The sequence below is a fragment of the Ranitomeya variabilis genome, chromosome 4 (assembly GCF_051348905.1).
Source record: "Ranitomeya variabilis isolate aRanVar5 chromosome 4, aRanVar5.hap1, whole genome shotgun sequence".
Classification (NCBI taxonomy): Eukaryota; Metazoa; Chordata; class Amphibia; order Anura; family Dendrobatidae; genus Ranitomeya; species Ranitomeya variabilis.
In genome coordinates, this window is record NC_135235.1 from 66,754,455 (window position 1) to 66,894,428 (window position 139,974).

Sequence of the window (139,974 nt, forward strand, 5' to 3'; positions counted from 1 at the left end):
CGTCCTGGGCTGAAAGGGCAAATGCGTCTGTAGAACAGATTTGCAGAGCAGCAGTATGGTCCTCACCCTCCACTTTTTTCCGCCACTACAGGCTAGATCTAGGGCCCTCAAATCTAGGCTTCGAAAGGAAAGTGTTATCTGATGTTGTCCATCCCTAGTATTCTATTCTATTTCTTCCTCTCAATGTGCTGTGCGGTCATGGGGAAGGGAAAAAATGATAATTACTTACCGGTAATTTGATTTTCCAGAGCCATGACAGCACCGCATTAGTTCCCGCCCCATCTTGGTGATAGTTGTGTGATGCCCCCCCCCAAAAAAAAAAAAACTCCATTAAATGTAAAAGAAGGTGTATAAGAGTGATCTTGTTAAGTAATATACAGGTGTACTAATTTGGCGGTTACCTTGCATACTCAAACAAAAACTGAGGGGAGATGTGCCACCCCCTTCTTTTATCTCTGCTGCAGGTTTCCTGTTCCTGGGGGCGGATACTATCTCTCAATGTGCGGTGCTGTCATGGCTCTGGAAAATCAAATTACCGGTAAGTAATTATTTTTCAACAGGACAATGACCCCAAACACACCTCCAGGCTGTGTAAGGGCTATTTGACCAAGAATGAGAGTGATGGGGTGCTACGCCAGATGACATGGCCTCCACAGTCACCAGACATGAACCCAATCAAGATGGTTTGTGGTGAGCTGGACCACAGAGTGAAGGCAAAAGGGCCAACAAGTGCTAAGCAGCTCTGGTAACTCCTCAAAGATTGTTTGAAGACCATTTCCGGTGACTACTTCTTTAAGCTCATCAAGAGAATGCCAAGAGTGTGCAAAACAGTCATCAAAGCAAAAGGTGGCTACTTTGAAGAACCTAGAATATAAGACATAATTTCAGTTGTTTCACACTTTTTTGTTAAGAATAGTGATAAGCAAATATACTCGTTACTCGAGATTTCTCGAGCATGCTCGGGTGTCCTCCAAGTATTTTTTAGTGCTCAGAGATTGTTTTTCTTGCCGCAGCTGAATGATTTACATCTGCTAGCCAGGATAAGTACATGTGGGGATTCCCTAGCAACCAGGCAACCCTGGTAATGAGTATATTCGCTCATCACTATTATGTATATAATTCCACATGTGTTAATTCATAGTTTTGATGCCTTCAGTGTGAATGTACAATTTTCAGTCACGAAAATACAGAAAAATCTTTAAATGAGGTGTGTCCAAACTTTTGGTCTGTACTGTATGTCAATAATCTTCCTTTGTATTTATGCATGGATTAAAGAGAAAACAAAAAGGTGGCACTCACCATCGACTTCATAAAACAGACTTTTATTGCATCAAAAACATCAGCAGGAGTGGTGGCCAAGGGGGTGTGCGGGAGTGTAGTGAAATGGACCAGTTCATCACACCAGTGCCACCTTTCTTTGTTTTCCCTTCACTGTATGCATAAGTGATTTTCTACAGCAAGACACCACCAAGAAGGCTTTTCAGATGGTATAGTCCAATAATAATAGGACTGACGGCAATCACGGAATTTAGAGACTGGTGCCCATTAGCTTCACTTTCACATGTAGCTCCTTTGGATTTATAATCATGCCTATGACACCTAGGCCTTGCTGACCTCAGTGAGCTCATCGATAAGAGTTCTTCCCAAGCCAGGAAATTACCTCACAATGTGTGATCTGTATAAGCAAATTTCCCCTTCTACAACTGGATATTAACATTTTGGTCAATATTGGCTAGGTTAAATTCAGTGATTTGTTAATTATTATACTTTAACCAAATGAGCTTCATGCTTGGCTGCTCAACGAGCCTTAATATATGTAGACTTTTTTACAAACCTTCCCATGACTCACTGTCATATTGGATCCAGGGCGCTTTTGTCCCTTGATGTCTCCAAAGCATTAAATTCGGTTGAGTCGTGTTTCTTGTTTTGTTCACTTTCTACAGTTAGGTTCAGAGACACCTTTATTTTATGGGGACATCTTCTCTACACTGAACTCCTGAGTAATGATGCACACATGGACCTTTGAACTAGTGATGAGCGAATGTGCTAGGATAAGGTGTTATACATGTGCTAACCGAGTGACTTTGGCGCGTTCGAATATGTTCGAGTCCTCAAGACTGCACATCTCACAGCTTGTTAGGCAATCGCTGCATGTGTTGAGACTGTTGTACAACCGCGAGACATGGAGCCGCGGGGATTAGAACAAATTTTTCAAGCACGCCGCAGTCACTCGGTTAAAACCCGAGCAGGCTCGAACAGTACCTTATCTGAGCACGTTTGCTCATCACTACTTAGAACCCATTCAGCTACAACACAGCACCGGTCAGGGCTGCCCTTTCTTAGGCTAGGTTCACATTGCGTTAGGGCAATCCGTTTAGCGCTAGCGGATTGCGCTAACGCAATGTTTATTTAGGGGCCGTGTTTGGGGTCGCGTTAACGTCCCCACTCTCGCAGATCCCCGATCTGCGAGAGCGGGGAACGGACCTCGGGCGCGCCGCGGACGCTGCAAGCAGCGTCCGAGGCGCGTCACACAAGAACGGCACATCACTAGCGCGAGCCGAAAAAGGCACGCGCTAGTGATGCGCTGCAGGAGACATTTACATTGCTGTCAATGGGCACGCTAACGGACCCGTTGCACGGCGTTAATTGTGACATTTTTGCCGTGCAACGCTGTCCGTTAGCGTGCACACATTAACGCAATGTGAACCCAGCCTTACCATCATTATTCGCATTAGCTGCAGAACCCCTGGCAATACCTCAGGACGCTGTAGTTCTCTGGTGAGAGTGAGAAAGTCAGTTTGTATACAGATGATACTGATGCTTTGTAGACCCTTATTTGTCAAACACAGTATGGATTGTTTATATCACACTGTCTACTATATTATATTGATACACATACATTTAAAATTCCCAAAGGTATAACTCAGACATTGGAGAGCACTATTATGGCGTACTATTTGGCGAGTCAATTAGCACATCTCACATTTGGCAGACATCAGAAATGTTGAGGGTGCAAACACTTCTCAGACATGTCTTTAAAGGGACTGTCACCTGAATTTGGAGGGAACAATTTTCAGTCATATGGGCGGGGTTTTCGGGTGTTTGATTCACCCTTTCCTTACCCGCTGGCTGCAATATTGGATTGAAGTTCATTCTCTGTCCTCCATAGTACATGCCTGCGTAAGGCAGGATTGCCTTGTGCAGGCATGTACTACGGAGGACAGAGAATGAACTTCAATCCAATATTGCAGCCAGCATGCAGCCAGCGGATAAGGAAAGGGTGAATCAAACACCCGAAAACCCCGCCCATATGACTGAAAATTGTTCCCTCCGGGGGGCGTGGCTATGTAGCCGGAGAAGGAAGACGCACTAAGTGGAAGCTCCATCGATCCTAAAATAATCCTGCCACATATACCGCACTTCAACGGGCGTTACCAACAGGGGCTGGAACCCCTCACCCTGAGGAATCTTGTGAGCCCTCCGGACAGCTGCTGCGGTGATCCGAGGCGGCAGGAGCTGCAGGGAAAGAGATGCCAGGAGGATTCACGTGCAGCGGCGGCCATCTTCGGCGCGCGCACTCCGGGACACAGGATGCGGCGCCATCATCTCCTGCTGAAGCCGGACTCTCTTCTCACCGGGGCCGACGGGGACAGGACCGCAGCGGTGAGAGCTGTGCCGGTGCACAGAAGTTGGGAGGCCTGAGGGGGATAGCGATGCTCACGGGGAGCAGCGACCATTAATACAGCGCGCTCCCTAACGGCAAAGGGAGCGGCGCCTTGTACACCCGCAGTGCTGCTTTGGAGGTGATTAAGCATTTAAGAAACTAAAGGGGTGGTGTGTGCCCTGAAAAATTGGGCCCTGTGCCCCCCCTGCCATACAGCCGCTTCATTGACAGCACTATAATATCGGGAATTAACCCCCTCCCTGCTGCTTCCCCTCTGTCCATAGACTGAGTGCCCGCCCAATCATATAGGGCCTAAGCAATCATCCAACCACCCTGTGATCCTCATTATCAATATTTGTCAAGTTTGTGGAGACTTGGAGCACAGTCCAGTATTATACAGGACCTGGGGTCAGAGATCGGTTCATCTACAACCATAAAATCAGAGCACAGCTTATCTACAATTACCTCTGAAGTTGCTTTGTGGGATCCCCTTGTGTGTGCCTGCCATGCAGCATCCTAGAGGAGCGACGGCGGCTGAAAAACTTAAAAAATATGCCAAGGATGATTCTCATGATAATGTACGCAACCTTAGGAATAACCCTACATCATCTCAGCGCAGGGGTCGCCCCTCTGATGGTACTGGGGAGGGAAAAGAGGATGAACTGACTCTTAAACAGGCATCGGAGCAGTTGATGCAGGCTATCTCCCTCACTAGATCATCTCTTACGGAGAAAATAGAAGATGTGCATACTGAGGTGGGCCGCCTGCGACATGACATGCAAGCTATGAGGGGGCGTATTTCTGAGGTTGAAACGAGGGTGTCTCATATAGAAGACACTATCACTCCTATGGAGGCTAAACTGACTAAAGCTACTGGATCCGTAAATGCTTGGAAGCAAAAGGCAGATGATTTGGAAAATAGACTACGTCGCAATAATATCCGAATTATAGGTCTTCCGGAGCGGTCGGAGGGTCAGCGGCCTGAACAATTCTTAGAGGATTGGCTTAAGTCCTCACTGGGGGATGGATTCTCCTCAACATTTTTGGTGGAGAGGGCCCATAGGGTACCGACGAGGCCCCTCCCTCCCGAAGCCCCACCGCGACCTTTCCTGGCACATCTCCTTAAAGGGAACCTGTCACCACGTTTTTGGAAGATGGGATAAAAATAGCGTTAAATAGGGGCAGAGGTGGGCGTTACATTAGTGTGTGTGTTATGCGTTTATTACCCACCTAAGTTGCCGAAATAACTTTGCAAAGTCTCCGTTTTCGCCTGTCAATCAGGCTGGTCAGGTCACATGGGCGTGGTGTCTTCACCCAGATTTGGCGTAGTTTTCCGTTGGTGGCGTAGTGGTGTGCGCATGCCCAAAGTCCGGAATCCTCTTCCAGGGGATTTAAAATAGTGCGGTGTTCGTTATTGCATTGGTGATCGGTGGGCGCGGCCATCTTCCTTTGGCCGCGCGTGCGCAGAAGCGGCGCTCTGCTGGCCGCGGCTTCAGGAAAATGGCCGCGGGATGCCGCGCGTGCGCAGATGGATATCGCGGCGGCCATTTTCCTGAAGCCGCGGCCAGCAGAGCGCCGCTTCTGCGCACGCGCGGCCAAAGGAAGATGGCCGCGCCCACCGATCACCAATGCAATAACGAACACCGCACTATTTTAAATCCCCTGGAAGAGGATTCCGGACTTTGGGCATGCGCACACCACTACGCCACCAACGGAAAACTACGCCAAATCTGGGGGAAGACAACGCCCATGCGACCTGACCAGCCTGATTGACAGGCGAAAACGGAGACTTTGCAAAGTTATTTCGGCAACTTAGGTGGGTAATAAACGCATAACACACACACTAATGTAACGCCCACCTCTGCCCCTATTTAACGCTATTTTTATCCCATCTTCCAAAAACGTGGTGACAGGTTCCCTTTAATTGCAGAGACAGGGATGCCATCCTCCGCTTGGCGCGACAGAAGGGCCTCATTAAATTTGATAATGCCACCATATCGATTTTTCCAGATTTTTCCATGGAACTTCAAAAGCAGTGGGCATTTATGGATGTTAAGAAGCAACTCAGAGATAAGAACATCGTCTACTCTATGCTCTATCCAGCCCGGCTCCGTATCGTCCATAAGGGCTCCTCCTTATTCTTCACAGACCCAGCGGAGGCGAATGAGTGGCTGCGGTCTCACGGAGGACCGAATGTGGAAGATTCCTAACCTGGGCTCCTTGACTAATGGCAACATACCTAGAGCTTTCCGTATGGGTGCGGAAAATGTCAACAATAACGGACACTGAATCCAGTGAGGGTATCCCCTTTTCAATCTGACTGTGGGAGTATGAAAATACTCTCCCCTACTGTTCAAGTTTTTTCGTTTAATTTGGTTTTATGTACCAGTTTTGATTGTTTACTAAGTAAGACTGCCGCTGATACTAACTCTTTGCCCTGCATGATGCTGCCGAAATGCACCCGAATAATAATGATATGCATTAACTCTTCCTTCAAAAGTAAACATGGGGGCTGAAATTATATGCATGACATGGAATATACGAGGTATCAAAACCCCTAGAAAGAAAATTAAGGTATTTTCACAGATAAAAAGGTGCCGCCCCCACATCGTAGCGCTAATAGAAACACATTTAACAAGGGACACGGCTCGATGTATGCAAAAAACGTGGGTACAGTGGTCCCTACATACCTTCCACACTAGTTATTCAAGAGGGGTCTCTCTACTGATACACAAGGAGGTCAGATGGGAGGCCAAGGAGGCGAGACGTGATCCCGAGGGTCGTTTCGTTTTTGTGCATGCATTCATCAACTCACGAGAGTATGTGTTGTTGTGTATCTATAACCCCCCTCCTGCCAACATGTCAATCCTCCGTATGGCTCTAAGCTTCTCCTTAAAATATCCGGAAGCCAACGTTATCTGCATGGGAGACTTTAACTTAGTTATGAATCAATCCATGGATAGATTGAGATTAGATGACGCAGCATCAGGGGAAACTCTACCTCATCCCCCCTCTCAATTGGCACTGTTTATGGATGTTAGTGGTTGGCTAGATTTATGGAGAATAAATCACCCAGAGGTCAGAGGGTACAACACTTGTCACTCATCTACTAGACAGTCATTATCTCGAATAGACTATATATTTGGGTCGGGCGGCTTGGCATTGTGGGTGGATAGTATTGAACATGGTAGTGGGGGGATCTCAGATCACAGCCCAATTATTCTTAAACTTAAATTTGGACAATCCGATAATAATAATAGATCCTGGAAATTGAACCCATTTTGGTTAAAATTAATAGACTCTAGTGATAGGACGATTGATCAGTTGAATAGTTTCATTCTAACACACTCGGAACTCCAAAACCTCGGTTTATTCTGGGACACCCTGAAGGCATAATTGAGGGGGTGCCTGTCCTCTACTATCTCCTATATTAAGAGGGTAACGGCGAGAGAGGACGAGGAGATAGAGCAAAGATTAAAAGATTCAGAGGCCACTTATACAGCTAATCAGTCCAGCAGTAATAGAATTGAATGGCTTACTTCCCAGAGACTATATACCCAACACGCATATGTTAAGTCAAAACGCAAATTATTTTTTACTTGCCAATCTTATTTTGAGCTGGGGAATCAGGCCAGTACACTTCTGGCCTTCTTGGTACGCCAACACAATACCTCCAATACAATATTGCAGATCCGGGTGTCTGATGGCTCTTTAGTATCCTCTACTGATGGAATACTTCAGGGCTTTTATGATTATCATACCTCGTTGTACAAATCTAGTAGTGGCTTTGATATTGATGAATGCTTGGATTATTTATCGGATATAACATTCCCCTCGCTAAGCCCATCCCAACAAGCCCTTATGGAGGCTGAATTCACCTTGGAAGAGGTAGAACAGACATTAGACGGGTGCAGTCGGTCATTCAATATAGTTCTTTGGAACCAGATAACAGGTGGGCATTGGCTTCGCTGGACGCAGCCAAGGCTTTTGACTCCCTCAAATGGCCCTTTTTAATTGCATGTTTACGGAAATATGGGTTTGGAAATAAATTTCTGAGAGGAATAGGTACATTATATGCGAAGCCTAGGGCACGGATGGTGGTGAATGGCTCTATGTCTGTACTGTTTTCTTTACACAGAGGAACTCGCCAGGGATGCCCTCTCTCTCCAGCTTTATTTGACTTGGCGATAGAGGCCTTGGCAATACGAATGAGGTCCTCTGTAGATATTAAAGGGATACATATCGCTGATCGAGTGGACGTCATTGGTCTCTATGCTGATGACATGGTGGTGTTTATGGATCAAACGGAAGACACATTACCAAAAGTAATAATGATGATTGATGAATTTAGTAAATTTTCTGGCCTTTATATAAATTGGGAGAAATCTGCTCTGATGCCTCTCTCCCATACCCCAATGTCCTGCCTTGAAACCCTCTCACTGCTACCCATTGTCTCCAAGTTTAAATATCTAGGAATACATATGTCCCAGCGTAGTCACCTAGACTTGCATCTTAATATATTTCCGCTACTGGATGTGGTTAAATCCAAATTTGCTACCTGGAACAAACTCCCGCTATCTGTGGCCGGACGTATCAATCTCATAAAGATGATATTGCTCCCAAAACTGAGCTATTGTTTTCAACACAGTGCGGTTATAATACCTAAATCTTTTTTTGCAACCCTAAATTCTCTTACATCTTTCATATGGGGAAAGGCTAGGCCTAAACTTAAGTTATCCACCCTACAAAGACCCAAACAAGGGGGTGGGGCGGCCCTACCAGACTTCTATTTATATTACCTTGCTGGTCAGGCTAAAATGTTGAATATGTGGATGCCCGGGAAATCCCTTCCTAACTCTGAAAACCATATTCTGCACTCAGCTAAACTTGATTGTCCGCTGGGATTTTTGGAGATGGAGAGAATTGCTGTTTCTCGTTTACTACGTTTGCTTCGGTTGGCACGATCAGTATGGAGGCAAATAAAAAAGGTAACAGGATTTGCCGATATAGCAGCTGAAATACCATTGTGGAATAATAGTTATTTTCCGGTATTATTGGGTCATCTGTCCACTGAATTCTGGATATCGTATGGTGTCCTTACAGTGAGTAATTTACATATCCAGGGGATTTTTGTTTCCTTTGAACAATTACAAAATACCTATAACATACCGAAATCTCAATTTTTCCGCTATTTACAATTAAGGTCAGCCTTCCAATCACATGTACGGAATGTGGGTACAGGTCGAGCTATTTCAGATTTACCGTTAATAGGTATCCTTAATTCGCAGGGTCCCCAGGGACTTATTTCCTCTTTATATACCTGTTATCCATAGGTGAAGGATCTACCGTAGATTCAATTAAGGGGAAATGGGGGACAGCTTCTTCCAGATACACTGGGAGAGGAATGGGATGAAATCTTGGAATCTCCAACTAAGGTCTCCCCATCAGTTAATAATAGGATGACCCAACTGTACATCATATACCAATCCTATCTGACCCCGACTCATCTTTTTAAAATGGGTCGTCTACACTCATCAGACTGCTTGAGATGTCATTCTAGTGATGCAGATTTTATCCATATCATATGGAAATGTCCTATTGTCTTTCAATACTGGAGTGAGGTAACGATATTATTGACATCATTGGTGTCGATCCCTGTCCCACTTGAACCCCTAGTATGCTTGTTTGGAGTGTGGGAGGCAGAGACTTGGGATCATCATACGGGAATTTTTCTGAGGGAGACGCTGTTTTTGGCACGAAAAGTGTTGGCTCTGAGATGGATGGGTGGTTCTTGTCCAACTCTTAGAGCATGGGTTGACTTGGTGAACTCAATTATTCTGTATGAGCGGACACTGTATCAGAATAGAGGTAATCCAGCCAAATTCGAGAAGAGATGGGTGAGATGGAACTCCTCCTGCCATACTGTTTAGGTTAAAACAGCTCAGCATTTGCATAAGAAATGGGTGTACGATTATGCGGACTTTACTCACAGGGCAGAATCTATTTAGAACTCTCCTTCAAGCGGCAGTATGTTAGTTTTAGAGGTTTTATTAGAAGTTAAGGTTCAAATAGGATATGAACAAATGATTGACATGCATTGCTTATCACCTTTGCAATACTCCAGACATGGTTATGGATGGTAATTCTATGTACCTATTGGATAATAATGAGTACAAGCAAATGTGTGTATGATTTATACTGTAATTAATAAACGAATTTAAAAAAAAAAATTGTTCCCTCCAAATTCAGGTGACAGAGTCCCTTTAACAAGGTATTTTTGTATCCATTCCATTTTTGTGGGTGGGAGGCAGAGGGGCCTCTTTGGAAGTCCAACCAGTCCTTAAAGCGAACCCGTCAGCAAGATGTTGCTAAGTAACCTACAGGCATTGTCACCATAACACTGAATAAAATGATACCTGGGATGTAGAATTCTGTCTTGTGGTTCTTGTGTAATCAGTGTTGAAGGTTTTCAGTTAATGAGATTCCCGTGCTCTGGGGCAGGACTGTAGGCAGAGTCTTGTCTTCCTGCACCAAGTCAGAGAAACCAAGGAGACCTACCCATAAGCCGCCCCGAAGCAGATACATGTTCCTCATCAAAGACAGCATTCTGTAATGCTGTAGATAAGCCCCTGTTCCAACCTCCAAGTGAAGAAAAATAAGTTACATTATACTCACCAGGGGGGTCCGGCTCCACACATCTTCTTGCGACGCCGTCCTCCTGCTTCTTCATCGCTCCCCAGCATCACGCTCCTGCCAGGCGTACTTATCTGCTGTGTTGAGGGCAGAGTAAAGTACTGCAGTGTGCAGGGCCTCTCTGCAAAGCCGAAAAGCATTTGTACGCTTGCACCGGAAGTACTATGTCCCTGAAGTCTTTCACTGTGTTCCGGGACGTAGTTTACCGGTGCATGCGTACTAATGCTTTTCGGCTTTGCCCGCAGTTGGGCAAAGCATACTGCGCACGCGCAGAAGGCAATTTGAAGGCGCACGCGTGGGGCCTGTACGTGAACAATGCTATTCACAGAAAGGAATGCGTACAGCATGCCGATTTGGGGTGGGGAAAGGGGCCAGAACCAACGCCCATCGGACCGGACCGAGGATATTTTCATACAGTGCGGGAGCAATGTAAAAGGTTCTTATGGGGGATTCATGGGGAGTCGGAGGATTTAGGGGAATGTATAGCTCACACTCTAATTAGATGATATTTTTAGTTGATAGGCAAAAAAAACCGTGACAGGTTCCCTTTAAGAAATGGCAGTAACATCACCGACATCACCCTGGAAAATTCCACAAAATTTCTGACAAATGGTTGCAGACTTCTGATTCAGCCATAGAATCTGGTTTATTTGACTTCTGATTATTGAGAGGTAACTTGTTCTCGAGGTCCTTTTCTGTAAAGTCTGTTCTATTAAGATGAATAAATTACCGTATATTCATTTGAGAGGTTCTTGTACATTGGTGACTAATACATTGAGCTTGGCCTTGGTATCTGCTACATTAACTTCATTTCTTCACATGGACTTTGAACATTCGTTTTCAATTAGTGGAAATTCTTTATAATTATCAGTACCAGATCTAGACATTATTCTCATTGTACACAGATTGTTATTCTTGTTCTTAATATCCTAAATAAAATTAATGTTTGAAAAAAAAAATCTCCCTAACAGGAATGGCTGCTGTAGGCATTAATTTGCTCACTGCTGGATGATATTTTGTCCCACCTTGAATAGTTTAAATAGTTAATATTGCTTGGGCAAATAAGTATTGACGGTCATCAATTTTCTAAGTAAATATATTTCTATTGACTTGAAATTCTCACCAGATGTCAAAAACCCATCCAATCCACACAGGCAAAGAAATCAAATCATAGATGTCCATAAATTAAGTTATGTGTAATAATCAGAAACGACACAGGGAAAAAGTACTGAACACATGAAGAAAGAGGTGCAAAAAGCCAGAGAAAGTCATGACATCAGCTGAAAGCTATCAGTAATTAAAAAAATAATCTTGACACTTATTTCACTCAGCTGGTTCATCAGAAGGTGCTACACAAGAATCATCTCACGATGGGGGGAAAAAACAAAAACAGTAAAGGTACCTTCACACGAAACGACTTTGTAACGATATCGCTAGCGATCCGTGACGTTGCAGCGTCCTGGCTAGCGATATCGTTTAGTTTGACACGCAGCAGCGATCAGGATCCTGCTGTGATGTCGCTGAATAAAGTCCAGAACTTTATTTGGTCGTCCGATCGCCGTGTATCGTTGTGTTTGAAAGCAAAAGCAACGATACCAGCGATGTTTTACGCTGGTAACCAGGGTAAACATCGGGTTACCAAGCGCAGGGCCGCGCTTAGTAACCCGATGTTTACCCTGGTTACCAGCGTAAAAGTAAAAAAAAAAAACCGTACATACTCACCTGCGCGTCCCCCAGCGTCTGCTTCCTGACACTTACTGAGTGCCGGCCCTAAAGTGAAAGCACAGCGGTGACATCACCGCTGTGCTGTTAGGGCCGGAGCTCAGTCAGTGTCAGGAAGCAGACGCTGGGGGACGCGCAGGTGAGTATGTACGGTTTGTTTTTTTTACTTTTACGCTGGTAACCAGGGTAAACATCGGGTTACTAAGCGCGGCCCTGCGCTTAGCAACCAGATGTTTACCCTGGTTACCCGGGGACCTCGGCATCGTTGGTCGCTGGAGAGCGGTCTGTGTGACAGCTCCCCAGCGATCAAACAGCGACGCTGCAGCGATCGGCATCGTTGTCGCTATCGCTGCAGCGTCGCTTCGTGTGAAGGTACCTTAAGCTGTCTGAAGACCTTCCCAACCTTATTGTTGCAAAACAAACTAATAGCATTTGTTACAGAAGAATTTCTAAACTACTGAAGGTTCCAGTGAGCACTGTTAGGTCAATAACCCAGACATGGAAAGAACACAATTTAACTGTAAACTACCAGGCAAGATTTCAGAGAGAGGAGTGAGAAAAATATCAGAAGAGCTATCCAAGAGCCAAGAAGCACCTGTGGAGAGCTACTGAAAGACCTGGAATCAGCAGGTACAATTGTTTCAAAGGAAACTATTAGTAAAGAACTCAACCTCAATGTCCTTTATGCATGCTCACCACGCAAGACTCCATTGCCAAACAAAAAGCATATTCAAGCGTGTTTACACTTTGTTCTACAACATTTAGACAAGCCTGTAAAATACTGGGAGACTATAGCCTGGTCTGAGGAGACCAAAATTGAACGCTTTGGATGTCATAATACACACCATGTTTGGAGGCCAAAAGGCACTGCCTATCACCCCCAAAGCACCATACCAACAGTGAAGTTTGGAGATGGAAGCATCATGGTGTGGAGCGGTTTTTCTGCAAACGGCACTGGCAAGCTTCATACAATTAAAAGAATTATGAACGGACAAATGCAAAAAGAGACATTCTTGTTAAAAACCTGCTGATATCTACCTGGATGATGAAAATGAAATGAGAGTGGACAATGATCCTAAACACACTCTCTCAATTGGTTTCAGAAAAAGAAAAAGCTGGCAGAATGGCACAGCCAATCACCTGACCTAAACCCAATAGAAAATTTATGAAGGAATTAAAGCTCAGAGTTTATAGAATGAGCCCACAGGAGCTTCAGAATATGAAGTGTGTGGAACAATGTGGAAAATCACACCTGAGAAATGCATGCGACTAGTTTCTCAATACAGGAGACGTCTTGAAGCTGTCATCACCAACAAAGGCTTTTGTACGAAGCATTAAATACATTTCAATAATCGTGATCAACACTTTTCCCTGCATCATTTCTCATTAATAAATAACTTAGTTTATGGGCATTTAAGGTTTGATTTCTTTGCCTGTGTGGATTGGAATGGCTTGAGAATTTCATTTCAATAGCACCTTTAGAAATATATTTCATTAGAAAATTGTCAACGCATTCAAAACTTAGTTCATAAGGTCGCATGCTTTCATTGTCTGGACAACTACATCCTTGGGAACAAAAGAGCCCTCTTGGATTAGGTCACGAAGGACTTTCTCCATGCCTACACACGAAGGAAAGATTTACACATTTGCATCTTATGATCTGAAAATGAATTGGCAGCAGGTTTCCTGGTCCAATCATCAACATCCTCTTATACGCCAATGAGGCTGATCAGTTTGGGTCAGTCGGCCCAAGGTCAGTCTCTATATCGCAGACCGTACATGGACAGATGCTTAAAGGGAACCTGTCACCCCGTTTTTGCGATATGAGATAAAAATATCGTTCAATAGGGCCTGAGCTCTGCTTTACAAGAGTGCCTTTATTATCCCCTGAGTCTCCACCTTTGCAGAGAAAATACCGTACTAATCTCGCCGTTTTCTGCTGTCAATCACCCCAGTCTGATGGGCGGGGCTTAATTTACGATTCTCCCCACCTCCCGCTTTCACTGCGAATTTTCGTCCTGGCGTTATATTTAGCGCCTGCGCTTTAATGTTTCATCTTGCGCCTCCGCAGTATGCTTTGCCCAACTGTGGGCAAAGCATACAACACATCATTGCGCATGCGCCTGTTTTTCACTGTAACCTCTGTGCCCCGGAAGTCTTGGTATGCAAATTTCCATACTGAGACTTCTGGGGCACAGAGGTTACAGTAAAAAAAACAGCGCATGCGCAATGATGTATTGTATGCTTTGCCCACAGTTGGGCAATACAACTGCGGAAAATGCACTGCGCAAACGCAAAAAATGAGCGCGATCTGTGCTATTCACAGATCGAGTTACGTCTAATACGCCAAGGAGCGGAGGGAGAGACAGCAATTAGGCACAGCCCATCGGACCGGACCAGGGTGATTGACAGCAGAAAACGACGAGATTACTACGGTATTTTCTCTGCAAAGGTGGGGAATCAGGGGATAATAAAGGCACTCTTGTAAAGCAGAGCTCAGGCCCCATTGAACGATATTTTTATCTCATATCGCAAAAACGGGGTGACAGGTTCCCTTTAATTGGCCTAATAACCAAACTGATAAGGTTTACATTAATTTCACCGAGTCTTAGGCTATGCGCACACATAGCAGTTTTTACCGCGGAACCGCAGCGTTTCTACAGCTGCGGGTCCGCAGCAGTTTCCATTGCGTTTACTGCTACATGTAAACCCTATGGAAACCGCAATCCGCTGTGCACATGCTGCGGGAAAAAACACGCAGAAACGCAGCGGTTTACATTCCGCAGCATGTCACTTCTTTTGTGCAGAATCGCGGCGATTCTGCACTCATAGGAATGCATTGATCCGCTTACTTCCCGCATGGGGCTGTGCCCACGATGCGGGAAGTAAGCGGATAATGTGCAGATGGTACCCGGGGTGGAGGAGAGGAGACTCTCCTCCAGGCCCTGGGAACCATATTTGTGTTAAAAAAAAAACAAAAACGAATTTAAATAAAAAATAATGATATACTCACCTCTCAGCGCTGCACGCGGCCGTCCGGTCACAGGGTTGCTGTGCGAGCAGGACCTGCGATGACGTCGCGGTCACATGACCGTGACGTCACAAAGGTCCGTCTCGCACAGCATCTTTGGAACCGGACCGCCGTCTGCAGCGCCGAGGAGATCGGGATGTCAGAGGGTGAGTATATAACCAATTTTTTTATTATTTTTAACATTACTATTGATGCTGCATATTGTTGCATATGCAGCATCAATAGTAGGAGTAAACCCGCAGCGGAAACCGCAAAACAAACCGCGATAAATCTGCAGGGATAACTGCAGCGGTTTTGCCCTGCAGATTTATCAAATCCGCTGCGGGAGAACCCGCAGAGGACCCGACCTACGTGTGCACATAGCCTTACAGTTCAAAAACTATGGAAATCAAATATTTATTAAACATCTCTTCTCAAAACTAAATAAATGTAATTCAGTCTATTCTTTAAACTATCTACAAATCTTTTTTAATCAAATGCCAAGAACTAAATGGCATGTTCTACATCAGTGTTTCCCCAGTGATCTCGGCCCCCAACAGATCTTTTTTTATTTCTTTAGTATTGAGCAGCGGATTGCATTATCAAGGCTACAGAAATTGACACTGGTACTCTCACCTGTGCAATACTAAAGAAATCCGGAGGGCATGATCTGTTGGGGGCCGTGAGGACTTGAGTTTGGCACTGGTCTACATTAGGCTGCATGAATGTATTGAGAAGCAGTAAGATAGTAACCACATCTCACAAGTCCATGTCTTAACTACAGATGAGCGAATATTTCAATATTCTGTTCGGATTACGATCGCCATATCTGCAATATTCGCCGAACATAGGCGAACACCACTGGAGTCACTGGGAGTACAGATGAGCGAATATGTTTGGAAATGAGCAAACAAGTTCGGCACGAATATGGTGCAAATATGGCACATACGGATTAGCCGATCATTTTCCGAAAATATTTGATCATCTCTAGTCTTAATACACAGCAATATAACAAAGGCCTTACATTGGATGGTATTTAAGGGGTTGTCCACTAGTAGACAACCACTGCTTAACTGAAAATCTGACAATATACAGTTATTTCCTGCAGTGGCACCACTCTGAAGTCACGCTGCTGCTCCCGGCGGATAGGGTGACGTTGTGTTACATTACCGCTGCAGCTAATCAGTGGCTGCTGTGATAAAATAGTAAGGGCTGTAGCTGGTTAGCAGACGCCAATTGTCACTTGATGCCAATGCAGCCAATGGCACATGCTGGTTTCTATGGGGCCCTGAACATAAGCATGGATTGCCTAGTACAGGCCACATACATACATACATATACATATATATATATATATACACACACACACACACACACACACACACACACACACACACACACACACAGGTATATACATACACACACATATATAACCACACACAATATTTTAGATCGTACTATATAACCTTACCAAATGAACAAGTTGCTTCCTTTTGTGAAGACCAGAAAACAAGGAACAGGATTGACTTGTTTTATAAATAGCCAACATAAAAAAACGAGGTATAACAAAGTGCAACTTTCAGAGAAACAAAATTCTTTTACATATACAAAAATACAAGGTAGTTTAGCAATGATAATATGTTAACATAGTAGAAAGAAAAGATCTGTAAATTAAACTGACAGGGCTGGGTTATTTCTTTAAACCCCCCAAAAAAAGATGTCACTATTACAAACCTTTATAAAAAAAAAAAGGAATTGTTAGCAGATACGTCTGTGTTAGTAAATACGTGTATTACCCATGAAAAAAAATCTGGTTTATTTTTCTTTGGGCTGCATTTGAGGCTCCTCTGTTATTCCTTCTGGAAATCACCAATGTAGATTGTTGGCCTGTAGAAAAGCACTTACTGGTCACTGTCTTCTGCTCTTCCCGGGACTTCTCCTGTCCCCTTCTAATATTTGTGAATTGCTGGATCGCTCCAGTGTTTGCTGGATGCAGGTCACTTAACCATACAAGTCTATGAGAGCCAGAAGGAGGATCTCAGACTTACATAGAGAGCTTGTGACTGTTGGCTGCGACTTCCCGTCAGCCAGGAGCTGCGATCACAAGACAGTGTAGCGGGACCAGAACCAGCAGAAGACAGGGGCTGGTAAGTATTTCACTACCGGCAGGGAACAGACATTAGTGATAACACTCCAGGGGCGGAACTAAAAAAAAAGAAAAAAAACACGCCGGTGTGGGGCTTTCAGAGAATAGATGATAATCTGCAATTCTTGGCAGCGTGTGCTATACTTTAATATTGGAGATAATAAACAGCAGATCGGTGTAGGATCCCCATCAGCTCCCCATTATCCAAAGGAGAAGTCATCAATAAAGTAAGCCTGGAAAACACTTTTAAAGTGAACCTGTCACCAGGTTTGGCCGATAAGCGATACGTCCATCAACTTTCAGGTCTGATATACAGTATTCTATAATGCTGTATACAAGCCTCCATCCCGACCTGTAAGAGAAGAAAAATAACTTATTATACTCACCTAAGGGGTGGTCCGGTCCAAGGGGTGTCGCTGGTCTTGGTTCGGCACCTCCCATGTTCTTGCGATCCCCGTCCTCCTTCTTGCGTCGTGTGGATAACGCATCCCTTCGGGGATCACAAGAAGACGGGGGGCGCCAGACCAGGACCTGCGACACCCCTCGGTACAGCGCTCCTGCGCAGGCATAATTCTCTGACCTGTTAAGGGCAGAGCAAAGTACTGCAGTGCGCAGGCGTTGGGCTCTTTGACCTTTGAACAGGGCAGAGAATTACGCCTGCGCAGGAGCCGCGGTACCAAGCAGCTGCATCATCCACAGGAAGTAAGCAGGAAGGCGGCATCGCAAGAAGATGGGAGGCGCCAGACCAAGCAGAGCGACACCCATCAGACCGGACCGCCCCCCAGGTGAGTATAATAAGTTATTTTTCTTCTCTTGCAGGTCGGGTTGGCGGCTTATATACAGCATTATAGAATGCCGTATATAAGCCCTGAAAGGTGATGGCTACATCTCTTATCGGCCAAACCTGGTGACAGGTTCCCTTTAAATCACTGGTGATGGTGGCAGAGCGTATGCCGGCACAACCTAATAAGTGAAATGTAACCATCAAGTCTTCAGTCTACTCCTACAGTTGCAGAAGTCTCACATCACAAAAAAGCTTTTCCAGAATAATTACTTTATAGGGAATGCAATACCCCCTACAATGCAAAACTGAAGAGAATACTTCCTGGCTCTGTGGAGATATTCCCATTTTAAAAAGGTCAATTATAGTGACATGTAAAAGAAACACAAACAAAATTGAACATTTAAATGACAGAATTAACAGTTCTCACTCTTCCCAAAATAGTGGATAATCTACAGTATGTTACAGCAATAAATGGAAGTTCTTCTGCTACAACCATGACACCATCATGTGTTCCAACTTCTTGCATCTTCGTGCAGGTCGGCAGCATAGAGATGAACGTTTACAGCTGTTGTCCCATAATTGACACTTATCACATAGGCCCAGAGACCTCACAAGGTCATCACGGCTGATAATAAATGACCATTGTGAAACAACATCTTTAAAGAGGGTGTTAGAGATAAGACTTATTTGCCTATAGACTCGCAAACTTACTGATCCTTGGGTCCAGGGCTTCCTTGGTCTTTGCCAACGGGCCACTGCAGCTAATCAGTCTCGGCAGTGATGCACATTTGGACAACATGAGCACCTATGCCATGTGATTGGCTGCAGCAGTCACGCACGCTGTCCCTGCTGCAACCTGTTAAAAAATCCCAGGGCAGAAGCACAGAGGAATCAACAGAGCAGCGGAGGCTATGTAACTGCTCAGTTTCTGATTTTATAGGTCTGCACCCTTTTTGTGGTCAAAAGGTTTATCCTGAAAAACCACTTGAAAATATGTTGGGGAGAGTTTGGTTCTGTAGCCGGTTCTTATATACAGAAGGATAAAAGTAAATAGCTCACTACAGACGGCCACTTTATCTTACACTCCCATTTGTTCAATTAAAAAAAAAAAAAAAGAAAAAAAATGTTTGACAGAAACATTCTGCCTACAGGATCTACCAAATATTACAAACTACAACAAAAAGACATGTTAACTATATAGGCTGTGGTTTTTAAAGTGCAATTTTATGCCCTAAGCATGTTTTTTTTTTTATCAGGCATAGTTTACTTATCCAATATTGTGAAAAGCTTATTAAGTCCTAATGTACATTTACCTTGCATCATATATACATGTCCTAATGTACATTTACCTTGCGTCATATATACATGTTATAAAATTATGAAAAATGGGCACTATTTCACTTACATTCTTCGGTGAATCACATATTTACCACGATATGTAATAAGATTTTAAGTATATCCAAAAGGTCTGAATTGCAATTTCAAAGTAAAAGCCGGTAAAGCTGAAAATTACATCTCATATTTTCTATACATAGTCTACAGTAAAGCAGAAGGTAGAGCCTTCAGTGGTTGGAGGGGTGGGGGATAAGGGGACATCAGTTGTCATCGTAAGGAAAATCCTGAGAATCGCTGATACTTTCTTCTGATCTTTTGGGGCTTGAGCTGTCGCACTTAGGTTCCCAGTAATCATGAAGCTTTCCCTGGATTAAAGAATTAAAAGTAAACGAATATCAGAAATATAGTACATGCATCATATTTATTGAAAAGTACAATAAAGCATTGACTTATAGAGGGGCCACTTTCTTACAAATACATTACATTAAACATATGGGGCAAACATTTATAATTTAACTTATAAATTAAAGGGGTTTTCCCCATAAACAATAGTGAATTTAAATAAATAGATCTTGGAATAATAATAATTTCCTCAATTGGATGTGATTAAATAAAATGTCCCTGTGCTGAGATAATCTTATGAATGTGCCCCTGCTGTGTACTGTGTAATGGCTGTGTCTGACCGTGCAGGGACATGGTCTGATCATACCTCAGCTCCTGGGCAGGTGGGAAGCAAAAGAGGATACAGACATTACAGCACAAAATCGCAGCCGATTATTTCTGTAAAGTAAAACATTTCCCTGCTGGTTTTTAAACCATGTGTTACTTAGGCTTGTTTCACACTTCTGTTTGTGGTACGTCCTAATGCAGTGAAGTATCGACGGATGTTGTGAAAACAGGAAAAAATGTGTGTTTCCGACGGATCCAGTGCACGACGGATGAAACGGATGGCCACCCGTCACAATCCGTCGCTAATACAAGTCTATGGGAAAAACAAGATCCTGCAGAAAAATTTGCAGGATCCTGTTTTTTCAAAACTCGACGGATTCCGACATGAGGAAAAAGACGGAAGTGTGAAAGAGGCCTTACTTCAAAGATAGAATTATCTGTGATCCCGTGCTGTAATGCCTGTATACTCTCTTTTGCTTCCCCCCTGCCCAGGAGCTGTGGTATGGTCAGACCTTATTCCTGCACTGTCAGACACAGCCGTTACACAGCAGGGGCACATTTACAAGATTATCTCAGCACAGAAACATTTTATTTAAACACAATTGTAGAAAATATCATTATTCTAAGATCTATTGATTAAAATTAACTTGATAGAGAAAACCCCTTTAAGTCTGGTGAATTTCTGACATCTCCTGGTGTTGGACCCCCTTTAACCAGTGATCTCTCAATCAGTGATGCATCGCTTCTGAACTACTATATGTAACGTCATGTCCTAGATGGTTCCCCTGACCCAAATATCAGTGGCTGTATGTGATTCCTAAATTGTTTACCCAGCACATGTGTAGTAGCTGTACGTTATTTAGTAAAGAGCCTTTCCTGTAAGCCGAGTGCTACTACTGCCAACATGCGGAAGTATTGGTGCACACAAAACAGAAGCAAAGAGACAGAAACACAGACGTCTACTTTGCACAAACTGGACAACATGAAAATGTATAAGTTTTATGTCATCTCAACAGATAAATGATTAGAGATTAATGTTGCATCAATCAATTATTCACACTTTTCAATTTGGTGTTTAAACATTAATACGAAAAATTACCAATTTACCTGATTTGGCCTAGAATAAAGCAGCTGCTCCTGCCATCTGCCATGTATTCTGGCAACTAAATCTTTTACCTAAGACAGCAAATAAAAAAATAAATAAAAAAAGTAGTGTTTCTGTGAAAGAAAGAACACAAACGTGTGCAACATAAAGGAGCAGTAATAACGGATATTAAATGAGAGAAAAAGAAAGAAAAAGACAAAAAGATTCTCCAGCTCCAAAGTTCGGGTCCTCGTTGATTTGTATGGGGTTTGGGTTCAGGTTCAAGTTCGGGTACAGTTCTGGTTCCCGAATCAAACTTTGTACCAACGTTCAGTCGAACCTGACCTTCCACAGGTGCGCTCATTCCTGCCGATAACATCGGTTGGGTGTCAGACTCCCACCGATCTAATATGGATAACCCATCGCTGGGATAGGTCATCAATATCATAATCCTTTTAAGGAATGTTGCCTCAGGGTAAGCTGCACCCCCTGTCAATATCCAGCTAAAAATAAAACGGATCATCAGGAGATTAAAGCCAAGCATGGACATCGCTACATCATGATAACGGGGATTGAAGCGCCCATTCTGACGATCAGAGCGCGTTTCTGCAGTCAGACTGGAACTGATCAAGTTTTCATCTATCCTGTGCATAGGGTAGTTTACATTAAACAATCTGCGGTGTTAAACGACCACCAATCATCCACAAGTTTAACGAACGGAGGCCATTTAATAGCAGGTTTAGACACGACGACCGAATTTATGATGGACACATAACTATCATTAATAAGATGCTCAGAGCAACTTTGGCTGCCATTGCTCTCAGCAGAACAAGTCCTGTTTGTGTATGATAATATGAAATCCAAGAAAAAAAATTTTCTTTGTTTTTCTTAGCAAACTTAACCAATGAAGTGCGCAGTTAACATTACACCATAATTGAAAAACGAGTGTTTTCTAAGAATGCCCCTTTCCCGATAACAGTGCAGTATACAAGCAACCTAACTAATGGGAGCTCCATGAGACTTCTATAGGAATGTTTTTTTCAGAAATATGCAGATGATCATCTAATTATTTATCTTTTTAGTTTAAAATCAAAATCATTCCTAAGTTGATAGTTACTTTAAAAATGAGACAAGCACATGGCTTGGCAGAAGTATAAAATAATAAAATTTCAACCTTTTCAGTATTACCTTTGTTCGGTAAAAATATCTTGCATCCTCCCGTATATCACTCTTTATGTGCTTCTCTAGTTCAGTGCATAATTTTAGTATATATTTCTATAAAGAAAAAATAAAGAGAAAATACCATGATCTATACATCGCATTAAGAATTAGAAATCATTCCTTTATTTTACCATCTGAAACTTATCGCTGTCTATTAAATGGAACTGGTCATTCGATTCATGCTGTCCAAGCCATGGATGGGCATGAATCAGATGCTGACTGTACGGTTACAGCCAGGTATGTTTTACTCTGAAATGCTGCAGGGCTTTAGAGAAAAGTATGTTGAGCCGAGGACTAAAAGAATAAACCAGACTAGTCAGACATTGCTCTAGTTGACCGATATGTCTCTCGCTATGTATACACATAAAAACCTGTCAATCAACTAGAGCACTGCGGGACAAGTTGGCCAGACGCCATGTCGGATAAGTCTTCTAGAGTGTTCTAGTTCCTGGCCGGCTCTTCTAACTAGGTTCTCTCTGAAACAACAGAATTTCAGAGAGAAACATACCTGACTGCAATGGTGAAGCCAAAATCTGATCCATGCTGCCTGTGGTTTGTCTAGCATGAATCGAATGACAGGTTCCCCTTAACCCCCGAGGGTGGTTTGCACGTTAATGACCAGGCCAATTTTTACAATTCTGACCACTGTCCCTTTATGAGGTTATAAGTCTGGAACGCTTCAACGGATCTTGGCGATTCTGACATTGTTTTCTCGTGACATATTGTACTTCATGTTAGTGGTAAAATTTCTTCGATATAACTTGCGTTTATTTGTGAAAAAAACGAATATTTGGCGAAAATTTTGAAAATTTCGCAATTTTCCAACTTTGAATTTTTATGCCCTTAAATCACAGACATATGTCACACAAAATACTTAATAAATAACATTTCCCACATGTCTACTTTACATCAGCACAATTTTGGAACCAAAATTTTTTTTTGTGACGGAGTTATAAGGGTTAAAAGTTGACCAGCAATTTCTCATTTTTACAACACCATTTTTTTTTAGGGACCACATCTCATTTGAAGTCATTTTGACGGGTCTATATGATAGAAAATACCCAAGTGTGACACCATTCTAAAAACTGCACCCCTCAAGGTACTCAAAACCACTTTCAAGAAGTTTATTAACCCTTCAGGTGTTTCACAGGAATTTTTGGAATGTTTAAATAAAAATGAACATTTAACTTTTTTTCACACAAAATTTATTTCAGCTCCAATTTGTTTTATTTTACCAAGGGTAACAGGAGAAAATAGACCCCAAAAGTTGTTGTACAATTTGTCCTGAGTACGCTGATACCCCATATGTGGGGGTAAACCACAGTTTGGGCGCATGGCAGAGCTTGGAAGCGAAGGAGCGCCATTTGACTTTTCAATGCAAAATTGACTGGAATTGAGATGGGACGCCATGTTGCATTTGGAGAGCCCCTGATGTGCCTAAACATTGAAACCCCTAACAAGTGACACCATTTTGGAAAGTAGACCCCCTAAGGAACTTATCTAGATGTGTGGTGAGAACTTTGACCCAACAAGTGCTTTACAGAAGTTTATAATGCAGAGCCGTAAAAATAAAAAATCATATTTTTTCACAAAAATGATTTTTTCACCCCCAATTTTTTATTTTCCCAAGGGTGAGAGAAGAAATTGGACCCCAAAAATTGTTGTGCAATTTGTCCTGAGTACGCTGATACCCCATATGTGGGTGTAAACCATTGTTTGGGCGCAGGGCAAAGCTCGGAAGGGAAGGAGCGCCATTTGACTTTTCAATGCAAAATTGACTGGAATTGAGATGGGACGCCATGTTGCATTTAGAGAGCCCTTGATGTGCCTAAACATTGAAACCCCTAACAAGTGACACCATTTTGGAAAGTAGACCCCCTAAGGAACTTATCTAGATGTGTGGTGAGCACTTTGACCCAACAAGTGCTTTACAGAAGTTTATAATGCAGAGCCGTAAAAATAAAAAATCATATTTTTTCACAAAAATTATCTTTTCACCCCATTTTTTTATTTCCCCAAGGGTAAGAGAAGAAATTAGACCACAAAAGTTGTTGTGCAATTTGTCCTGAGTACGACGATACCCCATATGTGGGTGTAAACCATTGTTTGGGCGCATAGCAGAGCTCAGAAGGGAAGAAGCGCTATTTTACTTTTCAATGCAAAATTGACTGGAATTAAGATGGGATGCCATGTTGCGTTTGGAGAGCCCCTGATGTGCCTAAACATTAAACCCCCCCACAAGTGACACCATTTTGGAAAGTAGACCCCCTAAGGAACTTATCTAGATGTGTTTTGAGAGCTTTGAACCCCCAAGTGTTTCACTACAGTTTATAACGCAGAGCCGTGAAAATAAAAATTATTTTTTTTTTTCACAAAAATGATTTTTTAGCCCCCAGTTTTGTATTTTCACAAGGGTATCAGGATAAATTGGACCCCAAAATTTGTTGTCCAATTTGTCTGGAGTACGCTGATACCCCCTATGTGGGGGGGAACCACTGTTTGGGCGCATGACAGAGCTCGGAAGGGAAGGAGCGCCATTTGGAATGCAGACTTAAATGGATTGGTCTGCAGGCGTCACGTTGCATTTGCAGAGCCCCTGATGTACCCAAATAGTACAAACCCCCCACAAGTGACCCCATATTGGAAACTAGACCTCCCAAGGAACTTATCTAGATGTGTTGTGAGAACTTTGAACCCCCAAGTGTTTCACTACAGTTTACAACGCAGAGCCGTGAAAATAAAACATATTTTTTTTCCCACAAAAATGATTTTTAGCCCCCCAAATTTTTATTTTCCCAAGGATAACAAGAGAACTTGGACCCCAGAAGTTGTTGTTCAATTTGTCCCTAGTACGCTGATACCCCATATGTTGGGGTAAACCCCTTTTTGGATGCACGGGAGAGCTCGGAAGGGAAGGAGCACTGTTTTACTTTTTCAACGCAGAATTGGCTGGAATTGAGATTGGACGCCATGTCGCGTTTGGAGAGCCCCTGATGTGCCTGAACAGTGGAAACTCCCCAATTCTACCTGAAACCCTACCCCTAACCTCACCCCTAACCGTTTACTGAACATTTTCTGACAGTCATAAGTGCCACGTATATAAGTGCCACGTATATAAGTGCCACGTATATAAGTGCCACGTATATAAGTGCCACGTATATAAGTGCCACGTATTTCAGTGCCACGTATTTCAGTGCCACGTATTTCAGTGCCACGTATTTCAGTGCCACGTATTTCAGTGCCACGTATTTCAGTGCCACGTATTTCAGTGCCACGTATTTCAGTGCCACGTATTTCAGTGCCACGTATTTCAGTGCCACGTATTTCAGTGCCACGTATTTCAGTGCCACGTATTTCAGTGCCACGTATTTCAGGCACTGAAAAATACGTGGCACGTAAATACTTCAGTGCCACGATATTTCAGTGCCACGATATTTCAGTGCCACGTATTTCAGGCACTGAAAAATACGTGGCACGTAAATACTTCAGTGCCACGATATTTCAGTGCCACGATATTTCAGTGCCACGTATTTCAGGCACTGAAAAATACGTGGCACGTAAATACGTGGCACGTAAATACGTGGCACGTAAATACGTGGCACGTAAATACGTGGCACGTAAATACGTGGCACGTAAATACGTGGCACTTAAATACGTGGCACTTAAATACGTGGCACTTAAATACGTGGCACTTAAATACGTGGCACTTAAATACGTGGCACTTAAATACGTGGCACTTAAATACGTGGCACTTAAATACGTGGCACTTAAATACGTGGCACTTAAATACGTGGCACTTAAATACGTGGCACTTAAATACGTGGCACTTAAATACGTGGCACTTAAATACGTGGCACTTAAATACGTGGCACTTAAATACGTGGCACTTGTGACTATCAGAAAATGTTCAGTAAACGGTTAGGGGTGAGGTTAGGGGTAACACTGATACACTGGTAGCACTGAAATACGTGGCACTGATATACGTGGCACTGATATACGTGGCACTGATATACGTGGCACTGATATACGTGGCACTGATATACGTGGCACTGATATACGTGGCACTGATATACGTGGCACTGATATACGTGGCACTGATATACGTGGCACTGATATACGTGGCACTGATATACGTGGCACTGATATACGTGGCACTGATATACGTGGCACTGATATACGTGGCACTGATATACGTGGCACTTATATACGTGGCACTTATATACGTGGCACTTATATACGTGGCACTTATATACGTGGCACTTATATACGTGGCACTTATATACGTGGCACTTATATACGTGGCACTTATATACGTGGCACTTATATACGTGGCACTTATATACGTGGCACTTATATACGTGGCACTTATATACGTGGCACTTATATACGTGGCACTTATATACGTGGCCACTGAAATATCGTGGCACTTATATACGTATATAAACGTATATTTCAGTGCCACGTATTTCAGTGCCACGTATTTCAGGTTAGGGGTAGGGTTAGGGTTTTTTGTTTTTTTTCTTGTTTTCTTGTGTTTTTCTATAAAAACGCATGCGTTTTACCGCGTTTACATGCATTTTTTCACACATGCGGTTTTTTTAAAAAACGCATGCAGATAAAAACGCAAGTGTGAAACCAGACTAAAAGACGCTTTTTATAGCAAAAAAGTTTTTGCGTCTCCACATTTTGAGACCTATAATTTTTCCACATTTTGGTCCACAGAGTCATGTGAGGTCTTGTTTTTTGCGGGACGAGTTGACGTTTTTATTGGTAACATTTTCGGACACGTGACCATTTTTTATCACTTTTTATTCCGATTTTTGTGAGGCAGAATAACCAAAAACCAGCTATTCATGAATTTCTTTTGGGAGAGGCGTTTATACCGTTCTGCGCTTGGTAAAATTGATAAAGCAGTTTTATTCGTCGGGTCAGTACGATTACAGCGATACCTCATTTATATCATTTTTTTATGTTTTGACGCTTTTATACGATAAAAACTATTTTATAGAAAAAATAATTATTTTGGCATCGCTTTATTCTGAGGACTATAACTTTTTTATTTTTTTGCTGATGATGCTGTATGGCGGCTTGTTTTTTGCGGGACAAGATGACGTTTTCAGCGGTAACATGGTTATTTATATCCGTCTTTTTGATCGCGTGTTATTCCACTTTTTGTTCGGCGGTATGGTAATAAAGCGTTGTTTTTTGCCTCGTTTTTTTTTTTTTTCTTACGGTGTTTACTGAAGGGGTTAACTAGTGGGCCAGTTTTATAGGTTGGGTCGTTACGGACGCGGCGATACTAAATATGTGTACTTTTGTTTTTGTTTGTTTTTTTTAGATAAAGAAATGTATTTATGGGAATAATATTTTTTTTTATTATTATTATTTATTTAGGAATTTTTTTTTTTTTTTACACATGTGGAAATTTTTTTTTTTAACTTTTTTACTTTGTCCCAGGGGGGGGACATCACAGATCGCAGATCTGATAGTGTGCACAGCACTCTATCAGATCGGCGATCATACTTTCATCGGAGCAGGCTGCAGCTTTCATCTGCAGCCTGCTCCAACCCGGAAGTGCTCCCTGCAGGACCCGGATACAGCCCCTCGGCCATTTTGGATCCGGGGCCTGCAGGGAGAAGACGTTCGGTACGAGGTGAGTACATCACCTTGTACCGATCGTCTCAGGGAAGCCCGCAGGGAGCCCCCTCCCTACGCGATGCTTCCCTGTACCGCCGGTACACCGCGATCATGTTTGATCGCGGTGTGGCGGGGGTTAATGTGCCGGGGGCGGTCCGTGACCGCTCCTGGCACATAGTGCCGGATGTCAGCTGCGATATGCAGCCGACACCCGGCCGCGATCGGCCGCGCTCCCCCCGTGAGCGCGGCCGATCGCGTATGACGTACTATCCCGTCACCGGGAATTAAGGCCCACCCCACCTCGACGGTATAGTACGTCATACGGGCTTAAGGGGTTAAGGCGTCATCTGTTATAGATTGTGTATTATACTTACCCTCTGTATGAATGGCGGCTCATCTGAGATACTTGCATCATTTACAAGATTTAAAAGGCTGAAGGTCAGATAATAAGCCTGGAAAATAAAACATTTAATAAGGAAATCACATAAAACTAAAGCTGTAGGATTTTTTTCTCATTTAGTACTACCTCTGATTTTACCATGTGCCTTAAAATAAAGAAAATTTATTTATATGTAAAAAAATTTAAAAATAAATCAACTGGCTCCAGCAGAGACAATTACACTAATTAAAGTCTCTGAAGGAGAATTGGCCTTCGCAGCTTATTTACTACCTCTTGGTCCAGTTCAGCTGAAGTCTTGGATATATTTTCAGGATCTGTTTCCATCTTCTTCGCCAAAGAAGACGGTCTCATTTCAGACATTAATCGACATAGAAGGAGCATCTTTTAAGAGAACATACAGCAAAATTGGTTAAATGGAATAATTTTTCCTTAGAGCCATGTAAAACATCTAAAAAGAGACTACCACATTAAGGCCACATGCTGTTGAGTCCATCACAAATCCGTATGCGACATACTGTACATTGCAGTGGATTTTCAATAAGAAATTTGAGGAAAATAAGTACACGTGAAGGTACTCCTAGGCTCACAGTCATCTTTGTCAGCAATATGGAAGAACGCTATATTCTGTGTAGTGTACCCAGCATAACAAAAAGGATTAATAGCTCAGGCCAGGATGAATCAGGATGAATTTTACAAACAATCCATCAAACCAGTCACTGAAGATTGAGGGCTGGGGGTGGGGGAATGTAGCTGTCCCCAAACAAGTAACAGACAAGTGCCCACCTACCTGAGAATCATAGTCTAGTGGAACGTATTTGCAGTTTCCATACAGTATATTGGACAGGAAAATCAGGCTGAGGTGCTTTCGCAGCTGTCTGTAGGGAAAAAGAAAAGCAAAAAAAGATCTGACGATAACTTGCAGTTAAAATGTGTCAAAATGAAATCTAACACTGACTAAGATAAACAGGCTGTATAGAAGGTATTGAACCACGTTCTACATTAACACTGCACCCTCCGGCTGCGTTCACATGCAAGGGTCATGCTGCGGCTGAAAACCACAACAGTCCTGTGCCGCTGCCGTCTCACTGCATCACTGAGGCTGCGTTCATAGAAATGTCAGAAAAAGGGCTCTCAAAACAATCAAAATAATTGTTGTGGGAAAATGACTGGCTGTTCGCCTTCAGGCTTTTGAACATTTTCCAAAGTGTTTAAAAGTAGTAACACGTCCACGTCCGTTAGAATGGCGTTTTCTGCTAGAAAGACGCTCCTTGCTTTACAATAGAAGTCAATGGGAAAAGGTAAGAGGCATACTTTTAAGCATTTTTGCTTAAGAAAAAAAATACTTGGTGATTTGTTAATTTTTTAAAGGGAATATGTCACCAGTTTTTTGCCACGTAATCTGAAAACAGCGTTTTGTAGAGGTCACTCACTGAACTGCTTGCCATGGTTTTAATAATCTCCTGCTGAAAAAACAGCGATCCTATCAGTAGAAGACTGGTAATCCTGCTGCCAGGAAGTCTTCCATTTTCAGCTCTATATTACCCCGACACTCTCCCCCCACCCACACACACTGATTGTACAGAAAAAGCTGCCACTGTGCATAGGCAGAAAGCTGCCAATCAGTAGTGTGGGTGGGGCTATACAGCGTACAGGATTTAGAAAACTACTAGATCTGCAGTAGAGTTTTATCAAAACTTCAGGTTTACTAGTTTACTAAACTGAAGAGAAAAAGAAGTGGTTCCGGAAGCATCTTCTCTTGGTGGGGAAAGGGGGACAAAACAAAAAAATAAATAAAACAAAAATGCACATTGACTGCGGAAAAAAAAGGAGATTTTTGTGTACTCACCGTAAAATCTCTTTCTCTTAGCCTCTAATTGGGGGACACAGGACCATGGGTGTTATGCTGCTGTCCACTAGGAGGCGACACTATGCATAATCTGAAAAAGATTAACTGTGGCTCCTCCTGTGCAGTATACACCCCTGGACGGCATCAGCCTTCTCCAGTTTTTTTCCTTAGTGTCGCATAGGAGGCACACCTAAAAGATTTTTACTCCGTTTTTTCCGACGGGATTACAGATGAAGAAAAGAGGGTCTCCTGTGAGACTCCCGGCATGGCTCCTTCCTCGGCCCCCTATTATGGGGTGCCCAGTTGAAGTAGAGATGGCTATTCCCCATGTTGCTCCTTCCCCAGTCCCTCGGGTGCTGGTTCGAAGTCGAGACCCCCCCCTCCTTCCCCAATTCCTTTTGGTTTCTGGGTTGAGGTCGAGGATAAAGGCCCCTGAAGGTGACAAAGGCACCCTCCATATCCCCCTCTGGGGGTATTAGGTTGAGACACCTCAGGTAGGGCCTGTACAGGCAGCATTCTACAGCTCCCAGCAATGGGCCAGCACACTGCGCCTGCATCCAGGGACCCCAGCCCAGCTGCAGGCTCCTGTTGGGGCCGGGGGGAGTGCAGGCAGGCATGGCACATACAGACACATGGCTCCCTGCGCCCCTGTCTCTGCGGCAGCACCAGCTCTATACTGCCTCAGGGAGACCCCTACCGGGCTCCCCCTTCTGCTTATAGCCCCACCGCCATCCTGCCTTTAAATCCGGAGGGGTCCGGTTCAGATCCGACCCCCTCCCGGACTTTCGCGCCGGCCTGGAGCCCTTCTGGGCCTCAGGCATCTAATTTAGGCCCCGGCTTTGGCCTAGCTGAAGCTGCCGCCTCCTCTCCGCCCCCCGGATGACAAATATGACACTCTACAGTGTCAGAGGGGGCGGATCGAGACAGAAAGGCTATGTTTTTACACAGCCTTGCCGCCTTTTTCCAGCTCTCCGCCCCCTTCTCCTCCTTTCCTCTCTGTCTCAGCAGCCATTTTCGGCTGCAGATTAACCCTGCATCTCCCGGTCTGCAGGACCAGGCAGCCAGTCTCCGGGGGGCACAGGACTGTGGATCTTCGGCGCTGGACCTAGGGGCACACTGGTGGGGTAAGATCACAGCTGGGTTTTTTACTCAGCTGTGAATCGATATTACCTATAAGGCTCCCCTATAGGTTTCTCTACCCCTGTAAGGTCCTCTGCTGGCAGCACTTCTGCACTCTGTGCACTATGCCGGGCTCAAGGTCCAAGAGAACCAGGCACCACCAGTTTTGTGCAAAAGCAGTAGGAGGAACATAACATGAATAACATAATTATGCCTGTAAGAAGGCAACTATGTAACATGAATAACATAATTATGCCTGTAAGAAGGCAACTATGTACGAGCTCAAGAAAACAATATGAGAACTCAACAGTTACAATGGCCCGGAAAGGGCAACAGGGTGGGAGCTGTGTCCCCCAATTAGAGGCTAAGAGAAAAAGATTTTACGGTGAGTACACAAAAATCTCCTTTACTCTGTCGCCTCATTGGGGGACACAGGACCATGGGACGTCCTAAAGCAGTCCCTGGGTGGGAAGCAGTGGACAAATATTGTGCAGACAGGCCCCTATACTTAGGGCACCGCCGCCTGCAGGACACATCTACCCAGGCTCGCGTCCGCTGAGGACTGGGTATGAACCCTGTAGTGTTTAGTGTAAGCTAGTCCAAGTGGCCGCCTTACACATTTGTTGTGCCGAAGCCTGGTGCCGAATGGCCCAGGAGGCCCCTAACGCCCGTGTAGAGTGCCGTAATACTGGCTGGAAGAGAATTCTTAAAGGGAACCTGTCACCCCGTTTTTTGAAGATGAGCTAAAAATAGTGTTAAATAGGGGCAGAGCTGGGCGTTACATTAATGTCTTTTGTGTGCCTTTATTACCCACCTATGCTGCTGAAATACCTTTGTAAAGTCGCCGTTTTCTGCTGTCACTCACGCTGGTCTGGTCCTATGGGCGTGGTGACAGCGCTGTTTCTCCCCCAGATCAGGCTCATCATTCCGTTGGTGGCGTAGTGGTGTGCGCATGTCCAACAGAGAATATCCACTGCCCAGGAGATGAAAGAGCGCGATCTGCGCTATTCAGCCGTTTACCGGTGGGCGCGGCCATCTTTCTGTGGCCGCGCGTGCGCAGATGGAGCGCTCTGCTGCCCGGGGCTTCAGGAAAATGGCCGCGGGATTCCGCTCGTGCGCAGATGGAGATCGCGGCGGCCATTTTCCTGAAGCCCCGGGCAGCAGAGCGCTCCATCTGCGCACACGCGGCCACAGAAAGATGGCCGCGCCCACCCGTAAATGGCTGAATAGCGCAGATCGCGCTCTCTCATCTCCTGGGCAGTGGATATTCTCTGTTGGACATGCGCACACCACTACGCCACCAATGGAATGATGAGCCTGATCTGGGGGAGAAACAGCGCTGTCACCACGCCCATAGGACCAGACCAGCGAGAGTGACAGAAAACGGCGACTTTACAAAGGTATTTCAGAAGCATAGGTGGGTAATAAGGCACACAAAAGACACTAATGTAACACCCAGCTCTGCCCCTATTTAACGCTTTTTATAGCTCATCTTCAAAAAACGGGGTGACAGGTTCCCTTTAAGGCGGTAGGCCTCTTGTATGGTGGATTTGATCCACCTGGCAAGGGTAGCTTTGGAAGCTGGCAGACCCTTGCGGCCGCCTTCCGGAAGGAGGAAAAGAGAATCAGACCTCCGGAAGGACGCAGTCCTAGACACGTATATACGCAATGCGCTGACAAGGTCAAGCGTATGCAGAGCCTTCTCCACTCTATGAACCGGAACCAGACAAAGGGATGGTAGTGAAATTTCCTCATTGAGGTGGAAGTCAGACACAACCTTCGGAAGGAAGGATGGGACAGTACGAAGAACTACCTTGTCCTGGTGAAAAGCCAGGAAGGGCCGTCTGCAGGAGTGTGCTGTCAGTTCAGACACCCTGCGTAGCGAGGTGATTGCCACCAGGAAAACCACCTTCTGGGAAAGAAGGCGGAGCGGGACCTCCTTAAGGGGTTCGAAGGGTGGTTCCTGCAATGCTGTCAGGACCAGGTTGAGGTCCCACGTTTCTAGTGGTCGTCTGTAGGGGGGAACCAATCGGGAAACCCCCTGAAGGAAAGTCCTTACTTGCGGCTTGGTAGCAATGCGCCTTTGAAAAAGCACTGAGAGGGCTGACACCTGGCTCTTAAGCGAGCCCAATGACAGCCTGGCCTCCAGACCCGATTGGAGAAAACCAAGTACTTTGGGTAGGGAATAAGGGAGTGGGATCTGGCCACGAGATTCGCACCAGGTAAAGAAAGCTTTCCAGGTACGGTAATAAATCTTGGCAGAGGCTGGTTTCCGTGCTCTGATCATGGTTCCAATGACGTCCGTCGAGAGCCCTGCCTGGGTTAGAACCCAGGTCTCAAGGGCCATGCCGTCAAATTGAGAGCCCCTGAGTTCTGGTAGTAGAACGGGCCTTGTGATAGAAGATCGTGGCGGTCGGGGAGACGCCAGGCGGCGTCTGCTGTGAGTTGTACGATGTCGGCGTACCATGTGCGTCTGGGCCAGTCCGGTGCAATTAGGATGGTTGGAACTCCCTCTTGTTTGATCTTCCTCACCACTCTGGATATCAGGGGGAGAGGTGGAAAAATATACAGAAGCTGGAACTGCATCCAGTCCTGAACCAGAGCGTCTGCTCCGAGCGACCGCGGATCGTGTGTTCTGGCCATGAAGTTGGAGACCTTGGCATTGAAGTGGGATGCCATTAGGTCCACATCCGGGGTCCCTCAGCGGAGACAGATCTGTTGAAAATTTTCGGGAAGGAGAGACCACTCTCCCGAGTCTATTCCTTGTCGGCTGAGGAAGTCTGCTTCCCAGTTGTCCACACCCGGAATGTGGACCGCCGAAAGAACCGACCCTGTGTCCTCCGCCCAGCGGAGGATGTGTGACACTTCTTGTATCGCCTGGGTACTGCGGGTCCCCCCTTGGTGATTCACATATGCCACAGCCGTGGCATTGTCCGACTGTATTCTGATGTGAGAGGCTGCCAGTAAGTGATGGAAGGCCCTCAATGCCAGAAGGATGGCACGAATTTCCAGGATGTTGATGGGCATGATCGCTTCCACTGGGGACCACTTGCCCTGTGGTGTAGGTGCACCGCACCCCAACCCGTCAGGCTCGCGTCGGTGGTCAGAACCTTCCATTGACCTGTGAGAAAGGATTTCCCCTTTGCTAGCGAGGTTGGCTTGAGCCACCAGTGCAGGGACCTCCTGGTTGACTACGTTAGCTGGAACTCCCTGTCGAGAGAAAAGGGATTCCTGTCCCAGGACTTGAGAATGGCTAGTTGGAGAGGTCTGAGGTGAAACTGGGCAAATGGGACAGCTTCTATTGCTGCTGCCATCTTGCCGAGGACTCTCATGGCAAACCGGAGAGATCGAGGGGGTTTGCGGAGGAGGGTGCGAACTGCTAGTCGGAGAGCCAGTGCCTTGTCCTTGGGAAGGAGCACTAGACCCCTGGAGGTGTTGAATAACATTCCCAGGAAGGTCAGGGACTGACTCGGGGTTGGTGATGACTTTTGTAGGTTGATTAACCAGCCCATGCGACAGAGTATCGGTTGTGATTGAGACGCTGAGCTCGCAGTCCTTGAAGGCGTGAGCCTTGATGAGTAGATCGTCCAGGTATGGAACGACTACTATGCCTCTGGAGTGCAGGACGTCCATGGTGGCTGCCATGACCTTGGTGAACACTCTGGGAGCCGTGGCGAGTCTGAAAGGGAGAGCCACGAATTGGTAGTGGTCCTGGCCTATTGCGAACCTGAGAAACCTCTGATGGGCAGGTGCAATGGGTATATGCAGGTATGCGTCTTGTATGTCTATGGAGGCGAGATATTCTCCCTTCTCCATGGACGCAATGATGGACCGAAGGGACTCCATGCAGAAATGACGGACCCGTACATATTTGTTGAGCTGTTTTAGGTCTAGTATGGGCCGTACGCTGCCTCCTTTCTTGGAAACTACGAACAGATTGGAGTAGAACCCTCGGAAGCGGTCGGTTGTGGGTACCGGTACTATGACTCCTGCTTGAAAAAGCGAGGAGACCGCTTGGTGGTAGGCACGAGCCTTGGCTGGCGGTTTTGGGGGGACAGAGGAAGAATCGGTCCGGTGGGTTGGAGGTGAAGTCTATTTTGTATCCGGAAGACACTAGTTCCATGACCCACCTGTCTTCTGTAATAGGCAGCCAGACTTGATGAAAGAGCAAAAGTCGTCCGCCTGCTGGTGTGGTGTCTTCCGGAGTCCATGAGTCATGATGAGGAGAAAGTCTGAGATTTTCCTCCTCTGGGCTTAGGCTGGCCTGCTTTTGACTGCCAGGTGTTGTCCGACCTTCGTGTCGATCGTGAGTTGTCCCTGCGTGGGGAACGGTTACGATTTTGTGCTGGACGCGAGACGGACCAGCCGGAAGAATTCCGAAAGTATCGGAATCGAGTTTGGTTACGCTTCTTGTAAGTGCATTTAAGTTTCAGTTGGGGAAGAGAAGTACTCTTACCCCCGGTGGCGTTGGATATCATAGTGTCAACTGTTCACCGAAAAGTCTCCCACTGAGGTAGGGGAGGTGCGTGAGGGGCTTCTTTGAGGCTGTGTCCGCTTTCCATTCCCGCAGCCAGAGGATACGCCGAATCGTGATGGCGTTTGATGCTATCCCCGCTACTCCCCTTGCTGAATCCTGAGCTGCATGGAGCATGTAGTCTGCTACAACTGCTATTTGAACCGCTTGGTCCGACAGCTCAGGAGCGGATGCTTGGAGAGCTTGTAAATTCTTTGCCCAGGCCAGAATGGCCTTGGCAGCCCAAACTGAGGCGAACGCGGGAGCCAGGGATGCCCCTGCTGCCTCGAAAATTGAATGAGCCATGGGTTCTACCTGCCGGTCTGCTGCGTCCCTGAGGGTTGAGCTTTCTGGCAGTGAAAGGAGGGTTTGTGCTGCTAGCCTAGAGACTGGGGGGTCCACTTCAGGTGGATCTGTCCATTCCTTGGTGTCCTTCTGTGGGAAGGGGTACCTCGCCTCCAGATATTTGCGATTAGCGAATTTTTTCTCAGGCTGCGAGAGCTGCTTTTTAAGGATCGCCTTAAACTCTGGGTGGTTAGAGAAAACCTTAGGCGGCTTCAGAGGTCCTTCAAAGGAAATCTTATGTTCTGGGGCCTCTGGTGGCGGATCAGAAATGTCCAGCACCCGATGGATGAAATTATGTCCTCAACTAGCGCTGTATTGCTAGGAGGGATTGGGATCAGGGACCCCTCCGTTTCTCTGTCTGAGTCAGAGTCGCAGATGCCTTCCAAATCCTGTGTATCACTGAGGCGTCCCCTGCTGAGTGGGCCGGGGAGGAGGCCTTCTCTGGTCGGGGATTGCGGAGATCTGCATCGTCTGTCCCTGGAATGGGACGGTCTAGATGACCTGGAGCTACAGTGTCTATCCCTAGAGGGGGATGACCGTGTGCTATGGGATGACGCAGATGGACTTGATCTATGGGTCCGCTTGCGTCCTGACCTAGACGTGGATGTGCCAGGGTCATTTTGTTCCTGAGTCAAGCTCTCCCTTTGCTGGGTAACGGTCACAGCCGGGGCATGACCCTGCAGAGCCTGAAGCAATGTGGAGGTTAGGTTATCTATAGACTGCGTCATAGATTGCGTTATCGGAGTAGCCCATTCCGGCGTGGCATTAGACACCGAGGCATTGGCAGGGGCTTCTTGGGGCTCTGACACATTAGTTTGTATACAGTTCTGACAATGCGGGTATGTGCTACAACTGGGGAGAGCGGTCCCGCAGGCTGTGCAGAATGCATAATAGCAGTTCTGCCTGGTTCTCTTGGACCTTGAGCCCGGCATAGTGCACAGAGTGCAGAAGTGCTGCCAGCAGAGGACCTTACAGGGGTAGAGAAACCTATAGGGGAGCCTTATAGGTAATATCGATTCACAGCTGAGTAAAAAACCCAGCTGTGATCTTACCCCACCAGTGTGCCCCTAGGTCCAGCGCCGAAGATCCACAGTCCTGTGCCCCCCGGAGACTGGCTGCCTGGTCCTGCAGACCGGGAGAAGCAGGGTTAATCTGCAGCCGAAAATGGCTGCTGAGACAGAGAGGAAAGGAGGAGAAGGGGGCGGAGAGCTGGAAAAAGGCGGCAAGGCTGTGTAAAAACATGCCCTTTCTGTCTCGATCCGCCCCCTCTGACACTGTAGAGTGTCATATTTGTCATCTGGGGGGCGGAGAGGAGGCGGCAGCTTCAGCTAGGCCAAAGCCGGGGCCTAAATTAGATGCCTGAGGCCCAGAAGGGCTCCAGGCCGGCGCAAAAGTCCGGGAGGGGGTCGGATCTGAACCGGACCCCTCCGGATTTAAAGGCAGGATGGCGGTGGGGCTATAAGCAGAAGGGGGAGCCCGGTAGGGGTCTCCCTGAGGCAGTATAGAGCTGGTGCTGCCGCAGAGACAGGGGCGCAGGGAGCCCTGTGTCTGTATGTGCCATGCCTGCCTGCACTCCCCCCGGCCCCAACAGGAGCCCGCAGCTGGGCTGGGGTCCCTGGATGCAGGCGCAGTGTGCTGGCCCATTGCTGGGAGCTGTAGAATGCTGCCTGTACAGGCCCTACCTGAGGTGTCTCAACCTAATACCCCCAGAGGGGGATAGGGAGGGTGCCTTTGTCACCTTCAGGGGCCTTTATCCTCGACCTCAACCCAGAAACCAAAAGGAATTGGGGAAGGAGGGGGGGTCTCGACTTCGAACCAGCACCCGAGGGACTGGGGAAGGAGCAACATGGGGAATAGCCATCTCTACTTCAACTGGGCACCCCATAATAGGGGGCCGAGGAAGGAGCCATGCCGGGAGTCTCACAGGAGACCCTCTTTTCTTCATCTGTAATCCCGTCGGAAAAAACGGAGTAAAAATCTTTTAGGTGTGCCTCCTATGCGACACTAAGCAAAAAAAACTGGAGAAGGCTGATGCCGTCCAGGGGTGTATACTGCACAGGAGGAGCCACAGTTCATCCTTTTCAGATTATGCATAGTGTCGCCTCCTAGTGGACAGCAGCATAACACCCATGGTCCTGTGTCCCCCAATGAGGCGACAGAGTAAAACGCAATGTGAATATACCCTTAATGGGAGCCTGGTTACCTGATTAATGCTGCCTATACCACGCTTGGCCACAGGAATAAAATAAATTAGTGGAATATTTTCAGGTAGACTTATCAAAATTTTAAGGGAAATAGATGGGACAAAGCAACTGTAGATTCATCTGACGTGTTCTCTTTTATAGTTTTTAGGTTTTTGCTCTGCTATCTGCAGAGAAAGCTTCCGCGACCTGGAAATCGTTGCACTAATAGTTCTACCTTAGACTGTCCTGAGGAAGTGGTGTGATCATCACGAAATGTGTAGAAATAAAGTCTATTCTCTACTTGGACTTCTCTGGTACATTATCCTGGCAGGCGAGCAGCGCAATCTGATGCTCCATTCTCTTCACCTAACAAAGGATCTCAATCCCTTAAGGTACCGTCACACTAAACGATATCGCTAGCGATCCGTGACGTTGCAGCGTCCTCGCTAGCGATATCGTTTAGTTTGACACGCAGCAGCGATCAGGATCCTGCTGTGATGTCGCTGAATAAAGTCCAGAACTTTATTTGGTCGTCCGATCGCCGTGTATCGTTGTGTTTGACACCAAAAGCAACGATACCAGCGATGTTTTACACTGGTAACCAGGGTAAACATCGGGTTACTAAGCGCAGGGCCGCACTTAGTAACCCGATGTTTACCCTGGTTACCAGCGTAAAAGTAAAAAAAACAAACAGTACATGCTCACCTGCGCGTCCCCCAGCGTCTGCTTCCTGACACTGACTGAGCGCCGGCCCTAAAGTGAAAGTGAAAGCACAGCGGTGACGTCACCGCTGTGCGGTTAGGGCCGGAGCTCAGTCAGTGTCAGGAAGCAGACGCTGGGGGACGCGCAGGTGAGTATGTACTGTTTGTTTTTTTAACTTTTACGCTGGTAACCAGGGTAAACATCGGGTTACTAAGCGCGGCCCTGCGCTTAGCAACCCGATGTTTACCCTGGTTACCCGGGGACCTCGGCATCGTTGGTCGCTGGAGAGCGGTCTGTATGACAGCTCTCCAGCGATCAAACAGCGACGCTGCAGCGATCGGCATCGTTGTCGCTATCGCTGCAGCGTCGCTTAATGTGACGGTACCTTTAGAGAAAAACAGACCTCGCTGCACCCATGCAGTCAGGCTCATGCCATGGCGTGGGTAGCATTAATCAGGCGACAGACGACAAGAGAACCTGCTCCACCTGCAAGACCACGCTCCTGATCGAAATGCTTCTGCGATATTACAGGTAAAACAGCAGCAGGATAAAGTGATTGTGCTGGGAGACAGTGGGAAGACAGTGGTGGCACAGTGCGACTGTGGCCTGTAAATGCAGCCTAAGGGCAGAGGTTTTAGAATTAAGGCCAAATCGAAAAGTCTTCTGCGGTTATTACAAAAGCTATGTGACAAAGGAGGAACTTTATCACACACATTAAAAGTGGCACATTTTTTGCAAAACTCTAAAAATGTTGCTTTTATACTAGACGCAACTCTTTGCTTATTTGTAAAAGGGAGTGGGGCTTATCTGCCACAGTATAACAAACTTACTATAGTTTACAGCAGAAATTGGCATGAATTATACCAGAAATCTACTCCAGCCCATATCTGGCATAGATTTCGTTTTCTGTTCCATTTTTACTCCAACAGACATTTCTTCAAGACTGGTGTTAGAGAAGCCAGTCTTAATCAGTTTATCCCTGTATGTGAAAATGTACCCTAAAACTAACCATAGGTAAGGCAAACTTAGCAATGCTAAAATTTTATTTAAAGAGATGACTGAATACCTTCCACGATTCTCTGACGTTGGAATGAGCTGCAACAGCTTGATGTAGTTGTGATGGTGAGTAGAAAGTTCACTTATTGCATAAAACATTTCTGGCATCTTGGGAAAAAAAAAAAAAGAAAGAAAATGAATTTAAAACAAGAAAGAAAGAAAGATAGACCTTACAGCCTTTCAAATTCCCATAATTCCACTTTACTTACGACAGTGTCCCAGGACTTTATGTTTTGAAGCAAAGTTTCGATGAGACAGTGCAAGTCCACTGCAGGAAAGTCCTTTAAGTCCTTTTCCAAGTGCAATTTTAAAAGTAAAACAATTAGTGCAAGGATTTCCAGGTCGCAGAAGCTTTCCCTGCAGATAGCAGAGCAAAAACCTAAAAACTGTAAAAGAGAACACGTCAGATTAATCTACACTTGCTTTGTTCCATCTATTTCCCTTACAATTTTGATAAGTCTACCTGGGAATATTCCACTAATTTATTTTATTCCTGTGGTTAAACGCTTATCATATGAGCCAGATGATACAAAGAAATCTGGTAATACCAGCATTTAGTTTAGATTTGTTTTTCAACTTTCCTCTATCTCTTTTGATTTAAAAATACAACCACGACCTCACCGCGGACCGGAGGATATTGTATTGTTGTACAATACAGAATCTTAGATTTTTCTCATTTAAATTCAAATGAAATTCAGGTTGTGAACATGAGATCTGTGTTCTTACAAGTCTTAAAGATGCAGATCTTTTGTGGTGTATACAATCTACAATGTGTCAATGACTCACCTTAATGACATGAGCAATCTGAAATTTTGGAACACAAGAAAAGATTGCTTCAGAAAATCCGTTTTCAAATAACCCATCCAAGGGCACGGCAGGTCTGTTAAAATATAAAAAAGGAAAGAAAAAATATAAAAATATAGAGATGGGTAAGGGTAATTTCACACTAGCGTCGTGCACTGCACGTCGCTATGCGTCGTTTTGTAGAAAAAACGCATCCTGCAAAAGTGCTTGCAGTATGCGTTTTTTCTCCATTGACTTGCATTAGCGACACGTCGCAACCGTCGTGCGACGGTTGCGTCGGACCGTCGCCACCAAAAAATGTTGCTTGTAACGTATTTTGGTGCGTCGTTCCCATCTTTTCTGACCCCGCATGCGCAGCCGAAACTCCGCCCCCACCTCCCCGCACCTCACAATGGTGCAGCGGATGCGTTGAAAAACAGCATCCGCTGCCCCCGTTGTGCGGCGCATTCACTGCTAACGTCGGTGCATCGCAACGACGCAATTCATCGTGCGTCGTCCGATGCTAGTGTGAAAGTAGCCTTAATCCGAATTTAAAGGGGCAAATAGAAAATGTGAACTGGTGACTGTTTAATATCCAAGCATGTAAGTGTTCAGCAGACAGTAGGGAAAGACTCTTGTGGTCTATATCCAATTATAACTGAGCAGTCACTGACAGTCTCTGGTCCTAGCTGTTCTAGGAAAGGATTCCAAGCTGAAAAATGTTCGCGGGTCTCAGAGTCAAGCAAAAAAAAAAAGTTGTGTGTCTTTCGACATTTTCACTGTAGTTTCTCCCAGCTTTTTCAAAATAGGTGTGGGCTGGGGGGCATGATGCCACAGCTCGTCTAATTCATGATAAGCTGTGGCATTCATTATGCCAGAAATCTAAGGCTATGTTCACACTAGGCGGTTTTTCAGCGGGTTTTTGTCTAATTTTCAGCTGCGTTTTACAGTATCAGAAAAGTCTATGAGATTTCAGAAATCTCATACACACACCTTAGTTTTTTTTGTCATCAGTATTTTGTGCTTTGCTTGTTTTTTGCACAATGGAAATTGACAGTAATGGGTGGTGGAAAAACGCTGATAATCTGCACACACAAAAAAAAAGCAAAAAAAATGTTAGCACAAAACCTGCAGCAAAAAAAGAGGAAGAAGAAAAAAAAAAAAAAAACACAGTACAAACTTACCTGCCTTGTTACAGAAAAAAAAAACGCTGAAAAATAGCCTTGTGAACATACCCTTAGGGTACCGTTACACTAAACGATTTACCAACGATCACGACCAGTGATACGACCTGGCCGTGATCGTTGGTAAGTCATTGTGTGGTCGCTGGAGAGCCGTCACACAGACAGCTCTCCAGCGACCAACGATGCCGAAGTCCCCGTGTAACCAGGGTAAACATCGGGTTACTAAGCGCAGGGCCACGCTTAGTAACCCGATGTTTACCCTGGTTACCATTGTAAATGTAAAAAAACAAAACAAAAAAACACTACATACTTACATTCCGATGTCCGTCAGGTCCCTCGCCGTCTGCTTCCCGCACTGAGTGTGTCAGTGTCGGCCGTAAAGCACAGCACAGCGGTGACGTCACCGCTGTGCTCTGCTTTTACTTTACGGCCGGCGCTCACAGTCAGTGCGGGAAGCCGCCGGCGAGGGACGTGACAGTCACCGGAATGTAAGTATGTAGTGTTTTTTTTTTTTTTTACATTTACAATGGTAACCAGGGTAAACATCGGGTTACTAAGAGCGGCCCTGCGCTTAGTAACCCGATGTTTACCCTGGTTACAAGCGAACACATCGCTGGATCGGTGTCACACACACCGATCCAGCGATGACAGCGGGTGATCCAGCGACGAAAGAAAGTTTCAAACGATCTGCTACGACGTACGATTCTCAGCGGGGTCCCTGATCGCAGTAGCGTGTCAGACACAGCGATATCATATGTATATCGCTGGAACGTCACGGATCGTGCCGTCGTAGTGACCAATGTGCCACTGTGAGACGGTACCCTTAGGGCTTGTTCACACTATACTTTTTTTGCTGCGGATTTTTCAGCTCCTGATTTTGAAAAACCGCAGTGCAAAACCGCGGTGGTTTTCACTGCGGTTTTTTGTGCGGTTTCTACTGCGGATTCCACTGCGGGTTTCCAACTGCACTTTCCTATTGGTGCAGGTGGAAAACCGCTGCGGAATCCGCAGAAAGAATTGACATGGTACTTTTGTTCCGCAGAAAATCCGCGCTGATTTTCAAGCGGAAAAATGCAAAGTGGGCACAGCGGTTTTTGTTTTCCATAGGGTAACATTGTACTGTACCCTGCATGGAAAACGGCTGCGGATCCGCAGCTGCAAATCCGCTGCGGATCCGCAGCAAAAGCCGCAAAGTGTGAACATAGCCTTACTCTGGTCCCTGATGTGGTGCACAAGGTCGCACATCACTACTCAGACAACCCAGGTTCATCAAGAGCCATGTGTTTTTTAATGAATTATTGTCGTATGTGCACACGTGGTGGATTTGACGGCAGATCCGCAGCGGATTTGGCCCTGCGGATCCGCAGTTTTCCATTCGGTGTACAGTACCATATAAACCTATGGAAAACCAAATCCGCAGTGCACATGCTGCAGAAAATTCCACGCAGAAACGCAGCGGTTTATTTTCTGCAGCACGTCAATTCTTTGTGCAGATTCCACAGCGTTTTACACCTATTCCATAGTAGGAATCCACAGGTGTAAGAACGCAGGCGAAATCCGCACAAAAACAGAACAGGATCCGGAGTAAATCCGCACGGAAAAATCCACACTGGAATCCGCAATGTCCACACACTAGGGTGCCAAGGCAAAATAGGAATTTTTGTGTACTCACCGTAAAATCCTTTTCTCCGAGCCATTCATTGGGGGACACAGACCGTGGGTGTATGCTGCTGCCACTAGGAGGCTGACACTAAGTGATACAAAGAAAGTTAGCTCCCCTCCTGCAGTATACACCCTCATGCTGGCTCTCAGCTAACCAGTTTGGTGCAAAAGCAGTAGGAGATCAACAAACAATAAAGGAGCGCATAACATGTCACATTATGTAGATTGTGAGCCCTCGCGGGCAGGGTCCTCTCTCTCCTCCTGTACCAGTTATGACTTGTATTGTTCAAGATTATTGTACTTGTTTTTATTATGCATACCCCTCCTCACATGTAAAGCGCCATGGAATAAATGGCGCTATAACAAATAATAATAATAATAATAACATTATATATGAGAGTATAGCATGTTAAATTATAAAACAAGCACAAGCTAATAATAGGGTGGGAGCTGTGTCCCCAATGAATGGCTTGGAGAAAAGTATTTTACAGTGAGTACACAAAAATCCCTATTTCTCCTACGCCTCATTGGGGGACACAGACCGTGGGACGTCCCAAAGCAGTCCCTGGGTGGGGACAACATCAGATCAGGCTGTGTAACTGCTACTTACAAGTGCGACACCGCGGCCTGCAGAGTCCGCCTGTCCAGACTCACATCTGTGGAAGGCTGGGAATTGTAGTGCTTCAAGAATGCATGCGGACTGGACAACCTCGCAAGCTTGCAGGCGTGCTGTGCCGATGCCTGGTGCCTAGAATACAAGAAACCTCGATAGACAGGGAGATAGGCGGACATCTAACACGGAAGGACTCATGGATGGTGTAACAAATCCATCAAGCTAACATGGCCGATGAAACGGCTAAACCCTTCCTGTATCCGTCAGGAAGCCGCCCTCTTACAGTGAGGTAGCCCAAATCAAGTGTCCAACCTTCGGAAGGACACCGTCCTTGAGACGTACTTACTCAGAGCAGTCACCACGTTCAGAAAATGGGGAACCCATTCCGTTATGTGGACTGGTGCGGAAAGAGATGAGGGAAGAACGATGCCCTCATAACTGTGGGAATACAATACCACCTTGGTAACAAGGGACGGGGATGGCTTGTGGATAACCTTGCCTTGATGGTAATAAGGGAAAAGGTCTGAAAGAACAAAGCAGCTAGCTCCGAAGACTCGTCAGGATGAGGAGATCGAAGAGAAAAAAAGGGCGATCTTCTCTGATAGTAAAGTCTGTCTGGATCAAAAGGAGTCTACTGTAAGGCTCCCAGGATCATTAAGGTCCCAAAGATTAACGGTATGCGATAGGGAAGAACCACATGTGAGGACTCCCTGTGATGACGTCAATATTTGCAGTTTTGTTGCAATAAGACGGAAAAATACTAGTTCCGCAAACGAGAAAAACCTGACATGGTCAGTGCAGATTTCCCAGGATCACTGGGGCCCTTCCTGCTTCCGAAAAGATTTCGGAAGTAGTGGAAGAAGGGTGAAGGAAACTGGTACCATGGAAGGACCAGAGCATGCACTGCGATGGCTTTTGGACTTGGAGGCCGAACCATGAACTTAGAGTACATTGGCGTTCAGTCTGGACGCCATCCAACCTACATCTGGAGTGCTCCAGAGAAGACAGATCTGATGGAAGACTTCCGGGTGAAGTTCCCACTCACATGAGGCGGGGCCCTGACTGCGTCCACCGCCCAGAGTTCTACACCTGAGATGTGTAGTGCCGAGATCACCAAATGATAGATTGTGGCCCAACAGAGAATGTGAGGTACCTCAGCCATGACACCTGACCGTGGGTAACTGCTAGATGATTGACGTATGGGACAGACGTGGGATTGTCTGATTGAAACGGATGGGGTGACCCGCCAGAAGGCAATGGACCTGCCGTAGAACTAGCCGTACCATTCGGAACCCCAGAACAACGATCAGGAGAAAAGGACTGGCATCGGTAGTCACTAATAACTATTGAACTGGGAGAAATTATCTCCCCTGGATGAGGAAGGAGCTCAGACTACCCTCTGAAAGCCTGATCGACCTGCAGAAAACGAGAGGGGCGAAGGAAAACGCTTCCATTGTCGTCACCGATTTTCCTCAGAACCCTCCTAGCAAATCGAATGGAATGAGGGGATGAGTGAACAAGTGCGCAAGCTCCCTGTTGACGGGCCACAGCCTTGTCTCAAGGGAGAATCACTAACCTTCTGGAAGTTTCCAGGATCATTCTCAAAAAAGGATATCTGCAGGGCTGGAAATGAGGAAAAAACATGTCTAAGTTTAGCTGCAAGCCCAGGAGAGAGGGTATAGCAAGAGATATAGACGACTCAGCGCAGGGCTGGGAGAGAAGCTAGAAAGTCGACCAGATAGGGCAGGACGACCACACCTCTAGGGTGCAAGAGGAACGCGACAACCACCATAACCCCTGCGAACACTCTGGGTGTGGTAGCAAGGCCAAAGGACAAGGTCGTGATTTGAAAATGCTGTTCGCGAAAGAGAAAAAGCGAAGGAATTTTTGAAGAGGGGAAAACACAGGAATGTGAAGGTAAGCATCCCGAATGTCGGTGGATACCAGAAACTCCACCCTTTTTCCACTGAAGTAATGGCTGAGCGGAGGAACTCCATCCGAAGAAGGGGGACCTTGTCAAGCTTGGTAGAAGTTTGAGGTTCAGGGTCGGTCTTACTTTTCGGTCCCCATTTTGGAACCAAGATCCCATAGATCTAGACCGTCCTGGACAACTGATCCACTGCTGGTTGAGTCTATAGGAAATTAGTTAAGGTCTCTGACAGAGACCATTGCTCTAGTAAAACATACGGCGGCTACGGAAGGGTAGAGCGCTGAACTGGAGGCCGCAAGACGGAATGAACTAGATTTGTTATCTGACAGTCCGTTGTATTTTTAATTGATGACCCATCGGGTAGGGATACTGGTAGGTATACCACAGCACAGGAGATTCTACCTGGTAATATGCCAAGTGGCAGAATGCGCGGCTGCATGCAGAAGGTTAGGAAAAACCGTCTCTTACTATCGCCGCTCTCTTGATGGTGCGGAGATAAAAATGATGAACCCTCGATCCACCATCCTCTTAACAGGGAAGTGGAGCGGGATCTTCTGCCTTCTTGCATCATCTGCTAAATAGTGGAGATACAGAAGGGGTGTTTGGACGCCAAAAAGGGGGCATCTGTACATCCACAGAGTTAAGGTCCGTGGGTGGAAAGGGCTGGTTGTCCGACATTAGGCCTGGCTGTAGAAGAAGATACATGGAGGCGACACTCCATGTGCTCGTCTATCGATGGTGTGGGGAGATCGGTGTCCTTTAAGAGGACCCGTCGCCCTTAAGAATCAGACCAAGCATGTCATCTCACGTCTTAGGTGGGTATACGTGGAGTGGACAACCCGCGTGTTTGCATATTGGCTGAAAAAGGATACCGCGCTTGCAGAGGTTTCAGTCCAGTGGATCGCTTATCCGGACGCTACCTGTCCGGGTGAATGGCAAATGCTCTGCGAGGGAGTTTAGTTTCCTCATGAGGGACACTGCGTGATCTAGAGTAGAACCTAAGTCCTCGTCAAACTACAGAGATTGGTTGATGATATAAATAGGCAAATCCATCCTTTTCTGAAGTTCTGGTGAGTCCAGAACCAAGGCAATATCCGATCCATATTCAGAGACTTTTTCTCCGCAAATCATTGGTGTGAGATGAAACTTCTGTTTTCTAGGCGCATGTACGTTTCTAGAATACTTGCGGCCCCTGCTAGCCGACGGCTCGCATGAAGGAAAGGGACCTCTATATTGTTCCTGCGAGCACTCCGAGCCACAGAGGGTTCATGGAGGGATTCAATCTCTTGTCAGAGAATCCATGGGTTGCGGCAGTGACGATGCCCACTCAGGGAACTAGGTACTCTGGGATAAGCTGGGTTCGGCGGCGGAGGGCTCCTGAGCTCATTTAGGGTGACCGGCTTCGGACTGGTCATGTGCCTTTAAGACAAGGGAATATTGCTCATGTGCCCTTAAGGCCAGGGAATACTGGTCATGTGCCCTTAAGGCCAGGGAACACAGGTCATGTGCCCTTAAAGGGAAGGTGCCATGAAAAACATTTTTTTACCGCAAATGAAAAAAGGAAAAGAATTAATGTTTACATTTTCTTAAAAAACATTATCATTTGTTTATAATTTAGTAAAATATGAAAAATAATTTGAAAAGTTTTGGAATTTCCACTTTTAAACACTAGTGGGAGCAGCTGCTGAAATTTGACAAAAACCTAGTGTACAATTAGCTCACATTACTGCACTGCAGTAAATATGGGCGGAGTCTGCTGACCTGTGTGATGTCTCCTTCCCTTCTGGGTGTTTGCTAAGGGATAAGAGGATGATATTCAGGAACACAGTGAGCAGCCATTTTGTTGGTGACTGCAGAGTTAGGCTACTTTCACACTAGTGTCTTTTGACGGACGTCACAATGCGTCGTTTTAGAGAAAAAACGCATCCTGCAAACTTGCCTGCAGGATGCGTTTTTCCCCATAGACTTACATTAGCGACGCACTATGATGTATGGCCACACATCGCATCCGTCGTGCGACGGATGCGTCGTGTTTTGGCGGACCGTCGGCACAAAAAAAGTTACATGTAACTTTTTTGTGCGTCGTGTCCGCCATTTCCGACCGCGCATGCGCGGCCGAAACTCCGCCCCCTCCTCCCCTGACATTACAATGGGGCAGCGGATGCGTTGAAAAACTGCATCTGCTGCCCCCGTTCATTATTTTCACAACGTGCGTTGGTACGTTGGGCCAACGCATGCGACGGCCCCGTACCGACGCTAGTGTGAAAGTAGCCTTATACTGACAAATAGACAGTCACCGAGGATGGCAGGCAGCAAGGATTCTGGGAGATATGTGGTGGAGGGAGCAGGGTGACAGCAGCACAGAGTATTTCAGGAGAGCAGTGTGCTGGTCTATGGGGGGGCACCATGTTCAGTGGGCGGAGCAGCCAGGGATTGTACATAGAGCGCTGTCTTTTATACACATGGATGGACCGTCTGCTCCACAGAAATCCAGGAAACATTTCTGCGGATTGATGGCCTGTTCTGATCCAGACTTTGCATACAGACACCATTCCCCTCCTTCCTCAGATCCTGTCTTCTCAATCCTGTCCTGGCGATGTGTGAAAGCGAGGCAACAGGCGAAGTACGGGGCCATATAGTAACGATAAAAATGAGACCCTCTTCAGCTGCCTCACCAGCCTTCCCCTGACTGCACCTAACTGGAGGTCATGCTGCCCCCTCTATTACCCCAGACCCGCGTGCAGCTGCTCAGCCAGAACCACCCTAGAATGGGTCCCCTTTCTGAAGATAATACTGCCATAGTGTTCTCGCACAATACCGCCATGTAGATCACACATAATATCACCATATAGATCACACATAATACTGCCAGTGTTCTCACATAATACCGCCATATAGATCACACAATACCGCCACATACTTCTCACAATGCCGCCACATAGATCTCACATAATACCGCCATATAGATCACACACGATGCCACCATATAATTCTCTCAATACTGATCAAGCATAATACCGTCATATAGATCACATAATACAGTCATATAAATCACACATAATGCCATAATACAGCGTGACCCCTGCAGCTCCTGTTATCTCACACATTGAGTTCTGTGTGCAATGGGGAAAGACATGCAGGGGGGAGAGGAGTGCATAGGAGAGGATTAGATACATGGCTCAGCAGTCAGTATCACACAGGAGAGGATTATTAGATACACAGCTCAGCAGTGAGTATCACACAGGAGAGGATTATTAGATACACAGCTCAGCAGTCAGTTTCACAATGGAGGATTAGATACACGGCTCAGCAGTCAGTATTCCACAGAATTAGATACACAGGTCAGCAGACAATCTCACAGTATAGGATTAGATACACGGCTCAGCAGACAGTATCTCACAGTATAGTATTAGATACATGGCTCAGCAGACAGTATCACAGGATAGGATTAGATACACGGCTCAGGAGTCAGTATCACACTGGAGGATTAGATACACGGCTCAGCAGACAGTATTCCACAGAATTAGATACACAGGTCAGCAGACAGTATCTCACAGTATAGGATTAGATTCACGGCTCAGCAGACAGTATCACACAGGATAGGATTAGATACACGGCTCAGCATAGTATCACACAGGATAGGATTAGATACACGGCTCAGCAGTCAGTATCACACTGGAGGATTAGATACACGGCTCAGCAGACAGTATTCCACAGAATTAGATACACAGCTCAGCAGACAGTATCTCACAGTATAGGATTAGATTCACGGCTCAGCAGACAGTATCACACAGGATAGGATTAGAAACACGGCTCAGCATAGTATCACACAGGATAGGATTAGATACATGGCTCAGCATAGTATCACACAGGATAGGATTAGATACACGGCTCAGCAGTCAGTATCACACTGGAGGATTAGATACACGGCTCAGCAGACAGTATTCCACAGAATTAGATACACAGGTCAGCAGACAGTATCTCACAGTATAGGATTAGATACACGGCTCAGCAGACAGTATCACACAGGATAGGATTAGATACACGGCTCAGCAGACAGTATCACACAGGATAGGATTAGATACACGGCTCAGCATAGTATCACAAAGGATAGGATCAGATACCCGGCGCAGCAGACAGTATCACACAGTATAGGATTAGATACACGGCTCAGCATAGTATCACACAGGAGAGGGTTAGATACACGGCTCAGCATAGTATCACACAGTATAGGATTAGATGCATGGCTCAGCAGACAGTATCACACAGTATAGGATTAGATAGACAGCTCAGCATAGCATCACACGAGAGGGTTAGATACATGGCTCAGCATAGTATCACACAGTATAGGATTAGATGCATGGTTCAACAGACAGTATCACACAGTATAGCATAAGATACACGGCTCAGCATAGTATCACAACAGGAGAGGATTAGGTACACGGCACAGCAGACAGTGTCATACAGGAGAGGGTTAGATACACTGCTCAGCACAGTATAGTGATAGATACACGGTCTGATGTCCTGTGAGGAGCTGCAGTGAGAGGCAGGGTCGGAGCAGCACAGGGAGCCTCCCCCTCCCCCGTTACCTCTCTGCAGCTCCTCATAAGAGGACATCAGACCACAGCACTTCACCCTCTCTAGCGATTCTAGAGATTAGAGCCAGGGCACCAGGCAGCATAGCAGAGGACACGGAATGGCCGCTGCTGACAGTGAAAGGAGAGGCAGCTGGAGCTGTCCCTCCTATAACAGCGCAGCTCTGAAGTCACAGTGGAGCTCACACACTGTGGGCTGAAGAAAGATGGCGCCGACCTCCTGCCTCTGCTGTGATGTGGAGACAGCCCAGGGAGCGTGGCCACATCAGAGCAGGGAGCAGTACAATGATAGGTATGCGGTCGGACCCCGACTGCTGAGTCCTATGCCCAGGGCTGCCGTATTTGCAGAGTGTAAGTGTCGTGTAGCTACACTTACACTCCTGCAAAGCAAAATGGCGGCGCCCAGTGGCTGCAAAGATAATAATAAAAATTATATTAAAGTTAAAAAAAAAAAAATTGGATTAAAAATAATTGTTTATATAAACAATAATTTTTAATACAAAAACAAAATTGCGGCACCTTCCCTTTAAGACCAGGGAATACCGGTCATGTGCCCTTAAGACCAGGGAATACCGGTCATGTGCCCTTAAGACCAGGGAATACCGGTCATGTGCCCTTAAGACCAGGGAATACCGGTCATGTGCCCTTAAGACCAGGGAATACCGGTCATGTGCCCTTAAGACCAGGGAATACCGGTCATGTGCCCTTAAGACCAGGGAATACCGGTCATGTGCCCTTAAGACCAGGGAATACCGGTCATGTGCCCTTAAGACCAGGGAATACCGGTCATGTGCCCTTAAGACCAGTAAATATTGGTCCATGCTCCCCTAAGAAAAATAGTGGTTATGTGCCTTTAAGAACAGGAATACTGGTCCTGTGCCTTTAAGACCAGGGAATACTGGTCCTGTGCCTTTAAGACTAGGGAACGCTGGTCATTATGCAGTACTTCCTTACTCGGTTGCAGAGTCGTTGTGGCCCTTTAATGTAAAACCAGTGTGTGTGTGTGTGTGTGTGTGTGTGTGTGTGTGTGTGTGTGTGTGTGTGTGTGTGTGTGTGTGTGTGTGTGTGTGTGTGTGTGGGCAGGGTGGACCAAGATGGCCAACGGGAGTTGCAGAGGTGGTAAAGTCTCGCAGAGAGCGAGGCGCGCCAATTTGGGGGGTGCAGCCAGAGACGCTAAGTAGGCAGAGCCTCGTGACTTCCATGAATAGGCCCAAGCCGGGGCCTAAATTTCTGCAGCCAGCGTGAGCAATACCAGCGTTGCCGAGGGAAGCGATCGCTCCCGTGCCAGGGAAGAAGCGCCAGAAAAGGTGGGCGCAGCCGCCTTAGCGCGCCATAGTGCGGCTTCCGGGATGCGGCCTACACATCGGCTGAAGCCGGGGGCTAAATTTTTGCAGCCAGCATAGCGTTACCTCAGGGAGGTGGGCCACAGGGAAGATGAGGCTGCCTGTCAGCATGTGAATATCCCACTGCAGAGGCCCATCGCTGACTGGATCCACTCACCATCGGTGCGCGTCCCGGCATGGAGCCGCTGCGGATGACAAGGGTTTCAGCGCCGAGGAAAGCGCTCGCACTCTACTGTTCTGCTGCAGGTCAGGTATTGCAGCGTGGACGGTGCAGGGATAAACCTCAATCCACCTTCCCCTTGTTAGGGAGGTGGAGAGGAACCGTCCGCCTCCTTGTGCCATCCACTTTCACAGTGGTGGGACAGTGGGGGCTGCTCGGACGCCATAGAGAGGGGCCTCTGTACAACCACGGAGTTCAGTCCCCGGGTGGACAGGGCCAGTTGTCCAGCTATAGGCCTGGCTCCAGGAGAGGATACATGGACGAGACACTCCATGTGGTCGCCTGCTGCTGGTGGGGGGAGATCGGGACCGTGAAGGAACCGTCGCCTCTGAAGTGAGCTCAGGCATGGCTTCCCACGTCTCAGGAGAGGGTACAGGGAGGTATACTCGCCTGTTGATGATTCGGGAGAGATCGGAACCTTGAAAGGATCCATCGCCCCCTTCACTCCGTTACTTAAAAAATTTACAGAAAAGTAAAAAATTAAATAAAAACGGTGGGGTCTGAACCAGACTCGTGTGCCTCCTACAGACACTAACCAAGAACTGGCTAGCTCAGAGCCAGCAGGAGGGTGTATACTGCAGGGGAGGAGCTCAGAGCCAGCAGGAGGGTGTATACTGCAGGGGAGGAGCTCAGAGCCAGCAGGAGGGTGTATACTGCAGGGGAGGAGCTCAGAGCCAGCAGGAGGGTGTATACTGCAGGGGAGGAGCTCAGAGCCAGCAGGAGGGTGTATACTGCAGGGGAGGAGCTGAGAGCCAGCAGGAGGGTGTATACTGCAGGGGAGGAGCTCAGAGCCAGCAGGAGGGTGTATACTGCAGGGGAGGAGCTGAGAGCCAGCAGGAGGGTGTATACTGCAGGGGAGGAGCTGAGAGCCAGCAGGAGGGGGTATACTGCAGGGGAGGAGCTGAGAGCCAGCAGGAGGGTGTATACTGCAGGGGAGGAGCTGAGAGCCAGCAGGAGGGTGTATACTGCAGGGGAGGAGCTGAGAGCCAGCAGGAGGGTGTATACTGCAGGGGAGGAGCTCAGAGCCAGCAGGAGGGTGTATACTGCAGGGGAGGAGCTGAGAGCCAGCAGGAGGGTGTATACTGCAGGGGAGGAGCTGAGAGCCAGCAGGAGGGTGTATACTGCAGGGGAGGAGCTCAGAGCCAGCAGGAGGGTGTATACTGCAGGGGAGGAGCTCAGAGCCAGCAGGAGGGTGTATACTGCAGGGGAGGAGCTCAGAGCCAGCAGGAGGGTGTATACTGCAGGGGAGGAGCTGAGAGCCAGCAGGAGGGTGTATACTGCAGGGGAGGAGCTCAGAGCCAGCAGGAGGGTGTATACTGCAGGGGAGGAGCTGAGAGCCAGCAGGAGGGTGTATACTGCAGGGGAGGAGCTGAGAGCCAGCAGGAGGGTGTATATTGCAGGGGAGGAGCTGAGAGCCAGCAGGAGGGTGTATACTGCAGGGGAGGAGCTGAGAGCCAGCAGGAGGGTGTATACTGCAGGGGAGGAGCTGAGAGCCAGCAGGAGGGTGTATACTGCAGGGGAGGAGCTGAGAGCCAGCAGGAGGGTGTATACTGCAGGGGAGGAGCTCAGAGCCAGCAGGAGGGTGTATACTGCAGGGGAGGAGCTCAGAGCCAGCAGGAGGGTGTATACTGCAGGGGAGGAGCTCAGAGCCAGCAGGAGGGTGTATACTGCAGGGGAGGAGCTCAGAGCCAGCAGGAGGGTGTATACTGCAGGGGAGGAGAGAACTTTCTTTGTATCACTTAGTGTCAGCCTCCTAGTGGCAGCAGCATACACCACGGTCTGTGACCCCTAATGAGGCGTAGGAGAAATGAAGTTTGCAAATTGGCAAGTCTTACCCCTCAAATTTGTTCCTTTTGGCTTAAGGATCCACCATGTAAAATACGTGGACATAAAATTTAGATTTACCACTTGCGCAAGGTGTAAAAATAAAATAAATATATATATATATATATATTTATATTTATTATACACACACATTTGGTATCGCCACGTTAAGTAACGCCCAATCAATGAAAATATGAAGTCAATTAATCTGGTCAGTAAACGGCATGACATACCATACATAACGCGGGATATGCATGACGATAAATACTAAAACATTTAAAACTGCAATATGATGTGCCATTGAGCAACCAGTAAGTGACAACTAATCTTAAAAAAAGAAAATTATAAAATATCTATGACCAAAAAGAAACAAAATTAGGAGGTAAGACCTTCATAAACTTGCTACTTAATTTTTACCATGCATTTCCTTGGCACCCTAGCACACACCCTTAGGGTGTGACTTTAACTCACCCTCTCGGGGCATAGTTTGAAAAGCTGGCAGGGGACTGTGTCTCAGGCAACTACTCTAAGGCAGGTCCCTGGCTGTTTTACCCTACCCCACCTTCCCTTGACTGACAGGTGTCTCCATATATGCGCATGACTATTCGTGGGAGAATGATGGTGCTAGTCCGTGGTGCCAATGTGGATGGCAAGAAACAGCAATATTGGTTCATGTGGTTTATTTTTTGCGCGTTTTCAAAGTTGGACCAACTTCTTCCTCAGGATAACTACAGTATACTTAAATACTCCTGAGGTAGTTGATTTCAATCTCGAAACAAATAGAAAATTAACCACATGAACCCATATTGCTGCTTCTTGGCATCCAAAATTGGCAGAGCGGACTATCACCCACATTCTCAAACCAACTGTTCAGTACAACAGGATTTCCGTTCCGTGGGTGCTGCAGCAGCTAATCCATCTTGTACCCTTCTTTGTCAGTTAATACAACCCCGATAGGGGAGCAGTTCCCTATTTTTCACCTACATTATATTCTTTCCTTGGATAAGACACTATTGCGCTTGTGCCCCCCACATTCCCCATGTGTCCATAGGTCGAGACAGGGTAAGTGAGGTAAGAAATAGCCCCTTGAATCATGCCGCCTGTAGCTCAGGCAGTAAAGTACCTCCTTGGCAGGTTGCTTAAGACTTGCTTAGACATTGGCATTGTGGCTTACATTTATAAAATACTGTGACTGATATTATGCATCATTAATTTTTAAACCAGATGCATGATTTTGAAGCACATAATTAAGCACTTACACCAAGTCCGGGGCTCCAAATGAGGGCAAGATGTTTGGCAGAGGGAAGAGCGTGTCAAAGTGAATCCCCATATTTGCAAACACAGTAGCGATATCCAACAACGATGGCATCCAGGGTTTTTCATTCAGATTTGAAACTATTGGAAGGAGATAATGTATTTAAATAAGAATAAAAATGTAACACTTAAAAAAAAAAAAAAAAAAAAAGAAAGAAAAAGTCTGGAACTTGCAAATATTATATCGGCATTTTAGATTTTTTTCTTTAATGTGAAATAATTCAGGTGACAAGTTACTAATCTACCCCAAAAAGTAAGAAATACAATCCCATTATTTTTTGTGTGTGTTTGACATTCAATTTATACTGAAAACCGGTAAGGATACGTTCACATTTGCAAATTCCATTTGTTTGTTCCGTTTTTAGGAATAAACAAACAGAATTAATGTCAAAAACAGATCTGTTGCACAACTGATGAAAACAGAAGCAGAGGGGGTCTCTAGGATAATGGAGTCTGTCTGGATTCCACCATCTCAGGTTTTTTAGAAATGGAGTAGTATGCAGAACTTTTTCTTTTATTCTAAAAAATAAAATTAAAGGGGTTGTTAACTTCTTGGACTTCGTATACTCCCACATGCAAAATAATACATTTTTACTCACCTGTGGTGCTGGGTCTCCCTGTGCCTTTACGCCTTGTGATCCACCTATTATCAAATAAGCGGCACTTCACTCACACTTAATCCGAGCAAGTAAAAGAGCAGCAGCCGCGCTCACTTCTGAAGGAGGTAACAGTGAAGTGGCCCATTAGCAGCTATGAGTGGCTACAGGGCTCGTGACATAACAAACAAGCCCTGGCATTGCTGGAACAGTGCGGACACCGGAGAGGAGATAAAGCTATTTTCCAAGAGGGAGTATAGTAATTGAGAATGGGCTAGCCGACTGGTGGACAAAATTACACACATTTAGTGGAAACATTTAAACTCAGAATGACCCCATAATCATCAACGAGGTCCCTCTGCTTCCACTCGCCTCAGTTGTGCAAAAGAATCCGCTTTGGATCTCAAATCCATTTATTCCTAAAAACTGAACAGGTAAATACATTGTCTGAATACAAATGAGAACAAACCTAGAATTTGGTTCAACATGAAGCTATAAAGGTGCATATTTGAAATCAATAAAATTGTCCTTTAATTTCATAATCAAAGAAAAAGACTTGATATTAATACTTACGATTATTGCAAGAAATTTCTATCAGTGTGTGCAGAAGTTTAACGGAAACTGCATATGATGGATGTATAGAAATCATCTGTAAACATACATATGAATTAGCAATAGCCTTTTATAAATAACTTACATTGCTAAATGTAATATTTTTATATGGTAGATATATTTAAGCAAATTTGTTTGTTTTTTTCCAATGGACTATGTACCCAAATATTGTTTAGTTTTTCTAATAAAAACTATCAAAGACTACAACTGAATCCTAGTTAGGAGCCTATAATTCTGCATTGGCCGAGAATATAGAGATAGCAGAACACCAGTCACCAGTGTGGAGGGCCGAGAACGCACCCCTTATGAACACTGCGGACTCATACCCAAGTCTGCAGTATTACTTGATTCTGCCATTAGCCCAGTGGTGCAATATTACTCATACATCAGCAGCAAACCGTATCAGCCATATGTGAAGATGCCAATAACCATAAAAAGGTAAATAAAGCATGTGTAAGTGTTATATGGGGGATGAGGGAATAGGTCTGTGATCCTAAATCTGCTCTGGTTAGGAAGCAGCTGGGCCTATTTCTTACCTGGAACATCCATTTCATTAGAACATCGGGACATTTTTTATATCGATACAAAAAAGTCAAATACCCCTCCATGGCCAACGTGATTTGATTTTCTTGAGCACAGCTGTTTGGAAGAGGAAAAATGTATATTAGAGTCATTGAAAAAATAGACCCCTATAAGGGACGGGCTTGAACAACTGTATTTTATGCTTTTTCTTGGTTGTATAGATAAGGATCCACCTTTCACTATAGAATGGATATAAAAAAAAATACATATGTATGACTTTTCTGTGACTTTTAGTCTGGCTCGCCCCTATTCATTGAAAGCAGTGTGCAACTTTGCTTTCATTACAGTAGAAGTGACCAGTCATTAGCATCAATACTTTATGCATCTATGAAGCACATGGCTCAGTGGTTAGCATTGTTGCCTTGTAGCACACAACTCAACAAGGACATCAGCAAAGAGCTTGTATGTTCTTCCTGTGTTAGCACGAGTTTCCCCTTCCACAGTCCAAAGACGTACTGATGGGGAATGTACATAGTGAGCCCCGATGGGGACAGCAATGATTAAAGTGCAGCAGAAGAGGATGGTGCTATATAAAGAGTATAATAAAAATTAAATCAATAGAAGCTGATCATAGGGAAGCAGCACCTGTCATGATTAACCTGCTGAGGCATACTTCTAAATACTGTCCAATTCTTAGACGGGACTTATATTACAATTAGACAGTCTAAAAATGACCAGTTTTATAATTATGTTTGAAAAATCTGTCTAGTCTAAATGTATGCCACTTTATATTTGTGCTACTTTCTACCAGAAACATGCACCACAACTCTGATAGATTGTTTTAGGCCATGCCCATTTTCTCAGTAACCAAATCCCCCTTTTCAGCATTGGAACCTATTCAAAGAGAGGTTCCATTCCCATGAAGAAGTCTTCAGGACACCTAAGAAATTACAGGAAGATCCAGGTCATCTCCAAAAAGAGAATTCAGCTATAGGGTCAACTCTAAATATAGAGTCTTTGCATAAGATTGATGTATTTGTCAATGAAACTTCTGATAATTGTTATTCAGTAACCAGAGAAAAATCTGATGAAAAAATCTAAAAACACTGAAGCGGCAAACTTTGTGAAATCCAAAAGTTGTGTTAAGTCTCAAAACTTTTGCCCACCACTGTACTACAGGCTGTAACTCAGGAGCTGATAAAATTAATAAAATGTTACGTATAGCGGTTTTACAATCGTATCTGAAAACGTATAGAAGGGATTTTCTTGAATCTTCAGTTCATATTTGTGCCCCCTGAGGCAACAAACTAGGTAGAATAATACCAGAATGATATAACTTGATCTCTGCTATTCAATCTTGGAAATTGTTCAGGGAGATGTCCGTCACTTCTGTGTGTACAATCAGATAACCTTTCTCCTTAGGGTACGGTCACACCGTGCAATTTTCGTCGCTACGACGGCACGATTCGTGACGTCGCAGCGTCGTATGAGTATCGCTCCAGCGTCGTAGACTGCGGTCACACTTTGCAATCACGGCGCTGGAGCGATGCCGAGGTTCGCTGGTAACCAGGGTAAACATCGGGTTACTAAGCGCAGGGCCGCGCTTAGTAACCCGATGTTTACCGTGGTTACCAGCGTAAAAGTAAAAAAAAAACAAAACCGTACATACTCACCATCTGATGTCCGTCAGGTCCCTTGCAGTCTGCTTCCCGCTCTGACTGAGTGCAGCCGTACAGTGAGAGCAGATCACAGCGGTGACGTCACCGCTGTGATCTGCTCTCACTTTCCAGCCGGCGCTCACAGTCAGAGCGGGAAGCAGACTGCAAGGGACCTGACGGACATCAGATGGTGAGTATGTACGGTTTTTTTTTTTTTACTTTTACGCTGGTAACCACGGTAAACATCGGGTTACTAAGCGCGGCCCTGCGCTTAGTAACCCGATGTTTACCCTGGTTACCAGCGAACGCATCGCTGGATCGCTGTCACACACAACGATCCAGCGATGACAGCGGGAGATCCAGCGACGAAAGAAAGTTTCAAACGATCTGCTACGACGTACGATTCTCAGCAGGGTCCCTGATCGCTGCTGCGTGTCAGACACTGCGATATCGTAACGATATCGCTAGAACGTCACGAATCGTACCGTCGTAGCGATCGTAATTGCACTGTGTGACAGTACCCTTACAGACGCAATCTGTTACAGATCTCCCCTACCAAGAAGAATTTGCTCTTTATTACTCAGGTAAAAGCAAGGTCAATGCATTTTATATTTGGTATTTTTTTCCCTGAATAATACTGAGCAGTCAAAAGCAAAATCCTTCACAGGAAGAGTGATCCCATCACACATTCATATGTACGTGTGCAACGCTAACTCGGTTTACCTGAAAATGAGACTGTCCTCATAACGACCAGCAGACATTTCTGAATGTTTCAAGTCAAGTGTGCGGAGGTTGAAGATTGCTCCGGATTCAGATAAATGGAAGACTTCCTCCCCCGGATGCTGTTCTGGTATAGCATTTGTGACCCATTTAAATTTCTCCAAGAATTCTCTATGAAATAAATTTTAGAAACATGAATAGTGATGAGCGAGTATACTCGTTGCTCTGGTTTTTCCAAGTATTTGTTAGTGCTCGGAGATTTAGTTTAGCCGCAGCAGCTGGATGATTTGCGACTGTTAGACAGCTTGATTACATGTGGGGATTCCCTATAAACCAGGCAACCCCCACATGTACTCAGGCCGGCTAGCAGCCGTAAATCATGCAGCTGAGTCAACAAAAAGTAAATCTCCGTGCACTAACAAAAACATGAACAATATCTCAATGGATGCTACAGAAAATAAGGTGCAGACTGCTTCAGAACCATGACAGCAGTTGTGTCCTGCTGCGATCACCAAGTCAATGAAACTTAGATGAAAAGGACCAAATAGAGGTTTTAATATTTAGCAATATGTAATTGATCGTATAAGTAATATTTTGTTATTTATAAAATAAAAAGCACAATCTGCAGGTTAAATAACCACAGAGGTTACCTGTGCTCTTCTGTAAGTTCCCCATCCTCCGAAGTGTCCATGCGCTCATTATCAGCCAACCCCAATCCTCTCTCTAGATCTGCATGTAGCTGCTTTTCCAATTCACTTAATCTGATGCACAAGAAACAATAAAACAATAAGAGATCATGTTAAAAAACAAAAAAAACATAACAAAAGAAGAGCCTAACAAGCAGAATGACCTCTATGTAAGACCTGATGAGGCCAGTTACCACAAAATGTTGCACGTGTGCCTCATCCTGATGATCTACAGTACAATAGGGGTTAGGGAACGAATGACAGCTGGATCACTGCCGCAACTTTAAAGGGAGAATACTCCATTCCCACCTATTTAACACTTTAATTGCTGAAGTCAATAGCTACTATAACACTACACGGTTAAAAGAGGGAGTGGGTTGCATTTGTCACCCAGCAGTGACAATTAGCTGCCACCGCAGCCGAGGGCTTAAGTATTAGTACTGTGTCAGTTTTATATTGCCAGGTAATAATGCTTTGGTACACTAAAGATTTATAGTAGTGGTCAGCTCTATTCCATACAGAAGAAAATTATATTCTATATAGATACTGTATTTTGAGGAGGAAAATAGGAAAACTTTTGAATGAGTCAAATTTGGGGTCTGTCTTCTAGTCCTAATTTAGTTTACCAGGGGGGCTACGGCGATGGAACAGGGTCATAGGACGCAGGGTCGCTGCAGCAGGCGAGGGGTGAAGCTGCAGGCCCTGGGTTGGGAGGAGAGGGCGTGCTGGCCGTGCGATGCTGCCATCCCTGGGCTTCAAGAAAATGTAGGCAGTCAGGCAGGAGCGGAGTCCCCGGTCTGTACATTGATTTCCCAGCAGTGAGCTTCAGGAAAATGGCTGCTGCAGGCGGTGTATGCGCAGAATTAGATCTCAGCTTGTCATTGCCGCCTGCTTCCGGTAGCAGTGAGCCTGCCTCCTGTGGCCAGACTTTAAAGAAGACCATTATTTTTACTATATACAGAAATGCTATGGTTCAGGTCTTTTAAAGGTGACTTAAGAACAGTGAAAAGCTTAAAAAAAGGTTTGAATAGATATATAAAAAAAATAAATAAATAAAATAAAGTTCAAATCACCACCCTTCCCATTAGAAATAAAGATAATAAAAAAAAAAAACTTGTGGTATTGATGCATTCAGAAAAGTCAGATCTACTATACACCATTAATGAAAAAAAAAAAAAAGGCTAGAATTACACCTTTTTGGTCCCTGCGATACCACATAATAGGGATTTTTGTGTACTCACCGTAAAACCCTTTTCTCTGAGCCAATCATTGGGGGACACAGGACCATGGGTGTTATGCTGCTGCCACTAGGAGGCTGACACTAAGTGAACATAGAAAGATTAGCTCCTCCCCTGCAGTATACACCCTCGGCTGGCTCTAACCTGAACCAGTTCGGTAACAAAGCAGTAGGCGCTTGTAACTATTAACAAGAATAAACTATGTCAAAACTAAAGAATGAACACAAGCCATTAGGCTAACAGGGTGGGTGCTGTGTCCCCCAATGATTGGCTGGGAGAAAAGGATTTTACGGTGAGTACACAAAAATTCCCTATTTTTCCTACGCCTCATTGGGGACACATACGTCCTAAAGCAGTCCCTGGGTGAGGAACAATCAACCGACTGCAGAACCCGCCTGCGGAGGGCCGCATCTGCAGAGGCCTGAGAATGAATACTGTAGTGTTTTGTGAAAGTATGCAAGCTGGACCAAGTCGCAGCCTTGCAGACCTGTTCTCCTGATGCCTGGTGCCAAATGGGCCAAGAGGCGCCCACTGACCGAGTGGAGTGTGCCTTAATACTTGCTGGGACAGGTATGCCCCTGACACGGTAGGACTCAAATAGCCAAGCGATTCCACTTGGCTTATTGTGGCCTTTGAAGCGGCTAGGGCCTTCCTATGCCTCTCCGGAAGCATGAATAGGGCATCTGACTAGCTGAAAAACGCCGCCCGCGAGACATATCTCCTAAGAGATCTCACTAGATCCAGAGTGTGAAGAGCCTTCTCGATACGATGTACTGTTGCCGGACAGAGTGAGGGCAAAACAATATCCTCGTTGAGATGGAAGGAAGAGACAGCTTTCAGCAGAAAAGACGGGGACGTTCTCAGAACCGCCTTGTCTTGATGGAAAATCAGGAAAGGAGCTCGGCAGGACAGGGCCGCCAACTCCGAGAATCGCCTGATTGACGTGACCGCGACTAGGAAAAAAACTACCTACCAGGAAAGAAAAGTTAGCAAAACATCCTGCAGTGGTTCGAAAGAGACCTCCTGTAAAACCCCAAGGACCAAATTAAGATCCCATGGTTCCAATGGCATTTTATAGGGAGGCATCACATGGGAAACTCCCTGAATGAATGCCTTCACGTGTAATCTGGTGGCAATCCTGAATTGGAACAAAACAGATTATTAGTTAACATTTTTATAGCGCCATTTATTCCATGGCGCTTTACATTTGAATACGGGGCAAATATAGACAAATACATTAAACATGAGCAAAAAACAAGGCACACAGGTACATAAGGAGGGAGGACCCTGCCCACGAGGGCTCACAGTCTGCAGTGGATGGGTGAGGATATACTAGGAGAGGGTAGGGCAGGTTGTGCAGCGGTTCAGTAGGTTGAGGATCACTGCAGGCTGTAGGCTTGTCGGAAGAGGTGAGTCTTTAAGTTCTTTTGGTAAGGCTGAAATCTGTGCCTCGAGTGAGCTAAGCGTGAGACCTGACTCCAAACCGGTCTGCAGAAAAACGCCAAAATGGAGGGAACGGAAAACTCAAGAGGAGAGCATCCACGGTCCCTGCACCAGAGAAGGTCTTCCAGGTGTGATAAATGTGCATAGACGCGGGTTTCCTAGCACTAATCATGGAGGAGATTACTTGTTGAGAAAATCCTGCTTGAGCTAGAACCCAGGATTCAACGGCCACGCCGTTAAACACAGGGCCCCGGGGTACTGGGGTAAATAGGGCCCTGGGAAGGCAGATCTGTGCGATCCGGGAGTCGTCAGGGAACGTCAACGACGAGTTGAACTAGGTCTGCGTACCACGCCCAGCGCGACCAGGATCACTGGTACCCCCCCGCCCTGACCCTTTTGATGACCCTTGGAAGTAAGGGGAGCGGGAGAAAACACATACAGAAGCCAAATTTGCTGCCACGGAAGAACCAGTGCATCCGCTTCGATGGCTACTGGTTTGTGGGACCGAGCTATCAACTCAGAAACCTTTGTGTTTAGCCGTGAGGTCATCAGATTCACATACAGAGTTCCTTAGCGATGACAAATCTGCTGAAAGATCTCCAGACGAAAAGACCACTCTCCCGAGAGGAGGCCCTGGCGGATGAGGAAATCTGCCGCCCAATTCTCTACACCCGGGATGTTAACCGCTGATATGGCCGAGTAGTTCCTCTCGGCCCAACGAAGTATGTGACCTACCTTGTGCATGGCCGTCCTGCTGCGGGTGCCCCCCTGATGGTTGATGTACGCCACAGCCGTGGCATTGTCGAATTGGATTATGATCGGACGACATGCCAGGAGATGATGAAAAAGCAGAAGGGCTTACTTGCCCACATCTCCAAAATGTCGATCGTCAGACGCGACTCTCGAGAAGACCAGCGTCCCTGTGCAGTGTGATGGCGGAAAACTGCATCCCAGCCAAGAAGACTGGCATCGGTGGTCACCACCAGCCAACACACTGGAAGGAAGGACTTCCCTGATCCAGTGAAGACTTCAGCATCCTCCACCTGAGGGTCTGCCTGCCCCATTGAGGCAGATGGATTCGACGGTCGACAGAACAGGTTCCTGTCCCAAGCCGTCAGAAGTGCATGTTGCAAAGGGCGGAGGTGTAGCTGCGCACAAGTAACCGCCTCTATCGCTGCCACTATCTTGCCGAGAATCCCCATACTGAATCGTATGGAGTGAGGGAAAGAGCGGGAGAGCATCGGTGCTCCTTGTTGTAAGGCTAAGACCTTTTCCGGAGGGAGAATCACCAACCCGCGGGAAGGGTCCAGGATCATTCCCAAGAAGGATATCTGCTGAGCTGGCACTGAAGAAGACTTTTTAAGTTTATCTTCCAACCCAGGTGAGAAAATGTATCCTACTCACGCACTCCTCGCAGGCCCGAAAAGAGAGTCCTTTGATAAGCAGATCGTCCAGGTGCAGAAGCACCACCACACCCTGAGCGTGAAGGATGGCCATGACCTTGGTGAAGACTCCGGAGGCGGTGGCAAGGCCTAAGGGCAAAGCTACAAACTGGAAGTGGTCCCCACCAACCGCTAAGCGTAGAAATCTTTGGTGGGGAAAAAAATAAATAAATAAAAAATTGGGATGTGAAGGTAAGCATCCTGGATGTCGATGGATGCTAGAAACTCCCCTTTTCCCATCGAGGTGACGACTGAGCCGATGGACTCCATTCTGAAACGTAGCACTCTGCCAAATTTGTTCAACAATTTTAGGTCCAGTATGGGTCGCACAGTTCCGTCCTTTTTAGGAACCACAAATAGGTTAGAGTAAAAAGCCTTGAACCTTTTGTCTTGAGGGACTGGAATAATGACTCCGTCCCTTTGGAGAGCATCTAAGGCTCTGAAAAAGGCTGTTGCCTTTGTTTTGGGAGAAGACAGGAAAAAAAGTGTTGACGGAGGGGAAGAAAACTATTTTGTATCCAAGGGACACCAGTTCTCTGACCCACTCGTCGTGAATGACCTAGAGCCAGGCTTGTCGGAACGAAAGTAAACGGCCGCCTACTTTGTCAGTGCCTACCATATACCATAACAAGTCATTGTGTAGAGGATCTAAAGGATCTGGCCCCTTTGGATCCAGATGGTTTTGGCATGCTTTTCCAGGAACGATTAGGTCTATTATGAGACCAGGGAACCTCTGTCCCTAGGCGGGGACTGCCCTGATGCCGAAGAGAAAACTGTAGAGGACCAGTTAGTATTGCTGCGAAAGGGCCGGGTCCGGACCTGTTATTGGGTCCGAAACGGTCGAATGGGCCTATGCTGGGGAAGGAATTTTCTCTTCCCTCTGGTAGAGATCACTATCCTGAATGGCTGCGGTTAAACTTACTGCCCAAGTGACCATAGCCTTAGCCACTTAAGTTGCGGCAAAAGATGGATAGAGCGCCGCTCCATAGGCCTCACAGACTGACCGAGCAAGGTTGTCAATTTGACGCTCAGTGGGATTTTTGACTGAGGAACTATCAGACAAGGATAGGAGCGTTTTGGATGCAAGACGCGATACAGGGGGATCCACTGAAGGAGATTGTAGCCAATCCTTCCTTAAATCAGCAGCATAGGGATCTCTCCACTCAAAAGGCTTCTGACCTGTGAAACGTTTATCTGGACGATCCCTATTGTCTTTGGACAATGTTCTTAAATTCAGGGTGATTGCCGAACACCCTGTGAGAACCTTTAGCCCTCTTAAAAGACACTACATGATCCGGAACAAATATACATTCTCGTCTCACCTCAGAGTCTTGTTAACTGACTAAATGGAGGAAATCAAGCGTCTCTTGATAGTTCTGCGAGTCCTGGACTAGTGACGCATCAGAGTCGTATTCTGAATCATGTTCGCTGCGAACCTCTGGAGAAGGGAAGCGAGAAACTGATCTCGGACACCGAAGCACGAGCCTGCTCAGGGGACGTATCATGGGTCCTTTTTGTAGAACCCTGAGCACTTTTAGATAGAGTACAACCCCTGCTGGTCGACGGCTCCCGACCGTCGCAAGGGGCCCCGCGGCTGGCAAACTGACGTCCTGACTTAAGGAGGGATTCCAAAGAGTCTATTGCCTTGGTCAGGGAAGCCATAGACCTTGACAGACGCAGCCCACTCAGGGGGACTAGGCTCACTGAGGTCAATTAGCGGAGTTCCTGGGTGCATACCGGGTCACAAGCCGTGCAGAACGGAGTACTGGGAGCTCGGGGCAAGGCAGTATTGCAGGTGGTACATGCGGCAAAAAACACTGTTTTGTTAGCCTATTTGGACGCCTTAGATTGAGGCATAGTGTAAGGAAAGGAAAGAGGGAGTATGTGACCAGAGAAAATGGGCAGAGAAAGGAATGCAGAGAAAAGGTTAAGCTGTCAGCTCCAGTGGATTCAGCTTACCCAGGGCCTGCTCGTGTCCCCAGGGAAGGTGTCGGTGTCCTCACTCCTTGCAGCGCTTCTGTTAGCGCTGCTGTAACTGTCACCGCTGTCATGGAAAACGGCTCCGTATACTGAGGTGCAGAAAGATGGCCGTCGAGAGCAGGAGGGGCGCCTCTCGTTTAGGACGAGAAACGCCAGAAGTGTGGGTGGCGCTGGCTGTAGTGGGCGGAGCCATGAAAACGTAGCCTAGGCCGGCTAGAAAATTTGTGAAGCCTGCCGGAAATGAGCGCCGGCACAGACAGATAGACGAATAAAGTGGTGTAAAACGCCGCTGGACGCCGGGACACCGCTCCCCCCAGGGACCAGGACCCAGTCTCTGTGACCAGAAGGTGCCAGCCGCAGTCATACTCACATTCTGAGGTGAAGTAGCAGAGCTGGAGCTGCGGTGTTGCTGGTCGTGGGACTCCCCCCTCAATCCACCATCCTCAGTCAGGGGGGTGGAGAGGGACTTTCTGCCTCCTTCCATCATACGCTTTTAATCAGTGGTGATGCTGTGGGGGGCTGCACGGACGCCATAATGGGGCCTCTGCTGTCTATGGAACAGGGCAGAATGTAAGGCTGTAGGCCTGGCTCCAGGAGAGGATACATAGAGGGACACTATGTGGTCGCCTGTTGCTGGTTTGGGGAGATCGGCCCGTGAAGGAACCATCGCCCCTGAAGTTCTCAGGCATGGCATCCCACGTTGCAGGATAGGGTACGGGGAGGTATACTCCGTGTTCTCGCCTGTTGATGATTCGGGGGAGATCGGAGCCTTGAAAGGATCCGTCGCCCCCTTCACTCTGTTAATTAAAAAATAAAAATTTACAGAAAAGTAAAAAAAACACAAAGAAAAACGTTGGGGTCTGAAACCAGACCCAAGTGCCTCCTACAGACACTAAGCAAGAACTGGTTCAGGTTAGAGCCAGCAGGCATCAGAACAGGTCTGCAAGGCTGCGACTTGGTCCAGCTTGCATACTTTCACAAAACACTACAGTATAAATTCTCAGGCCTTTGCAGATGCGGCCCTCGGCAGGCGGATTCTGCAGTCGGCAGTACCACATCTGTAACTTGCTGGTACATGGGGTAATAACAGTGGATTGTTCCCCACCCAGGGACTGCTTTAGGACATCCCATGGTCCTGTGTCCCCCAATGAGGCGTAGGAGAAATAGGGATTTTTGTGTACTCACCGTAAAATCCTTTTCTACGAGCCAATCATTGGGGGGACACAGCACCCACCCTGTTAGCCTAATGGCTGGTGTTCAATCTTAGTTATTATTATTATACATTTTTATAGTGCCGTTTATCCCATGGCGCTTTACATGTGAAATACGGGGCAAATATAGACAAATACATTAAACATGAGCAAACAACAAGGCACACTGGTACATAAGGAGGGAGGACCCTGCCCGCGAGGGCTCACAGTCTGCAGGGGATGGGCGATGACACACCAGGAGAGGGCAGAGCTGGCCGTGCGGCAGTTCAGTAGGTTCAGGATCACTGCAGGCTGTAGGCTCGTCGGAAGAGGCGAGTCCCCAGGCTCCCTCCGAAGGCCTCCATGGCAGGCAAGAGTCCGATGTGTCGGGGCAGATCGTTTTGAGATAGTTTATTCTTGTTAATAGTTACAAGCTCCTACTGCTTTGTTACCGAACTGGTTCAGGTTAGAGTCAGCAGAGGGTGTATACTGCAGGGGAGGAGCTAATCTTTCTATGTTCACTTAGTGTCAGCCTCCTAGTAGCAGCAGCATAACACCCATGGTCCTGTGTCCCCCAATGAGGCGTAGGAGAAAAAAATGCTGTAACATGCAATCAAAGATGAAATCTATCCAAAAATGTTATCAATAAAAATGTCATCAAAAACGTCAGAGATCCATCAACCGAAAAACTAAAAAGTTACGGGTGTCAGAAAATGGCGACAACCCAAAAAAATTGTTTGTTTTTTCTTCAAAACGTCTGGTTTTTGTTTTCACCAGTAGAATAATAAACTGGATATGTTTGGTATCAAAATGAGCAGAAACATTGTGAGGTTATTTTTAAACCATAAAAGGAATTCCTCAAAATGTCAGAATTGTTTTTTTCCCCCCCAATTTCTCCCTACTTGGAATTTTTTTCCTTTTTTCCAGTACACTATATAGTAAAAGTAATTACTGTATTTTTCGCTTTATAAGACGCACCTGATTATAAGACGTACCCCCAAATTTGGTGAAGAAAAAGAAAAAAAAAAAATTTATGTTAAATTTTATGCCAGTGTCCGTCTTACAAATCATAGGTCCCTCATCCTGATATCTATATAACCCCCATCCTTGTGCTGGCACATGCCCCCCTGTGCTGCTGGCACACACATGCCCCCCTGTGCTGATGGCACACACATGCGCCCCCCCCCCCCCCCAGTGCTGCTGGCAGGCACATGATAAAATAAACACTTAACTCACCTTCTGATGATGGCTCCATGCTCACAGCTCTTCGGTTGTGCTTCCTGTTTCCCAGGCATCGGATCATGTGACCTGGGCACACAATGATGTCATCACTGTGCCGTGCCGATCACATGATCGTATGTCAGCACAAACACAGGAAGCACAACCGAGGAGCTGTGAGCACGGAGCCATCATCAGAAGGTGAGTTAAGTATTTGTTATTTCATCATGTGCCTGCCAGCAGCGAAGGGGGGGGGGGGGGGGTCATATAAGAGTGACCGGGGGGCCATATACATGATTGAAGGGGGGGGGAGATGCAGGCACATGTAATATTCCCTGCTCCCCTGTGAATCAACTGGGGCAGCTTCAGCACAGAGGTGATGGACAGCAGGTGCAGTGAATATTACATGAGGCTAATGAGCAAGAGCACAGGACCTCCTGCTGTCTCTGCAGCCTGCCCACCCCAGCCCCCTGACACCCCTTCACAGCCCCCCCCCCCCTCCTCTACAGCACAGCACACAGATTCGGATTATAAGATGCACCCCACACTTTCCCCCAAAATTTGGGGGAACAAAAGTGCGTCTTATAATCCGAAAAATACGGTATATCATTCAAAAGTAAAACTCGTCCTGGAAAAAACCCTCATACAGCTGAAGAAATATATTGCTGAAGGTGCTATTGATGTGAAATTCTCCCCAGATGTCACTAACAACCCATCCAATCTACACAGGCAAAGAAATCAAGCAATTGATGTCCATAAACTAAGTTGTGTGTAATAAAGAGAAACGACAGGGAAAAAGTATTGAACACGCTTAATGAAATGTAATACTCTGTACGATATCCAATAAGTTTAATTTCTCCTTGCGGAAATTAACATGCTAAGCATGCCGAGATGAGGAGACTTAAAGCCGCAATGCTCCTCTGGGAAATATGCAAATTGTCTGTTCAGAGAGGAAGATGACTAGTGCCACCTATTGAAAGTAGCAATCCTAAAAGTCAATGTCAACCCTTTAACGAGCCTTGTCACATGACTTAGGATAAAAGCCAAACCAGAATCTCAATGTGCAGACACTGTTTCGGGGTACTGCCCCTCTTCATTGCAAAGTGGAGATCTGGCTTGGCTGAGTGAGGCGTCTGACCGTTATCCAAGAAGTATAATTTCTCTTTGCGGAGACTGACATGCTAAGCATGCCAAGATGAGGAGACTTAAAGCCGCAAACTGTAAATGTGCTTGAACATGCTTTTTGTTCAGCAATGGAGTTTTGCATGGTGAGCTGCAGGCCATGAAGGGTGAGTGAATTACATGGCTTTCTTTAAAACAATTGAACCTGCTGATGCCAGGTCTTTCTGTGGCTCTCCATCTCTTGAACAACTCTTCTGATAATTCAATTCACTCCTTGGTCTGAAATCTAGAGCCGTTTTATGGTGAATTTATGTTCTTTCCATTTCCGGATTATGGCCCCAACAGTGCTCACTAGAACTTTCAGTAGTTTAAAAATTCTTCTGTAACCAATTCCATTAGTATGTTTTGCAACAATAAGGTTGTGAAAGTCTTGACACAGCTCACTGGTTTTACTCATCATGAGATATTTCTTGTGTGGCACCTGGGTAATGATACACCTTTTTATATGCCATCAATTGAACAATCTGATTTTTTCACTAATTGGCAGTATTACTTTTTAATTACTTATACATTTCAGCTGGTGTCATGACTTTCCATGGCCTTTGCACCCCTTTCAGGTGTTCAGTATTTTTTGCCCTTTTGGTTTTGTAACTGATTTTTGTAATTTCTCACAAGTGTGAACATTGTCCTGGCTACTAAAGGTGCAAAACCAAAAACCTCTCAACAAAAGGGATCCATTATTCATATTTAGATGGTTTAACAAACCTTCTGCTCTCTTTCTGCTCTTTCACTAGTTGATCCAAGTTGTTCACATAGTGCGAAGTCATTTGGAAGTCAGACTTTACATTTTTGGTTACCTTTAAAAAATAAATATAAAAAAAAATTAAAAATCAGCCGATTTCAAAAGAAAAGAAAAAACTAAAACTCATTTTAAGAGACAACTGATCACTACTAAGGCGGCCACATAAAAATTAAAGTTGCTGTCACCAATATTTTTAATAACTGATGGTCTCTCTTTTTCAAGTGTAAATGAACAACACGTTAAAGAGATTAAAAAGCTCATCTACATGCTGCATACATTTTCTGTGCAGAAATAGACCCATTTTAAAATCTGGAGCATGTCCATTCTTATTGTGGACATCACTGTTTGCAATAGATACATGTTCATACATGAAGCGCTCATGTGGGTCAAGCAAGCCAGAGAAGGTCCTGATGCTGAAGAAGCTTCTTTCAAACAGGAAATAACGCTTTACGATTGTGGCGACATAAAGACGTCGTCTTTAATGTCATACTTACTGGAGTTGGGATGCATGGGGACTGCGATCCCGAAATAAACGAGTGGTCAAGGTTTTGCCTTTGTGGTGTGGTTGGAACGGGTTTTGCAGTCATTTTTAAAATCTCATCCAAAGATTTAAAGATCTCCTCCTCTTCTCCCTCATCATCATCACAGCCTTTAAATGATTGCTCATTGTCAAAAGTATCCCCGAAGGACTTGTAAGGAGCCGCTTTCTTTAATTTCTTTACACTGGCTTCATCAGAGCCAGGTAGAGAATAACAATCACTAACAGATGGCGATGATAAATGGTCATCCAAAACATCGCCCGGGGTGGACATGATGTTATTTACCTGTAAGAATAAGCAGCAAAGTAAAACCAATATCATAAATGTTAGTCCCAGTAGAATTTACCACCAAAGCACAATGGAAATACGTAAAAAGCTAATGCAACAACTGCTGATACCAATGGAAAACCCAATGGACACAGGAATATCATCCACAGGAGAGAGGGGCTGATCTTCCTCAGGAAAGGATTAGGATGTTCGATGCTTTTCCCCCTCAGGTATCAGCTGTCAGAGGGTCCGATCGATCACACCAATTTGGATGACAGTTATCTGAAGTGTTTGGTCAGCTTTAGCAAGTAAAATATCATTTTATACAGCTCTCCGGGGATTTATTAGATTCTCATATCAGTTGTAACCTCAACGCCTGGATGTAACCAGTTGGGTAACAATAATTGTTGCATTTATAAAGGGGAAGGTGTCACCTATTTTTGTTAAATAATAAAAATATATAGTTGAACAAATGTTTTGTTTTTATTTTCCGATTGCAATTTTTAAAAATGTAATCTGTACACAATTAAGAAAGTGGTAATCTTGCCTGAGTTGCTGCTCTGCTGCGTCTTACAGCTGCCACATTGCCCATGGGTACCTGGAGTATGGAAATTATTTATTGATGTACATGGGAGAGAGCTGTGAGCATGCTCTGTGACCTGTGCAGAGAGGGCATCGGAGACTCTCACCTAGTGTCAACGGTATAATGCTGTTTTAACTGCTTTAAAGACTAGCTATCACCAATCTGGGTCTGCCCTTCTTAGTTAATAAAAGTGGGGGACAACTGGTGATTTCACCAAGTTTTCGTCAAAAGTGCTCCTGACACTCATTAAAAGACAAAAATTACTAGCAAATGTTGGGCTTGAACTTACAAATTGTGGGATCCCACCACCCTCCGCAATAGCTATTGCAGTGAATGATCTTGCGCTTTTCACTATCCCGGCTCTGCGGCATACTTTAACAAGCGGTTACTAAAAGGTAACATCAGTAAAGTGGTTAGCTTAGTAAATAGCACTGGCAGCAGAAATTTTGCTCTTCCATAGAAGGGTCATTAGGGCTATGTATAAACAATTTTGACAAAGTGAATAAAAAAAAAAAAAACAAACACACACACACACACACCATTCTGGGGCAGTCCGCTGCTATTAAATAAAAAAAGAAACACCAGATTGGCGACTCCACTTTAAAAAAGAGGAATTACCTTTAATTAATATCCTGCCTGCAATGATAATGACATGTCTACTGAAAAGTGATCTTTACAGAACAGGAATACGTTAATGGTAAGGCTTGGTGATCAAAATTAAAACTGCAATACTTCAGGATTTTTCTTTTGTGTTTTTATCAGAACACCATAAGAGCATGGCGCTGCTTTTAATCATAAAAAAACGTATTTATATGATAGATGCATTTATGATGACACATTCCCCTTTAGGGTGACAGCTGCAGGGTGATTATGGAATACTGCACAATTACAACACCACATAGTTTGTGATTTAAGAAGAAACACTTCTACACACTAATATCAGGCTACATACGATCATACCTGTTTAACAAATGGACTCAAATTAATAACCATGGCCATGTTATTCTTCTGTGTTATATCATCCTGGCACAAGTCAGGAGGTGCCTGTAAATCTGACCTTAATAAGTTAGGAGATTTTAAAGGAAAATGCTTGCTTTGGCTACTTATCGTAGTCTGACATTTAATATCAAAATACCGGTCAATACATAAAGAAGAAGATCTCCCCGAAATGGTCAGCGTACGTTTACTTCTAGAATGTGACCGGAGTCGCATAGGAGAGTACGGGCCAGCATCATTGCCGGAGACGTGAAAATCTTTATCTGAACATATTGTATGCCCTCCGCTGTCTCCCACATAAACCTGTGAGTTGGCAGGTAAGATTAGTCTCTTCAGTAGTACCCTTGGTGACAGTAAACTCTTATCGCAATTTTGACAAAAAGCTTCGTAATTTCTTACAATTTTCTGATTCCCTTTCCTTGCCTCAGTGCTTATGTTAGGCGATGATGAGGAAGATGATATCTTTCCCGATTTCTGAGATACTGTGGTAGACTCGTCATTCCAAGATTGAACAGTGTCAGACTGCAGCTGCATAGACTCACTGCTGAAAGCTCCTCTTAGGGCAGAGATGAGGGCATCTGTGTCTATGGAAAGAAAGAGGTCACTGTTCTATAAGGAACAAAAAAAAGTGAAAAAATACAAACGCAAAAATGGAAATACCTCTGGTCCTTAAGGGGTTAAACCTCTGGTGTTAACAAAGACTGCCATTCATATTTGTTCACAGATCCGATGGTGTTTTTGTGATTTGAAGTTGCCTTTTAACCCAACTTTTCATAATATGTTATGTCCTGGACCACAGAAATGTTTGGTACACAGATGATGGGATTTTTTGTCTGTATTCAAGTGACAATGAAATCTCATCCTTGCCCTCAGTTTCTGATCTGTTTCTCCAACAGAGTTGGAGGACAGTAGGACAAATAGTTCACAACAGTAAGTACACCCCATTGGAAGATGAAAATGTGAATGTCCAGGGAATCTTATAATTCAACTGTGCATTGTGGATCTGTATCCTGTCTGTGGTCATTACATGAATGCATGTTTTGCAACTCTTCACAATGCAAGACAATGCAAGGTTCAGTTCCTTTTGGTGTATCAGAGGGCACTGAGATTGTGATCACAAAAAAAATTTATGACAGTCTTTGAAAGCCCGACGATAATGCAAATTTTAAGCTGCGTTTTACAGTACCAGCAAAAGCTATGAGACTTCAGAAATGTCATGAACACAGTTTTTTTTCCTACCAGGAAATGGAAAACTGCTGTGTTTTTGAAACCTGAAGCATGTCACTTTAAGCACTTTTTCGCCAATAGAAAGCAATGAGTAAGCACAAAAACTAAGCAAATAATGCAGGCATCAGGTTTTGCTGCGTTTAGGGTGGAAAAACCTAAGGGTGTTGCACCATAGGTTTTTTTTTGGACACTAAACATCATCAGCATGCACAAGTGACAAAAACACAACAAAACGGGGATTTTTGTGTACTCACTGTAAAATCCTTTTCTCCGAGCCACTCATTGGGGGACACAGGACCATGGGTGTATGCTGCTGCCACTAGGAGGCCGACACTAAGTGAATACAAAAAAGGGTTAACTCCTCCACTGCAGTATACACCACCTACTGGCTCCTGACAGAACCAGTTCAGTGACCAAGCAGTAGGAGATTAAACAATTAACAGTAGATGCAACCTGTCAAACTGTAAAATCATCATAGGCAACAAGCCAAAAAGGGTGGGTGCCGTGTCCCCCAATGAGTGGCCCGGAGAAAAGGATTTTACAGTGAGTACACAACCATCCCTGTTTCTCCTTTCCCACATTGGGGGACACAGGACCGTGGGACGTCCCAAAGCAGTCCCTGGGTGGGAAAAAACATAACAGAGTAAACTCAAGGTGCCTGCTGTCTAAAGGTGCGCTACCGCTGCCTGCAAAATTCGTCTACCCAGGCTCGCATCTGCAGATGCCCGAGTATGGACATTATAAATGCTTTGAGAAAGTATGCAGGCTAGACCAGGTTGCAGCTTTGCAAACCTGCTCCGCAGACGCTTGATGCCGAATGGACCATGAAGCACCCACCAACTGAGTGGAGTGTGCTTTAATCACCGCTGGAATAGGCTTGTCTCTGACGCAGTAAGCTTCTTTAAATAGCCGACCGAATCCATCTGGCTATTGTCGACTTAGAAGCAGCCGACCCCTTCCGATGTCCTTTCGGGAGCACGAACAGGGCATCCGTCTCGCGAAAGGATGCCGTCCTAGACACATACTTTCTGATCCAAGGAGTGAAGAGCTTTCTCCACACGGTGAGCCGGGGCAGAACAAAACGAGGGAAGCACAATATCCTCGTTAAGTTGGAAGAAGACACCACCTTTGGAAGGAAGGACCACTTTGTCTTGGTGGAATGTCAGAAAAGGAGCTCGACAGGAAAGAGCAGCCAACTCCGAGACTTCTGATCGAAGTAATCGCGACAAGGAAGGCCACCTTCCATGAGAGGAGAGATACAGAGATATCCTGCAAGGGCTCAAAGGGAGACTCTTGCAGGATACCTAGGACCAGATTAAGGTCCCAGGCCTCTAGAGGCGCTCTATAGGGAGGTATCACGTGGGAGACTCCCTGAAAGAACGTTCTCACCAGGGGGTTTGGAAGCAATCTTACGCAAAAAAAAGACGGACAAGGCAGAGACCTGCCCCTTGACGGAGCTCGGTTATAGTCCCAGGTCCTGACCTGATTGAAGAAATTCCAAAACGGTGGGAATGTTGAAAACCAGCGAAGGACAACCTCTGCTTCTGCACCATTCAAAAAAGATTTTCCAGGTCCGATGATAGATACGCATTGACACCGGCTTTTGAGCATTGATCAAGGTGGAAACTACCTCGCGGGAAAAACCCGCCTGGGTCAGAACCCAGGATTCAACGGCCAAGCTGTTAAACACAGGGCCCACGAGTTCTGGTGGTAAATCGGACCCTGAGAATGTAGATCAGGCCGATCTGGTAGTCGCCAAGGAATGTCTGCGATCAGTTGGACGAGCTCGGTGTACCACCCTCGGAGAGACGAATCCGGAGCAATGAGGATCACAGGCACCCCTCTGCTTTGATCTTCCTGATAACCTTCGGCAGCAAGTGCAAGGGAAGAAAACAGGTAAGGAAGACTAAAGTAACTCCAGGTAAGGACCAGAATGTCCACCCCGATTGCGCTCGGGTCCCGAGACTGGGCCACAAACTGAGGTACCTTGGCATTGAACCAGGAAGAAATCAGGTCTAAGTCCGGAGTACCCCAATGAAGGCAGATCTGCTGGAAAATGTCTTGATGGAGAGACCACTCTCCTGAGGCAAGGCCTTGACAGCTTAGGAAATCCGCAGCCCAGTTTTCCACCCCTGGAATGTGAACGGTCGATATGACAGTGGTTCCTTTCGGCCCAGCGAAGAATGTGATATACCTCTTGCATTGAAGCCTTGCTGCAAGTGCCCCCCTAATGATTGATATAGGCCACAGCCGTGACATTGTCCTACTGGATACGGATGGGGTGGCCAGCTAGGAGATGATGGAACTGCCGCAGGAACAGCCAAATCGCACGGATCTCCAGGACATTGATGGGAAGACGAGACTCCTGAGGAGACCAGCTCTCTTGGGCAGTGTGATGACGAAAAACAGCTCCCCAGCCGAGGAGGCTGGCATCGGTAGTGACCACCAGCCAATGGACCAGGAGGAAGGACTTCCCTTGGAGAAGGGAAGACCAAAGCGTCCACCATTGGAGTGCCTGTTTGACCCGAGGGGTCAGTTGAGAGGGTTGATCGAGGGAAAATGGACTCTCGTTCCATGCGTCCAACAGTGCGTGTTGTAAGAGACGAAGATGCAGTTTGTGCAAACGGAATTGCTTCCAATGCGGCTACCATCTTCCCGAGAATCCTCATGCCGAAACGGATGGAATAAGGAGACGGTTGACAGAGCGCCTGGACCCCCTGTTGAAGAGCTAGGACCTTGTCCCGAGGGAGAATCACCAACCCCTCGGGAAGTGTCCAGAATCATGCCCAGGAAGGAGATCCGCTGAGCCGGAACGGAAGATGACTTCTTCAGGTTGGTTAACCAGCCCAGAAAGAGTATCCAAAGAAATGCAGACGCACTCCTCGCAGGCTCGGAAAGATGGGTCTTCGACCAGTAGGTCATCTAGGTAGGGGAAGACGACTAGGCCCCGAGAGTGTAGGATGCCCATGACAGCCACCATGACCTTTGTGAAGACTCTGGGGGGGGGGGGGGTGGCGAGGCCGGAGAGCAAGACTGTGAACTGAAAATGTTCTCCGCGAACAGCGAAGCGAAGGAACCTTTGGTGAGGAGGGAAGATTGGAATGTGAAGATACGCATCCCGAATGTCGATGGAGGCTAGGAACTCGCCTTGTTTCATAGAGGCAATGACTGAACGAAGGGACTCCATCCTGAAATGCTGGACTCTTGACGAATCTGTTTAGAAGCTTTAGATCCAGGATGGGTCTGACTGTACCATCCTTCTTGGGGACCGTGAACAGTTTTGAATAAAATCCTTGGAACCTTTTATTCTCTGGGACCAGGGTAATAACCCAGTCTTGGCGGAGTGACTTGATGGCCTGGTAAAATGCCCGAGCCCGCGTTCCCGCTTCGGGAGATCGAGAGGCAAAAAAATGGGTTGGAGGGGGGAGAAAATTCTATTTTGTATCTGGAGGCCACAGATACCTGACCCACTCGTGGTGAACGACTGCGAGCCAGACACGGCGAAACAGGAGTAGGCGGACAACTACTCTGCCGATGTCAATCGTACAGTCTTGCGAGTCATTTAGTTGAGATCTTTGGGGTCTGGATCCCCTAGATCTAGACTGCACAGGGCAGCCCTTCCACGAGCAGTTGGGCTTGTACGAGATCTGTGGACTCTTGCCCCTGAGGGCGAGACGCCCCAAACCGGGGTAACTGGCGGTAGAGGACCACCCGTAATTGCTGCGAAAGGACCGAAAATGAGTCTGCAGCTGTCAGCAGATCGGTCGCCTAATTCTCTGCTGGGGAAGGGATTTACTCTTCCCACCTGTAACATCCAAAATCAGTTGGTCCAGCTTTTCTCCGAATAAGTGACTGCCGAGATAGGTAAGGGACGTTAAGGACTTTTTAGATGCAGAGTCCGCTCGCCAGTTCCTCAGGCATAGCACCCTTCTAATTGCTACTGTGTTTGAAGCTGTATGTGCAGAGCAATTAGCCGCGTCCAGGGAAGCATTTACTAAATAATCACCAGCCAAAGAAATTTGATTGGCCAACTCCGCTATCTCGGAGGGGAGATCATCTCTGCATGGCCTTATGCAGGGCATCTGCCCAGTAAGTCACAGCATTGGCTACCTAGGTAGCTGCAAAGGAGGGAAAAAGTGCCGAGCCTGATGCCTCAAAAACCGAAAGGGCGAGGCTGGCAATCAAGCAATCTGTGGGATCTTTAATGGAGGATCCGTCCGGCAGGGAAAGGAGAGTCTTGGAGGACAAACGGGATATGGGAGGATCTACTGGAGGGGATTCTGTCCATTGTTTGCAGAGGTCAGGAGAGAAGGGATATCTGGTCTGCAGAGATCTCTGACCTGCAAAGCGTTTGTCCGGACGCTCTCTATGACACCGAACTATTTCTTGGAACTCAGGGTGATTGGCAAACACCCTATGAGGACGTTTGGTCCTTTTAAAGGACACTGCATTATCCGTATGGGAGGTAGTGGGCTCCTCGTCAACCTGTAGTGACTGGTTGACAGCCTCAATGAGACTATCCACTGTAGTGGCAACTCTAGGTCAAGGGGCCCATCAGACTCAGATTCAGAGTCATGATCGCTATACGCGCCTGGAGAGGGAGAGGGAGAGAGAGAAGCGGAGCTAAAGGACACCGAGGCACCAGAGGGCCTGGGGGACAAGCTATGTACTCGCTTCCTAGATGCCTGTTTGTGTCAAACGAGAACGGCCCCTGCAGGCCGATGGTTCCCCTGATGTAGGGAATTCTCTGAGACAGACGGATCAGTTGTCCTGCTACTGGAGGGATCCTGAAGCAGGGTGGATAAAAATCAATGTTTTTTTTAAAAAATCAAAAAAAATCGGATTTTTTTGATTTAAATCGGATTTTTTTCAATAAACTGCTTTTTGAGGAAAATATTTTACCATCCAAAGGTTCTTCCATCATGAGATAAAGCTGAGTTGTTTAACTCAGTAGAATAAAGGCTGTATATGTGTAACATTCACAATGCCATGCTCTTCCAGAGGTTTCTGTAGGATGCTGACTATCCAACAAGTTTGGGCATGTCAACTGAATGGAAAAAGAAACTAAACCAAAAGTGAAACCAAGCTAGAAGTGTGGAATTAAAGGGGCAGTATGAACAAAATGTGGAGGCTATTAATAGTTTATACAATTAAGACATGCTGCTTTTAACCCTGCTGTTCTGTTAGGTCAAAAATGACCGTTTTTGAAATTCTATAATGTTATAAAAATTCAGCGTGTGATTCTGAGACTTGAGGCTCCCTGACTTTTCGTCATTAGGGGGGTACTCTCTGTGGGAATTTTTTTTTTTTTAATTTTTGTTTACTTTATTTGGTACAATTTTTTTTACACTTGTACTGTTCGGTCAAAAATGACCGATACGCCTTTATTCAGCTCTCCAGACAATTTTTGACAAAAATAAAGGTGCTATCACCTCATTTTGAACTATATATTGCATCTACTACTATTTATCAATGTATCTGACTACTTTTGGTCAGAACAGATTTACACATACCAACATTTTCAAGTTGCGATACAGCCGACGGATTCGCTTCCAGTATAGCTATGCGCAATTTATTTCACTGGTTTTTATTTACCCTGCTGTTCATATAGATCTAGTTCCATTCAGTTGTCAACATTTCATATTGTAAATCATGATTTTCTGATTTTCCATGTGTTTGCTGGTTGTACAGTATTACACTGTACATAAATGTTAATTTATTTGATTCAAAAAATAAAAGTTTTTGATTTAATTTTTCATCTGATTATTGAAAATCATGTTCACATACAGTAAAACAATGCAACAGGTAATCAAATAACACTTGAATTAGGTACAAATCACAACTTTGTTAGGTCCGGTCAAAAATGACCGGGAACAGTATAAGTGTATAAAAAACAACGTTTTTTGCCATTTTATAGAGAAAAAAGCTTTTTTTTTTTTTTTTTTTGCCTTTGAAAAAAGTATATCTACATAATGTTTGATATTATTACTTATAGTTAACATTTAGATCAAGATTTTTTTTTTATCTGCAAAAATAATCAATTTTTACAAAAATCGAAAAAATACCATGTTCCCTTTTGGATATAAAAAAAATATAAAACAAGCTTTGTATTTATTTTTTTTTCTGGTATTTGAACAACCATCTTCACAAGCAATATAATAGTGCAAAAACTGTTTAAAAAAACCACTTAGATTAGCTAAAAATGATTATTTTATAAGGACGGTCAAAAATGACCGGGAACAGTACAAGTGTATGTGAAATCTAAACAGAACAGCAGGGTTAAACACCTACCTATTGCCATATAGTAAAACAAAAAAGATTTTTACTTACTTTGGGGTCCCCCCCTCACCCTGGCGTTAGATCGTTGCCCCTAGTTTCGTCCGTGTAACTATGGGCGCACATGCGCACTGCTCTCACTTCTCATTTTAATCGTGATTTATATTAAAAAAAAACCTTTTGATTTAAATCAGTGATTTAAATCATGATTAAAATCATGATTTAAATCGATCCGATTTAAATAGAAAAAAATCTTTTGATTTAAATCGTGATTTAAATCATGATTTAAATCGGCGTGATTTAAATCAATCCACCCTGTCCTGAAGGGACTCGATAACCTCTGTTAAAGCCGCCATAGATTGCGATAGTGACAAAGCTCACTCAGAGACTGGTCACCGTGTGTTCCATCGCAGTGGTGGGCTCCTGAGCGCATTTAGGGTCGCAAGCATGACAGAATTGAATAGTATGTCCCCTTGGTAGTGCAGCCTGACAGGAGGTGCAAGAAGTGAAAAACACTGTTTAGAGGGCTTTTTGGAGGTTTTAGGTAGAGACATGCTGTATCCCTGTTAATCCCCAAAATACTGCAGGGAAGGCTAAGTGTAAAGCAGGCAGAGCACTTTGCGGGCGCCTGTAAAGCAGGCAGAGCACTTTGCGGGCGCCTGTAAAGCAGGCAGAGCACTTTGCGGGCGGCTGAGAAAGGGGGACATGCGGGCAGTGTAGCAAAGCACTTACCCAGGTACTGTGCCCTTGTGTCCCCAGCAGTGTGGTGGCGTTCCTCTGTTCTTAGGGGGGGCTGAAGATGGCCGCTGAGATTAGGAGGGCGCTCCTCGCAGTGTACGAGAAGCGACAGGCCAGTGAGCGGGACATCGGGCGTGACGCGCCCTGTGGGCGAAGTTTTCGGCCTGTAGCCTAGTCGAGGCCGAAGCCGGGGACTAAATTAGCGGTGCCTGGCCGGGCCCGCGACGGGCTCGGGAGACACCCCCTGCCAAAGCCAGGGAGGATAGAGGAGCAGAGCTACCGCTCTGCTGTTAAGTCAGTAATGCGAGGGGGCGGTGCAGGAACCCTCAATCCACCATCCCCTTTGATGGGGGTGGTGGAGAGGGACCATCCAGCACTGCTGTTCATTCAGTGGTGGTGCAGTGGGAGCAGCCGGAAGCCATGGGGAGGGAACCTCTGTGCATCCTAAGGGTTCAATCCCCTAGGATTTCACAGGTCTGTGGCCTGGCTCAGAAGGGGGTACATGGAGGCGACACTCCATGTTCCCGTCTGTTTCTGGTGCGGGGAGATCGGCGCCCTGAAGGGAACAGTCGCCCCTAAAATAGCTCAGGCATGGCATCCCACGTCGCAAGAGAGGATATGGGGAGGCGACACTCGCCGTGCTCGCCTGTTGTTGGTTGGTGGAGATCAGCCCCTTGAAAGTGTCCTTTGCCCCAGTCATCATGTGAAAAATAGATAAAAATTAAAAAGGTAAAAAACGAAAAATTAAAATAATAAAGAATGGTCTGAATAGCAGACCCAGTGTGCCTCCTACGTACACTAAGCATGAACTGGTTCTGACTGGAGCCAGTGGGTGGTGTATACTGCAGAGGAGGAGCTAACCCTTTTTTGTATTCACTTAGCGTCAGCCTCCTAGTGGCAGCAGCATACACCCACGGTCCTGTGTCCCCCTATGTGCAAAGGAAAAACCTGTATTTTTGTAAGCAGCTTCTTTACTTCCAAGAATTCAAGGGGTAACGTTATTCCTTGCGGAGAGTGACATATCAAGCCTGCCATTCCAAGGTGAAGAGACTTTAGCCTTGCAATGCTCCTTTGGGAAATTAAATATGCACATGGTCTCTTCAGAGAGGAAGAGGACTAGAACTCTAGTGCCACCTATTGGAAGCAGCAATCCTAAAAGTCAATGTCGACCCTTTAACCCCTTAATCCCATATGACGTACTATCCCGTCGAGGTGGGGTGGGCCCGTATGACCACCGACGGGATAGTACGTCATAACGATCAGCCGCGCTCACGGGGGGGGGTAGCGCGGCCGGGTGTCAGCTGACGATCGCAGCTGGGCACTGTGCCAGGAGAGGTCACGGACCGCCCCCGGCACATTAATCCTCGGCACACTGCGATCAAACATGATCACGGCGTTCCGGGGGCATAGGGAAGCATCGCGCAGGGAGGGGGGCTTCCTGCGTGCTTCCCTGAGACCCTCGGTACAAGGCGATGTGCTCACCTTGTACCGAGCGTCTCCTCCCTGCAGGCCCCGGATCCAAAATGGCCACGGGGCTGCATCCGGGTCCTGGAGGGAGGTGGCTTACCAAGCGCCTGCTCAGAGCAGGCGCTGGTAAGCCAGGAGCAGCGCACGTCAGATCGCTGATCTGACATAGTGCTCTGCAAAGTGTCAGATCAGCGATCTGACCCTATAACATGATGGCCCCGCCACTGGGGGGTTCAAAGTTCTCACAACAAATCTAGATAAGTTCCTTGGGGGTCTAGGTTCCAATATGGGGTCACTTGTGGGGGGTTTCTACTGTTTAGGTACATCAGGGGCTCCGCAAATGCAACGTGACGCCTTCAGACCAATCCATCTAAGTCTGCCTTCCAAATGGCGCTCCTTCCCTTCCGAGCTCTGCCATGCGCCTAAAAGGTGGTTCCCCCCACATATGGGGTATCAACGTACTCAGGACAAATTGCACAACAACTTTTGGGGTCCAATTTCTCCTGTTACCCTTGGGAAAATACAAAACTGGGGGCTAAAAATTAATTTTTGTGGAGGAAAAAAAATAATTTTTATTTTTACGGCTCTGCGTTATGAACTGTAGTGAAACACTTGGGGGTTCAGAGCTCTCAACACATCTAGATAAGTTCCTTAGGGGGTCTACTTTTCAAAATGGTGTCACTTGTGAGGGGTTTCAATGTTTAGGCACATCGGGGCTCTCCAAACGCAACATGGCGTGCCATCTCAATTCCTGTCAATTTTGCATTTAAAAGTCAAATGGCGCTCCTTCGCTTCCGAGCTCTGCCATGCGCCCAAACAGTGGTTTACCCCCACATATGGGGTATCAGCGTACACAGGACAAATTGCACAACAACGTTTGGGGTACAATTTATTCTGGTAACCTTGGCAAAATATAAAATTGGGGGCGAAAAGATCATTTTTGTGAAAAAATATAATTTATTTTTACGGCTCTAACATTATAAACTTCTGTGAAGCACTTGGTGGCCCAAAGCGCTCACCACACATCTAGATAAGTTCCTTAGGGGGGTCTACTTTCCAAAATGGTGTCACTTGTGGGGGGTTTCAATGTTTAGGCACATTAGTGGCTCTCCAAACGCGACATGGCGTCCCATCTCAATTCCAGCCAATTTTGCATTGAAAAGTCAAATGGCGCTACTTCTCTTCCGAGCTTTGCCATGCGCCCAAACAGTGGTTTACCCCCACATATGGGGTATCGGGGTACTCAGGACAAATTGTACAACAACTTTTGGGATCCATTTTCTCCTGTTACCCTTGGTAAAATAAAACAAATTGGAGCTGAATTGTGTGAAAAAAAATAAAATGTTCATTTTTTTTTTTTTTTTTTTAAACATTCCAAAAATTCCTGCGTAACACCTGAAAGGTTAATAAACTTCTTGAATGTGGTTTTGAGCACCTTGAGGGGTGCAGTTTTTAGAATGGTGTCACACTTGGTTATTTTCTATCATATAGACCCCTCAAAATGACTTCAAATGTGAGGTGGTCCCTAAAAAAAAAAAAAAAAAAAAAATGGTGTTGTAAAAATGAGAAATTGCTGGTCAACTTTTAACCCTTATAAGTCCCTAACAAAAAAACATTTTGGTTCCAAAATTGTGCTGATGTAAAGTAGACATGTGGGAAATGTTACTTATTAAGTATTTTGTGTGATATAGCTCTGTGATTTAAGGGCATAAAAATTAAAAGTTGGAAAATTGCTAAATTTTCGCCAAATTTCCGTTTTTTTTTCCACAAATAAACGCAGGTAATATCAAATAAATTTTACCACCATCATGAAGTACACTAGGTCATGAGAAAACAGTGTCAGAATCACCGGGATCCGTTGAAGCGCTCCAGAGTTATAACCTCATAAAGGAACAGTGGTCAGAATCGTAAGAACTGGCCCGGTCATTAACGTGAAAACCACCCTCGGGGCTTAAGGGGTTAAAGGGATTCTGTCACCCCAAAATTCGCCTATAAGCTAAGGCCACCGGCATCAGGGGCTTATCTACAGCATTCTGTAATGCTGTAGATAAGCGCCGATGTAACCTAAAAGATAAGAAAAACAAGTTAGATTATACTCACCCAGGGGCGGTCCGGTCCGATAGGAGGTGCTGGACCCGGACCACGACGCCCATCTTCATACGATGACGTCCTCTTCTTTGCTTCCTGCCGCAGCTCCTGCACAGGCGTACTGATCTGCCCTGTTGAGGGCAGAACAAAGTACTACAGTGCGCAGGCGCCACGGCCTCTCTGACCTTTCCCGGCACCTGCGCACTGCAGTACTTTGCTCGAATGAAGATGGGAGGCCCCGGACCAGACCGCCCCTGGGTGAGTAAAATCTAACTTGTTTTTCTTCTCTTTCAGGTTACATCGGGGCTTATCTACAGGCCGGTGGCCTTAGCTTATAGGCGAATTTTGGGGTGACAGATTCCCTTTAATGAGCCTTGCCACCAGACTTCGAATAAAAGCCAAACAATCATTTCAATTTGCAGACACTGTTTTGGAGTGCTGCCCCTCGTCAGTGCAAATTGAAATTATGGTTTTGCATTTATTCTAAGTCAGGTGACAAGGCTTGTTAAAGGGTCGACTGACTTTTAGGATTGCTACTTCCTATAGGCAACACTAGAGTTCTGGTCCTCTTCCTCTGTGAAGAGAATTTGCATATTTACAGCCAAGAGAGCAGGTTTTGCCTGCAGAAAAAAAATGCTGCAAGAATGCAAAGTGTAAACATAGTCCTACGAGGATTTATGATTTACTACAAAATCTGAGGAATCTCCAGAGATAGTGAGGGCATCAGGTCTCTCATATTACAAGGCTATTGGGACAAAACTTTCACACCACTAGTTTGTTTTAAATGTCCATTTATTTACTGTGTCATGCCTCTGCTCTTTTTGTGTATATAATATGTTTCTTCAGATCTCAAACTCAATACACACTTATTTTATTTTTGTTAGCCACTAAAAAGGCAGAACTACAAGATTATTATATTGTTCTCCCAATGAAATCAATCATTTATCCACTGGCTAACAGTGCCAAACCCTTTTTTTCTTTTTGATAAGGAATGTAACAGTTTTATTGTTGTCTGAGGTCTGGTCCAGGGGTGTGCTGCCCCCACAAGGTCTGACTGGCACACTCCTTATCTGAGCCAGAAAGAAATCCATGCCACACATTCATTCCTGCTTGGAGCTTGTCCAAGGCTGTCATAAGTCTGCACTCCCTCACTCTCTCTGGAATTTAACCCAGTCACAGTCACGACATAGGATATTAATGTACATCTTATGTCGTGTACCCGAGTTTGATGCAGGCTCACACATGTTTCCAGCAGATAACGGATTTAATCCTTTAACGGCTCTGCTCCACCTGCAGCTGTTAATCTATTAAATCCCATTGTCAATCTCTGACAGCGGCATATAAGACACGCAGGCAGAGGACGCGTTGTTCCACGCTCCCATCGAAGCGCCTTTGACCCGATTGCAGGGCACCGATGGGATGCATGATTGTCATTACCATTCTCCTGTGAAAGCCAGAGCGTCGCTGGCATTAAATAGGAGATTGTGATTTTCTCTATTTATAGTAGTGTTCATGCTGTAACCGCTCCCCCGACACTGACCGACACTCGCTCTGCATTTGGGCCGACTGTCAGTCAGGGCCGGGGGCGCAGTTACATCCGCCGTTTTGTAAGCGGTGACTGAACAAGCGCAACTGGCACCCCGTGACTTAAGGTACCTTCACACGAAGCGACGCTGCAGCGATAGCGACAACGATGCCGATCGCTGCAGCGTCGCTGTTTGATCGCTGGAGAGCTGTCACACAGACCGCTCTCCAGCGACCAACGATGCCGAGGTCCCCGGGTAACCAGGGTAAACATCGGGTTGCTAAGCGCAGGGCCGCGCTTAGTAACCCGATGTTTACCCTGGTTACCAGCGTAAAAGTAAAAAAAACAAACAGTACATACTCACCTGCGCGTTCCCTGCCGTCTGCTTCCTGCACTGACTGAGCTCCGGCCCTTTTACGCTGGTAACCAGGGTAAACATTGGGTTACTAAGCGCGGCCCTGCGCTTAGTAACCCGATGTTTACCCTGGTTACCAGTGTAAAACATCGCTGGTATCGTTGCTTTTGCTTTCAAACACAACGATACACAGCGATCGGACGACCAAATAAAGTTCTGGACTTTATTCAGCGACCAGCGACATCACAGCAGGATCCTGATCGCTGCTGCGTGTCAAACGAAACGATATCGCTAGCGAGGACGCTGCAACGTCACGGATCGCTAGCGATGTCGTTTCGTGTGAAGGTACCTTTAAACTGGGAAAGGTCTGGGGAGCATAACATTCATTTTCTCCCAAAGAATTCAGCTAAGTGCGGGCGCTGGACAGTTTAGTATCGCTTATAACCTGCAAATTAACCCTGGTGACAAGTTCCCTTTAAAAAAATAAGTTATAAATGTTTGGTTGGTATCTGTGTACTCACAGTGTGCTGGAAAGTCATTTTGCCAGATCAGTTTTTCCATATACTGCATTTTTCAGACTATAACACACACTTTTTCCCCAAAAAATTTAAGGGGAAAATGGGGTAGCATCTTAGGCTGTGCGCACACGTTGCAGATTCTACTGCGGATTTCGCCTGTGTTTTTACACCTGCGGATTCCAATTATAGAACAGGTGTAAAACGCTGCGGAATCCACACAAAGAATTGACATGCTGCGGAAAAACAGGATTTTTGGTTGCTTACCGTAAAATCTGTTTCTCGGAGCCTTTATTGGGGGACACAGGAACCATGGGTGTATGCTGCTGCCACTAGGAGGCTGACACTATGCACAAAAAAAAGTTAGCTCCTCCTCTGCAGTGTACACCCCACCGACTGGCATTATGCACTTCAGTTAATGAGAAAGAAGTAGGAGAAAATAATAAGGTTGAAATAACAACCACAAACATGAGAACTGTAAAAATGAGAACAGTCAGAACACAGAACAACAGGAAACTGAATAACATGGGAGGGTGCTGTGTCCCCCAATGAAGGCTCCCGAGAAACAGATTTTACGGTAAGCAACCAAAAATCCTGTTTTCTCTATCGCCTCTCATTGGGGGACACAGGAACCATGGGACGTCCCAAAGCAGTCCCTGGGGTGGGAAAAAACAGACTTCCATCAGGTCAGAGGACTCACCACTGCCGCCTGCAAAATCCTTCTGTCTAGGCTGGTGTCCGCCGAAGCGTAGGTATGGACCTTGTAGAATTTGGCGAACGTGTGGATGGAAGACCAGGTTGCCGCTTTGCAAAGCTGTAGGGCGGAAGCCCTGTGGTGCACCGCCCAGGAGGCGCCGACTGCCCGGGTAGAGGGAGCCTTTATCCCAGGAGGGGGCACTCTGTTCTTGACCCGGTAAAACCTCCAAAATTGCCGTTCTGATCCAGCGAGCAATAGTCGCCTTGGAAGCCGGCAGGCCTCTACGCGTGCCGTCAGGAATGACGAAAAGAGAATCCGTCTTCCGGAAAACAGCCGTTCTAGTCAAGTAGATCTTCACTGCCCTGACGAGGTCAACCTTGTTCAACGATCGCTCCAGAGGATGAGTCGGAGCTGGACAAAAAGAAGGTAGAACGATGTCCTCGTTGAGGTGGAAGGTGGAAACCACCTTAGGAAGGAAGGAAGGCGGAAGCCTGAGGACTACCTTGTCCTGGTGAATGACCAAGAACGGAGGTCGGCAAGAGAGGGCCGCCAACTCGGAAACGCGGCGGATAGAAGTGATGGCCACAAGAAGGGCCACCTTCCACGATAGGACTGACAGGGGAATCTCCCCGAGAGGCTCAAAGGGGAGACCCTCAAAGTCCAGTACCAGATTTAGATCCCATGAATCCACCGGGGCCCTATATGGAGGGACAGCATGGGCTACTCCTTGAAGGAAGGTCTTAACCTGAGGCCGAGAAGATAAAGTCTTCTGAAAAAGAATGGAGAGCGCAGAAACCTGGCCCTTTAGGGAACTAAGAGCAAGGCCCGAATCCAGTCCTGCCTGAAGGAAGGCCAAGATGGAAGGCAGGGAAAAGGACACAGATGAAACGCGGTTGGACTCGCACCAACGGAAGTAAGCCTTCCAGGTACGATAGTAGATCCTGGAAGACGAAGTGTTCCGAGCCTGGATCATGGTGTGAATCACCCGGTCTGAAAGGCCGGACGCTCTTAGAACTGCGGTCTCAACAGCCACGCCGTTAAATTGAGCGACCGAGAATTCGGGTGGCAGAGCGGACCCGAGACAGCAGATCGGGCCTGTCTGGAAGGCGCCAGGGGGCGTCCGCGAGTAGGTTGACGATCTCCGCGAACCAAGCTCTCCTGGGCCAATCCGGGGCGATCAGAATGACCGGCACCCCTTCCGCTTTGATCTTTTTCAACAGTTTGGGAAGCAAGAGAAGGGGTGGGAACAGGTAAGGCAGCGCAAACCGTGACCAAGGAATGGCCAGAGCGTCGACGCCCACTGCAAGAGGATCGCGAGACCTGGAGACGAACTGAGGAACCTTCCTGTTCGTACAAGACGCCGTGAGGTCCACATCCGGAGTCCCCCATCGAAGACAAATATGATGGAAGACTTCCTGGTGCAAGGACCATTCTCCTGCCGCGAGACCCTCAATTGTCCACGCCGGGGATATGCACCGCGGATATCACCGGAACCATTGCCTCTGCCCAGAGGAGAATCTTGGATACCTCAGCAAGGGCCAGGGAGCTCCCAGTCCGTCCCTGATGGTTGACATAAGCCACAGCCGTGGCGTTGTCCGTCTGGATTCGGATAGGTAGGCCCTTGAGAATCCTTTCCCAGTGACGGAGGGACAGAAAAATAGCCCGAATCTCGAGGACATTGATCGGCAGAGTTGACTCCTGCGCCGACCAACGGCCATGAACAGTCAGGTGGCAAAACACCGCACCCCAGCCGAGCAGGATGGCGTCATTCGTCACCACTTGCCAGTGAACTGGAAGGAAGGACCTGCCCCGGGAGATCAGAGGTGACCTCAGCCACCAGTTGAGAGACTGTTTGACCCGGGGAGGGAGTCGGATCGTACGATCGAGAGAGAAGACAGACCTGTCCCACTGATGCAGAATGGCTTGCTGAAGGGGTCGTGAATGAAATTGGGAGAAGGGAATTGCTTCCAATGTTGCTACCATCCACCCCAGAACCTTCATGGCCGATCGGAAGGAGGGAGGCCGAGGACCCTGGAGCAAGTGTATGTCCCGACGAAGGATGGATCTCTTGTCTTCGGGAAGAAAGACTTTGGTCTGACGAGTGTTGAAGAGCATGCCCAGAAAGATGATGCGCTAAGAAGGAATAAGGCAGGACTTCTTCTGGTTGACCAGCCACCCAAAACGGGCTAGGGTGTCGAGAACGATGGACAGGCTTTCGTGAGCCTGAGCAAAGGACGGAGCCTTGATGAGGATGTCGTCGAGGTATGGAAAGAGAACCAGGCCTTTGACCCTCAAGATGGCCATCAGCGCCGCCATGATCTTCGTGAAAACTCTTGGGGCGGTTGCAAGACCGAACGGCAGTGCGAGGAACTGAAAATGTTCCTGGAGCACCGCAAAGCGCAGGTATCGGTTATGTCCCGGGAATATCGGGACATGGAGGTAGGCGTCCTGAATATCTATGGAACAAAGAAATTCCTGAGCCTCCATGGAAGCAATTACTGAACGAAGGGACTCCATCCTGAAGCGCTTCAGACGAACTCTCTTGTTCAGTAATTTGAGATCCAGAATGAGACGAACCTTGCCGTCTTTATTCGGTACCACAAAAAGGTTTGAATAGAAACCTGTGAACCGTTCTTTTTCTGGGACGGGAACGATTACCCCGGCTTTGAGGAAAGAAGCGATAGCTGCGAAGAAACCCGGGACTAGAGTGGGGTCTCTTGGAGGCTGGGATTCGAAGAAATGATCCTGGGGTCGTGAAACGAACTCCATCTTGTATCCCCAGGATACAACTTCCCTGACCCATGAGTCCTCTACTGAGGAGATCCAGATATCCCTGAAGAGGAGATGGCCGCCCAGCCTGGGAGGTGGGCTGGGGTCTTGCCGAGAGTCATGCCGAGGTGGTTCTTCCAGTCCTGGACCTGGAGGATCTACCCTGTGAGTAGCGAGGACGCCAGGAAGGAGTGGGCCTAAAGGATACCATCTTCTCCTGAGGTGCCTGTGGCCTCTGTTGCTGCTGGGAAAAGGAGTTTGACGCCGCGAAGCGACGAAAAGGCCGAAATTGACGTCTAGGAGGAGGAGGACGAGGCTTGGCCTGGGGAAGAAGAGAACTTGTGCCCCGGTGGTGTCCTTAATGATTTGGTCCAGCTTAGAACCAAAGAGACGAGACCCCTGAAAGGGCAGGCTGGTAAGGGACTTTTTGGAAGACAAATCCGCCTGCCAGGCCTTAAGCCAAATGGTTCGGCGGATGACGACCGCGTTGCTGGACGCCTGAGCCGCACAAGACGCGGCATCCAGGGAGGCGGAGACCAGATATTCACACGCGTGAGAAATCTGGTTAGCAAGTTCTGCCAGCTGTCCGGGTGGAGCCCCGTCCAGGATGCCCTGACGGAGCTGCTTGGCCCATTTAGATATGGATTTTGAAACCCAAGTGGAAGCAAAGGCCGGGCACAGACTAGCTGAGGCCGCTTCAAAAGTCGACTTCGCGAAAGATTCTATGACTATCGTTAGAATCCTTCAGAGATGCTCCGCTGGACAGTGGGAGGACCGTGTTGGTGGACAGTCTAACTGGAGGGTCCACCGAAGGAGAGGCAGTCCAATTAGCGGTGAGCTCCAGAGAAAAAGGATATAAAACGCCAAGTCACTTTCCTCTCTGAAAGCGTCTGGTCGGGTTCTCTCTATCTCTAGTCATAATCTCCTCGAATTCAGGGTGAGGAGCGAAAAACTTGGAAGGTGGTTTAGCCCGTCTAAACGAAACCGCCTGATCTGCGGGTTCCGTAGAGGACTCCTTGATGCCACAGGTTTGATTTAACGCTCCAATAAGATTCTGAACCATATCCCTCATGGTAGTGATTTGGTTCGAATCCAGCTCCGAAACATCCTTTGAAGGCGCATCTGAGAAAGCCTCGCCTGACTCAGGGGAGGAGGACGACCGCAGAGAAGGACCGTGTGGTGAGATGGAGCGAGAAGAGGACTCAGACCGGCGTTCCTGTCTGGACCTTTTGCGGCTGGAGGGCTCGGACAGAGCTTCCTGCGACCCGCTGGCTACTGCGGGGGTCTGCAGGGGTAATCGGTCCAGCACGGACACCAGAGTCTGAGACACCCGTGTTAGATCCGCCACCGATTGTGACAGAGAGGAAACCCAGGCTGGGGTGGGGGTATCACTCAAGCAGAGCGGCCGGGGGATCCTGGGCGGTGGGAACTATTGGGTTGCTGCAGGCCTGACAGAGTGGAGAGGACTGACCTGAGGGAAGTTTGCAGTTACAAGACGAACATGCAAAGTATTTGACTAAAGCAGAGGAATGAGAGGAAGAAGTAGGAGGACGAGAGCGGCCCCCTTTAGAGGTAGACATTTTGAAAACGTCTCTGAAGAAAATGCCAGAGGGTTAGGGGACAGAGGGGCAGAGGGACGTGTCAGTCTGCAGTGCAGCTACTCACGCAGACGAAGCGGTTACAGACGGAAAACGCAGCCCATCTTGGAGATGGTCCCTCAGGGAAGAAATCCTTCGTGGAAGGGAGTGCGGATCCTGTAGCAGTGCAGCCAAAGGGATCTGGGGCCTGTAGTCGTCCACTGCTGAGCACCGAAGAGAGAAGAGGCGTGTGTGGGTGCACCAAGATGGAGCCGGTGGGCAGAGCAACGCCAAGGCTGATGTCGGGCGGGAGAAAAGCCTGCCAAGTAAGGAGGAAGTGGGCGGGGAGCTGTCGCCGGAAGTAGGCCCCGGGAGAAGCCGGGACCTAAATTAGAAAACGGCGACCGCCTGAGAGGGCCGCGGCGCCGGCGCTGCCCAGCTGGAGATGCGGCTTCTGGGCGGCGCGGCAGCCTGCAAGGCCGCCGCATAAAAAAAGGGAAGCGCTGCCGCAGGATCGTGCCGCCGGGAGTAGGCCCCGGGGGAGGCCGGGGCCTAAATTAGGAGCCGGCGCTGCCAGGCTGGAAGGTGCGGCCCCTGGAGCGGCGCGGCAGCCTGCGAGAACGCCGCCTAGAAAGGGGGAGGGGGGTTTGGGGGAGCGCTGCCGCAGGCTGGCTGTCTTTGGAAGTAGGCCCCGGGGGAAGCCGGGGCCTAAATTAGGAAAGCGGCGACCGCTGGAGAGGGCCGTGGCGGTGCTCAGTGCGGTCGTAGGAAAAAGTACCGCGGCTGCCTGTAAGGCCGCCGCGCCAGACAGGACCACTGCGCAGGGCACAGAGAAAGTGCTGCTAATGCAGCGATGACCCCTCGATTCCCGGGACCCCTATCGGAACGCCGACCAGGCCAAAAGGTGGCCTGGAAACACGGCAAGAAAAAAGTGAATCCAAGGGACCCCTGGGACTAGAATACTTACCTAAAAACATCCCACGTCGTACGTTACTAAACTCAAACTTGGGAAAGGTATCAGACGTCCATGGGAGCTGCTGATGGACGTCCTCGTCTCCTCCAACCGACAGGCTCTGGTGGGCGAGTGGGTGAGGGACGGAGCCAGGACCGGACTTCTGAGCACGCTTGTGTGCTAGGCTCTTGGTCCTGGAGAGGGATCTATGAGGATACGGGGTGGCAGTACACGCCGTACTCATAGTCCGCCTTGTGGGACTACAGGGGTGACTGTTCACCCTGTATCCCTTCCGGAAAAACCTGAAAAGAAACCACGCACATTGAGGTAGATAAGGGTCTAATCAAAGACCCGTGTCCACCTCCTACTGACACTAAGCTAAACTGAAGTGCATAATGCCAGTTGGTGGGGTGTACACTGCAGAGGAGGAGCTAACTTTTTTTGTGCATAGTGTCAGCCTCCTAGTGGCAGCAGCATACACCCATGGTTCCTGTGTCCCCCAATGAGAGGCGATAGAGAAATAAACCACAGCATTTCTGCGCGGAATTTTCCGCAGCATGTGCACAGCGGATTTGGATTTCCATAGGTTAACATGCTACTGTAAAACATATGGAAAACTGCTGCTCATCCGCAGCGTCAAATCCGCAAAGTGTGCACATAGCCTCATAGTCCAAATGTACTTACCAGTAGTATGGAGGCAGCAGCAGGAGTTGGGCAATTCTGAAAGCACTGGGCTGGGAAGAAGGGGTGTTTGGTGGTCTGACGCTGGAGGGCGATAATCTGACTCCCATCCCAGGCTGATGTGGCAGTGCGGGGACTCCGCCGACATTTTGTGAAAGTCCGGAGCCCCCACACTTGTATTGCTGCAATGTTGTGGCCTTCAGGAAAATGGCCACCAGAGGCAGAGTATTTGCAGATTGAGATCCCAGGAGATGTGATCTCAATCTGTGCATGAGCAGCCTCCAGCGGCCATTTTCCCGGTAGCCACAGCATTGAAGCAATGGATGTACGGGGGCTCCGGGCTTTCACAAAATGTCGGCAGAGCCCCTGCATCACTGAGCACTACCAAACCTGCTGCACCAGCCCTCGATGGGAGTTAGATCATCAATGGACAACCGAACACCTCTTGTGACCCTGCTCCACCAGCGCTGCACATAGGCCCCCTCCCCACCCCGATAAGCTGAATTCAGACTGTAGTATTGTTTGTACCGTATATGTAAATACCGTTATGTCCCAAAATTAATTTACATAGATTTTCTGGCTAACATGGTACCACAATATAATCATTTCTATTGTACATCATTAGTAGCTTGAAATACCAGAGAGACAGAAGAGTAAGGGAGCACAAACTTATGACAACATGTGACAACATGTGACACATTCTGAGCAGAAATGAATGTGTCCATGGATTTATGTCCTTTTACATCAACTTAGGAATGTGCTCCTCTGACCTTGTGGGGGCATTACAACCACAGACCAGACCTCAAATAAGGAGTGTGACAGTTTTATTGCCCATTATCTATGAACTGCACCAATATTTCCTGCCACAACTGGTTTCTCCGCTTCACATACTGATAGTTCTGCTTTGGGTCAGTTGTCTTATTGCTGCACTATTCTGTGTCCTGCTGCATATAAATCTGTGACTCTTCAGATTTTGTGTTATACTGAGACTGAAGAAGAGACCTGAGTAGTCTTGAAAGCAGCTATTTGTTGCCATGTTTTCCATTAGTCAATAAAAAGATATCAACCTCTGAGGATTCAATTTAGAATATGTTTCTATCACATGGCTAACAGTACAAAGATACATTTTTTCCTATAACATGACTATCATTTTCAAAAATCCTATCCTAAAGGTGGCTTTTCATTTTACTCGAAAATATTAAGAATAAGACTGGTGTGACTGGGAGAGGGGGGCAAATGTTAAATCGGGAGCATTTTGCTCACAGATTAGCTGATAAGAGACAAATCTGTTGAAACACAGAGACCTTAGCAAAGAAAGACAAAGAGTAACGGAGCATTAAGCTTTGACAACACAAGACAGAAGTGATCACTGTGCATACCTGGCTTGCTAGACGGCCTAAAGAATTCTGTTATATGGTGGTTTCTGCAAAAACACAAAAAGCCAAGAGTGATGAACAGGAAGTGGCAGGTCTCGGCATGTCTATAAAAAAATATGCAGCTCAAATTCATTTCAAAGGCAGGGTCACACGACCGTAGATTCGCTTGTCCATCTGATCAGAGTTTGATGAGTCCGTTGGCATAGCGTGATCCCATTCTCTCGGGTGGATATAATCGGAGCACACTGTGAGGAGAAGATGGAGAACAAAATGTTTCCACCTTCTCCCTTGTGTGAGTTCGCGGAAATCAACTGTACTTAGAAGTCATCCGAGTACAGTCCAATGTTTTCCGCACACCCATAGACTTGAGTAGGAGAGTGTCTTCTGATTTCAGAGAGAAAAAACAAAAAACGGTTATCAGCACTGCCCCGATTACATTGGTCATCCAATAAAAAAACAACAAAAAAACAAAAATGGATAGCACTCATCCAATGTATACAGTGGTGTGAGGGAGCACTTACAAGCAAAATGTGTTTTTTGGGGGGTTTCTCGCTTGTAGCATTCACAACACAGTAAGCAATATACTACAGTAATGCAATGCAATACATGCAATCCTAAAGGCTGAGGTCAAAAGTGGGCAGTGCTTGCTAGCTTTATTTTATTCCCGCTGATAGCCTGATTATTCCATTTTTGTTTTTCAGAGTTTCTATCACAATCAAAATGCATTTTCAACAAGCTAATCTATGATCTAGGGGACTTATCCCTATAAAAGCCAGACTAGCACTGTTCCTGTTAGTGGCACACCGCCTGAGAAAATAAATTCATTTGAATGCAAATGAACAGGCTACGGTGCACTCTTGGCATGGCCAAAAGCTCTGTACACCATTACACCCCCTCATTTTGCATGTTTGGGAACTTGCCCAGCGTATTACTGACAGCACCCACTTCCAAGAGCATACTGAATTCAGGCAGTATTCGAGTGGGTGCGCATGTGCACTGAACCGGTGCGAGCCTGACCGCGAGCTCGCACTAAACCGGTGCGAACCTCACCACGAGCTCGCACCGACAGCTACACTGCCAGGGATGAGAACGTGCCTGCTCACGGTGAATGCACCCACAATGACACTAAGTGCGTGTGAGGATTTTTGTGAATCCAGCCCCACTGTTCTTGCTGGTTCCAAAACCCAACCCCGATTTAGCTAGGCCTGGTTTAGTCATAAGCGATGAAATAGTGGTCAAAGACTAATATACGACTTATAAGTGGATATTGGGAGCTCAGAGACACTACTGAGCACCAGAAGAGGCAGTGCCGATGTTTGCAAACGTGTCCTATTATAACAAGCCACATAATTGGTACCTGCCAGACATCAAGTGGTTGCTTGGCAGCTACCTCTCTTTACCCATTCCCTGAGGAGGCAGCGTCTCTCCAGACATGATGTCACTTAAGGCAGAGAAAAATGCTTCATGAGATAAAAGGAGAACAGCTGTATAAGACTTACTGCCTCTGAGCTGAGAGATACCACAGTGTGGGGGTGGATGGGGCGCAGCATGAAAACACAAATTTGTGCTGCTGCTCATGTAGTGATATATGAAGCAATGCTAGATGATAACTGTATATTATGGAGCAGAGGGAGGAGGATGGAACAAACAGTAAAAGTTACAAAGGTACATCCTATCAGTTTTTCCTCAGTGTCTGCTGTGGGCTCCATGATTAGGGAGAGTCTCAGATTAGCCCTGTAGAAGCAGCTATGTCCTCCATAGTAGATTAACCCTTTATTAAGCCCCCGTCTCACTAAGCGAGATCGCTGCTGAGTCACAAGTTTTGTGACGCAACAGCGACCTCAGTAGCGATCTCGCTATGTGTGACACGTAGCAGCGACCAGGCCCCTGCTGTGAGATCGCTGGTCGTGTCGGAATGGCCTGGACCTTTTTTTGATCGTTGAGATCCCGCTGGGTAGCACACATCGCTGTGTTTGACACCTTACCAACGACCTCGTTGACGACTCAGACACTGAATCGTCATAATAGCTCCCATGTGACATCGTTGTACAGGTTGCTACAGGTCGCTGGTGAGATGTCAAACAGTGAGATCGCAGCAGCGATCGTTGGGAAGATCTCACTGTTTGACATCTCACCAGCGACCACATAGCGACGCAGCAACGATCCCTGACAGGTCGTATCGTTGTCGGGATCGCTTTAGCATCGCTAAGTGAGACGGGGCCTTAAGTATCTGCCTCTGATAGGCAAATTTGCTTGAAAATTATGCACATCAGTGGGCACTTTCACTCTGCAGGCACCATTTTAATTCTATGGCCCCATTGGTGCATACATCAGAATTCAGTTTTGAAGGTGGGTTCGAACGCAAGGAATGACGGAACCCACAAATGTGGAGAAAAGCGCAATGTGAAAGCACCCTTAGCTGTTTAGTATGAAAATGGCCTTTGGTTAAAGCCCTATCCATAGTACATGTCATTGAAATCTGATTGGTGGGGTCCAACACAGGACATCCCCACCGATCAGCGGAAATCTAATACCGCAGCTGGATAGTAGCGATGTACGAGGACTCAGCAGCTCTACCTATTGCTTTGTGGCCACTAACAAGTACTGCATTTTATCTCCCACATAAGTGAATCAAGTGTAAGGCCACCCACTAATCTCACAGTGATGACCGATCCTGTGGAAAGGTCATTATTTACAGGGATAGTCCACTACTAGGACAACTCCTTCTCAATGTGAATGTTTGCCCCATGAAAATAAAAACACTTAAGGCCCCGTCACACATAGCGATTTACCAACGATCACGACCAGCGATACGACCTGGCCGTGATCGTTGGTAAGTCGTTGTGTGGTCGCTGGGGAGCTGTCACACAGACAGCTCTCTTCAGCGACCAACGATCAGGGGAACGACTTCGGCATCGTTGAAACTGTCTTCAACGATGCCGAAGTCCCCCTGCAGCACCCGGGTAACCAGGGTAAACATCAGGTTACTAAGTGCAGGGCCGCGCTTAGTAACCCGATGTTTACCCTGGTTACCAAAAAAAAAAAAAACAGTACATACTCACCATCTGAGGTCCGTCAGGTCCCTTGCCGTCCGCTTCCTGCTCTGACTGAGTGCCGCCGTACAGTGAGAGCAGAGCGCAGCGGTGACGTCACTGCTGTGCTCTCACTTCTCACTGTACGGCCGGATCTCAGTCAGAGCAGGAAGCAGACGGCAAGGGACCTGACGGACATCAGATGGTGAGTATGTACTGTTTGTTTTTTTTGGTAACCAGGGTAAACATCGGGTTACTAAGCGCGGCCCTGCGCTTAGTAACCCGATGTTTACCCTGGTTACCAGTGAAGACATCGCTGGATCGGTGTCACATACACACCGATTCAGCGATGTCAGCGGGACCTCAACGACCAAAAAAAGGTCCAGGCCATTCCGACACGACCAGCGATCTCACAGCAGGGGCCTGATCGCTGGTACGTGTCACACATAGCGAGATCGCTACTGAGGTCGCTGTTGCGTCACAAAACTTGTGACTCAGCAGCGATCTCGCTATGTGAGACGGGGCCTTTAGGCTGCCGTCACACTAGCAGTATTTGGTCAGTATTTTACATCAGTATTTGTAAGCCAAAACCAGGAGTGGGACAATTAGAGGAAAAGTATAATATAAACATATGCACCACGTCTGCATTTATCACCCACTCCTGGTTTTGGCTTACAAATACTGATGTAAAATACTCACCAAATACTGCTAGTGTGACAGCTGCCTTATACTCACCTCACGTGACGGCTCCATTCCAGCGTTCTCTGGGCTGATGCGCAGTTATGACATGAGAGCCTGGTGCGCAATCAGTGCTGGCGCCACTGTCCCCGCCTTTGATATATAGCAGTTAAGATGAAGTGAGAGGCCGGACGCAACCCTGACTTCCTATTGATTACATATACTTCTGTCGACGGGGACAGTGACACCAGCACTAACTGGGCACAGGGCTAACGTGTCATAACAGCACGAGAGCACCGGGAATGTGACTGCCGACACCGCTGAAACAGAGCCGGCATGGGAGGGGAGTATAAATTTTTATTTATTTTAATTGGGGGAAAACATTAAAATAGAGAAAGGGTTTTTCTAGTAGTGGACACCCCCTTTAAGCTGCACGTCAGTATTTTTCATCAGTATTTCTATGCTTAAAACAGTAGTGGAACTTAGCGAGGAAAAACTAGAATTGAAACGGACTCCTGCTCTGTGTTTTGGCATAAAAATACTGATGTGTGAATAAAGCCTTAGATGCAGCCTTGTCCCCTTCTTGCAGATTAACCCTTTAGAAGCTGCTGTACCTTCTTTTAGCTGAGCTGCATAATACATGGCGGATATACAGCAATATTTTGTATGTAGTTCAAAGGGCAGTCTGATGAAAATAAGTTACCTGCTCACAGGCAGGCAATACTTTATTAATCAGTGGGGGTCCGTCCGCTGGGACCGCACCGGTCAGCAGAGCGGGGGACAGTGCACACAATCGACCGCTACTCCGCAGAGAAGTGCAGTGTGCACTATAGGCAATGACAGGAGCAGCGGGCTAACCTGGTGACCCATCAGGGATAAAAGTTCTGCCGCTACCCCCCGGTCACACCCCCTCACCCATCAATAAGTCATCACCTATCCTGTCAATGACAGAAAGATAGTTTTTACTGGACAATTCCTTTAAGGCTGGATTGTCCCCAAGTAGAAGGGAATGTCACCGGATTTGGTGCTGGTAATAATGGTGGGCGTGTGACAAGTGTCAGGGGCTGTCATACCCCATACAGAGCAATGCAGGATGTAGCCATGTGACTCCCACCTGTGAAACTACAAGTCCCAGCATGGCCTGCTCTCTCTGCAGTGCCTCCCGTGTTTCCCCCTCGGTGCGCCCCCTATCACGGGGCAGGGAAGGGCGCAGTTACCTGGCAGCGCCACATGTCCTCAGCTTCTTTCTGGAGACTGGACTTTCCAGAGCGTTCCCCTGCGATAACGGAATCCTGGCCGTGGGTCGCGTCATCTCCGGAGCGGGGCTCCAGCAGCGGCTGTCAGGCTCGGCGCCTAATACCAAAGCTCTTTTCGCGCCATCTTTCCCAGGAGAATTTTGGCCAAAGCACTTCCGGTAATTTCCTACAGGAGAAAGTAATCAAACGCAGAGCGCCCAGACCTCACCACAACAAGGCGGATCCACGAGAGAATCGAGCGGTTAGGGGTTTTTTTTTAACACAACTTTATTGAAATTATTAAAATTGACATATTTTGACAAGCGAACTAGTGACACCTGGTGGCTAAAAGAAGCGCCTACAGCTGTTCTGTTGTACTCTCCACGGCAGTCACAAGCCACCAGTGGCAATGAGTGGGTCACAGTTAAAAGGATTTTACAGGACTATTTGTTTTTTTACTATGGACCTAAAAACTAACAGACAGGTAGTTTTTACAGAGGCAACTACCAGCTCTGGCACACCTCCCCGCAATTCAGCTGCTCAATGTCAACAGAGCAGAGCTTCCTCTTCGGGCACACTGTCCCGAGTCGTCTGTATTTCCCCTGGAGGAGGGCGGTCATGTTTCGACTAGTTTAACTCGGCTTCTCTCAATAGAAGAAGTCTAGTCAGCATGTGACCATAAGTATGCAAATCGCATACATGAAATGAAGTGACTGCTCACCCACATGGGGAATAAAGAGAAATCGTAACAGTGTGTGCAGGATTCAGCAGAGTCATAGAATGACTGCAGACTTTTCATTTGAGCCTGGAAAACCCTTTTAAACTTTCCAAACGTATGAACGTCTTTACAAGAACAAACATAAGCTTTGTTGAAATTCATGGGGCCATCAGAGTCTATGACTCCACTCAGCAGTCCGCTTGTATACCTTTTTAGTAGTTCGCTAACATATGCACTTGACAGATACCAAAATAGTGATGTGAACAGCGCCTTAGGAAAAGCATATTCATAAATACAAGCAATAACCATAACTCCATTTTATTTCTTTTTATTTTTGCAATAATGATTATTGTTAAATTATCCCAGAATTTGTGCGTCTATGGCAAGTTTACATGGCGAGGGTCTAAAGCCGCATTCACTCAGGCTACGTTCACATTTGCGTTGCGTCGGGCGCAGCCGTGGCGACGCATGTGTCATGCGCCCCTATATTTAACATGGGGGCGCATGGACATGCGTTGTCTAGCGTTTTGTGATGCATGCGTCATTTTTTACGCAACTGTCAGGGCGCAGACAACGCTGCATGATGCAGTTTTTTGGCGTCAAAAAAATGAACGCATGCGTCACAAAACGCTGCGTTATGCATGCGTTGAGCATGCGTTGTGCGTTGCGTCGCCGACGCTGCGCACAACAACGCAAATGTGAACGTAGCCTCAGGCAGATTTCAGTTTGTACCAATCTCGAGTAGTTCAAAGGCCTTATAACATGAACCGATGGAAACTGTATGAGAGCGCATAGTCCTAGGGGTGCCACATAGTGCGCATATTGTTGGCAGCACATACTGTTTACATGGGCAGCATAAAAATCAATCAGCTACTGAACGAGCTCAGGCGATGGCTAATCGCTGCCATGTCTAAACGGGCCACTAGCATTAAAGGGAACCTGTCACCAGAATTTTGGCGGGTCCTTTTTTGGGTCATATGGGCGGTGTTTTCGGGTCTTTTATTAACCCCTTTCTTTCCCGCTGGCCGCACGCTGGTCTCGAAATTGACTTGACGTCGATTCGCTTTCCTCCCTAGTTAACGCGTGCGCAAAGCAATCTTGCCGCGGGCAAAGCTGAAAACCATTAGTGCGCATGTGCCGGCACACTATGTCCCGGAAGTATTTTGCTGTGTTCCGGGACATAGTGCGCCGGCGCATGCGCACTAATTATTGTCGGCTTTGCCCGCAGTTGGGCAAAGCATACTGCGCGTGCGCAAGGCAAGATTGCTTTGCGCACGCATTAACTAGGGAGGAAAGCGAATCAACGTCAAGTCAATTTCGAGACCAGCGTGCGGCCAGCGGGAAAGAAAGGGGTTAATAAAAGACCCAAAAAAGGACCCGCCAAATTCAGGTAACAGGTTCCCTTTTCATAGAAGGGCTCGTTCCACCACTTATTGATCCTTTCCATGTGGGGTGACAGTTCTGCATGTCTCTTCGGCTCATCGCTGGATTGTTTGTTACCTGTGCCCCTCCTTGGTTACCAGGGCTGTAGTACTGGGATGTGCTAATGTTTGCACTTTTATCTTCTGTGGTTAATGACCTATACATAACTTTGTTTCATGAGCAAACATCAGCCTGCTATTGTCTGATAACACTTGTGTCAGGGCACATTTCTCTACCTGCCAGATAAAAAGTTATAAGTGTGCATTTTCTTCTCCAGAAATGCTCCTGGAATGCTCAGAAATAGAGAAATTTAAGATAAAGTAGTAATCAGTGTGACCGACAGTTTTCTAGACTTCTTATCGGAAAAGCTGATGATTACTAGTCAGCTCCTGTTACCCAAAACTTGGTTCCTTCCGTTTATCAATAGATAATTACCTGCACAGTTAATAAAGATTCATTGTTTTCATCACCAGACTTGTATCATTAAATGACAGACAGTTGGTAAATATTTACCAATCGGTGGTCGTTTAATACCCTGCTTACCCAGGCACACCATGCTTCGACGCACTCTGAACAATCTGTAATCGATCGTTCACTGCACATAGGCTGCTATTGTTCTCAGCAGCATGAGTACTGTTTACATAGGATGATGTGCTGCTGAGGATGATGATCTTTTGTGCAGCACAAAAGGTCATTTCACCAGACAAACAAGAATTTTCCTTTGGCAGCCTGCTTAGGGCCCCTTCACACTGGTCGATTCTGCTACGATTACGACGCATTTGCGTCATATTCGACATCGCAGTACGAGCTCGTAGCCAGCGGTCACACTCTACGATGTTAACGCTTTTTCTGACGTAGTTGCGATGTGAACGTCACGCGTCGCAATCGTACGCTACCCTTCACACCGCCATAGTCCTACGACTCCGAGCGTGACGTATTACCAGCATGGGCGTGCTAAAACGTCACGCCCAATCAGGAGACAGGTATGCGGAAGCCCAACCCACGTAGTCGCATTACGAGCTCGTATGACCGCCGTCACATACTACGATTTCGACCGCCACAGCGAGACATTTACGACGAAAGAAAGTTCTGCTCTTTCTTTCACATCGTACGATGCTGGGCTGCGTCGCAAATCGTAACGCCATGTCACACTTTGCAACCTCGGAACGAGGACGGATAAACGTCACAAATCGAACGCTCGTTCAGACTTTGATTGCACAGTGTGAAGGGGCCCTTAGACTACAAGATTATCATGAAATGAGTATTCCTAGGAATCCTTGTGCATGATAATCTTGCAGTGTAAATTAAGCCATAAGGTGTTCAAACACCAAATGCTGGTCTTGGCAAAATTGTCAGATTCTGCTGACTCTCTTCTAATGATTATAGGGGCCTGTAGATAAGTATTCCTCCTGTCTCCCCTTATTCTGAGAGCTTCCCAGATTTTACAAGTATGCTTTAAAAAACTGTAGTTGTTGATCTTGAACGCTATTTCAAGTTATAGAAATCTATAAGGCAGAAGGAAAGAGGTCAAACCATTAGGCTACGTTCACACGTTCCTTTTTTCATCCTTTTTTTTTCAGGTCCTGTTTTGAAAAACCGCAGCTAAATTCTGCGCTGATTTTAGCTGCGGTTTTTCATCCTTTTTCTTCTGCGGATTCCACTGCGGGTTTCCAAATGCAGTTTCCTATTGGTGCTGCTGGAAACCCGCAGCGGAATCCGCCGAAAGAATTGACATGGTACTTCTTTTTTCTGCAGGCAAAACCGCTGCGGATTTGCCTGTGGAAAAAAGGATCGTCGGCACAGCGGGTCCTGTTTTCCATTGGGTTACATTATACTGTAACCTACATGGAAAACTGCTGCGGATCCGCAGCAAAAACCGCACCGTGTGAACATAGCCTCAAAGGGAATCTGTCAGCACTAAATGACTGTTCAAACTAAGCATAGGTGTTCAGCGCACCTGTACTGTTATCAGACAGTTACAAGGACCTTTCCACCTACCTGTTTCCCATCCATCTCCACCCTCCTCTGACTTTAGTAAAGCCAGAACAATTAATCAAGAAAAGGGATGGAGGTGATAGATGAAAACCAATTAGATGGGAAGGTACACTTAATGGTTTGGCCACGGCAAAGGTTCACCTGTGCTTGGGTTAAACAGCTGAGATGAGCGAACCCAAACTGGAAAGTTATGGGTTTGTACCATACTCCTAGTGTCTGGTGCTGAACTCCGAGCACAAACTACACCTAGAAGTCTGTTTTACAGTTCGGGTAGGAAATGCAAAACCCTTTAAATTGTTAGTATTTGCTTTGTCTTTATGTGAAGTACTTTTGCTTTGGGCGTTTAACCTCAGGAAACATCAATGTAAGTTTCATAACACATCACAAGAAAATAGTCATTAATTTAATCCACAAGTAAAATACATATTATAAGGGCACGGTTAATAATAATAATAATAATAATAATATATTAAGTTAAAAATATACAACATTTTAGCATTAAAAAAATGCATGAGGAGCTTCATATGAGCAATCGAACATGGACTACAGTGATCTTTTGGTGTTCCTTGGTGATTTATACAGTGATCTACTGCAGAGGCATCCAGAAGTGTGTATCGGGCCACGTTCACACTTCCATTTGGACATTCGGTTTGTATGTTCCGTCTTGAGGAACAAGGGGTAACGTTTCTCCTTGTGGAGAGTGACATGCCTAAAAAATGCCTGACATGCCAGTGTAGGGAGACAGATAAGCCATGCAATGTTCTTCTAGGAAATCAGATCTCATGCTTTGCACTGAGGAGGGGCAAACCCCCCGAAACACGTGTCTGCAAACTGAGATTCTGGTTTGGCTTTTATCCTAGGTCATGTGGCAAGTCTTGAGGAACAAGAAAAAGAATAATGGCAAAAACAGTTCTGTTGCATAAATGATGCAAACTGAAGCAGAAATACCCATTGATTATTATGGGGTCTGTCTGTGTTTCCATTTGTATTGGTTTTTATAACAGAATAAAAAAGTTCTGCAACTTGTGCGTCTTCTTCAGTTGTAAAATCTGACTCATAACGAAGTCCAGACGGATCCCATAATAAGAAATGGGTACCTCTGCTTCCGTTTGTATCATTAATTCAACACATTTGTTTTGGACATTTATTCCGCTCAAAATATAAGAGAAATGGAAGGTCGAAATGGAAGTGTGAACGCAGCCTTATACCCTGCTGTGTCCAAGTGTCAGGTGGAAGGGTTTGTATTTGTAGATTCCTGCAGTGATAATCCATTTTCACTGAGATGTGAAGGTTAAAACTCCATGAAACATGTTTCAAAATTCATGGCATTTTTTACAAGTATAGTTGAGCAAAAAACTTTGCAGGACCCTGGTCCAGGGATGGAAGTTTGTGCCCACCAAACCAAAGCCCTGCAAACTGTAACTTCCTGCCACATCCCCGGCGCCTCTTCTGATTAATAAGCACAACTGTGTCGTGCATGTATCGCACTTCAACATAGCGATATTGCGTTCCCTACTAATCACAGAAGACGGAGGGGATGCTGGCAGGTAGGAGGGCGTTTGCAGGGTTATGGTCCATTGGATTAGAGTTCTGTGGATCTTTTCACTCAGCTGTACTTACAAGTGTTTGAAAAATAAAATAATGTGAAAGAGTATGTGCACACAGGGCTGAAACAAAGTGGATTTTGTGGGTGGAAAAAAAAATCTGCTGTGTATTACAGTATCAGTTTACAAAATCTCATTCACACACTGTAGAAAATATCCTTGTTGGAAATTGACCGATACTGCGGATTCTAAATGTGTGAAAATCTGCAGAGTTTCCTCCCAACAAAAACTGCAGGTTTTTTTTATCCTGAAGAATTTGCTGCAGATTTTCCACTAATGAAACTCTACAAAGGAATAAGTGTTGTGTTCTTGCACAAGGGTATGTTTCCACGTGCAGTAAACGCTGCTTGTCTGACGCTGCGCAGAGCCGCAGCGTCAAACACGCAGCGTGCAGATGTTACAGCATAGTGGAGGGGATTTTATCAAATCCCGTCTCCACTATGCGTGGTAACACGCACCCGGCGGCCTTGCGATTCCGGACATGCTGCGTGTCTTTTAAGATCGCAGCATGTCCGTGTACCCTGCGGCGCCACTGCGCAGCCGCAAGGTATATTACAGGGCCCTATGTGTGGGGTGCGATGATGTGTGCAATGCAGAGGTGTCAAACTGCATTCCTCGAGGGCCGCCAACAGGTCATGTTTTCAGGATTTCCTTGTATTGCACAGGTGATAATTTAATCACCTGCACAGAATGATTCCAGCACCTTGTGGAATGCTAAGGAAATCCTGAAAACATGACCTGTTGGCGGCCCTCGAGGAATGCAGTTTGACACCTCTGGTGCAATGAACACATCCGGCATCATCGGGTCACAGAAGGGGGCGGGGCTTAGGGCGGAGTGGGTTTGCCGCTCCGTCCAAACCGCCGGCCATCCTGAAGGTGGAAACATACCCTAAGAGTTAAAAAAAATGGGAGAATAATTTGTTTTATACTAAAGCAAAAAAAAAAAAAAGTAGATACCATATGTGGTAACGGCTCTTAGGCTATGTGCCCACGTTGCATTTTTTAAGTGTTTTTCCGCTGTGAAAATGCTTTAAAAACGCTAACAAAAAGCACCCCATTAAATTTAATAGCATTCTGCAATTTCTGTGCCCATGCTGCATTTTTTTTCCGCAGCGGAAACGCATCGCAGTAAAAAACGCAGCATGTTCATTAATTTTGCGAAATCGCAGCAATTCCGCGGCCATAGACATGTATAGAAAAAACGCATGAAAAATCCATGGAATCCGCAGTAAAAGCGCATCAAAAACACGACAAAAACACATCTAAATCCGCATGCGTTTTTTCCTGCCAAGGGTGTGTGGCTTTGAAGCAGAAATTTCTGCTTACTTTCCGCAACGTGGGCACATAGCCTAACTATTCAATGCTGCCCTATTCTCAATGATCAGGAACACCAGGACCAGGTGTCATGCTTTATGTAAGCCCACTCAGTGATGGAAAGTTTCTTTTTCTGAACTGGTCTGACCACCAAGGGTGCAACTGTAGCAGATTACCACTGTACACAAGTATATGACTTTGTTGGCAGAAGATATATGAATATATGAGCATAAGAGGAACCATGTGAAACGCAACTCTGGTGTCAATGTCTGTTCCTTGTCAAGATATTAATAGACAATCAACGTCTGTTTTTCCTTCTCCTTTTTTTACTGTTTTTGTCCTCGCTCTTTCCATCCTCGGAATCCGAAGGAGTCGGCTGCCTTCTAATCACTTTCTTTTCGATAGTATACTCCTGCTCGCCCACCTTCGGATCCGCCTTAACAAGATATTCCCCATTTTGGTAAGTGATGGCAACAAATGTTCTGGGGTAAGTGCCATAGACTCTTCGGAGATCGTCCTTGACAAACTCTGGGAGCTCGCGCTTCACGCCAAACACTCTGTCCAGTCTTCCCCATTGAAGTTCTCCCTTCATAGTGAAGCCTTCTGGCCACGTAATGGTGTTGACTGGTTGATGGCTGTTAGAATTATTGGAATTCATCCAAGGATTATATGTCGCCATACTATTAAAACTAGGGTAATGCCAGCTTGGCAAAGAATATAAAGGGTTTGGACCATAGAAATGATGATATTCGACATGTCCGGTTTGAGGGTAGTATGGATCTCCTGCAGCAAATGCGTAGGGTCGACTGGAAAAGTTATGCATTTGGATAGGGGGGAAAAGGAAGCCATTGTTCTGCTCTGAGTATGGTCCGAATGCGTAAGGTACTGGGGTATTTGGTTGGAGAAACATTATTGGATAATATTCCTGAGGCCTGAAACCATAATGGTACATGGTCTGGAGACTCCTTACTGGAAGGTCATTCTGACTCTCAAGGTCTTGTAACAAATGGAGCTTGTAACCTAAAGAGACAGAAAATGGAAGAGAATTGAATGGTTTCAGTCATCTATCTATCTATCTATCTATCGACATAGATAGCCATAATTGCTAAAAACTATTTTTTTTTGTTAATATTTCGATATATTGACCGATCCATTTGATTTGTATTAGGTTTAAACTGATGTCAGAATTTCCTTTTTGTTATAAACTTTGTTTGCATTCTCTAATGCCGTCGGCTAGACTAGGCGGTCACGTGACTGGACTGCAAGTATGTGATTTGCATACTTTCAACCACATTCCACCTAGATATGCTCGGCCTCACTCAATTCTTTGGTATTGGGCGAGGCCCAGCACGACTAGTCGGCACATGACCGCATGTGTGCACATCACATTCTTACAGTCACATGACTGCCCAGTCTCGGCAGCAACACTGGAAATTCCTGAAAGCATGCAGCGCACATGCTGTGAGGCTCCAGAAGTCTTTAGTGATATAGAGTATCTGCAGAGTTTCACCACAAGACTGAAAAACCCCCATTAAAGGGAACCTGTCACCTGAATTTGGCGTGACAGGTTTGCGGTCATATGGGCGAGGTTTTCGGGTGATTGATTCACCCTTTGCCTTGCGCAGGCGTGTACTACGGAGGACACAGCATGAACTTCAATCCAATATTGCGGCCAGTATGCAGCCAGCGGGTAAGGAAAGGGTGAATCAAACACCCGAAAACCCCACCCATATGACCGCAAACCTGTCCCGCCAAATTCAGGTGACAGGTTCCCTTTATCTCAGGCCATCAGTGTTGACCATTGCATCTAAGTGGTTAACAAAGACTGGTGGCATCATCTGTCACACACCTCCAAGTGCCAGCTAACTGCACCATCGACATCATCGGGACTTGATTGGCTCAGGTCCTGATGATGGTAACCCTGTATTGTCTTCTAGATGCCACAATCAATAGCGATTTTTGGACTTTCGAAGATTGTGAGAGGGACTGAGCTCCTTCTTTCACTCCTCCAGCACCACTGCGACATGATCACGGGGCTAGCCAAGGGTTGTCATTACAGCCTGAGGTCAAATGATGACCAGCTATGGTGGCCTGTTAGACCCTGCTCTGGACCTCAGACTAGGCCAAAGGTTCACCTTTTAACAAGAGACAATGATCCTAAGCACACAGCTAAAATAACAAAGGAGTGGCTTCAGAACAACTCTGTGACCATTCTTGACTGGCCCAGCCAGTCCTGACCTAAACCCAACTGAGCATCTCTGGAGAGACCTAAAAATTACTGTCCACCAACGTTCACCATCCAACCTGATGGAACTGGAGAGGATCTGCAAAAAAGAATGGCAGAGGATCCCCAAATCCAGGTGTGACAAACTTGTTGCATCATTCCCAAGAAGACTCATGGCTGTACTAGCTCAAAAGGGGCTTCTACTCAATACTGAGCAAAGGGTCTGATTACTTATGACCATGTGATATTTCAGTTTTTCTTTTTTATTACATTTGCAAAAATTTCTACATTTCTGTTTTTTTCAGTCAAGATGGGGTGCAGAGTGTACATTAATAAGGAAAAAATGAACGTTTTTGAATTTACCAAATGGCTGCAATGAAGCAAACAGTGAAAAATTTAAAGGGGTCTGAACAGGGGCGGATTATCAGAGGGTCAATATGGGCGGTAGCCCAGGGCCCAGTGGCTTGGGGGGGCCCTGGGCCACCGCAGATTGACCCTCTGATAATCCGCCGGAGTGTGACTGAATGCCCGGCCCGCCGGCATTTATGTGCCCCGCCCCCCGGACCCGATGGGCAGAGAGAGGGGGTCCGCATCGGGCCCCTTCTCATCTGCTCACCGGGCCCCTTCCGGCGCTGCAGCGCTTTCCTATTGAGGTGCGTGCGCGCGCCCGCACCTCAATAGTTAACAACAGCCGCCAGCCAGCCAATTGGAGGCTGGCAGCTGAAGTCGGCCGCAGCTCACACGTCGCCGGCGTCTGACGTCATTGTCAGTCGCCGGCGAGTGTGCGCTGCTGGAGGGAGCTCGCCGCGTGGAGTGCTGGTAAGGTGAGGAGACTGGTTTTTGGGTTTTTTTTCGGTTTTTTTTTTTATAAGCTAACGGTGGACTGTGGACACATTGGGGGCAATACTGGAGACACTGGGGCAATGCTGGAGACACTGGGGCAGATTGCTGGACACACTGGGGCAGATTGCTGGAGACACTAGGGCAATGCTGGAGACACTGGGGCAGATTGCTGGACACACGGGGGGCAATGCTGGAGACACTGGGGCAATGCTGGAGGACACACTGGGGCAATGCTGGAGACACTGGGGCAATGCTGGAGACACTGGGGCAGATTGCTGGAGACACTGGGGCAGATTGCTGGAGACACTGGGGCAATGCTGGAGACACTGGGGCAGATTGCTGGAGACACTGGGGCAGATTGCTGGAGACACTGGGGCAGATTGCTGGAGACACTGGGGCAGATTGCTGTAGACACTGGGGCAATGCTGGAGACACTGGGGCAGATTGCTGGAGACACTGGGGCAATGCTGGAGACACTGGGGCAGATTGCTGGACACACTGGGGCAATGCTCGAGGACACACTGGGGCAGATTGCTGGACACACTGGGGCAATGCTGGAGGACACACTGGGGCAGATTGCTGGACACACTGGGGCAATGCTGGAGGACACACTGGGGCAGATTGCTGGAGACACTGGGGCAATGCTGGAGGACACACTGGGGCAGATTGCTGGAGACACTAGGGCAGATTGCTGGAGACACTGGGGCAATGCTGGAGACACTGGGGCAGATTGCTGGAGACACTGGGGGCAATGCTGGAGACACTGGGGCAGATTGCTGGAGACACTGCGGCAATGCTGGAGGACACACTGGGGCAATGCCGTAGACACTGGGGCAGATTGCTGTAGACACTGGGGCAGATTGCTGTAGACACTGGGGCAGATTGCTGGACACACTGGGGGCAATGCTGGAGACACTGGGGCAGATTGCTGGAGACACTGGGGCAGATTGCTGGAGACACTGGGGCAGATTGCTGGAGACACTGGGGCAGATTGCTGGAGACACTGGGGCAATGCTGGAGACACTGGGGCAGATTGCTGGAGACACTGGGGCAATGCTGGAGACACTGGGGCAATGCTGGAGACACTGGGGCAGATTGCTGGACACACTGGGGCAATGCTCGAGGACACACTGGGGCAGATTGCTGGACACACTGGGGCAATGCTGGAGGACACACTGGGGCAGATTGCTGGACACACTGGGGCAATGCTGGAGGACACACTGGGGCAGATTGCTGGAGACACTGGGGCAATGCTGGAGGACACACTGGGGCAAATTGCTGGAGACACTAGGGCAATGCTCGAGGACACACTGGGGCAGATTGCTGGAGACACTGGGGCAATGCTGGAGGACACACTGGGGCAGATTGCTGGAGACACTGGGGCAATGCTGGAGGACACACTGGGGCAGATTGCTGGAGACACTGGGGCACTGCTAGAGACACTGGGGCAGATTGCTGGACATACTGGGGCAGATTGCAGGACACACTGGTGGTAATATGCTGGACACACTGGGGCAATATGCTGGACATACTGGGGCAGATTGTTGAACACACTCTGGGGCAATATGCTGGAGTCAGACACTGGGGCAGATTGCTGGAGACACTGTCTGGGGGCAATGCTGGACACACTGGGGCAGATTGCTGGACACACTGGGGGTAATATGCTGGACACACTGGGGGCAGGACTGGAGGCATGGGCAGAATGGAGGCATGGGCAGAATGTAGACACGGGGCCGAATGAAAGACATGGGGCAGGATTGGATCATGGGGCAGGAGAATACGATGGAGACAGATTGGGCAGGATGGGGAGATCACATGGGGTAGAATGGATACTCAAGAGTGCAGGATGGGAGAACATATGGCAGGAGCCAGGAATGAGACACACGGGGCCAGGGTGGGGAATATTATTACCATAGGGGCTAATTAAGGGATATTATTACTGCAGTGATCTATTTATTTTATTTTTTGAGTATACTGTTTAAAATGGGGGGCGGTCCTATTACTGTGCAGAGTGACTCTATATCGCCTTTTTTTCTCCATGTGTAATGTAGAAGTTGTGAAAAATTAAGTAATGTGTTCTGCAAGCAGAGCTCGAGATAACTGTGTTATTTCCTGCAGAAACGAGTCCTGGCTGGAAGAAATGATGGCGGTCTGTGCTGGATGAAAGATGAAGGACTTCACCTAGAGACGTCATTGGTGAGTCAGTGTTACCTATACATTGACACTATACACTGTATACTATATACAGAGCTCCTGTGTATAATGTCACCAGTGATCACTGTATTACCTATACACTATATACAGAGCTCCTGTGTATAATGTCACCAGTGATCTCTGTATTACCTGTACACAGACACTGCATACTAAGTATAGATCTCCTGTGAATACTGGCACTTATGGTGATAGTATTGTGTTTGTTTTTTTTATTATTACTGATCAGTATTGTAGTATTCAGTCACTATGTGGTGGTTAATATGTGGTCTGGAAATGGTGTTGTGGTATTTGTCCCTTGAATGTGCTATTTGGTCACCAAGTGGTGGTAATATGTGGTCTTGACATGGTGCGGTGGTATTTGTTCCTTGTATGTGATATTATTCGATCACTGTGTTTGTAATTTGTGGTCTGGTCATGGCGCGGTGGTATTTGTTCCTTGTATGTGATATTATTGGTCAAAATATACCTAAATTATATTGCAGATTTTAACAAATATTTAATAGGTTACAGTAGAGTAGGGCCCGGCCATTTTTCTGGAATAATCTGGTTCGGGTATAATATGACCCCCCCCCCCATCACATGACCCCCCCCCCCCCCGTCACATGACCCCCCCCCCCGTCACATGACCGGGGGGGCCCACAGTTTCTGAACAGCCCGGGGCCCTGGCTACCCTTAATCCACCCCTGGGTCTGAATACTTTCCGAACCCACTGTATAATCTCCTTGCAGATGTTGTCCTTGATAGGATTTGAAACCAGGACCTCAGCGCTGCAAATAAACAGTGCTAACCACTGAGCCGCATCTTGTCCCGCAAAGAATAGTCCTTACACGGCTATGTGGACGGAAAAATAACAAAGTTATGGCTCTTGGAATAAGGGGGAAAAAGCGCAAAAAATGAACCCCGTTCTTAAGGGGTTAAAAACTGATGGCATAGTAAGTGACAGCTCCTTTTACAAGAAGAGCTTATATTACCCCATTGGCATCAAAATTATAGCATTTGTATTGTCATAAGAATATAAAAAGGAAGCGGTGTCCTAATGTGTGCGCTCTGCTTTAGTAACACAAGGTCTATTTGCAGTTTGTACCTGCCATAACCTTTTCTGAGATAAGATTGATATCCAAGCTAAGGTTACGGCATGCCAAAACATGCTCTTCTACTATCGCTATGGCGGAAGAGCAGATCTGTGCCTTAAGAAAGCTAAAAAACATGACATATTTATATATGTAGAAGAAAAAGCTGAGCTGTCCTTTGATAAAAAATACCAGGATATAAAACTATGTACGCCAATGCACTTTATTCCAATTATACCTTGCTACGAATATAGATTTCTCCAATAAATTCCTTTTTTACATATTTATAAATATTTATTTACATAAACTACTACTTTTATATGATTTAGGTACGTCTACTACTTTGGCTAGGCGTATATGCCTGAAAATGATGGGTGACATGGCGCATGGTCACTCCGTCTGCACCATTATAGTCAATATATTTGGAAATAAACTGATTACTTTTTTCCGGCGTGAAATCTCGCAAAGTTTTTCAAGAGGAAGACATATCAGGAAACAACATTTTTTTCCTGATGCATCTTTTTTTTGTGTGTTTTTTTTGTGTTTGGGCAGTTTCTTAGCTCTTTTTCTACATTTTTGCCTGCCAATTTTTTTTGCGTGTGTTTTTTTTCCAGCAATACTGGGGAGTCTTTTTTACTGCCATTTTCCACATGTTTTTTTTTTTTTAACTCTATGAAACAATGAAGAAACTGTAGCAGTTTTTCAATCAAAACCACTGGCAAAATGCTCAAAAAGACGCCAAAAAGCTTGCCGAATAAGAGGAAAACCGAACATATTTGCTTAACTCTAATGGTCACATTCATACATCAGGTTTTTTTTACATCTGTAAACATGAAATCCTGCCTACGATGGCGAACATAAAAAAAATAAATAAAACTGTAAAAAAGGCACAAATTAAAGTAGAATATGACACAAATGAAAAAAAAAAACAAACAAAAAAAATAAAAACAGCAAAAACTTTACGGAAAAAAAAAAAGCGCGAATGCAATAATGCATAGGGTCTATAATATACATCTACTAGATGTTTTTCTCATGTAGTGATTTCTTGGTCCCAAGCAGGTACCTCTCTACAGTAGTATACAAGTTATTGCTGCAACTTTCAAAAGTCAACACCAAAAAGCTCTATAATTCCTTGTCAGGGGAAACATTTTAAGGATGGATTCACATGTTGATGTCAGATGTTTGCTTAAGTCAATGGAAATACGAAGAAAGCGTTACAATTTACAAACAGCATTTTTAGATGAATGGCGTGATTTTTCAACTGCAGACTGCTAATGTGTAAAAGAAAAATGGAAAAAAAAAAAAAAAAAAAAACATAAAAAAAGAACAAACACTCCACAAAAGGTTTGTAGAAAATGAATTTTGCCTATGGCAAATCTGACTATTTTTCAGAGAGTAAACATCTGAAATCACAGTTTGAAACCCAGATTTCTGCTGCTGCAGATGTGCTAGCACTTTCATTAGCCCCATTGTCATTTATTCTTTGCCGATGCCACATTGATAATGAACATGCTGTGAATTATAATATCTGCAGTCTGGTCACTATTCTTCACGCATTTTTTTATACACTTTTTTGAATGGGCTGCAGAAAAAAAACAGTCAAATCACAAACAGGTCACGAGTTGCATGAGACTTGTGTTAAGGGCTCCTTCTCACTTGCGCGAGACTCGGATGAGTCTCGCATGTTAATACCCGACACTGCTGCCGACACTCAGATCGGAGCATGCGGCCGCATAGGAATACATGCAGCAGCACGCTCCACTCCTGAGTGCCGGGTGAAGTGCCAGGTATTGCCGTGCGAGACTCATCCGAGTCCCGTGCAAGTGAGTATGAGCCCTAAGGTTGAGTTCAGACAGCCGTATAGAAAAATGAGCTAGTCGTATCCACAAATTGTAGTTCCATGTGCTCATCAACACTGCAGATGGGTGCCGGAGCTGCCTTGCACAGCATACATTAGGCTATGTGCAGACGGAGTATTTGCGCTGCATTTCTGGAATGGAAACTGAGTGGAAATTGAGCAGAACCTCCCAAGTTTTTGAGGAGGATCTGGTAAGTTTATGCTCCAAAAACTCCACACAAAAAAACTCCATATGACCATAGCCTTATTCTAGTTCGTAAAGTCAACCAAAGTAGTGCATGCTGTGATTTTTCTCTTTTTTTTTCATGCAGGCTATCATTCCGCATGGGAAAAATCAACCATGTGCAGATGCACGCTGGCTGTGGTGTGTTCTCCATGCCCAGTCGCTGGTGTACATGGCCCAGTTACACGCATGAGCCCTAAAGTCGGCAGGACCAAGTTGCATGCAACATCAGACCAAAAAATTGGATCAGAATTTAATTTTTTTTTTTTGATGGCCACATTGCATCGTGAAGCTATTGCTACTTATTAGACAAAATGCCGCGATCTCCATGTTGCACAACATGGCACAGAGAAGCCCTAGGCTAAGTCCTGACATACAACTGAATGTGTGACCATGACCTTAGGAGACAATAAAAGGATTTTATGCGTAAATGCGATAAATCCATTGGATTACAAACTCATTCATAACTATATGATTTATGTGAAGTATTTGTGATGCCTTGGGCACTTCTATCATGGTGATCGTACCTGTGTGGAGGCTCCATATTGGAAGGGTCAGCTAAAATCCCAAGGAGTGTGACCAGTCAGCGGATCCACCGTGTTCAGCTTTACTGGCCTCCGAGTATCGGATGTAACAGATCACCTGAAGCCGTCAGAGCATTAGTGACTGTGTAGTAGCACACGCTGTCCTAATGTAATCCTCACACCCAGGTCTACAGACGCTCTCCTCCCACCTGATAGCAGGTACACGGTTACCAGGAACACAAACATGATCAGTAGCAACCTCCTACTGCAAGTGCACAGCCGGAGACTTACCCGTGCCCCGTCCATCAAGTATTCACAACGTCTAAAGCTTTTCGCAGTTTGAAGAATACATTCCTTGTATTACCTGCTCCTTCATTTATGTCGGCAGCTCCAGGTACAAGGTAGAAAACGAAGACGAATCTCCAATCTTCTATTAGGCTGCGTTCACACAACCGTGTTTCGGTCGGAGTGCTGTCTGTGGAAAGACGGAGCTCACACAGAGGGGCATTTTTCTACATGAACCAAATATCCGCGTAAAATGTAAAAAAAAAAAAAAAATCACAGCAAGCGCGAGTGTCTTCCATATAAGAATGAAACTTGCCTATTCAAGTCTGTGAGCTTGCAAAAAGAAAAACAAAATCAGCTGCCAAAAGAGACATCTATGTAGCATCTGATTTGGATGACTATTAGTGATGAGCGAACGTGCTCGGATAATGTTTTATATGAGTATGCTCTGGTGTTATCAGAGTATCTTGGGCATGCTCGTATATTATGTTTGAGTCCCTGCGGTTGCATGATTTGCGGCTGTTAGACATCCTCAACACATGCAGGGATTGCCAGTTTGTTAGTGACCCTGGCTTTAAAGGGAACCTGTCACCTGAATTTGGCGGGACCGGTTTTCGGTCATATGGGCGGTGTTTTCGGGTGTTTGATTCACCCTTTCCTTACCCGCTGGGTGCATGCTGGCCGCAATATTGGATTGAAGTTCGGCGCACTATGTCCCGGAACACAGCGAAATACTTCCGGGACATAGTGCGCCGGCGCATGCGCGCTAATGCTTTTCGGCTTTGCAAGCATTTGGGCAAAGCATACTGCGCGTGCGCAAGGCAAGATTGCCTTGTGCAGGCATGTACTACGGAGGACAGAGAATGAACTTCAATCCAATATTGCAGCCAGCATGCAGCCAGCGGGTAAGGAAAGGGTGAATCAAACACCCGAAAACCCCGCCCATATGACCGAAAACCGGTCCCGCCAAATTCAGGTGACAGGTTCCCTTTAAAGGGAACCTGTCAGTACACCATGCTTCCCAAACTGTGGGAAGTATGAATTCCTTCCTGGCTGCACAATTACAGCCAGGTATATTATTATCTGAAACGCGTCGGTGTTCTAGAGAAAATATACTGTCCTTTGAAGATCGGGCTGGGGATCATAGTCGGAGACCAGACTAGTGTGGCACTGTCCCCGGCCGCCTCTTCTCACCATCACTGCAGTTAATTGATAGGTCTCTCCCTTACATTTACATAGGAGAAACCTGTCAATCACCTGCAGCAGCGCTGTGAAGAGCCGGCCAACGGCGGAGGTGGACTAGTCTCATCTCCAGCTATAGTCTGTACATTCTCTCTGAAACATTGGAGAGTTTCAGAGAATAATATACCTGGCTGCAATTCATACCGCCCGCAGGTTGGGCAGCATGGATCGCCTGACAGGTCCCCTTCAAGGGTATGTTCACACACATTTTTTTTATGTAGATAGCGAAGTGCTTCAAAACCCACGTAAAAAAAACCTCTATGTGAACACTTTCAATACATAAGTGATAGATTTTAAGTTACATAGCCAGAAGTACATTTTCATTTATATAGTACTGTAGAACATTTTACTTTGATTGATTTACGATTGTCAAAGACCATCAATGTTATAGTCCCCGAGAACCCTTTAAATGCTCCTATTGTTTAAAATCAGTAGAGTAACCAGCGTGGACTAATTAAAGGGAAACTGACACCTAATATACACTGTTTTATGGCCTCACTCAGAAATCCATGAGTTCCGTACAATTCTAACCGTGGTTTTCACGGACAGAACATGTAACCGTTACAGTCTATGGGACTGCACCCCGAGTCATGAATCACAAATTACCCACACAGGTCTATAAGTCAGTAAAAATCAGTAACAGCACACGGGTGGCATCTGTGTGCAATCCATGTACCGTCCATGGTGATGGATAGGAGCAAATTTGCAATTTACTCTGCTCAACATTAAACATTTCAAAACCGAGAAGGAAATGTTGTGGAATTACATAAATCACAGCATAGGCAGACATTTTATTTAAATGCAAATGATGAAAAAATTTAAACAAAGCTATCAATACATCTCAATTTTTTTTCAGTATCGAGTATCAGCACAGAAATCCCCGCATTTACACGCCTTGATTGCTAATAGTGAGGTTATTAATGGTTGTCTGAGGAATGTTCTGCAGCACTGAATGCATTTGGGCAAATCATCAAGATCCTCTGCTGGCAGCTCACTTTATACTTGTTGACCAATGACATCCCCGATGTGAGACAATCTAGAGACGCTGTAGGCCATGGTAGAACATTAAGGCCACTCTGAATAACACAGGCAACATGTAGCCTGTATTCCCCTGTAACCTTTCTGCCAATGTGCAATATCCACATGGAACAATATTACACACCACAGATAATGGAGCTTGTGGTCTAGTGACAAGGTGACGCATCTGCTGTTCGATGTATAATGCAGGGAATTCTATGTACTGCTTCTAAGGGTATAGGCCCACAAACACATTAGATCAGCGAAATTGGACAATAATCTGAGGTGTCCGGGAGGGGCTGAGGAGTCCCTTGGACTTTCCCTGATAGACATGTGAGAGAAGATGATAGTCGGGGCTGTCTGAAATGTCTATCTCCAGGAGTGGTGTCTGGAAACAGCTTTCTCCACTCCTCCAATTGAAGAACGCTTGGCCGAGCTGGAAATTCATGTGTACGAGGAGGGGAGACAAGAAAAATAGCTGTTAGCAGCCTTAGGCTACGTTCACATTTGCGTTGTGCGCCGCAGCGTCGGCGCCGCAGCGCACAACGCAAACAAAAACGCGGCAAAACGCATGCACAACGCTGCGTTTTGCGCCGCATGCGTCCTTTTTTTCATTGATTTCGGACGCAGCAAAAATGCAACTTGCTGCGTCCTCTGCGCCCCGACGCGGGCGCCGCAGGGACGCATGCGGCGCCAAACGCAAGTGCACCGCATGTACATGCGCCCCCATGTTAAATATAGGGGCGCATGATGCATGCGGCGCCGCTGCGGCGCCCGACGCTGCGGCGAGGACCGCAAATGTGAACGTAGCCTAAGAAAATGGGAACTGTGGCCGAAAATGTTTACTTGGCCAAAAGTCTTCAGTAATGGGAGGGGACAATTTTATTAATTAAAAAAAAACAAACAATAATTCAGTTCCAGAAAATCATTTTAATTATACTCTGATTTGCCGACAATTTATGTTGGCCATAAATATTAGATTTCGACAAAAGGATAGCATGGATATTGGCAGTTTCTGATTATATTTGATGAATAGGGGCTGCTGAACTGTTAAAAGGGGATTTGATATGGTTTTAGTTAAAAATACCTCTGATGTATATGGAATACATAAAAATAGAGATGAGCAGAGCTTTGACAAATTTTCCCAAAGACAATTTGTTGTGAATAAATTCAAGCAAATCTCAATACTGGAAAGCTTCTAGCTGCTTGGAAATACACACAGGGGAGAGGAGAGAGAACTCTGCTGATCATAAGAGCTTACACTCTACAGGAGAGAGGACCCCACTGACCATAAGAGCTTACACTATACAGGAGAGAGAGGACCCCACTGACCATAAGAGCTTACACTATACAGGAAAGAGAGGACCCCACTGACCATAAGAGCTTATGCACCGCCCCAGGGTCCTGGTCGTTGCAGTAATATCATTCTACTCTAGGGGGGAGTGATGTTATGTTTGGAGGCAAGAGAAGGAGATCTCTTTACCAGGTATCACAAACATACAACACATTTCATACTCCAGTCCACCAGGGGGAGCTATGCTCCTATTTATTAGGGCACTCTTCACACTTAGGTAGGACTGGTGGCCTGGAGAGGAAGTTAGGCAGTTGCTGTCTGAGCTTTGCTCAGGTAGTTGGTCCCTGACAGGGGTGGGAGCCTGTCAGAGATCTAGACAGAAGGACACGGAGCTGCGCCTGCCCTAAGTGCGGCAGTTCCTAAGAATGGACACCAAAGCGAACTGTATTGTAGAGAGGGTGAGAAGAAGTCATAGCAAAGGAGTGGATACCAGAAGGAGTTCTGCCCTGCACAGGCTGCCTCCTTCTGAGGCGCAGGATCCCGGTAGCCGGAACACCGAGGGAGCAACAGTCCTTTATGCCTTGCTCCAGAGACCGGCAGCACCTATGAGAGGCTGGGGCATGATAGAGTTCCTGTAAAAAGCCACAAGCTACCGGTCATACGGGTTGTCCTATCCATCTGGGGGACAGAGAGAGAGACATAACATCTATAACATCTACAACATCTGTGTGGACCTTATGGGACACTTAGCAATAAGGTACTACAACACACGGCGCTAGAGGAAGGCTACTGATTTCCACCTGGATAAGGGGACTCTGGACTTGCCTTAAAACCGGCTGGACTCTGCCTACCCTGTGGTCTGGTGCCCTGGACTGTGGATGCTGAAACCTACAGTAAAAGGTAAAGAGACTGCAACCTTGTGTCCTCGTTCTTCACTGCGCCTCTCACCATTCACCATCTACACACTGGGAAGCCCTGGGGATACACTTCACCTGTGGGAAGGTATACCATCTAGCTGCAATTGCAGCGCCCCAGAGTCCTGGTCGTTGCAGTAATGTCGCTCTTCCACCTGGGGGAGTGATATTACGTCTGATGGTACTAAAGGAGTTCATCTTTCCAGGTATCACAAAACAGACACCACACTTCACACTCCAGTCCACCAGGGGGAGCCTTGTTTCTATCGATTAGGACACTCCTAACATTAGGGTAAAACTGGTGGGCTGGATAGAAAGTTAGTAAGAAGCTGACTGGGCTCAGCCCAGGCAAGACCTGTCAGGCAGACAGGGAGAAAGGAGGAACATCTGAGCTGCAGACAGAGGTTCCTTGTCAGGGGTGGGATCCTGACAGAGGCCTAGCACGAGACAGAAAGATACGGAGCTGCGCCTGCTCCACGTGCGGCAGCATCCTAAGGAAGGACAAGAAAGGAATTGTGTTGCAGGGAGTGAGAAACGAAGTCACATCACAAGGAGACAACACCAGAAGGAGTTCTGTCCTGTAAGAGGCTGCCTCCTTCTGAGGCGCGTAGCCGGTGGCCGGAACACCGAGGGAGTAATTGACTCTACGCATTACTTCAAAGACCGGCAGGACAGTCAATTCCAAGTTGGCTATTCTCGAGAGTCTGTAAAAGAAAATGAATATATACAAGTATACACTTATATGTAAAAGATCAAACATACTCGTAATGCGTAGTGTAGTCACACCTTTCTGCGACACATCCTAGCGCTGTCCGTTTCTTTTTCAGACATCACACGGACTTAAGGAGTTTCATTGAGTTATATACACATCACTTAGAAACAGATCAGTATCTCCAGTGCGTCAGAATCAGAGCATGTCCTATTCTCATCCGTTGTGTGGAGCAGACTCGGCCAGGTCTATGGGGAACGGTACCAAAAGGATGAAAAACAGAAGACATTCTGTGCACTTCAGGGTTCTTCTATTTTTTACTGATCCAATACTTAGAGTCAATGGATAATTTAAAGTTCAGGTACTCAAAAACAAAAAATGAACACAGATGAAAAATGGTGAATTGCACACGCTCAGTGGCCCCTACTACTACGTCTGGGTGTCCGCCTCCGTACGCTCCCAAAAACGATGCAAGGCAGAGGGTACGTTCAATCTGCGAGAATCATTATAGTCTATGGCCCCTTCGGCGCATACGTCCTAATCTCGCAAACTGCAGGGGGGCCGGACGTATACGGCGCGTGTACTAAACGCTATGTGAAAGCACCCTTTTAACGAGGCTATATTCACACTTGGCGGATATGCTGCATAACTTGTTTCTGCGGCATGGGTTTGACACCTGAAGCTGCAGGTTTTCACCGTGAATTTCACTTTTTGCAATGCATAGTGTGAAATTCATACGAACATCTACAAATAATTTATCAGTGGGAAATCCAGATCTGAAACCTTGCACGTGTAACCGTACCAGCATACTACTTGGTAACTGCAATCATGACTGCTAGTAATTGCTGTATGTAATTAGTGCAGCTAAGCAATACTCTGTCATTACTCCTCTGTGACCGCACACCCATTCACCTTGTATGACCCCAGTCAGGGATTAGGCTCCTCACCTAACAGTACTGGCATCTATCCTGTGGAAATCTGTTAATGCAGCGCATGTGAAGCCGATTTTCTGAGAAACAAGAACAACTTATGAGAAGGTGATTAGAGATTGTTTGTGGTTTTGAGACCAGACGCAGGGATTGTCTCTTGCACCACTTTACGTCACAGTATTGCACATGGTTACAGGACAGATATATTCAGTAATTAATGTGGATATTTTATTTCCTTATCTGTCCTGAACCCTATTGTATTAATCTAACTTTTAATATATAATCATATAAAAACAGGGGAACACAATAATCAAACAATACCACAGAGAAGGTGCTAAAAAAACAACAACAATGCAGATAATAAAATGGTTTGGTCTCACCCCTTCGATGTCCTGGAGTAGGCCATGGTTGTAGGTTGTAATTGGGAAATCGGGGAGATAAGAGTATGCTATATAAGCTGCCCTGTCGTGCCCCGTGTAGGTCTCCCATCCTCACAAGGACAGTCCCCAAATGTGGTCCTGTCCTAGAGAATGTCCATCCCGACGCGTTTCATGTAGGCTGCCTATTTTATCCTGCTAGTGCATTGTCATCTGACTGGTCTTGGTTAGGCTATTTCCTCATGGTAAGTGATTTTTTTTTTATGTTCAGGCTGTCTATTTAACCCGGTATTCTTGTTATACCAAGTTATCACATACTTACATGAAATTTCATAAACACTAGAGAAATGGGGTCAGATTACCAAGTTATCCACCGATTGCCTGAATGAAGGACAGGTGACCTCTGATTGAATGAATCAGCAGCCACTACATTCAAAGCATTAGGACTGACAGATAGCCTTTTACACCGCTCGGATATCCCAGCAAGTCCTATAGCATGACCGCTGCTCCATATTATCTGCTATGGGGATATCGAGATGAGGGTAAGCAGCTGCTTGTAGCATTATGTGTCATAGGGAAAAGGGAAATCTGACAAATAAAATTTTAATGTGCTTGTCATGATATGTACTTTTTTCCCTGTCCTGCATTTTGTATAATATGTCATGATGTGGTGCGACTTCTCTTTGGTTGTATTTACTGTACACTTTGCAATGCCATGGGATGTATGTAACTTAACCTGTCTCCTTCCCCCAATACTTGCAGCCCTAAGCTATAATGTAATTAAGCTTTGTCAACACCACTAGTGAAGGAATAGCCATTCTTCCTCACAGCAGGTGGCTAGTCAAATGCACATACTGGATAGACTAAGCGGAGCCTACCAGTCTAGAATTTTCTGGTGGACGCAACCATTGAATAGAAGGTGTGACCCCTACCCCCTTCCTGGGCTGATCTGTTATGACCCCAATGGCGAGGGTCTCAGAGGAACGTGGAAGTCTGCAGAATACAAAAATCCAGCTCATAGGGTAGTGGTAACTGGGTTGACCATATATCTACTCCTAACGCCAACACTAGAAGTAGCCGGGGATCATTCCTACGTTGATTCTAGATGACACGCGCCAGCCGGAGAATCTAGCTACCCCTAGTAGAGGAAAACAAAGACCTTTCTTGCCTCCAGAGAAGGGGACCCCAAAGCTGGATAGAAGCCCCCCACAAATAATGACGGTGAGATAAGAGGAAATGACAAACACAGAAATGAACCAGGTTTAGCACAGAGAGGCCCGCTTACTGATAGCAGAATAAAGAAAGGTAACTTATATGGTCAACAAAAACCCTATCAAAATCCACACTGGAAATTCAAGAACCCCCGAACCGTCTAACGGTCCGGGGGGAGAACACCAGCCCCCCTAGAGCTTCCAGCAAAGGTCAGGATAAAGATTAGGAACAAGCTGGACAAAAATACAAAACCAAAACAAATAGCAAAAAGCAAAAGGCAGACTTAGCTGATATCACTGGAACCAGGATCAGTAGACAAGAGCACAGCAGACTAGCTCTGATAACTACGTTGCCAGGCATGGAACTGAAGGTCCAGGGAGCTTATATAGCAACACCCCTAACTAACGACCCAGGTGCGGATAAAAGGAATGACAGAAAAACCAGAGTCAAAAAACTAGTAACCACTAGAGGGAGCAAAAAGCAAATTCACAACAGTACCCCCCCCTTAGTGAGGGGTCACCGAACCCTCACCACGACCACCAGGGCGATCAGGATGAGCGGCATGAAAGGCACGAACTAAATCGGCCGCATGAACATCAGAGGCGACCACCCAGGAATTATCCTCCTGACCATAGCCCTTCCACTTGACCAGGTACTGAAGCCTCCGCCTGGAGAGGCGAGAATCCAAGATCTTCTCCACCACGTACTCCAACTCGCCCTCAACCAACACCGGAGCAGGAGGCTCAGCAGAAGGAACTACAGGCACAATGTACCGCCGCAACAAGGACCTATGAAATACATTGTGAATAGCAAACGACACAGGAAGATCCAGACGAAAAGATACAGGATTAAGGATTTCCAATATCTTGTAAGGCCCAATAAAACGAGGTTTAAATTTGGGAGAGGAGACCTTCATAGGAACAAAGCGGGAAGAAAGCCATACCAAATCCCCAACGCGTAGTCGGGGACCCACACCGCGGCGGCGGTTGGCAAAGCGCTGAGCCTTCTCCTGTGACAACTTCAAGTTGTCCACCACATGATTCCAGATCTGCTGCAACCTATCCACCACAGAATCCACCCCAGGACAGTCAGAAGGCTCCACATGACCCGAAGAAAAGCGAGGATGGAAACCAGAGTTGCAGAAAAAAGGCGAAACCAAGGTGGCGGAACTAGCCCGATTATTAAGGGCAAACTCAGCCAACGGCAAGAATGTCACCCAATCGTCCTGATCAGCAGAGACAAAACACCTCAAATAAGCCTCCAAAGTCTGATTGGTTCGCTCCGTCTGTCCATTAGTCTGAGGATGGAAAGCAGACGAAAACGACAAATCAATGCCCATCCTACTACAAAAGGATCGCCAGAACCTAGAAACGAACTGGGATCCTCTGTCTGACACAATATTCTCAGGGATGCCGTGCAAACGAACCACGTTCTGGAAAAACACAGGAACCAGATCGGAAGAGGAAGGCAGCTTAGGCAAAAGAACCAAATGGACCATCTTGGAGAAGCGATCACATATCACCCAGATAACGGACATGCCCTGAGATAGCGGAAGATCAGAAATGAAATCCATGGAGATATGTGTCCAAGGTCTCTTCGGGACAGGCAAGGGCAAGAGCAAACCGCTGGCACGAGAACAGCAAGGCTTAGCTCGAGCACAAGTCCCACAGGACTGCACAAATGACCGCACATCCCTTGACAAGGAAGTCCACCAAAAGGACCTGGCCACCAGATCTCTGGTGCCAAAAATTCCCGGGTGACCTGCCAACACCGAGGAATGAACCTCGGAAATGACTCTGCTGGTCCACTTATCCGGGACAAACAGTCTGTCAGGTGGACAAGACTCAGGCCTATCAGCCTGAAATCTCTGCAACACACGTCGCAGATCCGGAGAAATAGCTGACAAGATAACTCCATCTTTAAGAATACCAACAGGATCAGCGACTCCAGGAGCATCAGGCACAAAGCTCCTAGAAAGAGCATCGGCCTTCACATTCTTTGAACCTGGTAAATACGAGACAACAAAATCAAAGCGGGAGAAAAACAATGACCAGCGGGCCTGTCTCGGATTAAGGCGTTTAGCAGACTCGAGATACATCAGATTTTTGTGATCAGTCAAGACCACCACACGATGCTTAGCACCCTCGAGCCAATGACGCCACTCCTCAAATGCCCATTTCATGGCCAACAACTCCCGATTGCCCACATCATAATTTCGCTCGGCAGGCGAAAACTTCCTAGAGAAAAAGGCACAAGGTTTCATAACAGAGCAACCAGGGCCTCTCTGCGACAAAACGGCCCCTGCCCCAATCTCCGAAGCATCCACCTCAACCTGAAAGGGAAGTGAGACGTCAGGCTGGCACAAAACAGGCGCCGAAGTAAACCGGCGTTTCAACTCCTGGAAAGCCTCCACGGCAGCAGGAGCCCAGTTAGCTACATCGGAGCCCTTCTTGGTCATATCCGTCAAAGGTTTCACAATGCTAGAAAAATTAGCGATAAAACGACGGTAGAAGTTAGCGAAGCCCAAGAACTTCTGAAGACTCTTAACTGACGAGGGCTGAGTCCAATCAAGAATAGCTCGGACCTTGACTGGGTCCATCTCCACAGCAGAAGGGGAAAAAATGAATCCCAAAAAGGGAACCTTCTGTACACCAAAGAGACACTTTGAGCCCTTGACAAACAAAGAATTTTCACGCAAAATTTTAAAGACCAACCTGACCTGCTCCACATGCGAATCCCAATTATCAGAAAAAACCAAAATATCATCCAGATAAACAATCAAAAATTTATCCAGATACTTCCGGAAAATGTCATGCATAAAGGACTGAAAAACTGAAGGCGCATTGGAGAGCCCAAAAGGCATCACCAAGTACTCAAAATGACCTTCGGGCGTATTGAATGCGGTTTTCCATTCATCACCTTGCTTAATGCGCACAAGGTTGTACGCACCACGAAGGTCTATCTTGGTGAACCACTTGGCACCCTTAATCCGGGCAAACAAGTCAGACAACAGCGGTAAAGGATACTGAAATTTGACAGTGATCTTATTTAAAAGCCGATAATCAATACAAGGTCTCAAAGATCCGTCCTTTTTTGCCACAAAAAAGAATCCCGCACCAAGAGGGGAAGAAGACGGACGAATATGTCCTTTCTCCAGAGACTCCTTGATATATGAACGCATAGCGGTATGTTCAGGTACCGACAGATTAAACAGTCTTCCCTTAGGAAATTTACTGCCTGGGATCAAATCTATAGCACAGTCACAGTCCCTATGAGGAGGCAGTGCACTGGACTCAGACTCACTGAAGACATCCTGATAATCAGACAAATACTCCGGAACTTCCGAAGGCGTAGAAGAAGCAATAGACACAGGCAGGGAATCCCCATGAATACCACGACAGCCCCAACTTGAGACTGACATAGCCTTCCAGTCCAGGACTGGATTATGGGTCTGTAACCATGGCAGCCCTAAAACAACCAAATCATGCATTTTATGTAAAACCAGGAAACGTATCACCTCGCGGTGTTCAGGAGTCATGCACATGGTAACCTGTGTCCAATACTGCGGTTTATTTGCTGCCAATGGCGTAGCATCAATACCCCTAAGAGGTATAGGATTTTCTAATGGTTCAAGAGTAAAACCACAGCGCTTAGCAAATGAGAGATCCATGAGACTCAGGGCAGCACCTGAATCTACAAACGCCATGACAGGATAAGATGACAGTGAGCAAATCAAAGTTACAGACAGAATAAATTTAGGTTGCAAATTACCAACGGTGACAGGACTAACAACCTTAGCTATACGTTTAGAGCATGCTGAGATAACATGTGTAGAATCACCACAGTAGTAGCACAAGCCATTCCGGCGTCTATGAATTTTCCGCTCATTTCTAGTCAGGATTCTATCACATTGCATTAAATCAGGTGTCTGTTCAGACAACACCATGAGGGAATTTGCGGTTTTGCGCTCCCGCAACCGCCGGTCAATTTGAATAGCCAGTGCCATAGTATCATTCAGACCTGTGGGAATGGGAAAACCCACCATAACATTCTTAATGGCTTCAGAAAGGCCATTTCTAAAATTAGCGGTCAGTGCACACTCGTTCCAATGTGTCAGCACGGACCATTTCCGAAATTTTTGGCAATACACTTCAGCCTCGTCCTGCCCCTGAGACATAGCCAGCAAGGCCTTTTCTGCCTGAATCTCAAGATTGGGTTCCTCATAAAGTAAACCGAGCGCCAGAAAAAACGCATCAAGATCAGCCAATGCCGGATCTCCTGGCGCCAGCGAAAAAGCCCAATCCTGAGGGTCGCCCCGTAAGAACGAAATAACAATTTTTACTTGCTGAGCAGAATCTCCAGATGAACAGGGTCTCAGGGACAAAAACAATTTACAATTATTCACGAAATTCCTAAACTTAAACCTGTCTCCGGAAAACAGTTCAGGAATCGGTATTTTAGGTTCTGACCTAGGATTTCTGATAACATAGTCTTGTATGCCCTGCACACGAGTAGCCAGCTGGTCCACACTTGTAATCAAGGTCTGGACATTCATGTCTGCAGCAAGCATAGCCACTCTGAGGTAAAGGGGAAGAAGAAAAAAAAAAACTCAGAATCTTCTTTCTTATAATCCCTCTTCTGCAATGCATTAAACATTTAATATTGGCCTGGCAAACTGTTATGACCCCAATGGCGAGGGTCTCAGAGGAACGTGGAAGTCTGCAGAATACAAAAATCCAGCTCATAGGGTAGTGGTAACTGGGTTGACCATATATCTACTCCTAACGCCAACACTAGAAGTAGCCGGGGATCATTCCTACGTTGATTCTAGATGACACGCGCCAGCCGGAGAATCTAGCTACCCCTAGTAGAGGAAAACAAAGACCTTTCTTGCCTCCAGAGAAGGGGACCCCAAAGCTGGATAGAAGCCCCCCACAAATAATGACGGTGAGATAAGAGGAAATGACAAACACAGAAATGAACCAGGTTTAGCACAGAGAGGCCCGCTTACTGATAGCAGAATAAAGAAAGGTAACTTATATGGTCAACAAAAACCCTATCAAAATCCACACTGGAAATTCAAGAACCCCCGAACCGTCTAACGGTCCGGGGGGAGAACACCAGCCCCCCTAGAGCTTCCAGCAAAGGTCAGGATAAAGATTAGGAACAAGCTGGACAAAAATACAAAACCAAAACAAATAGCAAAAAGCAAAAGGCAGACTTAGCTGATATCACTGGAACCAGGATCAGTAGACAAGAGCACAGCAGACTAGCTCTGATAACTACGTTGCCAGGCATGGAACTGAAGGTCCAGGGAGCTTATATAGCAACACCCCTAACTAACGACCCAGGTGCGGATAAAAGGAATGACAGAAAAACCAGAGTCAAAAAACTAGTAACCACTAGAGGGAGCAAAAAGCAAATTCACAACACTGATCCCAGGAGCTCAGACAATCCATTCTTATTTTTGAGATCAGATGTGAGTTGACCCTTGAAGGAGAAGGAGTGGGGATTCTTAGCCGAGGCAAGACCCCACGTCCATCCGTGACTGTGGAAGCGAACGGGGCGAGACTTGAGCTGAGGACATATCTCGTCGTTCGTGGGATTGTTTTGGGATCCCTTGGACTTGTGTGAACTATTGCTTTGTTAGCTGGCACAAGGATTATTGGGAGGTGCCCCGAACCTGAGGGAATGGAGATCAGCGGCCCAGCAACAAATGGAACCAGAACCTCAGGATACAGGAACTGGACTGTGATGAACCTACAGACAAAGGCCCGTGAATTAGGAGTCAGCTACAAGGGACTCTCCATGGAGCAGCTAATTGAGGCTTTGGAAGGAGTTTGCCAGCAAGATTACGCTGAGGAAGGATCCCCACAGCAAACGGAGGAAAGACGGCAGCCGGAAGGTAAATACCCAAAAAAGTCAGTGGGTTGTGTGGTACGAGGAGGAGTTGGCATTGCTGGGAGAAGAGGCCACCATAGACGATAAGAGTGAGGCCATTCACAGAGCTCAGGAGATGGCATTGCTGGAGAGGCAGATCGCTTTGGAAGCAGCTAGAAGCTCCAGACAGACTGTAACCCCAGCACCCACCATGAGGGAACTACCCAGAGTGTCCCGCAAAGACTTCAAGCCGTTTAATGAGGCTGCAGGTGACATTGAGGGCTTCTTCCAGGACTTTGAGCATCAGTGTCGATTAATGGAAGTCCCGGAAAGGGAGCGAGTCCGACATCTGGTGGGGCTCTTAGAGGGTGGAGCTGTCGCAGCCTATAGAGCTATGGACCCTCGGGGGAACTGTGAGTATGCGGAGATTAAACAGACTATTCTAGAACATTATGCTGTTACCCCAGACACTTACAGGACTCAGTTCCGTACTTTAGACTGTGATGAGGAAGTGTCTTTCAACATGTATGCCCACAGACTCAAACAAATATGTCATCGCTGGCTGGAGGCAGAGGAGGCCTTAACCTGGGAGACCTTTCTCCAGGTTATCCTAAAAGAGCAGTTTTACTTCAAGTGCCCTGCTGAGATCTGGGAATGGGTGCGTGAGAGGAGACCAGCCACTGTGGAGGAAGCTGCTGCTTTAGCTGATGAGGTTCTCACTTTCAAGCCTCATTGGAAAAATTTACTGGTGGATGGAGTAAATACTACCAACACCCCACCACCAGTGGTCTCTTGTCCTTCAGTCCCAAAGTTTGCTGTCCCACTAGACCACCACCTCATGTTGATACCCATGTGACTCACCTTCCAGCTAGTCCTACCCCTTCCTCTGAAATGCTACAAGGAGAGAAAGTAGTAGAGCGCAGGTGTTATGGATGTGGGCATCCTGGGCATCTGCAGGCCACCTGCCCAGCTATACAGTGGAGAAATCGGTCTCAATCCCAACAACCACCACATGCACCGTCACATAGATATCAGCCTCCAGGCTCCCTTACCTCCGACCCCAGAGAGCACATGGGAAGGAGTGCAATACAGCGCAGATGTTACCGATGTGGGCAGGCTGGGCATCTGCAAGACACCTGCACTCAGGGTCAATTGAAGATTGACCCTGCACCAAATCGGCCTATCAATTATTTACAGCCAAATACAATGGAGAAAGGGGTACCACCGCTACAAATTGATTTGCCTAACAGCTCAGAAACCCATGTTCGACCATTAGGGGTTTATGGGGTGCGGGCCACAGCCATGAGTTCCTTTAATCCTCAAAGAAAGCACGTACAGGAGGTCATGCTGGACGGTCGGAGAGTTATTGGCTTTTGTGACTCTGGGGCATTTCTCACCATAGCTGAATCCAGAGTGGTTCGGCCAGAGGCAATACAGCATGGACCTGGGATTACCATTGAATTAGCTGGAGGCCAATGGAAGAATATCCCAAAAGCAAGCGTAGAACTGGACTTTGGCTTTGAGGTCAAGCAATGCGTGGTTGGGGTGATGAGGGGCCTGCCTGCAGATATTGTCATAGGAAATGATGTGGGAGAGCTACAATGTCGCTTTGTGGGTGCAGGAAGCAGAGTTTAAGTCAAAGAGGATGTAAAATGCAGATGGGTTATCCAGGCAGGAGGAACCATGAGTTCGGTCAGCCATGCCTGTGTGTACTTAACCAGCGACCTGTAGAGGTCCCTAGTACGTACACAAATTGGGAGGGGGAGGGATTGTCATGATATGTACTTTTTTCCCTGTCTTGTATTTTGTATAATATGTCATGATGTGGTGCGACTTCTCTTTGGTTGTATTTACTGTACACTTTGCAATGCCATGGGATGTATGTAACTTAACCTGTCTCCTTCCCCCAATACTTGCAGCCCTAAGCTATAATGTAATTAAGCTTTGTCAACACCACTAGTGAAGGAATAGCCATTCTTCCTCACAGCAGGTGGCTAGTCAAATGCACATACTGGATAGACTAAGCGGAGCCTACCAGTCTAGAATTTTCTGGTGGACGCAACCATTGAATAGAAGGTGTGACCCCTACCCCCTTCCTGGGCTGATCCCAGGAGCTCAGACAATCCATTCTTATTTTTGAGACCAGATGTGAGTTGACCCTTGAAGGAGAAGGAGTGGGGATTCTTAGCCGAGGCAAGAGCCCACGTCCATCCGTGACTGTGGAAGCGAACGGGGCGAGACTTGAGCTGAGGACATATCTCGTCATTCGTGGGATTGTTTTGGGATCCCTTGGACTCGTGTGGACTATTGCTTTGTTAGCTGGCACAAGGATTATCGGGAGGTGCCCCGAACCTGTTCCGTTGGACTAATTGTGGACTCTGTAGATCTACCTGCATGTGTTGTTCCAGCGTTCTTGGTAATAAATCTGTTGAATCATCCCTTGGCCTGTTGTCCCTTCTTGCTCTATCGTACACCCCGTCACAGTGCTACACTAGTTTCACATGGCAGGAGACATCAGAGAACAATAGTTAGAAACTAGGGATGGACAAAATACTGTAGAGCAGTCTGATTTGATCATTAGAGAAATTTGTCCTGCACAAGCAATTTATTACTGTTTATTCCCATCAGGGCAGATGTTGGCAGATGCCAAAGCCAAGAATCTGGGAGGCACTGCTGTGTCAGGAGGCACTAATATGTCAGGGTGCACTGCTGTGCCAGGAGGCACCAATATGTCAGGAGGCACTGCTGTGTCAGGATTCAGGAGGCACCAATATGTCAAGAGGCACTGCTGTGTCTGGAGGCACCAATATGTCAGGGTGCACTGCTGAGTCAGGAGGTATTGATATGTATGGAGGCACTGCTGTGTCAGGAGGTATTGATATGTATGGAGGCACTGCTGAGTCAGGAGGTATTGATATGTATGGAGGCACTGCTGAGTCAGGAGGTATTGATATGTATGGAGGCACTGCTGTGTCTGGAGGCACCAATATGTCAGGGTGCACTGCTGTGTCAGGAGGTATTGATATGTATGGAGGCACTGCATTGTCAGGAGGCACTGCTGAGTCAGGAGGTATTGATACATCAGGAGGCACTGCTGTCAGGAGTAACACTGTTGGTATCGCCCATAGTCATAAGACTAGTAGCAGTACATGAGCAGGATCTGCTGATAAAAATCTAACATCCTTAGGGAATCTTCAGAGTTTTCGATAGATGGGGATTTGGAAGTGGATCATCTTCAAAATCCACATAAATTAAGTTCTCTGCGTTCTCCTTCCTTCCTTCCCCTTTCCCTCCCTCTCTATTGTTAGTGAATCCTTAATAACCATTTTCCCCTTTATCCCCCTCCCCTCTTCACCTTTGTTAAATTTTAAAACTTTCAATAAAAACTTTGGAAAAACAAAATCCACTTAAAAAAACTATGGGTGAACACACTCTAAAGGTACTGTATTCTTAGATGTTATAGTTGAGGTGTAGCTATAACCCTGTCTGAAGAAGGTTTTGCCATGGTTTTCTGTGTGGTAGCACAAACTCTGGAAGGGAAAAACACTTAATTTTAAAAAGGCCAATGTCACGATCAACAAGGTTAAGACCAGTGGACGACACAACTTATACCTACAATGGGATGGAATGGAATGAGGAAGGCCCTAACCATAGGGAACGAGGGACGGGGGCACCTCCTGAGCTCCAACCTGAGCCTGTCCCTTAACTCCTCTAACGCCCTAGGCGGGTCCTTTCCCCCGCAGCCGTCACATGCCTAGTCACTGATTGTCACCTCATCAATCCCTGGCTAGTGCACTGGCCAGCAAGGACACTAGCCTCACCGCTGCAAATGATGAACAACACAGGGAGAATGACAAACACAAGACATACAGCTAGAGGGGAACTTATACTTAACTGTCTCTGCTGCAAAGCACCACACAACAGAGGGTAGGCACCATGACCACAAACTCAATGAAAACAGCAGATTCACTACTGCAACCAGAGAGCTCCTTACTCCAGGCTTGGTCAACATAGATTACTCTATCACCGACAGTCAGCTGATGCATCAGATGACAATTTAAAGGATGGTGGGAGTGGTCACCACCCACATCAGCTGACCAGCAATACAGCAGCTGCCTGCAAGAAATCTGACATTTAACCCTTGCTAGCCTGAAAGGAAAAAACTGCATTTAAAATTATAGCTGAACCAGAGATGCAACAAATCCAAAAATGACTCGTGACAGCCAAATTCCCCAGGTTGAAGGTTGCGCCTAATGTTGGATGATGATGAATGATACAAATGGTAAAATCTTTAAATCAATATTGGTCAATAAGACTGCAAAATGTATTCCTATAGGTAACAAGCATGGACGATAAAGTTCTTATAAGAATTAAACCCCATTAGGCTTAAACCTATTGTTAGAAGGGCCGTTAAAAAGGAGATTTAGACTATATAAATATGAGGTGTCGGCTCTAGCCTAAAAACTGCAAAGAGCTGAATAGAACTTGTAAAAAAGTGATAGTCACAGTTGCACTGTTCGTGGAAGCCTGGCAGCTGTTATTAGAGCTTTCATGGACAGGCTTGGACCAAGCCACTCTATTTACCAGATCCCAGGGGTGGCTCTGGCCTCACCTTTTAATCCCTGTACAGGGATCTGAACTACTTAGGGAACCCTGGGGTACGGGCTATGGAGTCAACTGCTGACTGGTGGAGCAAGGTGGCGGCAAGAAATGTCATCAAGCAGGTTTGATACCATCAGTGAGATCAGAAAGTAAGCTGGTGGTCAAAATACAAGCTGTAGTCAGAAGTCAGAAAATGGGATAAGTCAAAAACAGGAGCTAGAGCTATTGACCAGGTAAGCTGAGCTTATGGATTGGCAGTGGAAGTCAGAGGTTCAGGGGTTTAAATAACAAACAGCCCCACCAAGGCTCTAATGAAGGAGTAGTCAAAACCAGACAAAAATTTCCCCTGATTTAGAGGCACCAAAGGTCCAAGGAATAAAACAGGACTGTCGATGTCATGCGCCGCCTGCAATAAAGGTGTTTAGCTGCCTAATGACCGAATTGGAAACAGAGGCCGACATGAAGCGGCACAGATGTTACAGTAATCAAATCAGCTGCAGTACAAAACTAACGGCAAATAATTAAAAAAGGAGATGAGGTTCAATTTTGATAGATGTAAAGTTATACACCTGGACACTAATAACCTGCAGACATCATATTTTCTAGGGGGAAGTAAAACTAGAAGAGTCACTTGTAAAGAAGGATCTGGGTGCACTTGTACATGACAGACTAAGTAACAGCATGTGAGGTCAATCAGCAGGACATTGCCATGTATTGAAAGAGACATGGACTCGCGGGACAGAGACATAATGCTACCACTATACTAAGTGTAAATGCCCTGGAGCTACAAAAAGGTACAAAGAAGAGTCACAAAACTGATAAGGGTCATGGAGGAAAGATGAAAAAAATAATATTTATTCTTGAGAAGAGACCTACAAGTAAATCAATGGCCAATACAAAAAATATGGCCAAAAACTGTTTCACGTAAAATGGCCTCAAAAGACAAGAGAAGCATTCTGTCCATCTGAAGAAAAAAAAGATGAATCTCCACAGACGACAAGGCTTCTTACCATGAGAACTTCTGGTTTTAAAAAGAGTCTTTTTTAAATAGAAGAATATAACTTATGTAAGCTACAAGTATAAAATCCGTGATCTGAATGTTGATCCAGGTGATCGAGCCTCGGAATCAGGAGGGAAAAATTTGCTCTTTTAGGGCAGATTGGTTCATACGTTATGGTTGTACCTATACTAATGCCCTTTATCATCTCCGATCTCTCATTTGAACCTGATGGACATGTGTCTTTATCAACAAAACTAACTATGTAATTAAGTGACTACAATGCAATTTTTAATGCCAGAAGTAAATTTAAGGGAATCTGTTACAAGGTTTTTGCTACTTCATCTGAGAGCAGCATGACATAGGAGCAGAGACCCTGATTCCAGCAATCTGTCACTTACTGTGTTGCTTGCTGCAGTTTTGATAAAATCACTGTATTATGTGCTGCAGATCTGCCAGTTCTTTGAATGCTGTGCTCTGTATAACCCGTCCCCATCACTGATTGTCAGTTCTGTGTGCACTGTGCATAGGCAGAATGCTGCCAATCAGTGGTGGTGGGGGGTTATAAACAGATGATGAATGTAGAGGACTACAAGGCAACAGGGAGTTGATTAAAACTATAGAAAGCAGCCCAGTTAGTGACACATCGCTGGAATCAGGGTCTCAGTCTCTACATTATGCTGCTCTCTAATTAGATAGCAAAAATCTGTTGACAGATTATTTTTAATAAAAGGTAAGTAGTGTATACCGTTTAGGGTAATGCAGGCTATTTCTCCGGACCCCGACCACCACCTTATAGACTTGCACTCTTGGCTCGGTCAAGCAAGGTTGTGTTATTTGTAGGAAAGGGGGGTGCGGCACTGTCAGACATTTCTGGCATCAGCTTACCTTCAACCGGCCAATTCTTCTCTCATCCAGAGAGAAAGTTGGGAGAGCCTCATTCAGATTAGTTGGTTTGCTGGTCCTATCAAAATCATCAGGTTCGGCCAATGCACAATTAATGTATATGGCCGGCATGCAACCATGCAATCCGGCTGCTGCACACGTCAATAATGCCACCCACCCACAATGACTGCACAATGTACCCACAAAATACCGTTGGTGGTCAAGAAGGCTCATGTGAATGTACCCTTACAATATCAGGAGCATATGGGGGAATAAAGCATATTATTCCTGGATGGAAGCTCCACCAGGATTTTTGCCGTGGGCAACACTAACACGGGCAGCTATAATTTTAGTTCATATTACCCCCAAAAATCATATTATAATTGATTGTACACCTATATTAAATGAACTGCAGGTGACAAGGGTGCATAGAAATGAATGCATCATCGGCTTCATGACCTGGTAATATGGACATGAAGTTACAGGGTGTTGCCGTCTGCTGCGTCTTTGTTTCTCTGTGACTTTTGCATTTGTCTTCAAACAAATGGGCTAATTTCTCTGCACACACAGGTCACCATTGTGTACAACAGATCCATGGAATCGGTCAGATATCAAACAGACTTCGTCAACATCCTTTACAGAACAGGATACCGTGAATTCTCCGTCTATTTACTGGGTCATAAGTCAACACAACGCGTCATTTGTAAGAACTCAAACCCTCGTTATTTTCTCATTTACTTTTTTTCTCATTTACCACCATCTCCACCTTCTTTATGACATGTGAAGCCACATTGACAGGAAGGTGAAACAAAAGGGATAGACACAAAGCACAATACACATACCCATTACTGCATGCTATAAAGTGGATTCTCGGCGAGATTCATCTGCAGGATTCACCAGGTATGAGAACATCATATAAAAATGTGATAATAAATGGCCACATGCAGTTTTTCCTGATTATTTGACGTTACATGTATCCAGGTGCTGGTGAGGATTCAGCATTATAATTATGGAGATGCTAAGGGTATGTTTCCACGTTCAGGAAACGCTGCGTTTTTGACGCTGCGTTTTTCCGCAGCGTCAAAAACGCAGCGTCCAGATGTTACAGCATAGTGGAGGGGATTTCATGAAATCCCGACTCCACTATGCGTTAAAAAACACATGCGTTTTTGCAGCGAAAACGCACATGCGGTGCGTTTTTTCAAAACGCAGCATGTTGCTACAATGAGCAAAACACGCAGGCACACTGCAGGTGACCTGCCAGTGACCTCAGGTGCAGTTTTGGTCAGGATTTTACCTGCATAAAATCCTGACCAAAGCCTGAAGCATTAGAAAAATATTTAAGAGACGCTTTGCACAGAATTTGATATAAATCAAATAGTGTGAGCCCATCAACTTCGTCAAAGTGGTCTCAGACTGATGGGTCCCTGACCTCCCTGTCCAAATGTGAACACTTACCAAAGGCCAATATCTGTATGCCTGGGTGAATGTGGACACCTCTATTCAGCAAAGCCTACATATGAGTTAGCCGGGACCAAGTGTGATGAGATGCAATTAAAAACCACATGGTGATGGGAGGAGTGCTCAGCCAGTAAGCTGACATGGAATTAACAGAAAAACGGCTCGCACATCCTAACCAGTGTGAATAGGTGCATACCAGGAGCAGCTACCTCCATACATAAATATACAAAAAAGGTTGCACTCTATCGTGCCAAAGCATGTCTAATATGGAATACATGAAATTTGAATAGCAAAATGGCTTTTGAACATTAGAAAAATATTTAAGAGACGCTTTGCACAGAATTTGATATAAATCAAATAGTGTGAGCCCATCAACTTCGTCAAAGTGGTCTCACACTATTTGATTTATATCAAATTCTGTGCAAAGCGTCTCTTAAATATTTTTCTAATGTTCAAAAGCCATTTTGCTATTCAAATTTCATGTATTCCATATTAGACATGCTTTGGCACGATAGAGTGCAACCTTTTTTGTATATTTACGTATGGAGGTAGCTGCTCCTGGTATGCACCTATTCACACTGGTTAGGATGTGCGAGCCGTTTTTCTGTTAATTCAAAGCCTGAAGCAATCCTGAACGTGAACACATACCCTAAAGTTTTGTTGTTGTTTTTTTCTAAATATTATTTTTTTTTTTAGGTCACCCATATTTTGTTTTCGATCCATGGAGTCTTTTTTTTGTGGGATGACTTGTAGTTCTCCTTGGTACCAATTATTTTTTTACTACATGTTTTTTTCTATTTTGCTAGTTGCTACATTTTTATGCTCCATAGGCAGGGACTTGTACGATGTATTGAAATATACTATTATACCATTGTCTATTGTAAAATTACAGGAGTATGTAGGAGTACCAACCTTTATTTTTTATTAAAGGGGTTATCCTAAAATTGAAGGTCCACATTCATTCACAGAAAAAAAGGAATTTACTAATTGCTTGGATCTTATTACTGGGACTCCCAAGGAATCCCAATAAGGGGGATCTACAAAACCCCATCTGAAAGGAGCAGTGGTCAGGTGCACATCTCTGCTTCATTCATTGTCTATAGGCCAGGTGAAAGCTGAGTACATCATTTGCCAATTTTGGCAGTCCCATGCAAAAAGTGCAGTGCCACAGTCAAACCATCCATAGGAAGCAAAGGAGAATTTCAGTAATTTACCTCCATGACCACTGAGTGGTGGGAGTAGACATTGGGGTGCACCTGTACAAGAACAATAGTCAGGCTCATCATAATGCACAGTTCCACCGGCTTTGGAGGTAGAAGTGGCCCCCTTACCTCTTGGGCCCCTGGGACCACTATTTTGGATGTCCCTGAATGAACCCTCTACTTTTCAGATCCTGAACATGTTGAGCACACGTGCTGATAGACACGGTTGTCCTGTGCCGTCCGTGCTAGGATCATCACTGAAGACAGTGGTGGCCGCAGTCACGTGGATTCATGGCAAATTATGACGGTGACCTCCGAAGCTACGGCGTTGGTGGATTTATAAGACGGGCCATTTTCTTTTTCATCTTATTTCCTTCTGTTGGCCTCATTGAGTGACACTGATCCAGAATACTGGTAATGGATGGAGGTATCAGGTGCCCATTCATTGTGTTAGGTCACAGTGCAGACTACTGTTTTCTCCCCATCTTAGAAAATCTGTCTGATTATGCTATTCACACTGATCAGAGTGGGATCTGATTTTCTCGGTGGTGGAGTGAAAA

At 46.2% G+C, this 139,974-nt stretch overlaps 1 protein-coding gene across 2 annotated transcripts; it reads right to left on the reverse strand.

Annotated features, from left to right (window-relative positions):
- Window positions 1-18,072: 18,072 nt before the first annotated feature.
- On the reverse strand, window positions 18,073-100,642 carry SLF2 (SMC5/6 complex localization factor 2). 2 transcript variants are annotated; one of them, XM_077258636.1, is made up of 19 exons: window positions 100,382-100,642; window positions 95,458-95,501; window positions 73,176-73,795; window positions 71,321-71,650; window positions 70,790-70,881; window positions 60,356-60,466; window positions 59,709-59,876; window positions 57,342-57,444; window positions 56,767-56,842; window positions 55,543-55,678; window positions 40,916-41,009; window positions 40,339-40,515; window positions 40,140-40,237; window positions 29,153-29,240; window positions 28,636-28,746; window positions 28,340-28,417; window positions 22,296-22,382; window positions 21,131-21,199; window positions 18,073-19,719 (listed from the first exon to the last, which is right to left on the reverse strand). In XM_077258636.1, the coding sequence occupies exons 1-19, from the start codon at window positions 100,474-100,476 to the stop codon at window positions 19,615-19,617; spliced, it is 2,682 nt and encodes an 893-aa protein (XP_077114751.1). In that variant the 5' UTR covers window positions 100,477-100,642; the 3' UTR covers window positions 18,073-19,614. The 2 variants fall into 2 exon arrangements, with proteins under 2 accessions (XP_077114751.1, XP_077114752.1); XM_077258637.1 differs by having other exon boundaries at window positions 18,074-19,719; window positions 73,611-73,795; window positions 100,382-100,638.
- Window positions 100,643-139,974: the final 39,332 nt, after the last annotated feature.

Bases quoted from the DNA above. Each gene is read 5' to 3' on its own strand.
- SLF2 (XM_077258636.1), bottom strand. From the start codon at position 100,476: ATGACGCGACCCACGGCCAGGATTCCGTTATCGCAGGGGAACGCTCTG. The intron at 57,445-59,708 runs GTAAACCGAGTT...TCTTCCAAACAG, and splicing joins GAGGACAGTCTCATTTTCAG to CTGTGCTCAAGAAAATCAAA. The intron at 21,200-22,295 runs GTAATACTGAAA...TTGCTGTCTTAG, and splicing joins GATATTTTTACCGAACAAAG to GTAAAAGATTTAGTTGCCAG.